The sequence below is a fragment of the Artemia sp. Qi Xiang Cuo genome, chromosome 19, assembly GCF_049724085.1.
Source record: "Artemia sp. Qi Xiang Cuo chromosome 19, ASM4972408v1, whole genome shotgun sequence".
Lineage (NCBI taxonomy): Eukaryota > Metazoa > Arthropoda > Branchiopoda > Anostraca > Artemiidae > Artemia > Artemia sp. Qi Xiang Cuo.
The window spans coordinates 45328734-45450629 of NC_142812.1; the positions used below are offsets into that span (position 1 = coordinate 45328734).

Here is a 121896-nt window from a genome sequence, read left to right on the forward strand (position 1 = left end):
AATTTATACTTAACACAAACAATGACAAGGAAGTTCGTCTTTGGTTGAAGAAGGCCGATTTTCAAAGCAGCAAGCACATAATTTGCTTCTGATCAGGGTCGAATCTACAACATTTTCATTGGGAAAGGGGGGGGGCAGGAGGAGTCTACTTTCGGATATTCAAGGAGCATGGGCTATATTATATTTTTTTCCGTATTACTGGGGGGAGGGGCAGCTGCCCTCCCCCTTGCCCCTCCCAAACGACACCCCTGCTTCTGATCATATAAGTTAATAGCGAAAGTTATGTAAGGAATTATGAAGTATGAAACAAAGAGAGGAAAGGAAATAATAAACGAAAAATAAAATCAAATAGGTGAAAAAACGAGGATTTTGTCAGCCAGTGGCAAAATTTGCTTTTATAGTGTCACAAAATACTTGTTTTTCGTCTTCATATTTTGCCACTGGCTGACGAAATCAACGCTTTCTTACCTATTTGATTTCATTTTTCATTTATTATTTCCTTTCCTCTTTTGGTTTCATACGGCATGTATAGCCTGTGTGGTCATAGAATGTACTTATCAACTAGATGGCACTGACTTCAATTTTGATGAATTCTTACAAAATCTACAATTTTGAACGTATAAATCCTCATGACACCATCTAAGTAAGAAATTTGGAAAAGCGTTTGGCATGCCTTGTTTTTGAACATGTATATAAAGCATTTGCTGCTAATTTCCTCAAAATGAATCCATTTCAGATTATTTCTCACAGCTGCTTACAAGGCAATTATCCAACCTGTATATTTGCATTTATAGCCCGTAACCTTTGGGCTAAGAGTAAACGTCTCGTCTCAGCTTAAGAGGTAACTGAGCTACAATTAGCGGCTGAGCAGCGTCGCATTTACTTTCTATCTAAACTGGATAAGTTGAATAACCTTCATCTTGCCATGTGTAATGAATGTTATTTCTTCGTATCCTATTATCTTTATGATATTTGTATTATTTTTTTGTTATTTGTATTTTATGTTGATCACGATAGGATATTCTTTTCTATGCGTTGAGTGTTCTTTCGGGTAATAAAGATAAAAGATAATGATCGATTGAATAGTCGCATTTCTTCGAGGTGTGAAATAATCGACAGCAAGGCTGGAAAACTAACGAAGTCACGATCAAACAGCTTTCTTATCCAAAAGCAAACAAGATTTTATAGTTAGGAACATCAAATGATAGAAGAGAGTGAGATTCAGCAGAACAATATTACAATATTAGCAGAATAGTAGGTTAGCCCATAGTTATTTATAGCCCATAGTTAGTAACAACAAATAATAGAAGAGAGTTAAATTCAGCAGAACAATATTACAAAAGTTAGCAGAACAATATTGCAATATTAGCAGAATAGTAGGTTAGCCCATAGTTTGTCTTCAACCAGAGTTCAACCTGTTAACACCTATTTGGTTTATGCCTTTCCGCATTAAACTCAGTTAATTCAGTGACAAATTGATTAACTGTGACCTAACTCCCGGATTTTGTCACCAGCCATCAGGTAAATTGAACTTTTTAACCCTTTATATTATTCAACCAAATGACTAAAGGACAACCAATTCAGTGACAAAGTTGATTAAATGTGACTTAACTTCCGGATTTTGTCACCAGCCATCAGGTGAATTGAACTTTTTAACCCTTTATATTGATTAACCAAATGACTAAAGAAAAGGACTTTAAGAAAGTGTGTCCTGAGTGTAAATTAAGGGCAACAATCAATTGCCTGGTATTTAGTACTTGCAACTCTTCCATTCATGTTTAGTACTCAGCAATGTGCGGGGATAGAACGTTCCCAGTGGAATAAGAACTGGTTATGTTTGGATTGTTCCTCGAAACAAACACCACCAAAAATCAAGAATATACCACCCCTAATTCTTAGAAAGCTAATGATACCCCACGACGCCGATTGTCAGGAATAAATTCTTCAAAAGCTAGTGATACCCCACGACGCCGATTGTCAGAAATAAATTCTTCCTTAAAAGAAATTTTAGACGATATCAGGTCGTCCCCTCTTGTCCCGCCTTGCCAAAGGGATGGTAAAGCTTTCATTGCAGCCAAAGCAAGTGTCAGACTACTCCCCTACCAGTTTTAACCAGTGCTGCCAGTTGCCAGACTGATTTTCTGCTAGAAACTAAGGATGCCAGTACCCAGACGGATTTTGAATCTAATTATGAGCCTTCTAATGAAGCCTCCTGCCAGACTGAAAATTTTCCTAGTGGTAATTGTGATTCCAGCCCCCTATGTGACCCTTCCCTCCCCTCCTTCTTAGTGCTGAAAAAAAAACTCAATTTCACTACAAAACAAATTTCGACTTTCGTTGATCTTAGGGGGAATATAATTAATAACACGCCTAAATCTGTGAATGCAAATCAGCAAATTGCTAATTTGAAACCAACTGCGATTCAATCCAGAAGCAAAAACTCCCAACACATGAATATTAATGAAGCAAGTGTCTAACACAAAAATGAATTTAATCGGTGATCTAGTTCGAAAGGTCAGTGACAACTTAAATGAGAACTCAATCAATATTCCAGGTCCCGAGGTCAGTGACAATTTAAGTGTGAACTCAGCCAATATTCCGGATCCAGGGGTCAGTGACAACTTGAGTATTATTAATAAATCGGTTCCTGAAGCCAAATCAGGGAAGAATTCTATTGCCTGCCGTTTTCACTTGGCCAACAAGTGTATAAAAAAGAGTGATTGTACCTTTGTTGACCCTTGTATGTCTTTTTTAACTACTGGCCACTGTAATGACAAGTATTGCTCTCTTCCCCATTCAAAACCCTGTCATAAATTTCAATGTGCTCAATGTTATGAAACTAAGTGCATGTTATTACATTTGAAAAACAGGGATTATTGTGCTATAGCCAGGCGCAGTAAAACTTTTAATATGAAAATAGTAACAAGTTCCCAATCAACCCACAAGTGAAGCCCCCTTCATTCAATTAGTAAAATAAAGTCATCAGCGAATACTCTTCCTTTTTTTTTTTAATCCCAAATCCACCCTGCTCACTCAAGACTTCCACCTTTACCACCCAGAAAAACTCTAGACTCCAAGCAAAATCCCTTCCCTCTCAACACTCCAGTTAACCCCACCCAAGCTGAACCCTCTGAAAATACCATAACACCGTCTTATTTCCCTCCCAAATATTATCAGACAAGAGTGACCCAGGTTTAAAAGATGTAGCCCTTTTCTCTCAAACCCTCCTTGCTCAACCTAACCAGAAGTTTAATCCTGCTTTTCAAACAAATCCCAGCCTTCATCCCGAAAAAGATGCCTCTCATCTCCCAGATCCACGTTCCTCCTACCCCCCACTGTCTCCCACAATTAACAAACAAAAAATTGCCCTCTTTACTAACCGTTTTAATTACCCAAAGTTGCTTGTTACAAACGCCGAAAGCCTGAATTTCGACAAATTGATCGAGCTAGAGGCCCTCTGTCAAGTACATAAAATTGATGTAATTGCCGTAACTGAGGTCCAAGCACAGAGCCCTGATTTATTGAAAATTAGTAACTACTCCCAATTCATAAAACTTCGTCCTCATGATCACCCCCTAGGTAAAAAGGGAGGTGGAATACTATTCCTTGTAAATAATTATCTCTTTCCCAAATTAATTCATACTCCCAACCTTTCACATTACGATGAAATCGTTTGGGTAAGTGTAAGACCCAAAGTTTTACCACGCCCCTTTAATTTGATTGTGTTTTGCTGCTTCTATTATTCCCCAAATCAAAACGCTGCACAAAGACAGCGATTCTACCAACAACTGCATAGTAGTGCCGACTTGGTCCTATGCAAATTCCCGAACACCGGTATTTTCTTAGTAGGTGATGTTAATGTTCTAAAGTTAAATTCCCTTTGTAGTTCCCCAAACTTAAAACAAATAGTAAAAATACCAACAACAAAAGGAAATTCAACCCTTGATTTGCTTTGCACCAATATGCAGGCTTTCTATGCCCCTCCTGTCCCCTTACCCCCGTTAGGAGGAAGTTACCATTTTTGTTTATTAACGAAGCCTCTCAACAGCTTTAATCATACTTTTTCTGTTACTGAGTTCTCTTATCGCCCAATTTCCAATGATGGCCTTTACACATTTGGATCTTGATTACCAATGAAAACTGGCTGGCTCTCAAAGGAAAAAAAAGACATTAATTTTAAAGTTTCTGAATTCCAAAATCTGATTAAAAAAAATACATAAATTCCTTCCCGGTGAAAAAAGTAAAAACATGTTCTAATGACAAACCATACATTACTACCCAATTGAAAAAACTAATTAGAATCAAATAGAATCTACTAAAGAGTGGTAAAACATCCAAAACGAACTCACTGCATAAACATATAAAAAAAGAAATACGTAAATCTGCTTCTTCATATTACAAATGCAAAGTCCAGGACTTATTTTCTACAAAGCCAAAACAATGGTATAATAGAATAAAGAAAATTTGTGGGAAAACACATAATAATATAGATTTCCATTTCCAAGAAGACCCTTCAGTTGCAGCCAATGATCTGAACAGGTTTCTTTCTTCCATAGTTCAGAACATCCCTCCCCTTTCTTTTGACACTCCTTATGATTTGTGCTCTCTCAATTTTCCCGTTATTTCGCCCTCGGATGTGGATGCAAAAATTAAGAACATTAAAAAGTGTAGTATTTGTCCATTAGACCTCCCGAGTGTACTAATTAAAACATTTGTCGGCAATCTCTCAGAGCCTTTTTCCTTACTTTTTAATGAAATCACCCCTACTAGTAAATTTCCAAATTGTTGGAAATTAGGGTTTATTACTCCTGCAAAAAAAAGTAACAAGCAACATTTTAATGGTGCCCGTTCCATTACTCTTACTCCAGTTTTTTCCAAGCTATATGAAAGCTTTTTAGCTGAATGGTTAAAAGTTAAGATAATTCCAAATGTTGACCAAAGACAATTCGGAAACCTACGCTCTACATCTACTACCCACTATCTTGTTTACCTTATGGACACAATATATAACACACAGTCGAAAAACCCAATACCTGGCTCAATGTTATCGCTGTTGACTTGCAAAAAGCTTTTGATTTAATCAACCACAATATACTATTAGAAAAGCTATCTAATGACTTTCAAGTTGACCCTTATTTAATTGGAATAATTGCGTCTTTCCTCTCTAATAGAACACAAGTCGTGAAATACTTGAATGTATATTCTGATCCCCTCCCAATTTGTAATGGTGTGCCTCAAGGAACCCTCTTAGGTCCTATTTTATTTCTTACAATTATAAACAACCTTGGTGTTTATTTTCCGGATAGATGGAAATTCGTTGATGATCTAACTGTCTTAGAGACATGTTCCAAAAAATCAAAAAGCAACCCAATGGACATCATGGACATCTTGGAATCGATATCAGCCGAAGCTCTTACTAATGATATGAAAGTCAACCCTTTAAAATCGACTATTCTTGCTATTAATGTCGCCAAGACCCTCTCGGTTTTCTCTGGTTTAAATTCCTCTGAAAAGTCTGTTACCGCCATGAAACTACTGGGCGTTACCATCTCAAGCGACTTAAAATGAGGTTGCTACATTAAGGTAATTTTAAATCATACACATACTGCATTTTCCCTCTTTAAAATCCCTAAAAAATTTAAATGCACTAAATCGCACTATTTAAGGATTTTCCTGTCATTTGTACGCCCAACCCTTGAGTACGCCTGTCCTGCTTGGCATCCTGGCATTTCCATTGAATTGTCGGACAGAATAGAGGCAGTCCAAAAAAGGTGCCTAAGAATTATCTTCAATGAGGGTAAAGTACCTTATATTTCCCTTCTTAGGAGAGCTAATCTTGTCACCCTTAAGGAAAGGAGAGCAAAAATTACCTTGCGTTTTGCTAACAATGCCCTTCATAACCCTCGAACAACTCCCCTTTTCCCTGGTCAATATTTACCCCTTCGACCCCGCCTCCCGCGTTCTGTGTCAACAAAAATCCCCCTTCTTGCCCCAATAAGAGTTTACACTGAAAGATATAGAAGAACTTTTATCCCTTACATAGTCGACATTTTCAACAAGTGAATCTCCGCTGACCCCCCCCCCCCTCTCACTCACTCTTTACCTCATAGTTATTAATTTTAATGCCCATTTTGCAAATTTGGAGGTTTTATATTTATGTTTGTTAGTCACCAACTAACTTAATTTTACGTTTTAATTTTACTTTATCCCCTTGTTAATTTTACGAGTTTTCGTTTTTTTTTGCATTTTTGCTGACTCGACATTGGCCTTCTAATTTTATGAGTTTTTTTTTGTTTTTGTTTTTAAAATTTTTAAGTATTTGACATTGACCCTTTTATAATTTCCTGTTGTTTTTGATAGTTTGTTTTTGTTGTTCTTTTTTCGCTTTATTTGACGCTAAAGTGCGAACTCGGCCCTTTTGGTCTTGTGATAGCCGTTTTTCAGCAATAAATCTTATCTTATCTTAGTTAGCAGAATAGTAGGTTAGCCCACAGTTAGCAGAACAATATTACAGAAGTTAGCAGAACAATATTAAAGAAGTTAGCAGAACAATGTTACAATATTAGCAGAAAAGTAGGTTAGCCCACAGTTAGCAGAACAATGTTACAATATTAGCAGAAAAGTAGGTTAGCCCACAGTTAGCAGAACAATATTACAGAAGTTAGCAGAACAATATTACAATATTAGCAGAATAGTAGGTTAGCCCATAGTTAGCAGAACAATATTACAGAAGTTAGCAGAACAATAATTACAATAGTCATTATAATTACCATAGTTAGCAGAACAATATTATAGAAGTTAGCAGATCAATATTACAATATTAGCAGAATAGTAGGTTAGCCCATTAACATTTACTATGGAAAACTTACAGAATAAAAGAGAAAATAATTTAGTTCTTAGTCTTTCTTCATCATAGCATAAGCAGCTTTCAAAACATTATAACTATGTTAAATTATTGGGATGTCATTAAACTGGAAGCACATCTGGAAACTCAATCAATAGATATTTTCTGAGTACTCTGAAGTAATAATTACTAAAGCATTTAGTTAAGAAGAGGACATAAACTAGGCTGATTCTTAAATATTCCACGATATATACCCTCCAAATCCCCCTCTCCAAGTACTCTGAAATAATAATTACTATAGCATTTAGTTAAGAAGAGGACACAAACTACGCTGATTCTTAAATATTCCACGATATATACCCTCCAAATCCCCCCTCTCCAAGAACACAAAAATACAAAATGAGTAGAGATAAATATTTACTTTGATAAAAAAGTAGATAAGGCTTTTCTACTTTAAATAAGATAAATACTACCATGCCACTTATATTATTTATTAATTTTCATAGATGGCGCAATTAGCCAGGCACATTATCCAAACTAGACTTATCTGGCATAAACAGTTAGTATTCAAAAACTTACACAATAAAAATGAAAAGAATTTAATTCTAAGTCAATCTTAATCATCATATTAGCAGCTTTCGAAATAATAAAACTAGTTAAAAATAAAAAAGGAGTCAAAATACACTTTCTGCTGATCTGGATAGATGGATTGGGTGAGAAGGACTCCGAGCGAGACGTTTTCTTGGAAGTCTGTCTAAAATCTTCAATAATTTTGGAAATTCTGGACGCTCATCAGGACAATAGGACCAGCAAGTCATCAGAATTTCCTGAAAAGAAATTGAAATGAATTTAATGTTGTCAATAAACAAAATTACCCTAGATCCTAGAAATAGGTACTATAATTTGCCCTCATTATTTCATCCAGCGAAAATGATTAGGCGACGCCACTTTGGGATTTGGAGCTAGTGTATCTGATTCAAGGTGAAATTCTCAAGTCTTCCAAGAAAATTTATAAAAAAATACTCTTTTAAATACTCTTCTAAGATATTATTCCAGTGGTATATTCTGTCAGTGCTTCCCTTCCCCTAAATTTATCAGGATTTTACCATGCTTCCGTGAAAGAAAGTTGAGTTTTCCAAAATACCTCCAAAAATTAGCATTAATAAAAAAACAATGGTTTTCACTGGAATTCGGGTGCTTACAAACGTCATATTTCACGAGGAATTCAGAACAGCAAATTTTCATTCTCAAGAATTCAGGAGAACCCAGAAAAATTCAGGAATATTGAAAAGCTGCATTCTATTGTAATTATGCATTCAATAGCATATCCTTCAAACAGAAAGCTTTTATTTATTCGAAAGAAAATTATTCAACCAGAAAATTAGCGTTTCACATTAATTCGAAACAGAAACGATAAATGCGCTGCAACTTATTATGTTCCTATTATGTGTGAAGCATCAATATTTGACAATGTAAAACGTTGCTTTTATTTATTTCAGTAAGGAAGCTTCCAACACAGGACACGAGCCATTTGTCACTGTATTTTTGAAAAAAAAGATTTTCGAAAAAAATAGGGAAAGGGTGGAATGTAGAAAGCTTATTGGATAATGTGGACACAATTTAGTAGCCAAAGCCGTACCAAGGAGAGGGAGGTAGGATTTAGGGTTTAATGCATAACCTGAATAAAACAAACCTTATGCATTTGGTTCCATGTGACCCATGGACTTACTGATGCAAGACTCATGTCAATCATAAAAAAAAGTTTGTGGTCATTTTTTTGAGTATTTGTGAGCACTTTATTTGTTTTGATTTTTTTTGGAGGGGGAGCGCCTCCAACCAAAAATCTTTTGAATACTAGAATTCATTTTGCCCAGGAATTTCGGGTGGAATATTCAAACAAAAACCGACCAGAGACAAGAAGTATTTTGGCCCATCTAATATGCTTCCTACAAAAATGCGATGTCCCTTTGGCCCATTGAACGGTCCCTGAAAGTTTCAAACGGATCAAACGCTCAAAATCAGATGCTCAGACATTTTCTACCATGAAGCCTATCTGTGAACAATGAGCAATTTGGATGCCATACGAGGCGCGCGGGGGGGGGGGGGTATCAGCCCTTTGATCACTTTAAATATTAAAAAGGGCACTAGAATTTCTGATTAACTATCCAATGAGCCCCCTCTGAAGTTTATACGATCGTATAATTAAGCATTGCCATAAAATACGAGGTGTGTGTATGTGTGTGTGGGGGGGGGAGTTATCCACCTTCCAATCACTTTCGACTATTGAAAGGGCACTAGCCGTTTCAATTTCCAATCGAATAAGCCATTTTCAAAGTTTCTAGGACAACTCCTTCGATAGGAAGTGTCCGGTCTAAAAAAAAATAAAAAAAAAATAATAGAAAATAATAATAATACATTGTGTCCACATTGCTCTTTACGTAGGCAGCGTTATTGCGCTACCTATGATAATGTATTCTTACCGTTTTATTTTGCGGGTAAAAAGGCACGGGATTTTACCAGTACATTTTGCATGCATTGTTACCGATAAGCAATTGTATCAGTCAGACCTAACTACAACCAGAACAGATTTCTTTTGACGATTAAATAGTTTTAACAGTTTTCAGGGTTCCCAAAAGATGTTTCATCGACGAATATCTACTTCGGGGCATTGGAAAATTAAACGACAATACTTCTTCCATAAAAGTTGCACATTTTTAAATCTCCAGTGCGTGGACTATATAATAACTGGAACTGGATAACGGCACATCCTTCTTGAACTTTAATAGTTAAAGTCAAAACCATCTTCCAATAGCTAAATTCATTTAATAGTAATTGAGGGTAAGAGTAATTTAAGAGTAATTTATTGTATTTATGTTCATTTCTCAGATCGCGTTTTCGATCGTGGACGCAGAGAAGTTATAAAAATTAGAACAGCCAAGGCCTCGGGCGTTCTTTTTCTCGTTTAAGAGAAGTTTGGAAGAATAACAAGAAAGGTCTACGAACAAAAACTAGAATATTGGAAGCTACAGTGATGAAGGTTGTCAAGTATGGTTCTAAGATGTGGGCACTCCTCAAGGCTGGGGAAAATTTGTAAGATACTTTCCATAGGAATTGTCCAAAGACTAGTCTTCGGTACCCATTTAAATGACTGTCCATTAAACATTAAGCTCGTCAATACGGTTGTCATCGACGGTTAGGTCGTAACTTTCTGGTCCCCAGCCCGCCATCGTACTTCTTGGTTGAACAGCCATGAAACGGAGATCAGCAACAGGACGAATCTTCGGGGGATTACTCCCCTTTATCTCTATTCGGTCTTTGGTGAAACAGTAAATTGCATATCAAATAATCTACTTTAAAATCCAGGTTTTGTTTGTTTAGATCTTTTGCAATTAAATGTAAACTTTGGCAAAACACGGCAATTCTTAATAAAAGCAATAAAAGTAATTCTTAATTAAAGCGCAGGAAATTTAATTAAAACCTTTGCTCTTTTGTCAGGCAAAGTAAATGATAATAAGTCTTCATCGACGGGAGTGAAAAGAGGACATAAGGAAGGTTTGAAGAAACTACAACTTCTTGGTAGGTTATAAAAAGTGAAAATTGAAGCAGATTGGGCGAGAGGAGGACTGTGCACAGCTGTGTTGGCCCCACACGACTTAGTGCTGCAGTGCGTCGTTAGTAGTAGTAGCATAATTTTCTATTGGAATCAAAGCGCAAAGGACATAAAAGTAAAACTAAATATTCCCCCGTGAACCCGCCTCAGGTCTATTCATATCGGAAAAGCACAGTTTTCTTTAAAATTTTTCTTTTAGCTATTTAAAAATTGGGGCAGCATCAGATTTTCGGTTTTGTTGAACCATTAAAATCAATAAGCAATACAAACCAATTAAACTTAAAAACGCTTTTTCTCCGTCAAAATTCAAACATGAACAATCCGTTGGTTCTTAATGACAACTATACCTTCAAGGAAAATCTACACCTTCTTAAGCTGTTCGGCCCCATATCTTTTTAGCTTATTTTTTTGCTGATTTTTTATCTACCTGTCTTTTATTTACTTCTGACGTCTACTAATACCTAAAATAGACAACTGCTAATGGAAATTTTTTTCATTAAAAATAGAATTTCCAATTTTTATCTATGTATGGCTGTAAAAGTTTCTACTTAGCCATTCCATCAATTTAGCCATTTACATTCAAACAATCATATTTAATTTTCACTGTTCTTGGTACTTTATACAATTTACCAAGAATACAATTATACAATGTAATTATACAATTACACGTATAGTTAATTATACAATACACACGTATACAATTATACAATATAATTTATACAATTGCCTCTCAGTTAGTAACATTATTCTCTTGGCTGCCACCAATTTGTTCTAAAAAGCATTCGAAAATCATCTAAAGTGCCAATTTTAAACATTAAAACAGATCTTCTTGTTCTTTAGAGCAGAATGTAATCCCTATGTATTTTTTTTCGTAATTTATGATGACGATGTTTTTCTAAAAACTTTAGAAATTAATTATAATTTTAAGATAATATTTATTAAGAAAAATAAATATAAATATATCAAAGATAAAAATTACTAATACTACTACTAACAACTCATTACAGGACCAAGCCACCTGAGGCCAACGCAGCTACGCATGCTTCTCCTCTATCCCAATCTATTCAAAGCCTCCCTCTTTACACCCTCCCTGGAATTTCCCATTTTCCTTAAATCTTTCTTTACAACAATCTCCCACCGCAAGCGCGGACGACCTGCTTTCCGTTTAGCCCTAGAAGGTTGGCCGAAGAGGACAATCTTTGGCAATATGTCGTCCTTCCTCCGCAAAACGTGTCCTAGCTATCTCAACCTTTCCCTCATTACAGACCCAGAAAGCGGGATTGAAACGCACTTTTCGTACAGCATACTATTTGAAATACGGTCAGTCAGTCGGGCACCCAAAACAATCCGTAGGCAACTCCTCAGGAAAACATCTAGCAAATCCTACTCCGTTTTTGGAGCGCCCATGCTTCAGAACCATAGTTGACCACTATCATCATTGTAGCTTCTAATATTTTAATCTTGGTTCGCACACTTATTTTCCTATTCTTCCAAACTTTTCTCAATATTGAAAAAACACTCTGAGTCTTGGCTATTCTACTTTTAACATCTTCATGGCACCCTTCACTAAGGCTCTTCTATCAGCTGAATCAAACGCTTGCAATGCAACGCTGCAAACGCTTACAAGCATTTAAAAACGCCATTGTGACAGGAAAAATACATGAGTGGCAATCTTAATGACCGCTAGAAAGCTGAAAGCAAATCTATTCCAGTTTTAATTATATTTGTCTTCGATGCATGAATAAACAGAGAGAAAAAAACCGAGACAATACCTTGACATCCTTGGAGGTTTGTAAGTTGGCTAGGGGATATTTCATACCCCTACCTACCATCCATATCACTGTTTCAGGAGGCAATTGTCTCCAAGGCCACTCACCACAAAGCAATTCATACCAAACAGAGCTAAAAGAAAAGATTATAAAAATAGCCAGGCCCCATAAAATTAACTGGTAATCAGAAAAAATAACAGGGATAAAAATTGAACGTTAAATGGGTTTTGCAAAAGTATTTTGTATTATGAAAATACTGGGCATTACAGGATGGGTTCAAGCAATATCCATTGCATTGAACCAAGTTATGCATCTTTTTTTTCCATTTTGTGATATCAGAATACATTCATTAATCTTCGGACCTATGCGTTATTTGTCTCAGCTTGGTCAAAATCGTGTAATGTCTTTTGTCACTTTATGTATTTGCTTAAGAGTTTTGCGAAACAACAACAACAGTTTTTCATTTTTTCTTTATACATCATATTCTTCATCTTTTTAGTTATGTTCTTATTTTGTCATATAATATTTGGTTTTTCCGTATAATTCGTCTATTTCTGTCCAAGCGGAGTGGTTAGTACACTAGACTTCAAATCCTAACGACAGGTTTGAGTCCTGGTGACACTGGTTATTTGGTTTGGAACAGAGGTCAGTGGCGTGGCTCTATAAACTCAGCCAGAGTCGACCCAGTTCTAAATGGGTACCTGGATGAACCTGGGGGGAAAACACAGAAAGCGCCAGATGATTGCCCCCAAAACCACGCATTGCACTGCACATACGAAAAGGAAGTATATTTCAGGTACTTTTATTGAATCTATTCTTCTCTCCCAGACACAAACCCAGCGTATGCGCTTTACGAGAGGGTTTCTAAATTCTCGTCATCCAAATATTCAGCAGAAGGGCTTATTCGATTTTGAAAAGAAATTGGCGGGAATAAAAACTACTACCCTAGTTTTGCGTTTTGGGTGTTTATCCTCATTTTGACCTCTTTAGGGGCACCCAGTGCCTACCTTAGTTCTTGTCATCATGACATCGACGTCGAACAGGATATCAGATTTAAATCAGTATTTATGGTGAGAGCAACTGTCCTTGTTGGGCACCCAGAAACAATCTTTCCTCTGCGGTCTTTTGGAAATCTATACCGATTCAACATTTGCTAGGTTGCAGTCCATAAATTAGTTATCTAGCAAAACTAGTTACTGTGCCTCAACCAAACTTAGTCAAAGGTAAGACTTAATGACCTATTTGTGCTTTTTTGGGGTCTGTATCCATCCCAACCATTGTGGAAAGGTGGTTCCCTATGTTCCTGTCCACACATGTACAAGAACAAGGTATTATATCTCAATCGAACACGGTGGGAAATAGAAGTAACTATCCTGACTGTGTCTTTTCAGGGTTCAGACCCAATCCGACCAATAAGAGGAGTGGATCCATTTATCCTTGCTATTACAACATCTAACAGATTGGGTTGTCCCATTCAAACCAAAAATGATGGAAAGTAAGAGTAACTGCCCCAATTGTGCCTTTTAGGGGATTCTAAATCTCCCTTTAGATCTCTAAAGGGAGTGGGATTTCTTAAATTTTTGTCATCACCATATTCACCAGAAATTTTTACCGTACCTCAACTAAGCTTTGCGGGAAGTAAGACTAAGTATCCTAATGATACCATTTTGAAGGTTTAGACATAACGTATCCACTGCATCAGCCCATGAATTCATGTCAGCACGAGATCTATCAGAAAAGGTGGTCAGATTTCGACATAACTGGGTAAGAAATAACAGTAATTGTTCTGTCTGTGTCCTTTTGTTTTTTCACCTTTTTTTGGTCCGTACCCATTCTGACCTCTTGGGAGAGGAGAGATTACAATATCTACCAAAACGGACGTTCAAATCTCAATCAATTTTTTGGAAGCCTAATTAAGTGTCCTGGTTGCGCCGATGAGTTACAGGACACAATCTATACTCTGCGGGGGTTCCAAAGTTCTTGCCATAACATCTACAAGAATGGGCAGTTAGATCTTTCGTAGGTAGCAACAGTAAGTACCGTAGTTGTATCTTTAATCAGGGTTTCATACACGATTTGATTCATGTGGAGGGAAGAGATACTTAAATCCGTGGAATCATTACATCTATCAGAGAGGGTAGTCGGAGATCAATCAAACTTGGTAAGAACCAAGAGCCAGTGTTATGTGTATTCCTTCTTGGGTTCCAACCTTATTAGATATCTCTGTGGAATGAAGGAGGGGGGATCCATTCTTGTAATGAGGGCATGTAGCAGATAGGTTTGCCGAGTTTCAAATAAAGCAGGCACAATGGAAGAGTTAGTCTTGAAGTTGTCTTTTTTCAGGGCCTCAATTCGATCTGACCTCTATAGGGTGAGGTCCCTAAACTATTGTCATCACGGGATCCACCATAAGGGAGTTGTAGGGTCTCAAACAAACTTGGAGAGAAGTAAGATAAGCGTCCCAACTGTCCCTTTTTGAAGTCCGCACCCGATCCAGCCATTATGGGGGGCATGGGTTCTATAACTCTTGTCGTTACAAAATCAACCAAAATGGGTTGTCGGATAACAATCAGGTTTGGTGGAAAATAAGATCTAATGTTCTACATGTGACATTTCAGAATCTAGACTTGATAATACCTTTCTAGGGATGGGGAAAAGGATGTACTCTTATAACAGGATATCTGCCAGAACAGTTACACCATTTTAGTCAAACTCGGTAGAAAATAAAATCTAATTCCCAAGTTGTGTATTTTTAAAGTTCACAAATAATTTGAAATATGCAGAGGGAGAGGTTTAATAAATTCTTGCCATCAGAACATCTATAAGAGGTTTCTGGATTTTAAGAAGACTTGATGACAGGTAAAGGCTAATGTATCTCTTATTTCTTTCAAAGACGAGGCTTCTGAAAGAGGCTTCTGCTAAAGAAAGGGGTCCTCAAGTCCATGTAATTAGTATATCTACAAAAACAGACCGTTAAGCGAAAGATCTCAGCCAAACTAGTTATATTTAACAGTTGACATTCTAGCCATGCCTTATCCCAGTCTAATACAAATTTGGTCTCTATGGGGGAGGAGGAAGGAGGTCCCTAAATTTTCCTCATCGGCACATCTATCAATATGTCAGACTGGAACGATTGTTATTCCCTCTAGCTAGTTTCATTTTGAACAGTTTTCTTTATACTTAAACGATTCTTTAACTAAATGAAGCCGTTAAATTCCAGTCTACAAATTCGCGGGAAAAAAATGTATTCACAACTATTGCTCAATCTAACCTCGCAGGAAGAGGAAATGGGGTCAATCCACGCCAAATCATCCAATCGTGACTGCGCGTGAAATTCCAATTTTGCTGAAAAAATTCTCAGCTGTTCTCTTCATTGATAGTACACACAGGATTTTTTTTTTTTTTTGAAAGCTAGTCTTTCAGTAAAAAATTTCCAAAGTTTCAAAATTCGCAAAAAACGAGGTTTTTTGAAAAAAAAAAATCCAAAAAGTTGGTATTTTTTTTCCACTTATTTATCCAATTATCTACATAGCCAGGAGAGGTTGGATAGAAAAAATTGAGGCAATCCGATAACGACGGAAGAACTGACGGCCAACCGAAGTTTTTGAACCCTTGTGCGAAAAAGCAGAACTTCAAAAATCTGTAAATTCTTAACGGTAAGAGCTAGGATGCCATTGTCTTTTTATTCTTGTCTTCTTGTCACCAGGTACAAAGGGAAGTTTTGCATTTTTTCCTATTGCTTTTAGTTTCGGAGATATTTTCATAGAATTTTGACAAATTGTGAAAATTGTCACTTTTCATCCCCAAAAAAAGCTCTGTAGGCAACGCGATCCAGGAAAACTACTTATTAGGTCCTAAACTACCAAACATGACCTACCTGGAACCGTAAAAACCTCGATGGCAAAATTCGATCCTGATTTTTAAAAGAAGATTGAAGTTGGACCGTTTTTCAAGTTAACAAAATGCATGCGGAATGAACTGCTGCAAGTTTAAATTCTTTGTTGATAAGCAGTTTATTCAAATATCGAAATCACACAAATTGACCGATTCCTTTCTCCAGAGTAAGTTAGTGGGATGCGTCATCGAATTATTTGAAGTTCAGATATTTCACTCACAGTCGAATAATTGCTATTGACCGTGAATGAAGTATAATTCATACCGTACTGTGAGGATTGTTAGATGTCGGAATTAGAAAAAAAGCTCTTGAAAAATGTTGTGTTGGACTTCATTTAAATAGCGAGTGTCACAAGAAAACATTTTTTCGCAAAGAAGGACTTAGACAATTTACCGAACTTTCAGATCAGAGTCGCGAGACAATTTTATTGAGAACATTTATTAGCTCCATAGAGCGTATTTGCTTTCATCATGAGCAATTCTACCTTCATCAGTTTGCTAAGGCTGTTCCGAGAATCTGCTGTGATCCATTTGAGTTGCACACCTCTTGTCCTCGGACAGGAACAAGAGCTATAACACTAGAAAACGCTAGAACCTTGTCTCGTTTCAAACTTATTCCCGGTTACAAGGTGTGTGCTGAATGCCGCACCGAAATTGACGATCGTGCCTACGAAGAGTCCGATGATGACATTGTTAATATCCCCCAAGTTTCTAACGACGGATCTTTCTCATACAATTCCCAGCCTGATTGTTCCTCAAGAAAATCTGCAGCGAACGCAGCTACAGTTGTTTCAAGTTTATTTGAAAATATTGGGACCTCGCCGCTCAAGCCTTATTCCTTAAAACTCTCTGTTGGACAAAAAAAAAGACTACGTTAAACGGAAGTCCGAAACGGTTGCAGAATTCGCTTCCAAAATCATTAATGTCGCTTTGAGTGTTCCAACCAGTGGTACTTCCTCTCCTGTGCTGAAGCGCAAATGCATAGCTTCGTCATTGGTTCAGAATTCTATGGAGTCTGCTGAAGAATCTGTCCCCTTTCTGATGAACGACACAGAAACAAAGGATTTCTGTATTTCCCTGAAAACCAAACTTGAAACCTCGGATACATTATCTAGGAAACTTAGTCTTCTTACTCTAGTGCCTCCGACATGGCCCCGGCAAAAAGTATCTGATTTTTTCCAAGTATCGGAATACCTTGTTAGAAAAGCTAGGAATATCAGAAAGGAGGGAGGAATATTGCCTCTTTTGACCTCAAAAAAGCCACCTAATGTTCTTAAGCCACATGTAGTTCAGGCTGTTCTGGACTTTTATGAATCTGACGTCAACAGCCGGCAGCTTCTAGGCAAGAAAGATTTCGTCTCCGTAAAAATCGATGGCAAAAGGGAACAAAAACAAAAGAAATTACTGCTGGCCAATATTTCTGAACTTTACGAGTTATTTAAGAAGGACAATGAGGACAAGCCGGATTTCAAAATCGGACGCAGCAAATTTGCTGAGCTTAAGCCACCCTGGTGTGTTACAGCTGGCTCAAGTGGGGTTCATTCGGTATGTGTTTGTCTGTACCACCAAAATGCTAAGCTTAAATCATTAGGCGCTGATATAAGGATTTCGCTCGAGTATTTGATGTCCAAAGTTGTATGCTCTATCATAAATGAAATGTGCATGCTACACAAGTGCACTGTCTGTGTTGATAAACAAAACGACTTGGAGAGTTTTCTCTGGGAGGAACTAGCTGAATCTGATTCAGTGACCTATAAAGAGTGGGTACATGTGGACCGAACAGTTCTTAGACAAGTAGAAGAAACGATAGATGTGTTCATACCGAATTTCGTCGAGTCAATCCGGAACCTTACAGTACACCATTTCATTTCAGTCCGTCAGCAAAATTACATAGACCAACTAAAGCAGAATCTCTGCTCCAATGAGGTTTTCCTGCTTTTAGACTTTGCAGAAAATTTTTCCTTTTTGGTCCAAGACGCAGTTCAGGGTTTTCACTGGGAAAATTCTCAGGCAACATTACATCCGTTTGTGGTATATTGGCGTAGGGGTAATAGCCTGTTCAGCAACAGTTTGTGTGTTATCAGCGACCACATGGACCATAACACTGCTGCAGTTCACGCTTTTTTGAAAGTCGTATTGCTTCACGTTAAGGCTATGATTCCCGGCCTTTGCAAAATCTATTATTTCAGCGACGGTGCAGGATCCCAGTACAAAAACAGAAAAAACTTTGCAAATTTGAGCTGCCATTTCAGTGACTTTGGGTTAGATGCTGAGTGGAATTTCTTTGTTTCGTGTCATGGAAAGAATGCGTGTGATGGGATTGGCGGTACTGTGAAAAGACTAGCAGCTCGCGCCAGCTTGCAAAGGCCATTTGACAATCAGATACTTACGGCACACGATCTTTATGAGTGGGCAGATAAGTACCTACCCAACATTACAGTATTTTGCGTTTCGTCAAATAACGTTAATGAAAACTTTGAAAGTTGCCTCGATGACCGCTTTGAGAAAGCTATTACTATTCCTGGAACTCAGTCATTTCACAGTTTTAGGCCCAAAGGCAAAAATAATATCAGTGCTTGCGTTTTATCGGATTTGGGTACTATCTTGCCAAGAGACGAATTTATTGTGTTGCGGTTAGATTCCGAGAACGTCCTTTTAACCGATCTGGACTCGGGAGACTACGTAGCCTGTGTGTATGGCTCTGATTGGTGGGTGGGGTGTGTTGTAAGCATTGATGAGGAGAGTGGCGAAGTTGAAGCTAAGTTTATGCACCAAAATGGACCATGCTCAAGTTTTCGTTGGCCTCGGCCTGACGACACGTGCATAGTACCAGCTGCTAACTTACTACAAAAGCTGCCTATTCCTGAGTCTCGTAGTCGCTCCGCAAGAAACTTTGTTTTAGAGCCAGATGTAGTAGCCGTTGTTACAGAAACATTCAAAACTTACAAGAAGAAAAGCAGAGAAAGCAACCATTAATTGTTTTATTTTCATTATTTCATTTTTTTCTAACTTAATTGATCTAAGTAGTTTTGAAGAAGCGTCTATTTGTTTCAAGAAATATAAAATCAGCCATTTCCGGACAAGTTCACATGAAGGGTAGGCTAAAAAACTTTAGTATACTATGCTACATACTAAGAATACCAGGTGCCTGAATTGATGAATTACATTCAAACTAGAAAAGTTTGACATTGGTTACACGAGATGCAGCATGAGTGGCCATATTAAAAGATATGTTCGCTAACCAAATAAAAATGCAATAATTGGCGATAGAAGAATCTGCATTTTTATGATAATAGGAAACTTGAAAAACGGTCGAACTTCAATCTTCTTTTCAAAATCAGGATCGAATTTTGCCATCGAGGTTTTTACGGTTTCAGGTAGGTCATGTTTGGTAGTTTAGGACCTAATAAGTAGTTTTCCTGGATCGCGTTGCCTACAGAGCTTTTTTTGGGATGAAAAGTGACAATTTTCACAATTTGTCAAAATTCTATGAAAATATCTCCGAAACTAAAAGCGATAGGACAAAATGCAAAACTTCCCTTTGTACTTGGTGACAAGAAGACAAGAATAAAAAAAAATGGTATCCTAGCTCTTACCGTTAAGAATTTACAGATTTTTGAAGTTCTGCTTTTTCGCACAAGGGTTCAAAAACTTCGGTTGGCCGTCAATTCTTCCGTCGTTATCGGATTGCCTCAGTTTTTTCTATCCAACCTCTCCTGGCTATGTAGATAATTGGATAAATAAGTGGAAAAAAATACCAACTTTTTGGATTTTTTTTTTTCAAAAAACCTCGTTTTTTGCGAATTTTAAAACTTTGGAAATTTTTTCCCGAAAAACTAGCTTTCAAAAAAAAAAAAAAAAAATCCTGTGTGTACTATCAATGAAGAGAACAGCTGAGAATTTTTTCAGCAAAATTGGAATTTCACGCGCAGTCACGATTGGATGATTTGGCGTGGATTGACCCAATGGGGAAATCGGAGCCTTTAAGTATTTTTAATTAGGGAACTTAACAGAATGGATTCCTCATCCCTAAGGGGCAAAAGCTTGAACATAGACCCAAATCCGGAACTTTGGTAAGGGTGGTTACCTAGATTCTCAGTGACGTGTTTGTTTCTCGACAGATTCAAAGAACTAAAAATAATAAAACATAATAAATACTAATAGATCTACACATTTAAGAGAGACTGTTCGGAGCAGGTTAGATGGTAATTACCTGTCCAAAACAATTGTACCCGTAATACTGTTTCATTAATTACGAAGTTTACATTCACAGTTCAAATTTCACACTGAACTGCGAAATACTGCCATCTTTGCCCAATTTCATCACACACGTTTTTATTTGTTTCATGTGATTAAGATTGAGACTTCTTCGACTGTCAAAACAATGGACTTGCGTAATTTATTCTTCTTCTTCTATTTAACAGCAGGCGGGCTTTTCAGTAACACTATTTAGCCCTTTTCCTTTTGCTTCACTCTGTGGGCTACAGAGCTACTGGCTTGATTGCCTCATATTTATTAGATATATTCAGATATCTTTCAGCAGATCTTTCGACTCTAGGAGTTCAAATATAAGATGATAGATGTCGATTTCTATACTCTGTGTGCAGGTATAGTTGGCTAGGCTCTTGGCTGATAGTGGGATTTTGTGGTGTTTGAAGTAATTTAACAGTTTAGAAAGCAAGGTATGTTGTGCAGACGTCAGCATATTACATTCAAATAGGCAATGGTCAATTGTTTCATTATTCATATTACAATGCCTGCAAAGAGGGGACAGGGGAATTGAACCACTTGAATTAGAAAGTTTATATGAGAATGCAAGGAAATTTAGTCCATTTGTTCCAGAACGAATTCTATGATAAATTTTAGAAAGATACTTATTGGGAAAGGGGGAAAGGATAGGATTAATCTTATTAAAATTAATATCTGATAGCCTCCATCGGTAAATATCTCTAATTGGGATTGGTCTCCCACTTGGCTGGTCAATATTTATAGCATTTTTTGCTATTTCATCAACCTGATGATTACCACTTATGCCAGAGTGGCTAGGAATGTACTGAAAGTAAGTTTTTATGCCACTTGAAGCAAGATTATCAATAATACTGAGACAATGATAAGTGTCAATGTCCAACTTATATTGAGGAGCTGAGGCCAGCAACTCAAGGCTTGATAAAGAGTAGGAATAGATGATAATATTATTCGAATTTTCAATAAAAGATTGGTTTTGCTTAAGGTGTTCTAATGCCATGATTATGGCATTTAACTCAGCAGACATTATAGATAAATTTTTAAATAATCTCTCGCCCATTGCAATTTTCAGGTGAGGAAGGAAAACACCACTTGCAACCTTCTCATTCATTTTTGACCCATCAACAAATATTTGGAAGTGATTTTTATAGGTAATTGTATTAAGTTCTGCAAATTTTTTCTGAACAAAAGCAATGGGGGTTAAATCTTTATTCCATTTTGAAAATTCAGTATTTATTATGGGAAATGACCAATTCCATGGAGGGGATTGGGGAAAGTAGGTGCAATAGACTTTGCTGGTACAGGGAACTTCTTTTGAATATTGGCATACTCATCTGCAATACCTCTATACATGGCTGGATTTCTTAACCAATTATGTAATGTGTGTGAGCTATTTGATTCAATTTTTGTAAGATGTTTTATCAAGAGAAAGCTACGTCTCTCCCTTATTGTTGTTAATCCACTCTCCATAAGCAGAAACTTGGTGCTTGTGGGTTTCCTAAGACCAAATATGAGACGTATTATATCATTTTGTGTTGTTTCAATTTTTTGCATCTGGGTCTTTGCACATGCACCATAGGCAATGAGCCCATAGTCAATATGGGGTCTTATATGTGATTTATAAAACTGGAGTAAGGTTTTCTCCTTACAACCCCAGGGTGTGGAAAGAAGTCTTTTTAGTATATTTGCTTTTCTATAACATTTTTTTATTGTGTTTGAAATGTGGAGGTGGAAATTAAGTTTTTGGTCAAGCATGAGACCAAGGTAATTAATATTATTATCTTCTGGAATAGTTGTTTTATTTAGAGTTAGTTTTGCATTAATATGGTTTTGCTTACGGTGAAATTTGATTATTTTTGACTTTGTGGGTGCAATGGGTAAATATGAATGTTGATAGAATTTTTCAAACTGGAAAAGTTACTTTTGCAGATTTGACTGTGCTATCTGAAAGGTGTTGCCAGATGACCATAGCACCAGATCATCAGCATATTGTAGATTCGTGTGGGGTAGGTTCATGTCCCAGAGATATAGGGCAAATAGGAGGCAACTGAGGACTGCTCCCTGAGGTAGGCCTTTGGATATTGTCTTTTGGGGTGAAGAGGCTGAACCAACACAAACAATGAAACTTCGCACTTCTATGAAGGATTTAATAAAGGATACTAGCTTGGGAGGTACTCCAAGGTTTGCAAGTTTATTTAAAAGGATTTGGTGGTTCACATTGTCATATGCTCCTTCAAAATCAAGGAAAGCTGCCACTAGGATATTATTTTTTGAGAAAGATTCATTTATTGCATTTGTTAGCAAAATGAAAGCATCTGTTGAGGAGTGGTATTTCCTGAATCCAGTTTGAGTGTGTGGAATCATGTTATTTTTCTCAACAAACCAGAGGAGTCTGTGATAAATCATTTTCTCCATTATTTTCCCCATCACAGGTGTAATCATTATGGGCCTATAAGACTCAGGGTTATCTTTTGGTTTATTTTTCTTTAGGATTGGTAGGAGGGACGAACATTTCCATATATTGGGGAACCTAGAGGATGCCCAAGCGTGATTATAACAATTTAGCAGTTCTTGTTTGTATGAAGGTGTGAGATTCTTTATCCATGTAGGGTGTATATTGTCATAGCTGCTGCTAGTTTTGGACCTAATATGATGTATTGCATTATTCAATTCCTGGATTGAAAATGGATTAGTTATGTACTCGGATCCTGGGCGTGGTTGGTAACTAGGGTTTATAGGAATTGTGGACAGATTGCTTTGATTGTTTGATGTTAGCTTATTAACAAAAAGAGTTGCAAATAGGTTAGCCTTTTCAATATCATTGTCATAATGGGTATTATTATGTATAAGCTCATACAGGAGTGGGTTGGGAGAAGTCTTTTTCCCACATATGTGGCTTATGACTTTATGTATAATTGGCTCATGCATTTCTCTGGAGAGATTATTTGCAAAATTATTCCAGTATTTATATTTAGCATCTATTATAGTCCTTTTTAGATTAGATTCTGCTTGTAATTTTTTTAAATATGTAGTAGGTGTTGGTTTTTTTATGAATTCTGTCCTAGCTGCCTTTTTTATCTTCCATTTATTTAGGCACTCATTTGTCCACCATGCTTTAGGAATTTGTTTAGGGAATATTTTCTTAGGTGTTGTCCTGGGGATAGCATGATTAGCTGTATTTATTAGTAAAGATGTCAAGGCTTCAGCATGTGTGTCAACTGTTGTGTTAGAAATGCATGAACTTTGGGTGAAACTTGTAATTTCATCATTTAGCTTATTTTGGAAAATAGACCAATTTGCTTTAGTATTGATATATTTGGAAGTATGAGAAGAAGTTTCAGCAGGTTCATTTAGGGAGCAAACTATAGCAAAGTGGTCTGTACACAGACTATCAATTTTATTTATGTAAATTTTGTTCAAAAAATTTAAAGACACAATTTGTAGGTCAATTGTGGAGAATTTGGCACTTTTGGGGTTAAAATATGTATTTAGGTTTGGAGGGGTAGCAACAGCTAATTCATTATTATTTGAAATCATATGCTCAATAAATTTACCAGCTTTATTTGCTGGTTTATTCCCCCACAAAAGGCTGTGGGCATTGAAATCACCACAAATAATGATGTTTTTTAGCATATTAGAATTATTTATATAATTAAAGAAATCCTTGGCATCTGAAGTTTGGCCATTAGGGTTATAGAAGCTTATTATGTAGGTTTTTAAATTATTCAGCCAAACACTTATACCAATTACATCAACATCATTTTCAAAATCTGGAAAATTGATGCCACAAAATTTTATATTATTATTAACTAATAAAGCTACACCACCTCCTTTTCTCTCTGAAGATCTATCCTTTCTCAGGATAGTGTATCCCAGAGACTTAATTTGTTGATTTTGGGTTAAATGAGTTTCCTGGAGGCAAGCAATATTAATGGCATTATTATTCATAAATGATATTAGTTCATTTAGCTTATTTTCTGTGAGTGATCTTACATTCCATTGGAGTATTGATAAATGTTGTGTTGTTGATTTATTCTTCATATGACTGTGTATCAATGTTCAGCTTTGTTAAAAGTAAAGCAAGATCTTTTTTTGCTTGAATGAGCATATCATCTTGGATGTAGATTTTTGCCAATTCTGCAATAATTTTTGTTTTCTGTAGTTGATGTATGTTCATGGCCTGAACTGCATTACAGTTTAGAATGAATAAGCATATATTTGGGGATTGCATTTTTGGTAGTGCATCCTGTTTGTTGGTTAAGGGATTGATTCCAGGTAGTGTTTCTGGTTTGTTTCTTCTTGGGAGGGAGGGCCAGGCTGGCCTCATCTCACCGGAAAACAAGGCTTGCTGGCTTGGTGATTCCTTCTGATAGGGATTTGAGCTAGGGGGCTTAGAAGATGTTGTTTTATATGGGGTGCTTGTTGCATTTGGGGCATTTGACTTGGGGGTTTTGGTTGGTTTCATTACAGGCTTTATTTGGTATTGTTGGGCAGCATTTGCTTCCATTGCTGCAAAGGGGTATGGGATGGCCTTCTCTGTTGATATTTGGAGTGTTAGAGCTCTTTTCTTGTATGCAGGGCATAATGATTTATTTGTAGATTCATGTGGACCTTTGCAATTGATGCATGTAGGCTGGGTGTTTTTGCAAGTTGTCAGCTCTTTAGGATGGAAAGATTTACAATTACTACACTCTTGGAGAATTTTATTGCATTTGTTTGTCGTGTGTCCCAGTTTGAAACACTTCTGACACTGAATAGGCTTAGGTTTGTATTCCTTGTGTGGTTTGATTTGTCCAAATAGGAATAATTTTTCTGGGATATCAATTTTATCCTTTAGTGTGAATAAGAAGGATCTACTAGTTTTTAGGCCAGTAGAGTTAGGTTTTCCAAGTTGGGTAACATCCTCAACTGGGAGTGTGTTTCCAGCCCTATCTGAGAGGCCTTCTTTTAACTCCTGAGTAGATATCTCTGGGGGAACATTATAAACTACAATTTTTGTTGGTGATTGTTTTGGGTTCCAATTAGATGCAATAATTGGGATATTCAGAAGGGATTTAAGGTTAATTATTGTATCTGCTGATTTCTGATCTTCTACAGCTATAAGCAGAGATCCATCACGGTTAATGTTAAGAGAGAACATTGACTTTAGCAATTTAAAAATTGCAACTCTTATTGCAGTGATCATTTTTATTTCAAAGGGGGTAGTGGGAGTAATTTTAAGGTAAATTCGTAAGTTTTTGGAGGAAGGATCTTGGGCAGGGAGAGGGGAAATGCTTTTAATTGGGGAGATTTTCTTCCTTTTTTTAGAGCTTCTAGAGAGGACCTCTTGAAACCCATTATCATCATTTATGGTTGCATTAGGACCTACAGTTATCATTGTCCTATTCTCCGAATCGGAGCCATCATTAGAACTTTCAGATAATGTGCTTGACCAGCCATGATGGGTATCTTTCACTATGGAATTTGATTTGGGATCTGGGGGGACGTTTTTTTTTTGAGGACTTATAAACAATTCCAAATTGAAAAAACTTTAAAAACAAAAATAAAAAAAAAAAAAAAAGGGAAAAAAAATTATATAAAAACCTCTGCACAATAATATTGGAAGGATAAACACCACAGTATAGCCCTGAGGATGACTTGAGCAGGATAGGTTTGGTACAACTACTGATTAGAAGCGATAATAATCAAGAAAATATATTTCGATTTTCTTGTACGGTTGCTGTTGTTGTTGACGTTTATTCTCGTCTATTTAAAAGCATGCAACACCCATACTGAAACCGAAATTTAGAATTAAATATTTCTTATCATTCTTATGCGATTTTTTGCCACGTTTCTTGAGAATCAAGCGAAACTACACAGTAAGATCTTTTTATGGGGTATAGCTAAAAGACATTATGCTTGACAGACGTTATCGTCTCACTAAATATAAAATCTAGCCAGAGTGAGATTTTTCGTAGTGAGCTTATTTAGTGAGCTTATTGTAGTGAGCGTAGTGAGCTTTAATTTTATTAAGTTTCATCGGAGTCGGCTGACAAAATTATAATTATTTTTACATTTGAAAGCATACGACATTGAGGCCGAAAATGAAGCTAGGCTCTGGCTGAATTTCGCTTCAGAAGTCCGACTTCACATCGGCCGACGAATAAAACGTCTTCACCTTGTTAAATACTTTGGCTCGCTTCTGTTTCAGATCAGAACCAAAAAATTCGCTTCCCGGACCGGTCAAATTCTGTTTGCATTAGTTAAACTGTATTATAGGTATTACTTTTAAGAATACCAAAAATATTCCCTTTCAATTATAGAGACAGGGCCGAATGTAGGCTTAATAAGAATCTAAGCTATTTGAAATATAGGACCATATATATGATTTTATGTCGGCTATGATTTTATGTCGATGGATTCAGCTTAGGGCGAATTGCCTTCCAATCCAGAGTAGACAAATGGTGTTCGACAGAGGGATAGTACATCCTGATGGTCGGTATGTGTGTCCTCTTTGTAGGGATGAGGACGAAGATTTGGACCATTTTCTCCGAAAGTGCCCGGTGCTCTCTGATTTAAGGGAAAATTACTTACATGGGATTGTTTTACTGCTTCCAAATATCTTACAAAGTAGTAATCCAACCACAATATTTCGTATTGGTGCGTACATAGAGAAGGGATTAAAAAGAAGGAAATGTTTTTACATATAATTATTATTAATTATATGGAATTAAAGTTATTTTTTTTTTGGTATTTTACCAGAAGGTATTTTTCGCTATGTATTCATGTTAATGTGTGTTTGTAATTTGCTCTGTTGTAATTTTTCTATTTTCATATTTTTTTTGTGTATATGGCTCTTGGGCTTTTTGAAATACACGATCTATCTATCTATCTATAAGTACAGATCGGCGATGCCAATTCATAGGGGGGGGGGAGGTCCCAAATAATGTCCACTCCTTAATTTTGAAAATAAATATTGTATGTCACTGCCAAATATGATTTTTGGACGCTTAGAGGGTTAATCTGAAATACAATTGAGAAGTATATAGATAGCGTAAATAATAAATCTTTAACTTAAAAAAAAACATTTTAAGCAGTATAGTTAAATATACGACAACTGGTCACTCGTATATTTTTATTATTTTGTTTTAGGCGGAGGGGGGCACTAAGAAAGTGTATGTCTTAAGCTATAACTTGAGTAATGTATACGTATACCAGCACCGTTTCAAGGAAGACGTCAGGAAATTGGTTTTATTCAGACATAAACGCTAGAATTCAGAAAGCGGCATCCCTTGATCCGCTCGGCAATGCTGTCTTCTGTCAAAATTTAGTCTTACAAGTAAACATTTCTGACAAATTTGCATTGGCTTCGGTAAAAACTGAGCAGTCACCTTATTTAAACGATGTTGCTTAAAACTAAGCTTACCCAAAAGCATATATATCCGAAGCAGCAGAAAAAGGCAGCTCGTCACTTTCATTACCACCGGGTCTGAGATTCTGCATAATTTCTGGAGCTAAATAACACAACCAGCCACTTGGAATCGGCAAATCCTCCTTCCTCCTTGTAAAAAGAAAAGAAAAATTAACAATGATTCTTTTTTTAACAGTGTTCCAAAACAATTTACAACTGAAAGCATTCCAATGTCAGACAAGAAAGAATTATCCAGGGTGAAACCGATCACAGTATCAAAGGTCTTGAATTATTACTGACCCAAAGTCGAATTTCAAATAAATTCCGTCTTGAATAAATTCATTAAATTCTAACTCATTCAAGACTGAAAAGTTGGCTATCGGATTCAATTTTCATCGAGAAATTCGATTATTAGAGTGAAAATCCTAAAACGCAGACTAACAAAATTGAAATATTCTTCTGGATTGTCCCGGTGTGTGTGTAAATGGACCCCGTGCAACTGAAACCATTTAACTGAACCCTCGTTCATCTGAACCTTCGTTTAATTCAACCCCGTTCAGCTCAACCCCCATGCAACTGAGCCTCCCATTCAAGTCAACCCCATTTAACTTAACCTTCATTCAGCTGAACCCTTGTTCAACTGAATCCCATTTACCTGAACCTTCATGTAACTCGACCCCTATGCAAATCAATCCCCGGTTGAATCCCCCTCGTTTGACTCAACCACAATTTAAATCAGTCCCTGTTTGACTCAATTCAACCCAATGCCTAAAGTCTGAATTAGCACTGATTAGAAGCTCAAAATTTGCTTCTCGCGTTAGTCACTGATCAAATATTATAATTAGCTTTTTTTAAAGTATATAAATGGAAAGGAGGGAGGGTCGTTGAATTTGGGACTTCGCTCCAAAATTGGAAATAGCTTTTCTCTGACCAGCCTTGAATTCTCTTGAAGTCTCTGGTTTAGGAATTCACAACAGTATGGAAGAATTTGAAGAAGAATGAGAGGTATAGGGAAGAAAACAAAATTTTATAAGATTAAGAATTACTGCTGCAAAAACAAGGTTCTATAAGAGGATTGAGGATTGTGACGGTAGTAATTATCCGGGTTACAGCGGTAGCTAGCAACCTAGTAAGAGACAATCACGTCCCATACTAAGAATAAAAGAGCCAATAACTTCTAAAAACAGTGTCAGATCGAACTACAAAATACACCATTAGAACCGCCTTGTCTAAAACTCCTATAAAGGAAAATTACAGCAAGGAATATTCATTGACTTGAAAAATAAGTAAATTACTCATTATGATGATATTTTGCATCGACGGCAACTTTTCAAACAGCTCGTGGTAACGAACTGTAAATAAGAAGCGTCCCAGCTGAATAGTAACCGAAACTCTAAATAACGATACCAATAGATACATCAAAAGAATCAGATTTTATGGCTGATCTCAAATATATTAATTTCATCAAGTTCAGTCTTACCCATCAAAAGTTACGCATCTGAGAAAATTTGCCTGATTTTCGAAAAAAGGGGAAACACCCCCTAAAAGTCACAGAATTTTAATGGAAATCAAACCATCAGATTCAGCGTATCAGAGAACCCTACTTTAGAGGTTTCAAGCTGCTATCTGCAAAAATGTGGAATTTTGTATTTTTTGCCAGAAGAAAGATCACGGATGCGTGTTTATTTGTTTTTCAAATTTTTATTTGATTGGAAAGTATACAGACGTTTTCAGGGCGGATTTTTTCTGGTTGTGTGGGGGGGGGAGGTCGAGGGTTAGGTGGGAGGATTTTTCTATGGAGGAAGTTTTCATAGGAGAAGGGACATTGCTATGAAGGGAGCGCCGGATTTCCCAGCATTATTTTAAAAAAAAACGATCAGAAATTAAATAAAAAAAAACAAGTTTTTCAACTTGTTTCAACATTATTTAAAAGGTCATTAGGAATTGAATAAAAAAACAAGTTTTTTTTAACTGAAAGTAAGGAGCGACATTAAAACTTAAAACGAATAAAAATTATTCTGTATATGAAAGGGGCTGTCCCCTCCTCAACGCCTCGCTCTTTATGCTAAAGTTAAACTCTTTCTCACATATTTTTTAAAACAATAAAAAACTTTAGCGTAAAGAGCGAGGCGTTGAGAAGGAGACAGCCCTTTCATATACAGAATAATTTCTGTTCGTTTTAAGTTTTAATGTCGCTCCTTACTTTCAGTTAAAAAAAACTTGTTTTTTTTATTTAATTTTCGAAAAGAGCGATGAGGACACAATGCCTTATTTTTTATTTAATTTTTGTTTGTTAGACCAGGGCACTTCGTATCGAAGGAGTTGTCGTAGAAACCTCGAAAAGGGCTCATTCGATTGGAAAGTGAAAGAGCTAATGCCCTTTTTAATAGTAAATAGTGATTGGAGGGCAAAAAGCCCCCCCCCCAGACCCATCAATTTTCAAAACACAACTAATCAAAATTTTGAGATAGCCATTTTGTTCAGCGTAGTTGAAAGGTCTGGAAATTATGTCTGTGAGGATAACAACCCCCCAGAGCCCTCAGCACTAGGGTTGTAAGTTATGCCCCGATGACATATAAGGTTTTTATGTAAAGGATGATCGTATAAACTCCGGAGGGGGCTCATTGGATAGGAAGTCAGATGTTCTAGTGCCATTTTTAAGCCTGAAAATGATCGAGGGCAGACCCCCCCCCCCACTTCGTATTTCCCAAATCAAATCCGATTGAAATTTTGAGACAGCCATTTGTTCAAAAGTAGTCCAAAGATCATATAACAAGGCTTTTGGGGTTGACAGAATCCCCTAGAGTCTGGGGTTAACGGTTGTAAGTTATGGCCCAGGGGCAAATAAGGTTTTTATGGAAGGAATGGTCCCGTGAGCTTTAGAAGAGGCTCATTTGATTGGAAATGTATAGTTCTAATTCCCCTTTAAGAGTCAAACATGATGGAGAGCAACAAGCCCCCCCCCTCCTCCTGACATCTTCTTTTCCTGAAACACATTCAAATGAAATTGTGAGATTTTTGTTTACCAAAAGTCCAAACAAAATACGTTTTAAACGTTTTCACTTTTTTACTTTCATAAATAAAAAATATCAAAACTTTAAGGAATAAATGTCAGTATTTGACAATTAAACTGACAATCCAGTCATTTGTTGTTGTTTTTTTTTTCAGTTAAAGCGCAAATTATGTTCTGGTCTTGAAAAAGTATGAGGGTTATCAGCCCTACTCGTGTTAATTTTTGCTCGTTTTGAGTTTGACTCGGCTATTTATTGTAATTTCTGTTTGGAAAATTATTTGACTATTTCTGCTCATTTTTGGCTTAACAATAATAATTTATTTCAATCTTCTTTACATTCAATCTTCTTCTTCTTACAAAAATACAGAAAAATAAAATAAGAACGGAAAGAATAAACAAGAAAAAACTCACAAAAAACATATAATAACTCAGCACTTAAGCAACACAAGTAAGCTATACAGTTAATTGTAAAGTCGAAAATATCTTCTTGACGCTTACGAAACCTGTCCACAAGCTGGTCCATTTTTGAAGAAATATCAAAATCGCTATATCTACTAGAAATGTTCCGGTTGTGAGTCCAACACGGCAACTGCAGAAGATATTTGCAAAAACGGAAGAATATGGATCTAATTTTCATCCGCTCATATATTGTGAAAAAACTTCACAAAGGGACCAAGAAGAAGACATGCGGTGCAAAAAAGCGTTGTAAAGTCTGCCCAGGGTTATATTGTGATACTGGCCTTTAACTCAAGCAAGCAGTCCTACGATTTTCTAAGCTTTTCTTTCAACTTACTTACTTACTTGCTTGTGGCGGGAATCAGGCGTTTCCACCTCGCCCGGCATCACTCAGATCCATCGATGTTTCTTGGGAATAGAGTTGACCGCAAGGTCCCCAGTCTTGCGGGTCACCCGGAGCGCGTTGGCCACCAAATCGCTCGGCGTGGAGCTCAGTGGTGTTTACACCCTTCCACCGCTTTGAGGTGCGCTGACGGATTTCCTCTGCTGCCCAGGGACGGAAGATCGAGCCTCATTGCCTGTAACTACCATCACTGCCATGGAGGTATACAAGCTTAGCTTGACCTTTAATTCCCACCTGGAATCAGCAAGGGCTTCAGGAAAGGGATAACAAGATAACATTTCTTTCAACGCCCAGATAACAAGTGTTATAGTAGTTTTAACATTTGATCGAAACGGGAGACTTAAATAATTCAGAGAAGACGATGCAGAAATAGTTTGTGGGCCATCATTGATAGTAACGGAACGTTGTTGAAACAAACCGTAGACGAGAAGCTCACTTTAAGAGGATGCGACTTGAAGCCCAATCTCATTGAGATCAGAGCAAACTGTATCAACTGTATTTTGGACAACCTGGAGATCATCTGATAATAGAAGAATATCGTCTGCGTAACAAAGGTGGGTGACATCAATATGGGGCTCAATTAGAAATGAAGGAAGATTTTTAGTAACGGTTCAGATAGCATTAGTGAAAAGAACCGGACTAAGCACAGAGCCTTGTTTCACACCCTTCCGAACAGTGATGGATTTGCTCAGTAGGCTACCTAGCCGCGCTCGTATGGACGCATTACCATACCAATTCCATAAGAGACGGCAGGGAAAAGGGTTTATTCCACTTCTCAATAGGGAAAGAATAGCAAGTGAATGGATAATAAAATCGAAAGCCTTTGAAGTGTCGATTGCACAGACATACAGGTTCTTTTTCAGCATCCTATAGCGGTCTAAAATAGCCAAAAAAGTTACGTGTGCGTTTTGCACACCCAAGCCTTCGCGAAATCCAAACTGGTTGTCCCCATGGTCAAACTTTGTATTTATTTCTTGGAAGATCAGCTTTTCAAAAAGCTTACCATTTGTGGAGGAAATAGTAATTGGTCTGTACGATTCACAGACCTTTGAGTTTTAGCCCTTCTTTAAGACACAGGTAACAAGACCTTTCAAAAAAAAAGTTGGAAAATATTGCTGAGAAATACAAGCCTGAAATAATAGAGACAAATAGCCTACTGTATAAGAAGTGCGGTAACACATAGAAGGTACTCAGTTTGCATCTCCTATGCACTCTTAATGGAGCTACTTTTCTTTGAAAAACCTATTTTGCGGGAAAAGTTTTTAAATTAATTACATAAAAGATCGATATGGTTCATTATAAATATGGATTATGTAAGTTTCATCTGTATCATGGCCGTAGAGATACGTGAAGTATTTATGTAAAGGATAGATAAAGTTAATTATAAATGGGGAATATGTAAGTTTCATCGGCATCGGTTGTAGAAATAGCTGAATTATCTGGGGTGCAGCGGTAGCTAGCAATAGGAGACGATCAAGACCCATAGTAAAAAAAAATAAAACATCCAATAACTTTTAAAATAGATTTTTTTTTAAATAAAAAAAAAAAAAATTTTTTTTAATTCAATAAAAAGTTTTTTAAAATAAAATTAAAAAAAAAAAATTATGACTTTTAAAATAACTTAAAATGTCAGATCGAAACCCAAAGCATACTTGTCGACCTTGTCAAATGAACAAATATTCACCGATAGTAACAGAAATATTAAAATAAATCATAGTATGTATGACGATGCATTTAAAATAGGCGCTTTCAGCCCTTACAGTAAAATTTTCAGATACGCTGAATTTAATGGTGTGATTTTCATTGTCATCTATATAAACCCCTCGTTTAAAACTCACCTTCACTAAGTAGATGACAACTGGCATAATCAGATAGCTTGCTCTTAGTATCTATCTAAACCTTTTTTACTCGCTGTGATTTTCACCACCAGACATATTAAACTTTTACCAAAGGGAATGCTTATGTTAATTTTATATTATTTTGATAAATTATAAACAATGCCTTTCCTTAAGACAATTAAATAAAAAACAATGTTTTTCAACTGAAAACAAGGAGCAACATTAAACATTAAAACGAACAGAAATTATTTTGTATACGAGAGGGGCCTCCCGTTCCTCGACCCTCACTCTTTACGGCTAAGTCTTCAAGTTCTTTAAAAATACTTCTCATTCAGACTGAACTTGTGTTTGCGCAGTCATTTTTAATAAATTATGATAAGGAATTTAACTTTATTGTAAAAAGCAAGGGTCGAGGAAACGGTAAACCCCTTCATGTACGGAATAATTCCTTTTCGTTTTAATTTTTGATGTTGCACCTTGTTTTCAGTTGAAAAACTTGTTTTTTAATCAATTTCTGACCGTTTTTTCGAATCATACTGGGAAATCCCCTCCCCCTATAAAATACTCCAAGGAAAATCACCCCAGGAACTTCTCTCAATACAGAAAATACTCCCTTTGGAAGAGCATCCCTGCAGAAAATACCTCCCGAAAAATTTAAGTATTTTTTCCCAATAGCAAATACTATGTATTGACAATGGGCAAATTGCGTAACTTACAACCCTTTCCCAAGGGACTGTGGGGGATCAAGTCACACGCAAAGGCATAGTTACTGGACCTTTCAACTATGCTGAAACAAATGGCTAACTAAAAATTTTGATGAAATGACTTTTGCGAATAAAGTGGCGTGAGAGGGGGGGGGGGGAGGGCTAGTTACCCTCCAATCTTTTTGGTCACTTAAATAGGGCACTCAAACCTTTGGTTTCCGATCAAATGAGCTTACTCTCGGTCTTATAGAATCACAAGTTTGATACAATCACCCCTGGAAAAAAACATCAAATAAATACCCAGCCGGGATCTTTCTTCTGGCAAAAAAGGCAAAACTCCGTATTTGTACATAGGAGCTTGAAACCTCCACACTTGGGTTCTCTGATATGCTGAATCTGACGGTATGATTTTCATTAAGATTGCTTTGCTTTTTTGGGGTGTTTCTCCCATTTTTACAAAAATCAGGCAAATTTTCTCAGGTTCGTAGCTTTTCACTGGTAACATTAAACTGAATGAATTTTATATATTTGGAATCAGCATAAAAAGCTTATTCTTTTGATGTAAATATTGTTATCAAAAGATCGTTTTTTAGAGATTCGGTTACTATTGAGCAGTCACTCCTTACTTTCAGTTCATTATGCTCTTTAAGTATCAAGAGATCACGCCACAGGAAAATAACACTTCAGTTCTCTTTGCCAGACACATAATGGAAAGAAGAAGTTTTGAGCTTTTTGCATTATTTAGCTGGGTGAACGGTGAAAAAAGTACTTGATACGTGGGCCCCTTTCGTATCATGAACTAGTAAATAACAAACTATACTATACAATTTTTGTAAAAAAAAAACACATTTTATTTTAATTATTACGTTTGGTTCCTTAAAAAGGCATATAGATGTTGTAAGTTCTTTTCAAATGAGTCATAAAACAACCCCTACAAGACTAATCAAAATAAGTTATCATTCCTTAATCAAATATAAATGGCAATTTTTTTTCACTAAACACTTATTTTAAACGCGTTTTAAAGTTTTTAGTCACAATGGGCCGCGCTCTTTACTAGACTGCAGCTATCACTACAACCATCATAATTTTATTTCTAGAAATTGAATTAAATTAAATTCCAGTTCGCACAAAGCAGGCCTAGATGAGGTTGGGAAAATGTTGGCGGGTTAAGTAAACCGAAAATTGTTGTATAACCAAATTGGAGCATGGGTTTGCTCGACGTGGTTTCGGAACAACATTCAAATTAATTACACGAGACACAGACACACACAAAAACTGCGAGAGTAGAGGAGATCTTAGGACAGGGGAAAGGGAGCGGAAGCCCCCCCCCTTGTATTGAGAGATAGAATGGGTTCTTCGGTATTACAGTATCTTAATTTTATTTACGGAGGTTAAGCTTTTATTTAAACATGAAGAGTTTATTCATATTTTCAATTTTTTTCAAGTATTATCCACGCCAGACACTTAATAAGGGGGAAGGGTGTCTAGATTATTGGCACAAATACATGAGTGAAAGCTAATGTCTGTTTGCTAATAACCAAAAACTTAAACGATTTGTTGACGGCTTGGTACCAGCCCTAAACTTCTCATGAAACTTATTTGTTCAGGATTCTTTGAGTCTATTAGGATTTCTTGTTTTATATCACGAGTTGTTTTCTGTCCCATTGGTTCACTTGTTGGCGATGAAGATACTAAGCCCATTGAGGTGTCTTGGGTTGATCCCTTGCTAGTTTTCAGTTTCTGGCGTTTCTTTTTTGGTTCCCCTTGACACTCGGTATTCTCTCTTTTTTGCTTGTGTGTAACCTTTGGTATATTGCTCCCTTTGAATTTCTTATCTGTTAGTCGATTATTTTTGACATCCATGTTAAGGGTTTTAGAAGGAGGAATATTTTTGTCGTTAGCAATTTTTCCCGGCCGTCCTCTCCCCCGTTTGGCTTCTACATTTCCAGAAAGCTTCGTCTCAGAGCCTGTGCTTTTGTTCTCCTCATTTTCGCGCGTATAACTTTCGTCTTCAATCAATTTGTGTCTTTTCAAAATACAATAAACTTCATTCTGAATCATTTCAGTAAACGACATCAAATTCTCAGAATTCTCAATAGAAGGCATAAAGATAAAGCCATACCCTGGTTGGATCTGAAAAAGCCCCGACCTGTCATACTTTTCGGATTCTCTTTGACTTGGGTTTGTAATATTAGTGATAGGGCTGGCAACTGCTTCAGTTGTTCTGTTCTTATCGTTTCTTCCGGTTTTGCTTAAACAAGTTTTTTCCGCGCGATTTTCGTTTAAAGAACAGTCAGGAAAAGTCTTAGCAGAGATATCTTGTTTCAATGCTCTTCTTGGACGCCTGACTCTTTGACTAGAGGGGGTACTCGGCTGAGATATTTCAGTATTTTTGTGCTTTATGGTTTCAGAAATATTTTTCACACCACGTGTGGAAGCTGCTTCAGTTGTGCTGTTCTTATCGTCTCTTCCGGTCTTGCTTATACAAGTTTTTTCCGCGTGATTTTCGTTTATAGAACAGTCAGAAAAAGTCTTAGCAGAGATAACTTGTTTCGATGCTCCTCTTGGACACCTCACTATTTGACTAGGGGGGGCACTCGGCTGAAATACATCAGTATTTTTGTGCTTTATTGTTTCAGAGATATTTTTCACATTACGTGTGGAAATTTTCCGCGAAACGTCATCAGACGTTCTATTCTTATTTTTGGACTTCATCTCAAAAGTCACTTTAGTTTTCCTCGGTCTTCCTCGTTTTTTTGCCAATGAAGACCCTCCAATTTTTCTGTCAATGCTTTTTCCAATGTCGCTTGGTATAACAGAGCTGTCAAGTTCAATGGCATGAGGCTGACTTTGCGACTTTTCCTCTTCTGTTCGGGATACATCATCTTCTACTTCGCGAATCAAGGAAGAGGATTCATCTTCACTATCAGTAATATTTTTCATATTGCTTAGTTTTGCATAGGCCATGACAATATCGCGTTGATAAGATAGTAACATACAACATACAAGTAAACAATATATGTCAGACAGCGTCGCCAAAACTAAAAAATTGATGAACCATGTACTTTAAAAACCCAGTAACCTAAATTTAACTATCTGAAAGTAAAAAATGATGAAGTTAATTTTGCCATTCTTTTTTTCGCCAGATTCAGCTTGTTTAAAAAAGGGTTTTTTTTCTGATGAAGGGGTAAGGGTATGACGTAAACCACCTTTTCATATCCAGTGAAACTGTATCAAATATACAGTTGGGGACTCCTGCAGCCTGGTAAAGAACAAAGTTTAGCCCATAGCAACAGAAAATTTTAAAACGCACTAAAAGAAAAACAAGTGATGAATCATTGCCATTTGACCCTGATTCATTCTATGATTTCGTTTAATCTTAATGGTAAAAGTTTGTTGTGCAAATAAATTTCTGAAAATTCCAAAAAATAGCCTGAAAAGCCTCGAAAATTATGTGGAATCGAAATAAAGACTAGCCATTTGATTCTCAATAGCTGAAAACCCCATGTTGGAGAATTACAGTCAACCATCTTGTGCAACAAGGAAAAGCGCTTTTTCGCATAGTATGCAGTGATGAGTCCCCTTTTTTCCTCTTGCTTTTCATCCTCTCTAGTGGGACACTGAAACATCCTGAAGAGATGTTTGCGGGTTCTTTTGAAAGGAAATTTCTATATCTTATGTCTTTTGCAAGTAACGAAAGATAATATTGAAATAAAATGCAACTTTTTACGTAATTTCCATCTTCATATACACGATAATGGAATACAAGCACGTTTTGACCAGAAATGATACAACGCACGTATTGTATCAAGTCGGATTTTCACTGTTTAGCGGAAACAAAGTAATTCAGCCGCATTTGTTTACTGACAGTAATTGTGGGGTATAATTTTTGTCTATGTATTTAAACTTCGAAAGTTTTTTTTCTGATATTTTAATTTCATTTTGTTTCAAAAGGGAGTATTCGAGAACTTGGAGTGAAAAAAAATGATTTTTTTTTTTGCACAACTTTAGCAAATAAAGATATTTGGTTAAGAATAATAGGTAGTCCTATATTGCAATTTCCTGCTTGTGTTGCTCCGCTTACAGGACATCATTTTACTAAGAATCAGGCACCAAATATGACATCATACCCCAGAAAAGCAACTTTTCAAAATATGCGCTTTATATTATCTGGTTAAAAGATATATGTGTTACATCATCTTGTAGATAAAAATGTGGTACTTTTCTGTTATGGCAACCCGACTCAAGAATTACCCTGTGTAAAACTCAAGAACAAACCTAGAACCGGTTTCTCATCCGTCTGAATTAAGAGAAAGTTAGCTTGCGCTCAGTGAAAAACAAGTGGTGCGTGACAGAATACATTAGATTTATATAATTTGGGCTATATATTTGCACATTAGTGGGGGGGGGGGGTGAAGTATTTGGTCAGCATGAAGTTAGAAAACAATTCTTACTTCATAAAATGCAGAAAAATTGTAGCTAACACATTTTGCATGCAGACTCGCTATACTTTACCCCCCCCCCCCCAAAATGTGCAAATATATAGTCCAAATTTGTTTCTAAAGAATAATATTTTCATTGTGTTTTGGTATATTTCATTAGGATTAACCTAACTTCACTTCTTGAGTGAGGTCGCTATAACAGAAAAGTACCAAAAATGTAACTTTCCGGCTGCAGTGATGCAAGCAGATTTAGCCTTCAATAGCTTAGTTTCAGGTCACAACCCACTGCTTCCAAGCATAAAAGTATGATTGCAGTTAAACCAAAGCTTAAAGTAGATGAAGCTTAAATAGATTTAAGCTTAAAGCTTAAAGGTAGATGCTCGCAACCCACTACTTCCAAGCATAAATAGATTTAAGCTTAAAGGTAGATGATCGCAACCCGCTACTTCCAAGCATAAAAGTCTGATTGCAGTTAAACTAAAGCTTAAAGTAGATGAAGCTTAAATAGATTTAAGCTTAAAGCTTAAAGGTAGATGATCGCAGCCCACTACTTCCAAGCATAAAAGTATGATTGCAGTTAAACTAAAGCTTAAAGTAGATGAAGCTTAAATAGATTTAAGTTTAAAGCTTAAAGGTAGATGATCGCAGCCCACTACTTCCAAGCATTAAAGTATGATTGCAGTTAAACTAGAGCTTAAAAAGGTCACCCATAAATATAAAGCTGCAAAAGCTAGACCACTTTTTGGAGGATCAATGTCAATATTCCTTGAGGAGATTCAGTTCCACCTTTCACCATTTAAGGTCGGGTTCTGCTCAATGATAGCAGTGAATCTAATACTGTTGAATTTGTTGAAAGACTTCTTCCCAACGAAATCCTTGAAATGGTTTTAAGTTCTTTTTTTATTTTACCGTATTTGACTTTGAATATGAATTCGGCAATGTTTTTCTTCTAGCCTGTGATTTTGTTTTATCCCCCACCCATTCTGTTTCTGTTTTTGCCATTAATTGCATAAAGTTCGTTTTGTTCTTGGACTTTTGTTTTCATTTTCCTTTTCGTTTAATATTTATTGACCATTTTATGCTTGATTTGTGTTTCTTTTAATTTTGTCTTGCAGTATCATTTGTTTCTTTGTTTTACTTTCTCTTTTTGGAAATATAAAGCGAATTCGGCTCTATTAGAGCTTGTGATAGCCTTAAAAAAAAATTATCTTATTTTATCTGAATGATTGTCAAGGAGTCTAATGCATGTGCATTGTTAAAGAAAGGGTTTAAACTCCATTTGACAACAGAAGATCTACGTATCTAAATTGGAAGCCTTTCTTATCATGGCTTTCTAAATTGGAAGCTTTTCTTATCAAGCCTTTCTAAATTGGAAGCCTTTCTTATCAACAGAAGACCTACGTATCTAAATTCGAAGCCTTTCTTATCGATCCTTTCTAAATTGGAAGCCGTTCTTCAACAGAAGATCTACGTATCTAAATTGGAAGCCTTTCTTATCATGAACTATGTTCAATACCCAAGGATTGAAAACTACTGGTCAGCTAGTCTTAAACTGCCTCGTATTGCTGTCTATATTTCAACTAAAAGGTTCAAGAAGTTCAGAGAATGTCTGCATTTTGCTTCCCATTATACTTAAAAGCAGCTCTTAAAAGTAAGTCAAGCGTCTTTCTTATTTGGAACTTTCGGATGAAGTATGCTATGTAACATCCAAACAAGCGACCACTTATTACTGGAAATAAAATCTTATTTCTGAGAACCTTGGATGGTTACCCATTACAACGCCCCTGCGACGTTCCACTGACCCTGCTGGTTCTAGAGAAAAAAAGAGAAGACATTTCCGGGTATCAAACTTTTTTTGAAATTCCCAAGAATTTGTTTCGTAACTGATTTTAATGTAATATTTAGTTAATATACAGTAAATGTTTAGTTAATGGATTTTCTATAGTTATAATGTTGATTTGAGAAAGGTTGAGCTGAATGGGGTTGATTTGAATAGGGGCTGAGTAAAATGGTGGTCATAAGACACTTAAGAGGCAGTTGAACATGAATATACAGCTGAGCTGAATGGAATGCAGTTGAGCTAAATGGGGTTGAACACGAATATATTGAGCTACAATGAGACACATCATGTACTGAAACAATTTTAGTAACAGGGAAATGACAAATTTTTTTATTGATACCAAAACAAACATTAATTGACAGAGTGTGCGTCCTTACATAATCACCCAGCACCATAGATAAAATCCAAAACCCAATATTCACTCTTGGCCCGCATGAACAAAGGCTAATAGCCACAGAATAGCAGAAGGCGGCCATATTCCAATAAATAAGTATAAGTATCAAACAAAACAATAGCTAAGTAATCTGACACAGCACACAAGGGGATATTCTGAAGATACCTTTCTTTTCGTCAAATGTCCTAGTTAATACTTACTATATTCAACTGATAGTATATTTTTTTCTGAAAATAATGACCTATCTTTGGAAATCAATCCTTGTGATGTGACAACGATCCATTTTGACATATTCAACTGATATATTCAACTGATAGTATATTTTTTCTGAAAATAATGACCTATCTTTGGAAATCAATCCTTGTGATGTGACAACGATCCATTGTGACATTTAACTGACAGTATATTTTTTCTGAAAATAATGAGCTATCTTTGGAAATCAATCCTTGTGATGTGACAACGATCCATTGTGACATATTCAACTGATAGTATATTTTATCTGAAAATAATGATCTATCTTTGGGAATCAATCCTTGTAATGTGACAATGATCAATTGTGACATATTCAACTGATATAATCAACTGACAGTATATTTTTTTCTGAAAATAATGACCTATCTTTGAAAATCAACCCTTGTGATGTGACAACGATCCATTGTGACATATTCAACTGATAGTACATTTTTTCTGAAAATAATGACCTATCTTTGGAAATCAATCCTTGTGATGTGACAACGATCCATTGTGACATATTCAACTGATAGTATATTTTTTCTGAAAATAATGACCTATCTTTGGAAATCAATCCTTGTGATGTGACAACGATCCATAGTGACATATTCAACTGATAGTATATTTTTTCTGAAAATAATGACCTATCTTTGGAAATCAATCCTTGTGATGCCACAACGACAACGCAACTAAACAAATTAGGCCCTTTTACATTGTTGCACGATCTATTCAAACAGGAACCGCTTTCTTTCTGTTAGCAGGAATGTTTATTTTTATCCACTTTATAATAACTTTTTATGCCAATTTTTAAGACAGCCCTTTTAAGACAGATATTTAAATTAGACTATTTTATCAAAATACTTCGTGGGACGACTTCAAAAGTTTCACCCTTAATCAGAAATACGACCCTGAATTCTCGACTCTGATAAGCTATTTACGCTTCATAAATTTCCATAAGAGCTTAGCTTAACAGGGTTCCATCGATCTGCGGTTTCAACACTCTCCAAGTGGCTTCACCACTCTCCCAGTCGCTTCACCATTGTTGTGAATCATGTCTTTCACACGAATTAAACTAGAATATAGTATGAGGGTAAGTCGTCCAATTTGAATTGTTGTAAAAATCGAATTTCAAAAGCGTTTGGTTAAAAATATGGAAACGATCCACTGGCTTCTGACTTCAATACTTTCTAAGCGCTCTGACTTCAATACTTTCACTGCATTTGTGAATTATTTAATTCAACACACATTTGGTTGGCTAATATTTTTATAAGAGTATATATTATATTTTTTAATATGTTTTTTTTTTATATTTTTAAATAATAACTATGGTTATAGACTAACATTCAGGTACATAGACTCGTTTTGCTATTGAAAAGACTGAATACTAGTTGACAGTTAGACAAGTCTTGGTCACAGAGCTAAACATAAAAGCGGATAATTCCTTCCTTGAAAATTCTCTTTCCCACACCCGCTTCTTTACTTTTTCTCTTTTTAATTTTTCTAAATAAACTTGTCAATTCCGTAAGAGCATTCCAGTGATTATTTCCTTCATTATTTAGTGAATCATTTCCTTGACTTGCACTGAATTGGAAGAATTGCAGACTAATATACCTTAGCTTAACAATCTTAGTCTTAGTCTAGAATACCGAAATCTAGCAATCTTACTACTACATCTTAGTCTAGTGTTTATTACTGAAAGATCGGAGAATTGTTGATTAGTAGTAGCTAAAGGTATCATTAGTCTATAATATGTAGATTTAAAGAAGAGGAGTAACTCCTCATATTTCCTTCTCATCACATCAACTCTTAGACGTTAGTTTCAGCTAAAGGTATCATTAGTCTATAATATGTAGATTTAAAGAAGAGGAGTAACTCCTCATATTTCCTTCTCATCACATCAACTCTTAGACGTTAGTTTCAGCTAAAGGTATCATTAGTCTATAATATGTAGATTTAAATAAGAGGAGTAACTCCTCATATTTCCTTCTCATCACATCAACTCTTAGACGTTAGTTTCAGCTAAAGGTATCATTAGTCTATAACATGTAGATTTAAAGAAGAGGAGTAACTCCTCATATTTCCTTCTCATCACATCAACTCTTAGACGTTAGTTTCAGCTAAAGGTATCATTAGTCTATAACATGTAGATTTAAAGAAGAGGAGTAACTCCTCATATTTCCTTCTCATCACATCAACTCTTAGACGTTAGTTTCAGCTAAAGGTATCATTAGTCTATAATATGTAGATTTAAAGAAGAGGAGTAACTCCTCATATTTCCTTCTCATCACATCAACTCTTAGACGTTAGTTTCAGCTAAAGGTATCATTAATCTATAATATGTAAATTTAAAGAAGAGGAGTAACTCCTCATATTTCCTTCTCATCACATCAACTCTTAGACGTTAGTTTCCGACAAGTTAGTTTCACAAACAATTTCTTTTGAAACAAGAATTTGTTTCAAATTTTCGTTTGAAACATTATAAAAAAATATTTTATATAAACATTATATTTTATATATATTATATATATTTTATATATATTACATATATTTTATATATTATATATATTTTTATATATATATATATATATTTATACATGATATAAATATTTTATATATATTATATATATGAATGAATGAATTTTATTAATAACCTGTCTTACAATAAACAGAAAAAGACAGAGCACGAACTAGAAAAGAAAGAAAAAGCAAAAACTTGCAAGAAAAACAAATACAAACAGAAAGAACTACATAATAACACAACTATTTGAGAAGGTGGGTCCACTCGTGATCCAGGAGCTCTAGTTTTTTCACGTAATTCTGAATTACCTCCTCCACGGCACTCAGAGGCTCAACAATTCCGTATTTCATAGCAATATGGCGGTTTCTAACAAAAGGCGGCACTTGAAGAAGATATCGGGCATACTTTAAAAATACCGACCTTATGTCTCTCTGGTTTCGTGCACTCAGGAACTTCCAAAAAGGAGACAGGTACAAGACATGAGGCAAAGCTACTGCATTATAAAGACGAGCCAAATATTTATGGCTTGAATTGCGACGGCTAGTGACAACACCCGCATAGGCAATGCGTACTTTTTTAGAAAGGTGTTCAATAAGCAAATACTGGGTCTCTCGAAGATTACGACCAATCGGGAGGCCAAGGTACGTAATGTGACTAGATGGTGTTACGATGATTCCACCAAGCATGGCTGTAGCATTATCTTCAGGGCAATTAAAAAACAAAACAGCAGACTTTTCTACATTAAACTGCAAACCAATATCAGCATAACTTTTTTCAAGACGCAAGAAATTATTTTCTAATGAAGAAAGCAGCCGAGACAGAATTAAAAGATCATCTGCAAAACCCAGAAGTGACAAGTCAATATGCTTGCAAATATAACGCGGAGAAATAACCTGTTGTGCATCATTAACACTGTTATTATACAAAGTAGGAGACGTTATAGCCCCTTGCTTAATTCCCTTATGTACGGATACCTTCCCACTAAGCTCACCATCTTGCAAACGAACACGAAGCTTGAGGTTCCTTTACATTTTACATAGTGACCTTACAGTAGAAGAACGCACGCCTCGCTTACACAGCTCAACAAAAATCTGGGCATGAATTCCAGAGTCAAAAGCTCTCCTGACATCATACTGACCTAAGATCAAAGTTTCTCGCGAGAGATGAGCATCAAGAAATATGTTAGCAAGAAGATAAAGTACATGGGTGCACCCAAAGGCCTTTTCGAAAACCAAACTGGTGTGGAAGCATCTCACACTTATCATAAATCTCATCAAACAAAAGAATCTCGAATACTTTACAAAATACCGAAGATATCGTTACTGGCCGATACTAAGAAGGCTGTTTGGCTGGCTTCCCCCTCTTTAATATCGGTATAACCATACCCAGATTAAAGCAACTCGGGACTATCCCTTGTGTCAAAATCATCTGAAACAGTAGGGCAATATGATGGTAAAGAACATAACCTCCTAAAGAAATAGGTAGAGCACAAATACTATCGCAGCCTTTTGAGTATACCTTTTTCAGCTTTTTAACGGCCTGGCAAATTGTGACCGGCGACACTAAGAAATCGTCGAAGGTGTCGGTAAGCATAGAAGTCAGCTCATTTTCGTAATTAGACTGCAGAACTGGATCAGGCGCTTTGAACTCGGACTCAAAGTAAGCACTCCACTGATTAGCAGAAATATTAGACGTAGGCTTGGCTTCTTCAGGCTTAGACCGAAGGGACCAAATAAGGTTCGGATTCTTATTGAGCTTTTGCTCAAAATTTTCTTTGAGGGTTGCACGGTTGGCATCTAACGCTTTATTGAACTTTCGTTTAGTATGGATTCGAATCTCGTTCACTATTCCACTTCGTGGCTTCCCGCTTTCATGCCAAACTTTCAGCCATAGCTTCGCCAACACACAATCCGCCGCTAGCTTCGGATTTCTAGACCACCCCTTTACTTGTGATTAATTACGGATACGCTTCACAGGAACTGCTACACTCTCCGCGATACTCAGAGCATGCGATATTTCTTCACAGTACATGTTTATATGCAGACGTATTTCACTTTCATTGCAATACGAGTTTGCATTACTCTGCAGCAGATGGAAGGGAACTTTTATTTTACTCAGGATATCCCCAGAAGTAGCCGCAAAGAGATCATTCGACACTTGTTTCCAGTCACTGTATACTCTCCATTGGGATTTGCACGGACCCTACAACTTTGGACAGTCCAGTGTTATTGACAATGACAAAGGCAAATGGTCAGAGTAAGAACCATCAGCTGCAACTTTTACTTCGTCACTCACCGGAAAGTTCGTTAACACATGGTCAAGATTTGAGACGGTATTGGGAACACTGATAAATGTGTAAGCTTTGTCCTTATCAACGACATTTAACTGATCAGGAAGGGAGCCTATAGCGATTTGAGTCCTTTCAGATTCGGTATTAAGTAGGTCACAGTTGAAGTCCCCTATTAATAGAACTTTTGTATTCCTAGGAATTTGAGCCTTCACGAAACGGCTTAACTGAGTACATGCACCCGTGAACTTGCTGTCCGAGAGGCTAGATCTATAATTAGTAGGAAGATATACGTTTATTATCACAGTATCGCGAACTTTAACAGCGAGGAAGTGTTTACTTGATGCTAAAAGTTCAGCCTGAATAGACTTTCTCACCAAAGTGGCTAAACCACCAGATGGCCGACCTCTGGATTTCACACGTTCAGCTGGCCGAATAAAACACTGGAGTGAACTTGAGAACTTGAGCAGGTTAGTATTGTCCTCGGAAAGCAGGTGCTCTTGTATACAAATTACTTCATTTGTTAGGCTCATAGTATCAAGCAGAACTGTTTTCTCAAGTGCTTTCCCATTTATATTCCAAGACAAAATATTACACATTTTGGGAACTTGATCCATCTTTCAAGTTATTTCTATTATCAGGACAGGCATGGTGATAACATGTGTGCCTAGTCGAATTGCAATTCAGGCACCGAGTAGGATTTTGACAAGGGTTCTCAGGGGAGCTTGTGTGGCCAGTTTCTCCACAGCGGCTACAAGTTTCAGCTTCCTTACAGTCCGCCGCTATGTGCCCCACATGATGACATAAAATTATAAAATTATTTTTAAAAATGTAAAAAATATTGAATTAAATAATATTCAAAATGCTGAATAAAATAATTCACAAAAACAAGGAATTTATTTTGGGAATATATTTTTGTCTGCGTATTTGTAGAACTTTTAGGGCACCAGTCCCGCCCGTTGCCTAAGCTTCTTAAGTTTCAATATGGTGCGCTTCGTTCCACTTGCGAGGGGTCAGGGGTCATTTTGAGAATGGTCTTAAATGATCGGACGACTGTCTGAAACTAGAGCATAGCAAGTACATATTACAGGAAAATCTAAGAATTTAAAGATCATTTGGTCCGCATTATTGAGATACCCAAAACGGGGCACAGGGAGCCCTGATCCTGGGGGGTCAAAAGGCACCAATCCCTCATCCAAACTCCATAAGCATGGATTTGCTGTACTACTGCCGACTCGTGACCGATTAAATTCATTTTCCGACCCCTCCCATTTAACGTCAAAATTGTGGACAAGTTGCAGCTCTTTTGACTAGATGGTCAACCAAATGCCGTAAACAAAAAGACAATCACATTGCATACTTGGCATTAAAGTTGGCAATTACGGGTTTGATATATCAGTTATTACAAATTTGATTTCTAAGCTTAATCTAGGGGTACAAAAACAAAATAGATATTTTTTTTTTTTTTTTTTGGCTAGCGTGAAGTTGTAGATTATTGGACTTGTTCCTGTAGCAAGTTGAGAATCGGAAGTAAAACGATTTTTTAGCCCACAAGTCAGCCGCTGAGAAACAGTTCAATAATTGCACTATAATAATGGGTGATTTGAAATCAAAATGGAATGCAACAGAAGCAAATGCGTGTGGCACTCCATAAATCGGGAAAAGACGTGCGTACAGAAACAAGTGACTTACACGAACGTACAAACAGGACCAAAACAGAACCTTCTTTTTTTGCCGAAAAAATCAATAACGAAGATTTTCCAGGCTAAGCAACCGGCTAAGCAACAGTCTAATCGACGACCAGTTTGGCGTTTTTGAACTTTTCATTAAATATGTTTATAACTGACGGTTAATTCAGATCAGTGATTCCCTATAAGAGCACTACCACTTCCTTGTGGGCGCTACCACCCCTTAGTGGGCGTTGGAGCGATTCAAGGGCGGTGAGGACCACAGGTGCATTATAGTGATTACAGATAGTGAATTACAGATGCAATACAAACAGTGAATCCCAGGGATTTAAGTTACTGCAGACGAAAACAGATCCGAGGATTACCAGATCGTTAGCAGCATACCACGTTCATCCTTCTCAAAAAGACGATATTAAATGTTTGAACTTTTGCTATATTATCTTTTTTTCTAATTTACACCTCTATTATATTTTACGAAAAAAGTAGCGACATTACAACGTATATCTTTCAGTTTAATTGTCATTAGACTTTAAAAAGATTTAATTTCCAGGAGGAACTGAATAATATTTTATATTGAAAGGGGGGAAGTAGACCAGATAAGTTTTGTAACCACTGACTTAGATCCATGTATTATGAAAATAATAAATTACCTTCCTGGAGCACAAAGACGAGAAACACTAGAAAGGCCAAAGTCTGTGATAACAACTTTTCCGTTTTCTAAGAAAATGTTCTTGGTTTTCAAATCCTTATGAACAATTCCTCTTGCATGAAGATAGCCCATGCCCTGAAAAATCAAAGGGTAAATAAAACACTCAAAAATTCCTAGACTAATTGGGAACCCCAGTTTGTTATAAAATTTAACTGCATTAGATGGGCATATTACCAAATCCCCATAAAATAGAAAAGGATTATCAGTTTTCTGTCAATCTAGAAAAGACAAAATGAAAATCATAAAGTTTTCCAATAGGAAGGGGAGAGAGAGGGTAATAAGATAAGATATAAAGCACGAGGAAATTCTATGAGCGTCAGTAAACGTTGCAGCACCACAGATAGCAGGACACAGTAGTGTGCGTAACTGTGTTGGCTTTATGCCATTTAGAGCTACGTTAAATCGTTTGTAATAGTAGTATTATTAGGCGGTATACATTAGCGTTTTGACTGTACTAAACAATTCTTTGTATTCATTGAACCAGAGAAGGTACGGACCTAACAAAGTTTCTAAAAAACCAATCTGCCAATGCAAAAAATGAGGAAAAAACAGAATTTAATACTTTACATGGATAATATTACACACAGATGAATGGGACAGGGCCTTCGGTACGAACCCCTTCCCCCACAAGATCTCCAAATTTTCCCAATAGCCTCCAATATTTTTCGCGTAATTTGGTTGTCATTTTTTTTTTTAGAAATATCCCCCACCCCCTCCAAATTCTCGAACTTGGAAGATAGAAGAATTTTGGATCAAAGGTTTTCTGTTCCATTACAGTCGCAACTCCTCATCCGTAAAACAAAATCTGACACATTATAAAAATATGAATCTTTGAATGTAAAACGATTGTAGAAAGACCCTTTCCTTACCAATTGAATTCCCCCCCCCCCCAAAAAAAAAATATTTAAGAATCCCTAGAGGATCAAATTAAGATTACACCCTTATATCAGCTAAAATGTTTTCTGTCTTTTCTCCAGCTCCAAAACTGATATTCTATTGCCGATTATTAATATTGCCAACTGTTGCCAATTATTATCAATTTCACTGGTATTGATCAATGGCGGCAGTTCACGGAAATTAGGGGGGGGGGGGGAGGGAAGGCCGTATCTAAAATTTTTGCCCGGCTTGTAAAAAGATAACAAAATGCATATGAAAAAAGTTTTTCATGCGTTTTTTAGAGCTTTTTTGTAAGCCCCCCTCCTCCCCCCCCCAAAAGCCCTACCATCCTCCCAATAACGAAACAATAAGACTTTACAGGTGAAATGATTGCTTACTCTAATTTTATCAGTATGCATATTTTTAATTCTTCATTTACTTGAATAAGTCTATATTTCCATTTTGTTAATAAAAATTTTTGCAAAAGGCGGTGTTGAAGAATAGATGGCATTCACGTATAAGTACAGTGATTATAGTAGAATTTGAGCATAAACATTGTAAAAGCACTTTAAGCTTTGAGCCCTAAAAGAGCAATAGAAAACGACACAAAGGTGATTCGATGGTTAAAACGAGAAAGATGGATTCGAGCTAGAATGATTTAGCAGAAACAAGGTAATACAAAGGAAGTTGCATTCCAAAACGATGGTTTCTTTTCATTTTTTCAATTGAATAAGATCAGCGTTTTATGGACTATCCATCTCCATTGTGCTCCATCTCCATAGTATCTCCATCTATCATCCATCTATATGTGCTCCATCTCCATCTCCATCTCCATAGTATTTTTTCAGATTTCTTGAGCTTTCCTTTCTAAATCGTTCACTTTCTAGTTCAGAAATCGTAAACTATGATGCAATGATACAAGTATATAAAACAAATAATAATAAAAAAAGATGTATAAAGTTAAGTTTAGAAACGACACCACTAGACCAGCGCGAAATATATGACACACATTCAACTGGATAGGGGGTTGGGAGAAATTTTTTCCTGCCATATTTGTGTTAATCATGGACATTTATACAGCGATTGGGAGAATAGTAAGCAAAAATATTCTTTCAAATTAGATTATTGTAGCATAGATATTTAGCCTTTCAACTATGCTGAATTAAATGGCTATCCTAGAATTTCGATGGAAGTCTTTGGGGAACAATGGTTGTGGGACAGGGGCTAGAACTCCTCCAATCTTTTCGGTCAGTTAGAAAGGGCAGTAGGACCAGGAAGCAAACTAAAAAATTTTAAAACAGCCCTAGCATCATAACTTCAACAAAGTTCAACCTGGCTTAACTTCTTTGAAGTTATGATGGTAGGGATTTAAAAAAAAAAAAAAAAAAAAGGTTTAAAGATCGTATTTTAATGTAAGTTTCTCTTTTATATTTCAATTGGTGTTATGCTGAGGACAGCCCTTGGACATAGGGTCGAAAAATTCAATTAAAAGTTTGGAATTTCACTGTCTTACGAAAAAAATCTCTGTTGTTCTACTTGTTGCTTGTTGTTTGATGGAAAGGCAGTGTGTTCTTTGTCGCTATTTATATCATTGAACAAAAAAAAGCTTTTCTTCATGTATCATTCTATTTTATAATTCGCGCTGCAATTGTCCTTCTTTTCACTGAATTAAATAAAAAAAAAAGTTTTTTTTAACTGAAAGTAAGGAGCGACATTAAAACTTAAAACGAACAGAAATTATTCCGTATATGAAAGAGACTGTCCCCTCCTCAACGCCTCGCTCTTTACACTTAAAGCTTTTTATAGTTTTAAAAAATAAAGTTGTGCGACAGAGTCAAAGTTTAGCATAAAGAGCGAGCCGTTGAGGAGGGGACATCCCTTAACTTTACTTTTTTTTTGGCTAAATGGCTTTCTCGAAATTTTGTTTAACGTAACCTACGAATTTACTTTCGTACGTATATATTTATTAAATATATTAGGGAGTTTGCCCCCAAGGCAATATGCCAAGTCTTTACCCTAAAGTTCGAATTTTGTTCGAATCACAAACCCCTGAATCACAAAGGCCGGTTTGTTAGAATAGATAGCTCTTTTGAAAGTACTAAAAAAAAATTTGCTTAGGTATTGACTACGGGGTCAACCCCCTCATATACGTAATAATTTCTGTTCGTTTTAAGTTTTAATGTTGCTCCTTGCTTTCAGTTGAAAAAACTTGTTTTTTTTATTTAGGTTCTGATAGTTTTTTAAATAATTCTGGGAAATCCGGCGCCCCTTTCATAGGGATGTCCCTTCCCCCCCAAGGAAACATCCTCCCCCGTAACTCCCTACTCCGATCCCCTCTCCCCCCACCAGAAAAACATCCCTCCTGAAACGCCTGTATACTTCCTATTAACCAATAATATATGGTCTATATGTAAACAATAGGCAAAGTTCATAACTTGCTGCCCTTTCCCCGGAAAGGGGATGAAGTCATCCTCAAAGACATATTTATTAGACTTTCGACTATGTTGAACAAAATGGCCATCTTTGAAATGGCAAATGGCAAAATTTTGATTGGGTGAATTCAGGAAAACAATTAGCGTGGTAGGGGGCCAAGTTGCCCTCAAATTTTTTTGGCCACTTAAAAAGGGCACTAGAAGTTTTAACTTCTAATCGAATGAGCCCTCTTACGATATCCTAGTACTATGGATTTATACGATCATCCCTGGGAAAAAAACAAACAAACAAACAAATAAACATGCATCCGTGATGATTCTTCTGACAAAAAATACGAAATTCCACATTTTTGCGGATAAGAGCTTCAAACTTATATTATAGGGTTCTATGATACGCTGAATCTGATGGTGTGATTTTCATTAAAGTTCTATGATTTTTAGGGGTTGTTTCCCCCTTTTTTCTAAAATAAGGCAAATTGTCTCAGGCGCGTAACTTTTGATGGGTAAGACTTAACTTAATGAAACTTACATATTTGAAATCAGCATTATTGATGTATCATACATCTATTATTGATATACCATAATTGATACATCTATTGATGTATCTATTGGTATACAAATTCCGGTTTTTAGAGTTTCGGTTACTATTGAGCCGGGTCGCTCCTTACTTACAGTTCGTTACCACGAACTGTTTGATAAATTTTGTATGTTAGGTTTATTACAACTTTATTACACCAGAAAACGATATCTTCGGCCCAGTCGACAGCTTTCCAATTTACTTGTGAGTGAAGTGGTACTTCCGGGCGAAGGAGCAGGTTCTCTTTATATTTTACCAGTATTTTTAGTTCAAAGATTTTTGAAAAGTTTCACAAGGTTTTTGGCACTCTTTTAACATGTCGTAAAAATCCACGATGGCAACACTGATTATATAGTAGAAACTTGAGGTTACCCAAATGAAAAATCCCTGTGACGCCAAAAGACATTCGAAAACGTATCAATGTCTCCCTTTGTAACTGACACTAAAAGGAGAGAAAGTCTAGAAAGGCCCTTTCGTTTTTTACCTGACGACATGAATGTTAGACGCACTTACTGATTTCATGTTATAATTAGTCACAGAAGAAGGAGAAGGAAATAACAAACCTGTGAAATTTGTTGAGCAATAGTAACAGCCTTATTCATTGGGAATTTGTCTTTTCTTAAATGCAGATGTCGGTAAAGCGTCATTCCACGACACATGCTTGTAATGATTGCCAAACAAGGGGGTTTCATGCAAGCACCCATGAAAAGAACAAGATTTTCATGGCGAGTTTTTCGAAAAGTTGACACCTGGAAATGAAAACAGGTCATTTGTAACTGGGCCCTGTATTTGTAACTGGAAAAAATATATATCCTTGATTAAAGCCAATAAAAATATAATGATGAGAGAAGCAACATATGTCTGTGAAAGATTTCTCGTTACATTTTTCCAGTTAAATTTATTTCCAAAGATTTCCAGTTACATTCATTTCCAGAAAGATTTCCCAATCCATTGGAAGACGTCATGCTTTTGTTTGGCCCGACCTGAACTGAAAAAAAGGCAGCTTGTCGCAATTTCTTCAAAAACATGACATAACCATCTTAGCCTTTGTTCTATTATAGAAAGAGAAATGAAACAAAAATTTCCCTATAGATTATCATGTGGGAAACATCTAACATCATCAACTTTTCGAGACCCCTCATTTCAGAGCCATTCGAGCAAGGGCGGATCCCAGATTTTTTTTTAGGGGGGAGGGGCAAAACAGGTTGATCCGATAAACTTGCGTTAGGAGCAAGTTTAATTAACGCATACTTGCGTTAATTAAGTAAATTACACTACTTTAGACTACGTTAAGGGGGCGCGCGTCCCCCTCACCCCCCTCCTGGATCCGCGACTGCATTCGAGTATACTCATATATAATAATAAATAATATCTATACAATCTGTCTTGGCTTTTCTCTGTCTACAATTAGCCATGTCTTGATGCAACCTATGCAACCTACTCCAAAATACTTGATAACTATATACTCTATATACTCAAGTTATAATTTATATTAATTTCAAGATGTACATCTTTTGTGTATTTGTCCTTTTTATTTATATGACACTGATAGGAGATGAACACATGCAAATGCCAAATTATCATCATTATATGAAATTTTCCACTCAAACTGAATAAACGAATAATTCATTTTAAAAGAGAGCATAACTTATAAGTACTTCCCAAGACACAATCGAAAGAGTATGGACAGTAATAAGAGAGGGATCTTCATTCTTTCAGATAAATTTGATGGGAATTAAAAGCTATTAGCCCCACTGACAGCACAGTGTTACCAAGCAGAACTCGAAAAACAAAAAATTAATTTAAACTGAGAATCTTGGCCCTTTAATATGGGTTTAATAGTAATTAAAATCTACTAGCCCAACCGACAGCGCACTGTTAACAAGCAGAACCAAAAAAAAATAGAAAAAAAGAGAATATCAGCACTTCAATATGGGTTTACTAAGTATGTTTAAAATTAAAAATAAGGTTATAATGAGAATTGTCCCTAAACAGACTTCGTCAAAGTTTCTAGGGACATAGTTGTTGATTAAGATTTGTAGTATTTGTTATGTTTTTTTTCTTGTTATTTTGTATTTCCGTTCAATAAATTTCTTTCTCTCTCTAAAAAATTAAAATGTCTTAGCGAAACTAACAGCACAGTGTTGCTCAGCAGCACTAGAAAAATTAAAACAAAAACAATTTGAATTGAGATTATCAGTCAGGCTTCTTTTATATTTGGACAAAACCTAAAATATTTTGAAAGCAAATAGGGAAAAAAGCCACTAATAATACTATTAATGTTTGATTTTGGCAGAACAATGTCTAGATACCGTTAATTTTTTCTTTAACTTTTAATTTTCACGTATTTATTTCTACAGTTTTCAAATTACGCCCTTTCAAAGCATATTTAAGATGAAATATTAACATTTTACATGCTTAATATTTACCCAAAACTTAAGCAATTGGTAAATTTTACAACTGGCAACGCATCAGGATACAGCAAACCACTTCATCCATTTTCTTAGTTTAAAGATTTAGACTTTTCGTGCCTTTCCTAAGCCTTAGGAATTCTTTATGTATTTATAGATCATCTTTTTCTTTTGGCAAAGTCGATACCGTTACAATGGTTGTTAAAGGAAAACAAATTTTTTTCTAACTTTTAATTAGTGCGATTACCTTGGAAAGGGGGCATGACTGGTTGCCCGTTTTTACTGTTTTTACAAGATAGTGGATACCCTATATCATGCCCTAGCATAGGTACAATTTACAAAAGGACTTTCCTATTTAATTTTTTTTTTATTAAATTTTTATCATTAAAACCCCCTTTGTGCATATAAGTCCAATCAAAATTGTCCGTGATAAGTCAAACGAAAAATCTTGATCATCCCTTAGTTCTATGGCTATCTACCTTAGTTCTACCCTAGGATGAATGGATGAATCATAGACAAAATCTAACAACAAGTGAAAATGACATCATTTCTTTTACCAACTTTTGGCTTATGGCCTATGCCATAGCCAAAGGCTTATGCCAGCTTTTTGCGGCCTCTCACTCAGACCACCTGTCTTGAATTTGTCTTCAATTGGCCAATGGTTTGATGGCAACTTGATTTTAATTCAAAAATCAACTTTTAATTTTGATTCTCTAGTAAATAAATGTTTTTTTTTTGACAAAAAGCTTCAGCAATAATTCCTCTTAGCAATAATTTTTGTTGGTGCGATATATATTGTTTATTATTTGTTTATTATTTGTTTATTATTTGTTTATTATTTGTTTATTATTGTTTATTATTTATATATTGTTTATTATTTATTATAATATTGTTTATTATAACATACCCTGACTATAGTATAGAGGATAGAATGATATAGTATAACTATATATGTATACTGATTGATTAGAACCCTCTGTTCATGCAGCTTGACAGAACTTGCATTTTACTGATTTCTACAAAATGTGACATTTCCAACGTCTGTAATCTACGCCCTTACCGTGCTTTAGTTCTGGATGTCTGAATCGCAATATCATCCTCAAATCTGTAAATCAACAATGAGAGAAATCCTTATAGACCATTCTTGATTCAAATAATGCATTGTACATACTCAGTACAACATTGTAATGAGAGGGAGGGTGAGTTGGGTACTGATTAATTTTTCCGAGAGGAAGTAGTAAGGTGTCATTTTAAGTCCTCATAAATCTAGATCCTTTTAGAAATTCAATGTTTAAAGATTCATTCAAGGCATTTTGGGTCCATCATAACAGGATTCCCAACATTCGATGCCTCATTTATACATAATTAGAAATTGAAAAGTTGAAAAAAATTATTAGAAACTCAAAAAATGAAGAATTAATAATAACAAAATTATTCAGCTTTTGGGCGAAATATCTCTTTTAATAGAGAGGACCATTTTATCATCCAGCAAATTAATATGATGAAAAGCAGCAAAATACATATAATTCCAAACCATAAACCTGATAAAATGCAATACTAAAAAACTAATAGGCAAACTCAAATGAATTAAATTAATGATTAATTGATCAATAACTATTAATCTCAGATTTTACTGTACACGATACCATACTGCTCATTACTGATCCACTAATGCCCCCACAGAAAATTTCCTATTTGGAATTACAAACGAACCATTGTGCAGAGAATTCAACCATACGAGGGGACACAACTTTCACTACCAAGGCCGTATCCAGGGGGGGGGGTTGACCCCCTCCCTCGGAAATATTTGTCCGACTCGTAAAAACGTAACAAAACTGAGTACAAACAAATTTCAGATGCATTTTTAAAGTTTTTTCGTAACCCCCCGGAAAAAATCCTTTTCTACTCCCCCCCCCCTCTCGAAAAAAAAAATCCTGGATACGACCCTGTTCCCCACTTTTAGTTTTCAACTATATAGAAACTGAAAAACCTGTCTAAAGTTCTTAGGGTCAATTCTTCCCTATCCCCAAATCCCTCCAATCCACTGTTTGCTTTCTTTTCATAAGAGATACGTGCTTTACCTCAAGTTTAAAGGCCTCAAGCGATTTTTCATCGTCTAAGTGCCCCATAGGCAGTACACGAATAGCTACATCCCCATGCCAATTTCCTTTGTAGACTGTTCCGAAGCGTCCAGTGCCAATTGGGTCATACAATGTCACTTCTTCATAAGGAATGTCCCATTCACGTAGAGAAAGCTGAAAGTCAAACAGATGTAGAAACTATTTTGACAATAATGCTTTACTCTTAAGAAAAGCAAGAAAAGGAACAAAAATGCACTAAACATATAACCAAAGATAAAAACACAGATTTTCCTATAATTAGTAGTAAACTGAAATATTTTTTTTACATATGGGGTTTAATAAACAAAGTCCAAAGATCTCAAATAAGACTTTTTCTTTTAGTTTTAAATACATATAAATTTTATGTAAAATTTAATTTAAAATTAGTTTAATTAAAATTCAATTTAAATTAAGTTAAACTTGATCCTAGATATTCAATATATTAATCCGTATTAACCCTGTTAATTTCCTTTAATCTTATGATGTCATGGGTAAACACTATGCTTTATTTTTGTCAATTTACACCTGCGACGTTATTTTTATGAGCCACCCATATTAATCTGTAAGCGTATGCTAGAAAGGAACCTTTTTGAAACCTAATTGGTTCGTCTATGTGAAACTTTAAGCCAGTAAAAAGAAAGAAAAGTTTTTGAGTCACAAGATTTTTTACAAGTAGAATCTCTGTTTTTCTGTGACATAGCTATAGTATTCGTGCGAATAATGAGAAAGTATTCCTTGAGTCAATTACTATTAGATAATAATGATCATTTATTATTATAATCAATAATAAGTCAATAAATAATCAATTACTATTAGAATAATGTCAACTTTTTGGTGGTAAGCTGTGAGTTTCGGCAAAAATCAAGTATCTGGAAAGTCAACTTTTACTTGATCAATGGCTTAGATTTTACAAAAATTTATTGGTCAATAAGATTAAGTTAGATAGGATTTTAGTCACGGTAGTGATTAAAGATAAATTATTTCATAGATACAAATACAGCCATACAGGAAAAATTTTTCCACATTTACTATCTAAATCAGTTTTAAGCAAAAACATCTATCTTACTAGCCAAAGAGTCTGTCGGACAACAGACAAAAAGTGAAAAGGGACTTGAATTGTGAGTATCAGAGGATTAGATTCCCACCTTGCTGTGAGGATCGGAGAAACGATAGTTTGTGCCTTTCCCTAGGATCCTCTTACACCCTTTCCCAAAAAACTCCCCCTGAAAGTTTCTACTTGATCCTTGAGCAGTAGGACAAACCTGGGTACCCAATTACGCATAGAAATCATCACCTTTTAATGAAAACTTTTGACAGCATGCAACCTCCACAATGCTGTTGCAACCTCCATAATGAGATATAGTCATTTGCCTCTAAGCAAAATTAAGAAAAAACACATACTCTCTTGTGAGCAATGGAAAACAAACTAACTGATCTGATCTCTCCTAACTGGGGAAACCGTTCTACTAACCGTCCTCCTATGTCATAACGCCATAGTTTTCAGATTAACTATTAGTACTACTACTACTTACAACTCACTGCACACACCAAGTCACCTCAGGTCAACACACCTACGCACGCTCCTTCTCCATCCCTAAGTTATGTATTTTCATTTACTTACACTGTTCTGCCTCGGCCAAAGTCTATCACTCGTTTCAGCATCTGAGGCTTGCGAATCTTGGGAATCAACTCGATAAGTCCTTTCAGAATCCGTGCTATTGCTTCCAGATCCGTTCGTACTAGTAAGTCCACTTGAACCAACTGACACAGTTTTGTCCGAGTCTCGAGATTTCTGTGAACTGGTAAGGTCTGATTGATTTTTAGGTTGAGATTCAATGTTTTCTTTGCTGGCTAATGATGTTGCTAAATTCGCTAAACTCGTACTAACAAAATGTTTGGATGCTACAATGTTATCAACTGAAAGTGTACGGGTATCACTTGAGGAGACATCAGGAAAGCTGAACTGATGAGGACGTGACGCTGATGGAGGTGTGCTTGCTGGTATACCTGGAAAAAGAAAATCCATAAAAATAATACAACATCTTTCAAGTATATAAGTATATATATACAGATTTTTTGTTTTTTTCTTGTCGGTGGAGAACTAGAGGATGATGAAGGAGTGGTATTTGATGGTTTATGTTGTATGTAATGGAGTGACTCTATTGGAAGTTGATATGTTGATTAGTTAAATAAAATTTTGAATGAGGGTGTATTTGTTTTTCCATGTTTACTCGACTACCCCTTTGGATAATCTTGTGTCAGGCTCTTGAGCGGCCCAGAAGAATATCATATTGATATGTATGCTGTAAATATTTTATTTAATAAATAAAATAAACATATATAGGTAAGATTAAGTTGCTGTTCAAAATGGAGAGGAAAAACCGAAAATCGAAATCAGACCAAGTTTTTTTCCAAAATTTTTCAAAATATCAGAAGGGCATTTATTTTTTTATTTTTGCCGAATTTTTCACATTATTTAAAGTATCAATTTCTTGTGGCGGAGATTCAAAATCCAGTCGATGTAAATTCCTATGGTGGCACAGTAAGTTTGTTCTCAGCTTGTTACTACAAGACCCAAAGTTCGAACTCGCTTGTAGCAACCCACTGAAAGGTCATACAAGGACCTTAGTAATCAATGAGCGTCAATAATCCGATACAATACAATATTGCATCAGTGGTAACATTAGTCACCATGGCCTTTATAACTTATTGCACAATTTATGACGTATAAACAAACCCTGATATTTATAAATTGATTGATTATCTAAGAATTTTTCCAATGCCTATTCCGCCTTTTAAATGACAAATTCGTGATTTTTTTGCCTCTGATGCCAAGAACGGCGATCTTTTTGGCAAAATCTCCCTCGTCAATCAGAAAGAGGGATAGATTTAAGAATTATATTTGTTCTTCAGCTTCCTATGACTTTTGACTCAAAAGAGGACTAAAAAGAAGAAAAAAAAAGAAAAAAAGACTTAATCAGATAATAGGAAAAACATACAAACTTTTATTAATCAAGAGAAATTAATCATAAGGTTCTTTGACCGTCAAGAGACTTGGTGAATTTTGTCGAAACCAGAAACGAAATAAAAATATAGAAAACGGGTATAATATGTCAAATAAGACAGTGGAAAATAACCAAGAAATAACAACATTTTCATTAACAATAATAAAAGCCCGCAAGATGAAAATATAGACAAACGGCTTTAATGTTTCAAACAAGACAGTGAAAAAAAAAACTATTTAGGGAATAACAAAATTATATTATTATTATTAATGAAAAAAAGCTTTTTTGTTATTCCCCATTATCTTATTTGAAATACCAGAACTGTTTTCCATATTTTCATTTCGTTCTATGTGTAAATGAAAAGACAGTGTGTTTACACAACTTATGTGTAATCAAGCAGGTCTTAATATGGAAATGAGAGTATGTTCGACTATATATAATATGATATTGTTAATATACAATACACTTCAAAAATAATAAATGAAAACACCCTTATTATAAAAAAAAACAAAAATAAAAAATAAATCTATAGAAAATGATCTCTATGCTCCATGCCCAGTCCAATAAACCTTACAATTCTTTATCCCCAGAAAATTTCTATCTCTTAATATATTTTCATCCAACTTTCCGCTTTTGATTTGTCTTATAATTTACTACAATGTACACTAATATGTACTTGTTTGCATCATGTTTGCAATAGCATGCAGATACTGATATAAAAATAAAAGAGGCATTGATTAAACTCTTTTGATTTGCTTAGTGAACAATCGCAGCCGAATAAAACAATTTCTACGATTTTACATAATTTTGAAGACTGATCTAACAAAGAAACAAGATAACAATATTTTTCTTTTTTTATATTAAAATTAAAAAATAAGTTAGTTCATCTTATTGAAAAATATTTTGAGACCGAAAGTCGAGGTAGACACATCAATTTTGAAATTACATATTTGAACGTCATTTTTATATTTTAATGCAGAATGCTCCTAAGCTACAAGTTAACGTTAAAAAAAATTCAAAAACTATGGTCTTGTTAAGAAATTTAATATGTAATAAAAACACGTTAAAATACAAACAAATGGAAATTAAACTAAAATACAAATATTTTCCAACGATGAATCAAGAGCGATATTCAAACCTAACAAGCCGAAATTAACTTATGTAAGGAATCAAACTTAAAACGAACAAATTATAGTAAGTGCAAAAGTATTCACTTGATGAAGAAAGGTGTGTAAACGATATATTGTTTTCTTCTCGTTTATAGGGGAGAAAGGTGTCATTTTACCCCAACTTTCGAAACTCATCGACTAATTCCTTCCGGTAGATATTTCTAAAAGTTTTATCGAGCCTCCGATTTTCGATACGTTTGAAATTAAATAGACATTTAAAAGGAGAAAATTGCTATGATTAAAACCGTTATTTTTCTGTCCCCGCAAAAGAGTTTTGGTTCGGGGGGGGGGGGGGATTTGAGGGTTTTTGTCAGCATTTTAAGTGTAAATTTATAAGTTAGATAAGTATATCGGAGGGGGGGGGCTCAGACCTTAGGTGAAGAGACCTTAGAATTTCCAGGAGTCTAATTACGTATATTATTTGAAGACAGTATTTTTGTAACTTGTCCGTTCATAGTAATTATTTAAATTTTAAGGAGTCGTATAAGAATCACAATAATTTGTTAAATGGAATTTTTTGCCAGAAAAAAGCAAGACTGCTATGTAGAAAAAAAATTGAAGGATATTGGAGGGAACCCCAGCAAATCTTGGAAGCAAATCTTATTAGTCTGAATTCCCGTCCAGTGTGTCCAGACATGATACATCTTTAGGATGTATCATGTCACATCTTGTAAATCTTGAGGATGTATCAATCACACATCAACCTGATGTGTCATTGTTTTGCGAATATAGACAATAGCGTTTCTTCATCAACCTCCGTGTTTACTAATGATCTTGAATTTGAATGAAATGATCTTGTTTACTAACAATCACACATCAACCTGATGTGTGATTGTTTTGCGAATATAGACAATAGTTTTTCTTCATCAACCTCCGTGTTTACTAATGATCTTTCAGCCTCCCTTAAACTAGTATCTATGTTGGAATTATCTGAATGTGTAATGTGTATGAAAAGTGGAGCTTATTAGGAAGTTTTATTTCCCTGATTTGTATTCCTGATATGTCGAATCGATTTTTTGTTTAATTAAATAAAAATAAAAAAAGTTTTCTCAACTTAAAATAGAGAGCTACATTAAAACTTAAAATAAACAGAAATTATTCCCTATATGAGGGGCGTTGCCCCCTTCTCAATACCTCGCTATTCGCATCAGGGGAAAAAATCCAGGATTTTTTAGGGGGAGGGGCACAATAGATTGATCCGATAAACTTGGCGGAGGAGGGTGCGTAGCTGTGTTGACCTCAGGCGGCTTGGTGCTGCGGTGAGTTGTTAGTAGTAGTAGTAGATAAACTTGCGTTAGGAGCAAGTTTAATTTACGCAAACTTGCGTTAATTAAGTAAATTACACTACTCTAGTCTATGTTAGGGGGGGAGCACCCCCTCGCCCCCTGGATCCAAAACTGGTTCACATAAAAGTTTCTTGCTGTTTTTAAAAAAGCTTCTTGTCCTAATTAAGCGGCCCTTGGATTTCAGGAGTCTTTCTCAAAGAATTGGGACAAAAAGTCAAATTTTTTAGCGTAAAGAGTGAGATATTGAGGTGGGAGTAATCCTTATATGCGGAATAATTTCTGTTCGTTTAAGTTTTGATACTGCTCCTTACTTGGAAAGTTCAATCCCCGAAACCTCCCTCCCTCTTATGCCAGTTTATTTCAGCCTGCTTGAAGTGTTTTTGTTGAAAAATGTATTAATAAAATTTGACACTATATAAAGTTACGTTCCAAAATAAATGGTGTCCATTCTTTTACAAGCATTTTGCGTCCGTTGGATAAGTAGATAAATGTTTTGCGAAGAAAAACTCCAACTTTTAAGACGAAAGAAAAAAAGTTAAAATTTTCCTATTGATCATGAATTTCAGTAAGGTATAGGAAAAAATTAATGACTGTTCCATAAGCACGTCACTTAAAGGCTGATAAACACAGTATATGATTTATTTATTTCATTTCTATGTGTTTTTGTTAGGCTTTATTTTTTATGTATCTATTTTTATTTCTTTGATTCTTTTTCTATTTGCTTATATTTTATTTTCAATTTTTATTCTACCTGAGGAAGTTGTATGTTCGATGAATGAGAAACACAAAGCAAAGAGAGTTAACCATCCTTAGTACCCGCTATTCATGCGTCGTGAGTAGTTGAGATCCTATGTTTGTATAACAGATAAAAGTTCAATAGGGATAAATCCTTTTATTAGACAGTGCAAACAGTTACAAACTTTCTGGATATTTCGGTCACATATACAATGAACGTCTTCAGCAGATAAACGAAAATAATCATAGGCAGCGCGCTAGCGCTGCCTAAGTAAAGAACTTTTTTTTTCTCCATACCCGGGCACTTCGTATCGAAGGAGTCGTCGTAGAAACTTCGAAAAGGGCTCATTCGATTGGAAACTGGAGTGGCTAGTGCCCTTTTTAATAGTCAAACGTGATTGGAGGGCAACTAGCCCCCCCTCCCCCACGAACATCATTTACCAAACACATACAATAAAAATTTTGAAATAGCCATTTTGTTCAGCGTAGTTGATTTCCATATAGAAAATATGTTTTTGAGTAGGACACTCCCCCACAACCCTCAGGGCAAGGGTTTTAAGTTATGCCCTGAGGGCATATAAGAACAATATTGGAAAAATGTACTACTTATTATTTTTTTCCATTAGAGCAGGGCACTTCATATGTAAGAGGTGGTCGTAAAAACTTCAAAAGGGGCTCATTCGATAGTAAACTGAGAGTTCTAGTGCCCTTTTTAATAGTCGAAAGTGATATGATGGTATTTAGCCCCCCTACGCCCATTATTCCTCCAAACAAAGTCAATCAACATTTTGAGATAGTATCTTTGTTCACGGCAGTTTATTTCAACACACAAAATATGTTTTTGAGGAGGATACTCCCCAATTATCCTCGGGGCGTGTGTTGTAAGTTATGCCCTGGGGGCAAATAAGGTTTTTATAGAAGCCGTTGCCGTAGAAAGTTCAAAACAGGCTCATTCGATTGGAAATTCAAAGGGCTAGTCCCCTTTTTAATAGTCAAAAGTGATTGGAGGGCAACTAGCCCCCCCCCCCCCCCCACGCCCATCATTCCCCCAAACACATTCAGTCAAAATTTTGAGATAGCCATTTTGTTCAGCGTAGTTGATTTCCAGATAGAAAATATGTTTTTGAGGAGGACACTCCCCCACAACCGTCTAGACAAGGATTATAAGTTATGCCCTGGGGGCATATAAGGTTTTTAACTGAAATTTTTGTCGTAGAAACTTGAAAAAGGGCTCATTCGATTTGAAATTCAAAGGGCTAGTACCCTTTTTAATAGTCGAAAGTGATTTGAGGGCAACTATTCCCCCTGTCACGCCCACCTTTTCACCAAACATATCCAATCACAATTTTTAGATAGCCATTTTATTCAACGTATTTGAAAGTTTTGGAAATTAGGTCTTTAAGGATGACGACCCCTCCCCCCGGAGCCCTCAGGGCAGGGGTTGTAAGTTATGCCCTGGGGGCACATAAACTTTTTATTGAAAGCGTTGTAGTAGAAACTTCAAAAGGGCTCATTCAATTAAAAGGGCCAGTGCCTCTTTTAATAGTTCAAAGTGATTGGATAGCGACTAACGCCCCTCTCACGCCCACCATTTTCCCAAACACATCCGATTAAAATTTTGAGATATCCATTTTGTTCAACGCAGTTGAAAGTTATGGAGATTAAGCTCTTTTAGGATAATAACCCCCTCAGAGTCCTCGCTGCAGGGGCAGTAAGTCGATCCCTGGGTGCATATAAGGTTGGTATAGAAGGCTCTTTCATAAATTATTGGTAGCACGATCGTGCTTCTTTAATAAAGTACGCGGACATTCGAGAAAGATACAAGAAACGGTGACTGAGAAAAGAGGAGGAGACTCCCCCACAGCCCTCAGGGTAAGGGTTTTAAGTTATGGCCTGGGGGAAAATAAGAAAAATGTTGGCACAATGTATTATTTATTAAATTTTTCCTTTAGAGCAGGGCACTTCGTATCGAAGAAGTTGTCGTAGAAACTTCGTAAAGGGCTCATTCAATTGAAAATTGGAGTGGCTTGTGCCGTTTTTAATAGTCGAAATTGACTGGAAGGCGACTAATACCCCTTCAACGCCCTTTATTTCCTGTAACACATCCACTCAAAACTTTTAGATACCCATTTTGTTCAGGGTCGTTGATTTCCAAACAGGAATTATATTTTTTAGGACAGTCCCCCGCAGCCCTTAGGGCATAAGTTATAAATTATGCCTAGGAGCTATATAAGGTTTTTTATAGAAGGCGCTGCCGTATAAACTTTAAACAAGGCTCATTAGATTGGAAATGGAAAGGGCTAGTGCCCTTTTTAATAGTCGAAAGTGATTAGAGGGCAACTAACCCACCTCTGACGCCCACCTTTTCCCCAAACGCATCTAATCAAAACTTTGAGATAGCCATTTTATTCAACGTAGTTTTAAGTTCTGGAAATTAGGTCTTTGAGGATGACAATGCTCCCCCCCATAGCCCTGAGGGCAAGGGTTGTAAATTATGCCCAGGGGGCATATAAGGTTTTTATATAACGCGTTGTCATAAAAACTTCAAAAAGGGCTCATTCAATTGGAAATTGAAATGGCTAGTGCCTTTTTTAATAGTCGAAAGTGATTGGAAAGCAACTAACACTCCTTCCAGGCCCACCATTTCCCCAAACACATCCAATAAAGATTTTTAGATACCCATTTTGTTCCACGCAGTTCAAAGTTCAGGAAATTATACCTTTGAGAAGGACACTCCTCCCACAGTCTTCAGGACAAGGGTTATAAGGTATGCCTTCGGGGTAGTTGATTTCCAGATAGAAATTATGTTTATGAGGACAGTCCCCCACAGCCCTTAGGGCAAGGGTTGTAAGTTATGCCCTGGGGGCATATAAGGTTTTTTATAGAAGGCATTGTCGTAGAAACTTCAAAAAAGGCTCATTCGATTGGAAATTCAAAGGGCTAGTGCCCTTTTTAACAGTAGAAAGTGATTTGAGGGCAACTAACCCCCCTCTCACGCCAATCTTTTCTCCAAACACATCCAATCAATATTTTAGAAAGCCATTTTATTCAACGTAATTGAAATTTTTGGAAATTAGGTCTTTAAGGAAGACACCCCCCCCCCACAGCCCTCAGGGCCAGGGTGGTAAATTATGCCCTGGGGGCATATAAGGTTTTATTGAAAGTGTAGAAACTTCAAAAGGGCTCATTCAACTCGAAATTGAAAGGGTTAGTGCCTTTTTTAATAGTTGAAAGTGATTGGAGAGCGACTAACGCCCCTCTCACGCCTACCATTTTCCCAAACAAATCTAATCAAAATTTTGAGATATCCATTTTGTTCAACGTAGTTGAAAGTTCTGGAAATTAGGTCTTTTAGGAAGATAACCCCCTCACAGCCCCCAGAGCAAGGGTTTTGAATTATACCCCAGGGGCATATAAAGTCTATATATAGAGTTTTCATAGATGTTTCAAAAAAGGGCCCATTTGATCAGAAATTGAAATTGCCCTTTTTAATAGTCGAAAGTGAGTGGAGAGTAATTAACCCCCCTCTTATGCCCACCATTTCCCCAAAAACATTCAATCAAAGTTTAGAGATAGCCATTTTGTTCAACGTAGTTGAAAATTCTGGATATTATGTATTTAAGGATGACAAACCCCCCAGAGCCCTAAGGGCAAAGGTTGTAAGCTCTGCCCTGGGGGCATATAAGGTTTTTATAAATAGAGTTGTCGTAAAACTTCAAAAGGGGTTCACTCAATTCGAACTTTAGAAGGCTAGTGCCCTTTGTAAAGGCCAAAATTAATTGAAAGGTAACTAGTCCACCTCTCGCGCCCGCCTCCCCTCAAAGTACATCCACTCAAAATTTCCAGATACCAATTTTGTTCAACGTAGTAGAAATTTCTGGAAACTAGGTTTTTGAGATGGACAGCCCCCCCCCCCAGCACTCAGGGGCAAGGGTTGTAAGTTATGCCCTGGGGGCATATAAGATTTTTATTGAAAGTTTTGTCGTAGAAACTTTAAAAGGGGTCATTTGTTTGGAAATTGAAAGGGCCAGGGTCATTTTTAATAATTGAAAGGGATAGGAGAGTGACTGCCGCCCCTCTCACGCCCACCATTTCACCAAACACATCCAATCAAAATTTTGAGATAGCCATTTTGTTTAACGTAGTTGAAAGTTCTGGAAATTCAGTCTTTGAGGATTACAATCACCCTAACAGAGCTTAGGATATGGGTTGTAATTTATGCCCTGGGGGCATATAAGGTGTTTATACAAAGCGTTGTCGTTTTCAAAAGGGCTCATTCGATTGGAAATCGAAAGGCCTAGTGCCCTTTTTAATAGTCGAAAGTGATTGGAATGCTTTACATTTTTATAGTAAAGATCGATGCGGGTATAATGTATTATTTTTTGTTGTTGTTGTTGTTTAGACCAGGGCACTTCGTATCGAAGGAGCTGTCGTGGAAACCTCGAAAAGGGTTCATTCTATTGAAAATAGAAAGGGCTGATGCCCTTTTTAATAGTCGAAAGTGATTGGAGGGCAAGTAGCCCCCCTCTCACGCACACCCACCCATTTGCCCCTTATGTTTTAAAAATTAATGTTACATTAAGATTAAATAAAAATGTACCGTGTTAATTCTAATTCCCGAAGAGGCTTCTCAGCAGTATCCAAGTAACTATTTAGGGTGTTATATTAAAGATTTCAGAGCTATTTCTACTCGTAAAATTTAACCAAAGCAAAATAGCGTAAGTGTATACTAGCTATCAAAGAAAGTAAACAGATTTTTTCTTAAATGGTATCAAGTTTTCCATTTCAGATCAACTAGAGGAGGTATGAAACTGAATTAAACACTACTATTTATGTTCAGATTTTTAAAAGGGTGTATGTTGTTAAAAATTGCTGAAAATTTTTCTCCATCATACAAATAGCAGGCCAAACAATAAAGTCTTAAGAAAACGAAAAGAATTAAACTATTATTTTCTTTTCTCTGAAAAGACTATCAATATAAAATGAACAGAAATTAATTAAAAAACTTTCCCCAAAAAAAGTTTTTCAAGAAACAGTAAAAAACTCCATTCAACCAAAAATGAGCAACAATAGAACCATATAATCCACCCAGCTTGAAACTACCACAAATCAGCATTGATAAATAAATGAAACCCAAAACGAACAGGAATTTCAATAAATAACCAAGCCACACTCAAAATGAGATGAGATTAACATAAGTTGGGCTCAAACCCTACATGCCTTCCAAAGTCAAGAAAATGATTTGCGCTTTACTGAAAAAAATACAAATGAATGTGCGATGTCAGTCTGATATACTTATTAGACTGACATATTTAATAATCACAATTTAAGAATTATAGGATTTATTACAGTCATAATAGTAAAAACAATGATATTTTTTCAGTAAAGTGCAAATTTTGTTCTGGCCTTGGGAAGGCATTGGGGTTTGGCGCCCAACTTATGTTAATTTCTGCTCGTTTTGAGTTTGACAAACTCAAACGCTACAGCTTGAAGCTGTTTTACCTAAAAGGGCTGGACTGGGAGTGGAGTTATTACAGCTTGAGATTGTCTTACCTAAAAGGACCGAACTATAGGGAGTGGAGCTACTATAGCTTGAAGTTTTCCTACCTAAAATGGCCGGACAGAGGGAATGGAGTTACTACAGCTTGACGTTGTCTTACCTAAAAGAGCCGGACTCGAGGGAGTTGAGCTACTACAACTTGAGGTTGTCGAACTCGAGTCAGGATTAGCATAATTAATAAGCGGATTCCCACCACTATGCAACCGCCTTTTGTCACGTGGAGTCAACCTGCCAGGGGACGGCATCATAATTCTTGGAGCTAATAGAGGACTTGGGCTCCCTTCTAGAATTTGACGAACAGCATCTATATATTCAGAGGGCATACCACAGGAAGGCAGGACACGAAGCTCACAATCCCGGTGACATTTGTACTTGCAAGACTTGCACTTCAAACCTAAAATATATACTTTATCACATTTTATCAAACAAATAATGGTCAAAGTTATAGGTAAAGATAGGTTTTATCTTTATGGGTTGTTTAGCGGCAAATACTTCTGAGAAAGGGAGATCAAGGATGCAAGAGGTATTTATCAGTTTTTCAATTGTCTAGGTTGGTGGGGAGGGGGGCCTCAGGCGATTTTCAAGGAAGGGCTTAATTAGATACCTTATATTATGTTGAAAAGAAGAAAGCATTTTCCCTTTGGCACTCCCGTCTCTATCTCTATTTTACTTTCACCAGGTATGATGCTCCTTTTTGCTGACATATATTCATCGGACAAGTCCTGATTTATATATATATATATGTATATATAAAAAAAAGTCTTCGAATCTCAAATGTTAATCAGATGACACAATAGTCTATTATATATGTAGATATGATAAACTAATCAAACAGCTTAATAATTTAAGAGGGGAAAATAGTAACAAATTCTAAAGCCATAGGAAGGACTCTTGCGAGTTTAAATTTTCTGTGATATAGATATTTAAAATTAAGGCTTATAATAGCATGCACATATTAAACTGAAGCCTTAAGAAAATTACATATATAATATCGAGTATTTTTTAATTCTTTTGGCCAAAATTCTCATATTTTAAATTACTACTACTACCAACAACTCACTGCAGGCCCAAGCCACCTGAGGAATAAAAAGCTGTACACGATCTTCCTCCAACCCAATCCATTCAAAGCTTGCCTCTTTACACCCTCCTAAGAAGTCCCAATTTCCCTTACATCCTTTCTTTCGACTTTTTATCACCCCATTCGGGGTGACCTGCTTTTCGTTTGGCTCGAGATGGATCATTGGACGATCCAGGACAGATCTTTGGACGATCTTTGGCAATCTGTCATTCTTCACCACAGATCCTGTCCTAGCCACCCTAACCTTTCTCTGATTATAGCACTAGAAAGTGAGATAGAATCACATTTTCGTACAGCTTTAAATCAATCCATAGACTATTCCTCTGAAGAACATCTAACAAATCCTCCTCCGTCTTCCACAGCTACCATGTTTCAGAACGATAACAAGACCACTACCATCATTGTAGCTTCCATTATTTTTATCTTGATTCACAGACTTATCTTCCTATTCTTCAAAAAAAAAACTTAAGGGAAAAAATTATCCTGCTCCTTAGCTATTCTACTTTTAACTTCTTCTCTGTATCCTCCCTCTTTACTAATGTTTTAATTTAGTAAGTATTTGCAAAATGAAGCGTAATAGAGCTTGAATGTTTTAAGTTTTAGCAAATGTTAGTTCTCGAAGTATTTATCTCAGAGTAACAATTAAAAATTGATTTTTTCCTTTGCACAACTATTGAAAATGAAAGCTTCACTTTATGTTCAACGCTTTCGCTCAATTAAAACCATTTTCCCTTATATAAATAACATTTGTAGAGCGCAATAGAGTCTTAAATGACCTCTCTAGATTTAAGCATATAATAAAATCTGTCGAGTCTTTTCAAACAGTTTGGTGTAACGGGCTGTAAGTAAGGAGTGATTATGCCCAATAGTAACCGAAATTCTAAAAAAAGATTTTGATGGCAATTAATATATGAAAAGAATTGGCTTTCTATACTGATTCCAAATAAAATACATTAAGCTTATTGTTATCGGTCTAAAACTACGAGCCTCAGAAAATTTGCCAGATTTTCGAAAAAGGGGGAAACAACCAAAAACGTCAATCACACCGTCATATTCACCATATAAAAGAACCATACTGTAGAGGTTTCAAGTTCCTATCTAGAAGGGACAAAAAAAACACGGATGTGTTTGTTTGTTGTTTTTTTTTCTTCCCAGAGGTGATCGTATCGAACCAACGGTCCTAGAAGATAGAGAGAGGGCTCATTCGAACGGAAATTAAGAGCTCTAGTGTCCTTATTAAGTGACCAAAAAGATTGGAGGGCAAGAAGCCCCCCACACCCCTTTTTTCCCCAAAGACTCCGATCAAAAGTTTGGGATAGCCATTTGGTTCAGCCTGGTTGAAATGTCCGATAAGCATGCCTCTGGTGATAATAAGACCCCCGCCCCTCCATGGCCCTCAGGTAAAATGCTGTAAGTTATGCAATTTGCCCATTGTTAACATATTATACTTTTTATTATGAAATATACGGCAATTTTTCGGGGATTATTTTTCTACAGGAGGGGAGGGGGGCACAGCCAGAACTTTCCATGGGGAGGATAGTTTGTAGAGGTAATTTTACAGAGGGGGTGGAATTTACCACACTGACTTGAATAGTGCTCCCTTCACGAGAGGCCACAGACAAGAACGACACCCTTTATACAACATATCAAGACCATTCAATTTTGTTCTATCAAACTTATGTCCCTTGTCTAACATTCATAATGTTCAATATATACGAGCTTTGTATTTTCGTTATTGTTTTGTCTAGGTGACATTATAACCGAAACATTTTTTATACTCTTTATGCTACTGATATTTCGACATAAAAAGTCAGTTTTAAAGCTAAAAGAAATGGCTTGTTTGCAGTTAGGTCCTTATGACTATCTGAAGAGCTGTCTTTTATTGTCAAAAGACGTCACCTCAAGCTATTAGGCCACTCCTTGCGTCGCCTCAAAGGTACGATATGTCGAGACGTCCCCATCTGCGAGCCAGCACCCTCCTAGAGACGACAGCTGAAGGACAGAAGAAGAATCTTTGGAAAAAATTCAAAGCGGACCTTGAATCATGGGGAGGTTTACGGAGGCATGGCCGGAGACGGAACAGTAACTGGTTGAAGATCGCCGCTGAAGCTACAGCCGACAGAACAAAATGGTCGTCGGAAGTATTTACAAAATTCATTGGTGACAGGACAGTTTATCGTCAGGACCCCGCCGAAAGTAAGTGAAGCATCATCCTCTTGTTCAGATATTTTGGCGAATTTGCTTTTATCGTAAGAAATGATAATTAATTTTATATGTTAATTTTTTCTTTTTGTTACTCCACTTCTCATAGTCATATTGTGGGTTATAATAATTTTTGGTAATATTATCATTGTGAGCCATGGCTTTTCTAAACCTCTATTTGATTTTACTATTAATTTGTGCATGGATTAGATGCGGTCAATAAAGTTTCTACTCACATATTAAAAGAATAGAAAAAAGATAAACAAATCTTACCCATAAACATTTTTTGGGAACAGAAATCACATGTCGACAATTTAAAAGTCTTGGTAAATCTATGAGGGACGGAGTGACCAACGGTGCTAGTAATCATTGTTGGTGGTGTCCTTGGAGATCTGGGAATGTGAAGCGAGGAACCATAACCTGCAAATAATTAAATCTTACTAAACCACGATGCACTTCATCCAAAAAATTGTCACCTAATGGAATCAGCTAAAGTAGGAAACAAATTATGATTGGTCCAAAATGGTTTTATTTAGAGATCGATATTTTGCTAAGCACCGATTCCAAAACCCGGCATTAGCTGATGCTAGTGATCATATTTTACCATTTGCAATGGATAATTGGAAGGCTGAAACCTACTAATACCATATTTATCGCATGTCTTTGTCTTTATATGAGATCTCATACAATCCTTATTTGACTTACCATATAAGTGTTTTTGAGCTCAGGAGAGTTCCAGTAGCTTCTCTCAGTAGTTCACTTTTTACTTAGTCAACTTTTCGATTCATTATTTATTCTTCTTCTTCTTGTTCTGATTATTCTTGACATGCTTTAGCAGATGTTCATCACCAAAGTCAAATTACAGGCTTATTATTCATTTCTTGTTTGCAGTTTTTTCTTTATCTGGATAAAGTTCGAGTACTAATCAATTACCTAACCCAAAACTTCTATGAAAATTCTGATGGGTTTGACCTTAGATAAATTCAAGTCGTTTGTATTTCAGTTTTGATTCAGTCTAGTTCTGGATCCTAGGTAAATCTCTAGTTGTGAGCTGGTTTGGTTTCACCTGATTCCCAAAATTAGCGCGAACGAATTCTTGGTATTAGTAAAATCTCATTGCGAATGGGCCTTTACCAAGGCATGCTTGTATTTTCTAGCATTTATTCTGAAAAGGTTAATACGATGAATATGAATTTTCAGAATGTTGCAGAGTACATCCACACAGAGCATCAGAAAACGCTTTGTGAAGTAAGATACCATTAACAGGATAGCTGAGTCTGAACATACTTACTTACTTAAAATCCCATCCACCTTCGTGGGACATTTCGAGACCGGTCTTTTCAAAATTTCATGAACCAGTGCTCGATATCCTGTTCGGTCAGGAGCAATTCTGGATAGTTGGGTGATATGTTGCCGATCAGAGTTGTCAATCTATCTCTTACAGTGTCTTCCCGTCGTCCAGACCCTTCAACAGTCCCTTCGAGCGAGACCTTGGGTAGTCGAATAGGGTCCATTCTCTTGACGTGCCCAAACCAGCGTAGTTCTTGTCTTCTAACTTTCTTTAGGATCGTATCTAGTGATTTTAGTCTTCTGTGGACTTCTTCATTTGTGGCACGGTCATTGTATTTAATTTTCACTATCCGGCGTAGGCATCTCATTTCGAACGCAAGAAGGGTGCGCTCGTTTTCGGCTTTTGTTGTCCATGTTTCATACCCATACAGAGCAATGGGTATGCTCAGGCTGCTAAAAAGATGAGTTTTCAAATGGCTCGAAAGGTGGCTGAACTTCCATAAATTTGAGAATCTTCTGAAACTAGAGCTGACAAGGGCTAGGCGGCGTTTAATGTCGGCAGTGTGGCAATTATCAGCCGTTAATAGACTGCCAAGGTAAAGAAATCGATCTACTGTTTCAACTTCCTCACCATCAATTATTATTATAGAGGGGGGCTTTGTGGTGTCCTGACACGACGTAACCTTGACTTTAGTTTTATTTGCATTAATCTGCATCCTAAATGACTTCGTTTTGAGACATGCTGTTTGCCTAACTTTGAACTTCTGGATGGGGGATCGTAGCTAGCTGGTCGATACTGTCAACTAGTTTTTCAAGTAGGATTCCACCTATTTTCGTTCCACAACCAGTGGGTGCCATGTAGAGAATGGCATGCAGGAATAGGTTGAACAGATGCGGGAGTAGGATGCATCCCTGGAGGACTCCCGAAGTTGTCAATAATTCATCAGAGCCCATCAGTAGACAAGATTTGGCTTTTGAACTTGTACCTGTCCTCAACGATTTCGTCAAAGGACAAGATAGAGTCTTAGAATATGCCATAGACCTTCCCTCCATATGAGGTCAAAGACCTGTCAAAAATCAATGAATAGTTGATAGAACACTCTCTCTCTCTCACTCTTTTTTTTTCTCTCTCTCTCTCTCTCTGCGCTAGACGACATATCGCAAAGAAAAAATAAAATACGGGACTCTGGATACAAAACTAGAAGAATCAAAAATATCATTGTAACAACAAGATAGCAAATTTATATATTTGATCGCCAAAATTATATATTGCGTTATTTCACATATGAAAACAAAATCTATATCTTAATGGTATTCACAAACATTTATAGAACTTTACTTTCAAATTTATCATGATCGGTTAGTGCTATTATAGTACTGGATTTACCCAATAACTACCCCCCCCCCCAAAAAAAAACGATATAATTATAAATAGATAATTATAAAAAAAAACAGATAATTATATTGCGTATAATTATCTTTAAAAAATGAGAACACAAAACTTCTGAAAAACATGGGAAAACAAAAACAGTGCACTTGGAAAGCTAGCGGCAAGCGGAAAGCATGAAGAACTTAGCACCCCCGAGCATTTCCATCTAAAATAAAAAAGAAATAAGAATCACAAATAAAGAATTACTTTGTAAGCTTTCTTGGGCGTCAACCGAAACCGTCATTGGTGGCGATTTAATAGGACTTGAATCATTACTAAGGTAAAATCTTTCGTTGCCACTGTCATAAGCTAATGCCTCTGAAGGCTCTGTCTTGAGCCTATGTCGACGACCATTTGGAAGCTGCTCCATACTGAAATTAAATGAGGTAAAATTGATTCATCTAGGTACACATTATTAAAATAAAGTATATAGCTTACTCCAAATATGCAAAAGCATCAAGCTCTTCAAAGCCTAAAATGAAAATATAGAAAGAGAGAAAAAAATAAAAATAGGAAGAGAAAGAGAGGGAGAGAGAGCGTGAAAGAAAGAGAGTGAGAGAAAGAGAACAATATCCTTTCTAATAAAAAAATAGAATAATATTGCTGTGGTCATTGAAAACCTAAAACCGATTTTTTTTTGTTTTTTTTTATTGGCAAGGAGATCACAAAAACTTTATTAAATTAAATTTAGCTATTGAAAATATACCATTTACATGATACAATTGATACCATTTACATAAATTTTTAGACCGACAATCGTATCTTGAGTAGGCTATACATAAACGCACCGTCTACTGACCTAGCCTCTGACTGACTGACCGTCTACTGATCAGCCTCTACTAGTCATTAAATAAAAAAAAAACGAGTTTTTTTAACTGAAAGTAAGGAACGACGTTAAAACTTAAAACGAACAGAAATTATTCCGTATATGAAAGGGGCCCTCCCCTCCTCATCGCATTGCTCTTTACGCTAAAGTTTTTTATGGTTTAAAAAAAAATAAGTGTTGTGAGAAAGTCAAACTCTGGCGTAAAGACCGAGTCGTTGAGAAGAGGACAGCCCCTCTCATATATGAAATCATTTTTGTTCGTTTTAAGCTATAACGTCGTTCCTTACCTTGAGTTAAAAAAAACTTATTCTTTTTATTTAATTTTGGAACGTTTTTGAATTGATGCAGGTTTTGATTTTGGCTCACCGTATATGAATAATTAAAACAAAATTTGCATATTAATTTTACTTTTATTTGGTTAAATGGCTTTCTCGAAACCTTTTTAATTTTATTTACAAACGTTTTTATTAGTAATAAATATACGTAACTTGCGAATTAACTTACGTAACGAACTTCTATATTCATATATTTTTAATACATATATTAGGGGGCTCACCTACTAGTCAATACCTCGCTCTTTGAGCTAAAGTTCGAATTTTGTTCCAATACTTTAAAAATGACCCCTTAATCACAAAGGCTGTTATTTAGAATAAATAGCTCTTATGAAAGTACTAAAAAATCTTTGGCTTAAAGAGCGAGGTACTGACTAGGCGTGAACCCAATCATACACGTAAAATTCCTTCATGGAAAGATCCTCCCACATAACACCCAACCCACCCACCCCCCGCTACCAGAAAAAATCCCCCCTGAAAACGTCTGTATACTTCCTAATAACCAATACTATATGTTAACATTGGGCAATGTTCATTACTTTCAGCACTCCCCCGGGGACTTCGGGGGATTAAGTCATCCTAAAGGACATATTTATCATATTTTCAACCATGCTGAACAAAATGGCTATCTCAAAATTTTGATCAGATGACTTTGGGAAAAAAATGAGCGTGGGAGGGGGCCTAGTTGCCCTCCATTTTTTTGTCACTTAAAAAGGGCACTAGAACTTTTAATTTCCGATCCAATGAGTCATCCCACGATATTCTAGGACCACTGGGTCAATACGATCACCCCTGGAAAAAAAAAACAAAAAAACAAAAAAAAAAACAATAAAAAAAAAAAAAAACCAAACAGGTTCTTTATTATAGCAAAAAATGGAAAATTCAAAAATTTTGTATATAGGTGCTTTAAAACTCAACAGTAGGGTTATAGAATATGCTGAATATGATGGTGTGCTTTTCATCAAAGTTCTATAATTTTTAAGGGGTCTTTCCCCCTTTTTTCGAAAATCAGCCAAATTTTCCCAGGCGCGTAACTTTTGATGGGTAGGACTAAACTTGATGAAAAATATATATTTGAAATAAGCATTGAAATTTGATTCTTTTGATGTATCTATTAGTATGAAAAACCCGTTTTCTAGAGTTTCGGTTACCATTGAGCTGGGTTGCTCCTTACTTACAGTTCGTTACCACGAACTGTTTGATATTATAGCAATTCTACTGGGCTAGGTGTTTCTGATACTGTTTTTAAGTTGGAAATACGGCACAGGAAACTCTCCGATATGGCTCGCATGCACTTACCCTCTCACCATAAAATAAAAGTTCAAAATAGGGATAAAATCCCTTTTAATAGACAGTGTATAATAAATTTCACAAAAATACCAGATATTTCGGTCACATATACAGTGACCGTCATCAGTAGTAAAACTAAACTAAAACGATTTAAAACAAAAGTTTATATACTAAATCAAATAAAACTATATATTGTTTAAATCTCTAATTCTTTTCAAAGCAAAGGCGGAAGCTAGCCTCTTTGACCTTCTTGGATTCGGTTCATTACCGTTCAATGATATAACATTTGGACAAAGGTCAACTACATTGAGTGAATTGAACTTTACTCTGTCAGATTTTAATAAATTATCATAGATAGAGTTCAGCCCATATTCACCTGTATGGAAGCTCAAGTACTCTGTATGGAAGTACTTGTGGAAGCTCATATGTGGGACGTACTAACCAGAGTTTGGAAATGAGATTATTATAACATAAAGATTCTATTTCTTCGGCTTTAAAGCAAGATTCTAAGTCTGAAGATTTTACTTCAGCCCTTACAAAACATATTTTCAATTTTCCAGACAATTTTATTTTGTTCGAGAATGCCTCTTTGATTTCTAGGGATCTGGGTTTAAAGCCAAATTTTCAAGAAACTCTTGAAATAAAGAAAACCTGATTCAAGAATAATAGTTTGAATCGGAATACAGGCAAATTTGGGCTGAACTCTATCTATGATAATTTATTAAAATCTGACAGAGTAAAGTTCAATTCACCCAATGTAGTTGACCTTGGTCCAAATGTTATATCATTGAACGCTAATGAACCGAATCCAAAATCCAAGAAGGTCAAAGGGGCTAGCTTCCGCCTTTGCTTTGAAAAGAATTAGAGATTTAAACAATATGTAGTTTTATTTGATTTTGTATATAAACTTTTGTTTTAAATTGTTTTAGTTTAGTTTTACTACTGATGACGGTCACTGTATATGTGACCGAAATATCTGGTACTTTTTTGAAATTTATTATACACTATCTATTAAAAAGGATTTTATCCTTATTTTTAACTTTTATTTTATCGTCATGGAAAGGCAGTGTGGTCTTCGAAATTATCTACATTATCCTCTCACCATCGTCTTATCTGATTTTTCACTGATAACGTGCTTTAACGTGATAACGTGATTATAACGATAACATGATTAATCACGTGATGATAACGTGATTATAATTTTTTTTCTAATTTCATAGTTACTTCACCTTTATACTTTTTTTCTTATGTTTGGGTTACAAATAAATAGAACATTAAATTAAGTTACCTGTGATATTAAGGTGAGTTAAAAATTTGCAAAGATTATGCTTGCTGGTACGTCATAAATACTTGGAAAAACTCAATGGTTAGATAATGAGTTAATCCCATTCAAATGTATAAGGAGGAATAGCCAAAACGCAGGGTAGTTTCTGTCCGTTTTAGGTTTGACTTGATTATTTATTGTAATTCCCATTCCCAGTTTTGGGTTTTATTTATTTATTTATAGTGGTTTAAGGTCATTTTGAGCTTAAATTACTATTTGACTTTGTTCCAGATTGTCTTAGGCTTAATGTAGCTCTTTACTTTTCTTCCAAAAACTTATTTTGTGGAGATGCTTTTTTTCAATTAATTTCCATTTGTTTTTAATTGATATATTTTTTTTTACTAAAAAAATATTTTTTAAATAAAAGGAATATTTGTATAGCTTTTTATGGGTTTTCTTCTTAAGAATCATGATCTTGGCTTGCTATTTATATTTTGGACAAAATTTTGCGAAACGTTTTAATAACAGTTCTACTATAGAAATTTGGATGGAAGAGTACGCGGAATATTATTCGAAAAAACGAATTGCAAGTGTACATAATTTTTGGGCCTCTATAGGGCTGAAGCCATTCAAACCACCCTCATGTTACAACTTTGAATGTAGACAAGTATTAACTGAGCATCCCCCTTTTTATGAACAGAAAATTTCAACTTAATTCCCTCAGCCGTTCCTGGGATATCTCAGTTACACCCTATCGACAATCTTGAAAACACATAGTGTCTTTTGATTTTGTTCAACATGCCCCAAAATTTTTAGTTTCCAACTCTTAGCCATTTCCGAGATTTTGCAGACACAATATTTTGAACATCTGGATGCATACAGTGTCATTTGATCTAGTTTAATATCCCCTCTAAGATGCATTGAAGGTTTCAACTTAATACCATTAGCCCCTCCTGAGATATTGCAGATGCGCCCTTTTGACAACCTTGATGCACACTGTTTCTTTGATTTAGTTCACCGTCCCGATGAAGCTGCCCAGATATTTTCAACTAAATAAACTTAGCCGTTCCTTAGACATCGTTGATACGCCTTTGTGGAAACTGCACGGAGTTCTGATTTAGTTCAACGTCCCCAACGTAATATCCTTAGCTATTCCTGGAATATCGCACAGACGCCCGTTCGACAACCTGGATAAACACAGTGTTTTTTGAGTTGGTTTCAAACTCTTTAAATTTAACTAAAATCTTCGACTTAATACCCTATTTTGCTCCTGAAATATTGAATTTGTAACATTTTGACAACCTGGATGCACTTAAAGTCTTTTGATTTATCAATATCTGTCGTATTAATAGTAGAAGTGGTGGTAGAAGCAGTAATTGCAGTAATAGTAGTAGTAGCAGCAGTAGCAGCAGTCACAGTCACAATCACAGTAGTAGTAATCCCCAGTAGTCGCAGTCGCAAGTAATCGCAGTCACAAGTAGTTGGAATCGTAGCCGCAAGTAGTTGCAGTCACAAGTAGTCGCGGTAGCATTAGTAGTCAGATTAGCAGTAGTAGTAGTCGTAGTCATAGTAGTAGTCGTAGTAGCAGTGGTCGTGGTAGCAGTAGGCGTAGTAGAAGCAGTTACAGCAATAACAGTCGTAGCACTAGTAGCCGTAGTAGTTGTAGAAACCGCCATAGTAATAGTAGTAGTCATAGTAATAGTAAGCATAGCAGTAGTAGTCATAGCAATAGTAGTCTTAATAGTAGTATATACATGGTGTATTTTGCTTAGTGAATGCCCTGACAGTTTCAGCTTTATACCCTAAGCCGTTGTTAAGACATTACTGAAACGCTCTTCATACAAACTGCATGCACATAGTCCATTTCGATGTATTTCACCAACCCCTCAACAATCCCTGAAAGTTTTCCTCTAATACCCTTAACCTTTTTGGAGACACAGGATCGCAGATTCCCCCCTTCCCCACTAGCAAAACCTGTATGTAAATAATAGGGAATTTGCATAGCTTTGAGCCCTTGCCTAAAGGGCTGTGAGGGGGGGGGGGTCATGTCATCCTCAGAGACAGAGTTATTTGACCTTTCCACTATTTTGAACAAAATGACTATCTCAAAATTTTGATCAGATGTCTTTGGTGGGGGGGGGGCAGTTAAAACGAGCGAGGGAAGGGGTAGTTGCCATCCAATCATTTTTAACTTTTAAAACGGGCAATAGAACTTCAATTTTCAATTGAATGAGCCCCTTCCAAAGTATCTACGACAACTTTTTCCATATGAGGTAGCCAGTAGCATTGTGGCATTATCGCTCTTTAGATAGTCATAGCACTGCATATAATCATTCTTGGTAATAACCATTGTTTTGAATAGTAGCACCATAGAACAGAAGCCTATTCTCCAGGGACAGCATTGCTTCATAGAGAAAATTACCTTACATGAACTCTATCTTATCTTAAGCAAATAGGCGGTGTTACACTTTGCAATCCAGAATGAGCCAGCATCTAATTGAATTTTTCCTGTTTAAGTTCAATAGGTAGGGATTTCTGCATTAGTACTCTTACTTTTGCCTTAGATTGGAGCTGCAGGTTACCAGAGCAAAAATAAAGCAATTTTTGCTTTATCCATTTGTTTTTATCCATTTACCTTTCGCTTAATAAAAGCTTACCTGATAATCTTAATTTTCAAATAAAACTTTATTCTATCCTAGAGACGTTTTGGTAGACGTTAAGTAATTTTTCAATTTCACTAACGACGGGAAGAAGAAGAAGATGAAGAGAAAAAAGAGGGCCCTTCCTATGTAAGAAGAAGAAGAAGAAGGAGAGGAAGAGAAAAGAGGAGCCTTCCTATGTAAGAAGAAGAAGGAGAGGAAGAGAAAAAAAGAGGACCCTTCCTATGTAAGAAGAAGTAGAAGAAGAAGGAGAGGAAGATAAAAAAAGAGGACCCTTCCTATGTAAGAAGAAGAAGAAGAAGGAGAGGAAGAGAAAAAAAGAGGACCCTTCCTATGTAAGAAGAAGAAGAAGAGGAAGAGAAAAAAAGGACCTTCCTATGTAACATAGTATGGTGATTAGTTACCTCTGTTGTTGCAAATGTCCGTGCTTATCTACAGGCTCAATTCTATTGGCTAACTGTGACTCGTGAGACTTGGATCTATTGAGAGGAAAGTCAGCTAAGGTCTGTCCAAGAAAACAGGTTTGATGCTTTTTTGATGGCGGTGGCGTAGTAGGAAATTTGCCTTTTTCACCTAAAAAGGAACGATAAATATAGTTGGCTTATGCTAAGACTTCAGTTAAAATAGTGCAGTTTCATACCCAGGGAAGAGGCAATAGTGAATTTTAAAAAGGCCAACATGATGGTACTTGTTTTATTTAAGCAAAGACTATTTTAGATCTTATTCGACAATCTTTACCATGAACAGGGACAAATAGTTGTACACATAAGCTATACCTATAAAAAGCTGTACCCATTAGCAGGGACAAAACAATTGATGTTTCTAGGGGTAATTCCTCGTTTATTTTTTATTTTATATAAATACATTTCATAGTTCCCAATTTATTAATAATTGATATTCCTATGGGCAATTCCTCGTTTATTTTTAATACATTTCATAGTTCCCAATTTGTTCTAAGAATAATGCTTTAAGTTATTCCATCAAGAATAAATCCCGGTAACTTAAAGGTTCAAACATGTGAACATAACTCGTTTTCAAATATTTACCTTTGCTGGTTGGCACAGAATAAAAAGCGCGTGGTAATACCATGTCTTTTTTTGGTTTATTATAATGCAATATACCAACCATAAATCAAGGAAAAAAGGAAATCAAAGAAGCTGTTAGAAAGACCCACGCTAGAGTATCTGCAAATCAAGTTTGTATCTTTGTCTTGGATAGCAAAATACTTCCATACTGGCATCGGTTTAAATTTTAATACTACTACTACTACTACTAACAACTCACCGCAGCACCAAGCCGCCTGAGCCCAACACAGATACACACGCTCCTCCTCCATCCCAAACTATCCAAACCCTCCCTCTGTACACCAAACCAGGAAGTCCCTCAATTCTTTATGGACTTGCTTGTAACAGCCTCCCACCTCAGACGAGGACGACCTGCTTTCTGTTTAGCCCTAAACGGTTGGCAAAAAGAACAATCTTCGGCATTCTGTCATCCTTCATCCACATAACGTGCCCTAGCCACCTAAACCTTTCTTTTATTACAGCCCTAGAAAGCGATATTGAACCACATTTTTCGTACAGCCTATTGTTTGAAATACGGTCGGTCAGTCGGGTACCCAGAACAATCCTTAAGCAATTTCTATGGAAAACATCTAGCAAATCTTCATCCGCTTTTCGGAGCGCCCAAGCTTCAGAGCCATGATAGAACACAACCCTGCGTAAATCCTGATTTAATACAAAAATAGCTATTAATCTCATTTCCTACCTTAACCGCAGCAGTGTTATTCTCGTACATAGCACTCATCACTTTAATGTATTTGCCTGGTATACCATACAAGGATAAAACCTTTACTAAAGCTCTTCTATCAACATAATCGAACGCTTGCTTATAATCTATAAAACTGTGACCAAAGGCGTTTGACAACTCAGGCACTTCTCAATTATTGACCTAAGAGTGAAAATTAGGTCGACACATCCTTCTTCTCTTAAAACTTTGTCTACTGCATCTCTCAGTCTAAAAAGTATCATATTACTAAGTAATTTGCTGCCTACAGAAACCAGACTAATGCCTCGATAATTATCAAACTCACTTTTATCACCTTTCTTATAAAGTGGCTTAACTAAGGTCTTCCTAAAATCGTTAGGTACTTCCCCTTTTTCAAATATCATATTGATAATCTTCAGTAACTTATTAAATTGTTTAAATTTTTTAATTTTAAATTGTTTAAATTTTTAATTTTAAATTGTTTAAATTTTTGATTTCGGAGGTCCTCTGGATCGATTTTAATTGTAGATTCGTCTCTAATCTCCACTTAGTTTGCACGTTTGCTGGCAGTTATGCACTTGAATTTTTTTATGAAAACATTTAGTACTGCAGCGCCGCTAAAAACTCAGGGCCTGATATGCCACTGGTCAACCATTTAGCTATGTTTTTTTTTTTTTTTTTTTTTTTTTTTTTTAACGGACAGGGATAGTATTGGTAGGGAGACGGTTCCAAATGAAGGTGCAGCGCCTTACAAGGTTGTTCTTCAAGTACTCAGAGCGGGGTATCTCGTCTTGTAGGAATTCCGACAGTACGGTGTTTCTTCGTGTTTGCTGTATTAGCTTATCAGATGACACTAAAAGTAGGGATAGCTCATTGGAGGGAGGTGGTGGATGTACTTGAAGCAAATGCCACTAACGCCACATTAAATCATTCACTTAGAAGTTGTCCATCCGATCAACGATACACATCACCCCAAAGGCCCTTTTGCAGGTTTCCTAGTGCAAGGAGGGTTATTCAGAAATAGACCTAAAGCAAGACTTGTAAAAAGGGATGATGGATGGTTACAGGATCTTAACATAAACAACTTTCTCACACAGGGAGATCAAATTAGATTCAGATGTGTGCCATGAGAGATGGACAAAGATTTTCTTTTATTATACGAATAAAAAATTTAATAAATGAGCATGCAGATTATCCGGGCCAAAAAATAAGCAAATAAAAAGGGCAAAACTTCTATATATATCAGTGTGACTGGCAATTGCGCGTAAATTTCTATAGCGATAGAAAAATAGAGTTAAGTTGTAGGAGCAACGCAAAGTGGCGCAACAACCTTTGATCGGCTTTACCGACTAAAGTGCTGTTGGAGCAACACCTTGGTTTTGTTTTTTCACGATCGATTATATTCCATAGTTGTCCATCCCAATAAAGTCTCTACAAATAGTTGGGTTTGACAAGGATCTTAGATAAAAGTTTTAGACAAGGATTTTTTCTTTAAAAAATGATCCTTAAATACTGTCAGAAAAGGCGATGTTTCTACTTAAAACCATAGTTTTTCTCATGTTTCCCGGCAATAAGCCAATATTGTTACCTATAACATGTATTTCAGCTACTGCTCTATTACTTTGCATCAAAACATCGACTTTTCAAAAATAAAACTAAAAGTAATATTAAAACATAATACGAGCAGATATGAAGCCACATAATTAGTTGTAAAGCTATCAAGGTCATTTTCAGGGGAGGGGCTAGGGGATATAAACCCCCCATCTGAAAGTTTTGTTTGACTGGTAAAAACGAAAAAAAAATGTATATAAACAACTTTTTATGCGTTTTTCAAAGTTTTTTTTTTGTACCAGAACAAAAACAAAGTTTTTTTTGTAGTTTTTTCGTTGTTATTTAAAAGTTGTTGTTACGACAAGACAGGTTAGATATGAGTATATTTCTATATAATTCTAAAAAACCGCTATTTTTAAAGTCTACTGCTAAGGTTACATCATATGGTAAACTCCCTTCAATCTTTATAAGAACATTATTAATAAACAAATGATCTGGAATTTCAACCGAAAAATGATGCGTTTCTGCTTGAATATCAGAATTTAGCACTCTTGTTATGCGTGCAATTTATCGGAAAAAAGTCGGCAATTATTTTCTTTCAATATTAAAGGTATGCCGCACCAATGAGGGCTAAAAGCAGTCCTAATTTCGGATTTTTTAGGAATATTACGGGTCCAACGCCAACCCCATCTTTAGCTGAAAATATTCCTCCTTCACATTTATTTCATGCATTTTCCATAGACAGTGCAGGACCCATGCCATACGAATGTGCAAAAAAGAGATATACATCTTCAAATAGGGGTAGAGCATTTTAGAAAATATGTAATAGTAGCCCCCGTCCCAAACATCAATGCCTCAACAATTCGCCACTTCATTGTAAAAGAAATTATCTCAAAATATGGTATCCCTGATATCATTTTATGTGATAACCATCTGTCCTATAGGTCAAAGGTCCTAAATTCTATGGTAGAAAATCCTGGAATTGAAACTAGACATAATTCACCTAGGCATCCTATGTCAAATGGCTTAGTTGAAAACAGGGTTAAAGTAGTTAATTATATTTTGAAAACATTCTGTAATTCCGCTAAAAATGATTAGAATGAAACTACCCCGCTAGTCGTTGTATAAAAACGAATATTTCTCTGCACATGATAAATTCCTAATACCGAAGTGTAAAACGAAACTCAACCTGAAGTAATTTGCTCTAATGAAATTCTCTTCAATAGTACAAACCTTCATTTCGATCTCGGACAGAGTTCGAAAAAATTGATAAATTTCTCGAGAAAGAAATGACATATTCTGAAAAAACTAAAAATAGCCTCAGACGAATTTTGAGCAAAAAGAAATCACAAATGAAAATTGAAGTCCATGTAGCCTTGGGATCACGACTGCGGCGGATTTATTTTTCTACTCCTTATCGGTGATTCCACTATAATCCTTCTCAAATTAAAGAAGTTATGGATCGATTATAGAGAAATGAAAAAGAATGGTTTCCGAATAATTGAACAGGCAGAAAATGAAAAATAAAAAGGAAGTAGCTAAAGAAAAAAGGAATTATACCGCAAGGCCGTATCCAATGGGGGAGGGGGGGGTGAACCCCCCCTCCCCGAAATGTTTTTTGAGTCGTAAAAACGGAACAAAAATGAATATAAACAAATTTTGTATGCCTTTATTGAGTTTTTTTTGTAAACCCCCCCCCCCCCGAAATTTTTTTTTTAGTCGAATTCTCTGCAACTTACACTAGGACTTGACAACAAAGAATAACAATATTGTAACACGAGTGAAAATTAGTATTGTATAGCATTTATTTGTTAATTAAAGTAGTTTTGGCAACATGTTGAGTAGGTACGAACTCTGCTACTAGGCTACCCACGGTCTTGTCCTCGTGGAAGCTTGGTCATCCCCCACTGGAGACCGGTAAGAGGGTATTTCCCGAGACAAATACCCCACACTTTACAGTTATAAAAAAAAAACATGTGTAAGATACGGCTACGTTATTTTGCCTATGAGTTGTTTCTGATGTTTTATCTTTCCCTATTGTTTGCTTTGAAACATTTGATAACAAGAGCAATGAGGTTCTGTATATCGCCAAATGACCATCATTTAAACACTTTACAAATAATTACAAAACTACGTCATTGCGTTGCATTCTCATTTTTAATCGGAGCGAAGCCCCTTGCATGAAGAAAACATTTCCTACCCCAAAATGTCCCGGGACGAATAAAAGGTAGACCAATTAGACATTTATGTAACCCATCATCCCTGCAGATGAACATTCTCTACGATTCCTGTTTAGAACTCACTCTCCGTGATATAAAAGAAATCCCTAAACAATCCCTTCCAATGTGAAATAATCTGAAAAACGCTTTCAGTTTGTTTGCCAAAAGCTGAACACTCCTCTTGTTGCTGTAACACTGCACATAAATATAACTCAAAATAATATGGCACCTATGCCGAGTCAGATTGGGACAAACCATTGGCATAACACTGTTTGTTTTTTTTAATAAATTAAATAAGTTAATAAAAAAGAACAGGCCCGACACACGAAGAATTGAGCTGTAAGAAGTAGTGTATTAAATATTACTAAGTATTAGTAGTACATTGAACTTGAGCATGATTTTAATTTTTAACGAAAGAACATGTAACAAAAAGCTCTTACTTTTTTTGTGTTTTGTCTTCTTTGTTCTACGCTGATTATTCCAGTTTATTACGATAGAGCAGTAAAGGTCCAAATTCCGCGGTTTTTACGAAAGTGCATAGCCATCGCTGGGTTGATATATATGATATCACCTTTCCCTATAGCCATTTTTAGCTATTTTCACTGCAGTTATTCTCTTCAGACAAAGGTTACTGGAAGTGAAACCGAAATATTTGGGTTTCATTGTTTTACTAAATCCCCTATTTGCATTCAAAGTTTCATTCATTGTTATAAATTTTGATGTCTTCCTTTTGTTAAGAAAAATTACCTTTCGCCTTTCCTACGGAGGGTGTGGGTGGAGGAGTAAATCTTCGTTCTCTGCCAGCTTTAGCTAAAGATAAAGATGGCGATCCATGGGCAACATCGCCACAAGCTTCGAACCCGTTATGTCGTTTAGGTCGAGGAGAACGCGACGGCGTGTTCATCGGTGAAGGTGTAACTCTATTTGAAATATTCGGTGCCTGAAGATCCCAGGAATCCCAGTGCAAGTCTGGCGTTAGTCGGCCATTGTCGGAGTCGTTCTCACGTTGCAACAGTATTTCTGTAAAAATGAAAGGTGCTTACATGTTTTGGATGGGTATAGCTAGTAATCAATAGGAATTATTTGGTCTGTCTGATGTCGAGGAACGAGAAAGAAATCGAAGAAGATAGGATTGGAAAGGAACCAATAAATGTGAAAGAGATGCACGAGTAGACAGGGAATAAAACTCAGCTTTTAACATGCCTAGGTAAATGAAGCTATCCACTTGATCGATTTTTTTTTGCCAACATAACTTCTTCACTTTCACTTCTTCCCAGTCTAAGCGACTTAGTCTTCTTAACATTAATTTTCAAACCTATTCTTGCAGTCTTAACTCTCAAAACCTACATAAAATCATTCATTTGGCTAACGTTTTCATCTAGGACCCTCAAATCATCAACATAATCTAGGTCTAGGAGAGTTACTTTCCCATTTGATCCCATGCTCCCCCATAGCCGTTGTCATGCTCCTTAGGACAAAGTCCATCAGACTGGTGCATATCAATGGAGATTAAACTGAATTCTCCATAACACCTCGTTTCCAACCTCAACTACAGTAATGTTAGTCTCGTACATAGCATTAATCCTTTTAGTGTATTTATCTGATACAACACACAAGGACAGGACCTTCGCCAAAGCTCTTCTATCGGCTGTATTAAACACTTGCTCATAATCTACAAAACTGAGTTTTTTTCCTCCCCATTTGATTTCATTCTCTCCCATTGCCTTTCTTGTGCCCCTTAAGACAAATTTGTACTTTTAAGGGGCACAAATGACTCAGGCACTAGCTGAGGACTAAAGGAGCCAAATGACTCAGGTACTCAGGCACTAGCTGAGGTTTAAAGGGGCCAAATGACTCAGGTACTCAGGCACTAGCTGAGGACTAAAAGGGCCAAATGACTCAGGTACTCAGGCACTAGCTGAGGACTAAAGGGCCAAATGACTCAGGCACTAGCTGAGGACTAAAGGGGCCAAATGACTCAGGTACTCAGGCACTAGCTGAGGACTAAAAGGGCCAAATGACTTAGGCACTCAGGCACAAGCTGAGGACTAAAGGGGCCAAATGACTCAGATACTCAGGCACTAGCTGAGGACTAAAGGGGCCAAATGACTCAGGTAATCAGGCACTAGCTGAGGACTAAAATGGCCAAATGACTCAGGTACTTCTCGATCATTAACCTTAGAGATAAAAATCGGTCAACACATTCTCTCCGCTTCCTAAAAACCGCACTGTTCTTCTGTTAAAACTTTATCTACAGCATCTCAAACTCTAAAAAGTATCATCATACTAAGTACTTTGCTTGCCATAGAAACGAAACTAATGCCTCTATAATTATTACATAGACTCTCATCGCCTTTCTTACGGATATGTTTGATAAAAGTTTTCATAAAATTGCTAGGTACTTCCCCCTTTTCAAAAATATGACTCATTTATCTTTAACTGCAGAACCATCATGTTTAAAAAACTCATTTACCACACAATCAGCGCCTGGGGGCTTATTATTTTTTAATCGTTTTAGTACTGTTCTGTAATATATCCTTACAAAACAAATCTTCGTAGTATCAGAAACTTTTCCATTCTTTTCTATTTCAGTTTCTGTAACTTTATCACGGTTTAGCACACTCTCAATATTTCCTGCCCATCTCTCTTTAAAACTATCTTTATCACTAACTGTGGCCCTACAACTATCTTAATCGGGGCAAATCCAGGTTGAATAATCCTTCTCATATTTTAACATGCCAATACATTATTTTATTGTTATGCCGTCTGGCTGTAACTTCCAGATCTTCAGCTATTTTATTCATGGCCTGCACTTCACATCTTCTTGATTCCTATTTTAATGCTTCCCCTGCTTTTCTTGCATTCCTCTTATTTCCATATTCTTCTTCACTCAAACACTTCTACAAGCTCCTCTTCCTCTTCTCAACTAGACTTAAAGCATTTTCACTAATATTCCTAGCCCTATTTCCAACTTTCTTCCCTAAGAAACTTTCTGCTACGTCACAAACTATTTTCCTAAAATTATTCCATTAATCTTCTACATTGTCAACTTTAACACTCTCTAGTTTAATAATCAACTGTTCCTGGTAATTTTTTCTCAAAATCTCATCCTGGAGTCTCTCAACATCAAAACTTCCCAGAAGGTAGCTAGCATTTCTAAATTTGAGCTTTAAGTTAACCCTAGACAGTTTTAGATGGTGATTTTACTTTTAGCATCAGTAACAGCACTTGTATATACCCAGTATTGGTATCGATCCTGCCAATCTTCGGTTCAAAATAACATAATCAATAAGGTTGGTTGTCTTACCATTACCACCATAACTTATGGGCTATTTCATAACCAAATACTGTATTGGTTATAACTAGATTGTTATGCAGCACTTAGCGCAGGGGTACTAAAAAATTGCAGCAGTTAATAACTGTAACTATTTTCTTTCCCTAAACCAGATTTACCCAGGCTACGATACCATCCATCCATGTTTCTACCAACCTAGACATTAATATCCCCTAACAAAGATGCCATATAAGTTGAATAAGGCAGTATTGGAGATAATAGAGTATTGAGGTAGTATTAGAGTTTTTCACTGAAGACTGTTGATAGCAGTTCAACAAAATTACGATAACAGTGAAACAGTGGCATCCAAAGTAAGGCTAGGTTCCGAAGCAAGGCTGCGTGCCTTTGAACCCTATTAGAGGGCTTCGAACCCTATTAGAGTAAAGTTGATCCTTAATAGCCAACAATCAAAACCTCTTAAATGTCAAAATGTGTTATCTTACTTATTTAAAAATGAATTCAAAATCCACTCTAATAAACAGTAATATAACCAAAAAAAACAGTACTTTATTCTTTTTACACATCATTTTGGCAATTTTGTTCTATTAATAGGGAGTGTGGCAAATTTCCAGAAGCCTATGCTATAAATTAGGAAAATATTATCACTGGGGCCCATAAGTATTGCTTACTAGTTTTTGTCTTATTTTCGTTGTTAAATGTCCTGATTTTTTTCGCAATGAATTTACTTCAATTTACCTTGGCATTGGCTAACAAAAATTGCTTCAATTCTTCAAAATCTTTTCTTTGTGAGCATCCCAACAACTTTTAACAGGCCATGAATAGCTCCAAATCAGCTTATACCCACAAATGTCTAGCCTATATGAGATATAGGCGTCGTCAACAAAACAAATAAATAGAAAGAAAAAGGCACAAGTAATATAAATATTAGCATGAAAAGATAGTGAATAATCCTTGGCATCCTCTGTGAGTGTTTTAGGTACAGTTCAGAGTCGAGAATTTATATATAATGTAGTCAGGAATTTACAGCTATTCGCTGTTTATTAAAGCAAAGTTTTATTCACTGTATATGAGGTATGTTATTTTGTTTTTCGCTTCTATTCTGTGTTTACCTTTACGTACATGGCAAGTTATTTCTCTTTGTGTCCGTTTTTTTCTTCTTTTTTTATTTGTTCTGTTGTAAGCGGAACTTTTTTTGCTGTTTGTTTTTTGCTTCTATTCTTGTTCCCCTTGCCCAATCTTATTTTTTCTGTTGAATGCAATACTTCATTTTTTTTTCGTTATTTTGTTCTTCGCTTCTATTCTTTGTTTTCCATTACGTACATGACAAGTCATTTGTCTTCATGTCCGTTTTTTCTTGTTTTCTTTTCTTTATTTTATTTGTTCTGTTGCATGCACCACTTACTGCACAACAGGCTATACAATAAATAGATAAAAAGAACCTTACAGCATCACTTCATAGAGCCTCAAATAAGACAAAGAAACAAAATTTAAAACAAATTTAATCTATAAATGAATCATTTTTATTCCAGACGTTTTTTATTACTTTTTCCACAGAATAATGTTACAACCCAACGCGAAAGTTTCTTTTCGTATTTTAGCATAATTTTAATAAACTTATTCTGCATTTGCTTTCCTGATGAATTTATGATTGAAAAGCAGTGTATTCTTTGTAGATAATTACCTAGCGTAGATATTACCTTTTCTTGCTTAGCTGTACAGTTTGTGTTCGCCTTAATTTTACTTGTCTTTTCTCTTTGTGCTCACACAAACAAAGTAACCACTTTAGTACACACTTTTTTAGTACTTTAGGCTTTTATTAGTACTTAGTACCTTAGGTTTTACATTTTAAAAGATCAAATTTAAAAAGTACGCCTTAGGTCGTTTTTAAAAGAGTTTGACAAAAAAATGAAAATTTCCCTCGTTTAGACCCAGAAGCCATAGCTCAAACTAATAACCGAGGAAGGTAAAGAATTTATACATTCACCATAAATTTAAATGCGAAAACCAAAACATAAAAGAAACTTTTAGAAAATAAACCAACTCAATTCCCGTTGACAACCAATTACACATAATTAATTAATTCTCTTTGAAATCGTACCACCACCACCCTAATAAAAAAATGGACAGGGAGGGATGGTTCTAGGCATACGTGGAAGATGCCCAGTTCTCTTTGGTTAAATTTACAGCCACACATTCCTTTAAAAATCTTGAAGTTCCAAATTTAACTATCCTTTAGAATCTTTAAAGTAAGTAAGTAAGTAAGTTTATTTATAACCCGCAATATAAAATAAATGCGGAGTAAAAAAGAAAAAACAAAATAATATTATTCATAAGGAAATAATAAGAAAAATACAACATAAATAACATAACAATATTTATAAATCTCTAATCTGAAAAAAAATAAGTGAAGGGGTCACTGGCACAGATCTTCCTTGGAGTAATGGAGTAATCAAGTGTGAGACATTGGGATATGGTTACTAATACTTTAATATTCACTTGACTTTTAATGATAATTAAATGTCTTGATTATAGTTTTAACTATAACAAACAATTTACCTGTGTATTTACGAAGATTATGAAAAGCATATGAGAGTCGTCTCCATTCTTCACCACCGCCCTCTAGCATCGGTGAAATCAGCTTTTTTAAATCGTGCTCCGATGATTCATTCATTTCGTCAAAAGTAATTCCTAGCTTCATGACACTCTAAAATAATATTTAAATCATTACCTGATAACGGTAAAAGTCACTATATATATATATATATATATATATATATATATATATATATATATATATATATATATATATATATATATATATATATATATATATATATAATATTCTTATCACATTCTTTTTTCTGTCCCATATTCTTCTTCTACATTTAGTAATTTTTGGTTATAGAAAAGTCTGATCTTATCTTTTTAATTAAATAAAAAAACAAGCACTTTCAACTGAAAGTAAGGAGCAACATTAAAACTTAAAACGAACAGAAATTATTACGTATATGAGGGAGTTCAGCACCTAGTCAATACCTCGCTCTGTACGCTAAAGTTCGAATTTTCTTCGAATCACAAACCCCTGAATCACAAAGGCCGTTTAATTAGAATAGATAGCTCTTTTTAAAGTACTAACAAAACTTTTGCATCCGCATAATTCAAGCATCCGCTGAAACGGGTCACTTTTCTTTAGTATATCTTTACCTTTATGATACTATACGGCTCATTTTTCAGTTTTCACTGTCATTTTCACTTGATTTGGGAACATTGCCCCCCCCCCCAGGATTGACGAAATTACGCCACTGTAGCAAACAAGAAAATATAAGATTTTGAAATTTTGTCCTCTCTGGAAGCCAACACAGGTGTGCCACAAATCCCAGAATTGTACATTAAATCAATGTTTCCCAAATTTCAATACGATACCTACATGAACTATTTGAGTAACTTCACAGGGTTATAATAATTTCAGCAAATTAGACGTTACCTCGAATTTGTTTCTATAAATTTTGACGTTCACAACGTTTAAGATGCATTGAGTAAGAAAATGGTAGTAGGTCATAAGTAAATTTGTATTCAACCATTTCCATTGTTCTTTTTCGACATCAGAAAAAAAAAAAAAAAAAAAAAAAAAAAAAAAAAAAACACTAATTTAAGCAATAATCAAAAAGCAAATAAGAACAATTTTTAATTTTAATTTATAAAGGACACACAGAAAGAACTACACATAAATCAAATAATTTTTAGGATATATACCGAAACTTCCCTTCATAAAAACTTGTGATTACTGTCCACAACCACCCATTTTTAGATTTGAACCAACAGGCCAGGTTTCATAGAACCATCAAGTACTAGTTTGGCGCTTATATACAAAAAATTAAACAAGACAAACAGCTGTTACTTTGCCAGAATTTTCCAGGTTGGGGTCTGCTCCCTTTTCTAAAAGTTCTTTTTCTGGTGTGGCTATTTTCTCTTCGTCCAGAAGCTCCTCCCAGTTGTCTGATATTTTTTCCTTAGTTGCTGGCTCTAGAGTAAAGTCATTTACTTTTACTTCTTCCGTCGCCTCTTCAGGTTTTGTCTCAGCAAAAGAGTTTGACTCTTTTTCTTTTTTAGGCCTGATTCTTGTTCCAGGTCGAGCTGTCTTTTCAGTTATTCTTTTCTGTTCAGGAAGAAGAAAAGACGTTGAATCGGCCCATCGCTTCTAAAGTTGCTGCCATTCTTTGCTTTTTGTGTTTTTTCTTTGCTGTAAGAATTAATCTTTTGGGTTTATGCTCTTATGATCCATTTGATTCCTTGGTCACTTGATCCCTTGCTCCTTCCTTGGTTATTAATTCATCCATCTTTTCTTCTATAAAATCATTCCGAGTTTCTGCTGAACTGCTTCCTGATGAATTGGATGACCTTTTTTCTTCTTTACATGGGTTTTCTTCTGGTTCGGTTTGAGCAGCATTGTCTTGACGCTGTTCTTTTTCTGGTGTGTTATAATATATCATATGTAATATATTACATATAATATAAACCGCCTTGTAGTACCGGTTTAAGGAGCTAAAATTTCAAATTTTATCCCTTCAAATACTTAGCTTGGTTACACAAAACTAAGTTTGTGTACAGTAGAAAAACAAATCTACAATGATAAGGATTTTGTTCTTAATGTAGAAATTTGAAAAAAAAAACTTCTTGAAGTAAAATTAACAGAACGAAATATTATTTCTTAATAGATTTAAAATTAGAGCATAAGTTTAATGCTGAATTACAATTTAGATAATCATAACAATAGAAGGGCTTAATGACCCAAAATTCATGAAAAGGCAGTTCTAAAATAGTTCAGAATTTTTTCAGCTTAGAAAAAATCTAAGACAGCTCAAAGTAAAGCCAAAGTTAAAAGTTATATGCTCATACAGCTCAGGCTTTGTCTGAGTGCTTTTTGTATTATTGGTTCATCCACAGAATGTGTCCTAACCATTACATCGTTTCTCTCATTATAGCCCTAGAGCGCTTTTTGTGGGTTTACTAATGTTTTATAAACAACTATTATGATATTGTGCAGTATGTATGTGCTTACAAGCACTTGGATTTTCGAAGGGAATTACTGGGGAGTAAAATCCTAATTGGAGCTAAGAATAGTTTTTATTAGTTTTTTTTAGCCCGTTTATTAGGAGTTTAACATTATCTGGGTGGCCCCAGGTGCAGATGCGGATTACTCTTGCCCCAGATGTAACCTAGGTATTGAAGTTGTGGCCCATATTCTCACCGAGTGCCAGCAACTTTCTCTTTTAAGGTAAAAGTATTTTGAGGGTGGTAACTTGGAGTTCCCGGGAATCCTGAAAACGACTGTAAAAAGGACAATCAGGCAGTTATGTAAATATGTAAATGAAGCGTTGACATCAATGAGTGAAACCTGATATTTGTGTTATTTTTCTTGTGGAGTGTAATAAAGAATACTGTTCTGTATGGCCTGCTTTATGGCTTATAATAAATTATTATATATATATATATATATATAATATATTATTATTATTATTATGCTTTATTGCCTGAAACTGTTCATAATTTTTTATTATATTCATTCTCCCAGCTTGATATATCATATTATATCGGCAAATAGTATTATAGAGAATGGTGCCGTGCCTCAATAGGTGTCAAAGCCTCATCCATGTTCCACTGTGATGGTATAAGTAGTTGAAAAATGAAATGAAGTTCTCATTAGTGCCCTAATATGAGAGTAACGAACAAATAAGCCCATTTAGATGCCCTAAATACATTACATGTGACGAAAAAGCCACCCGATAGCCTTCTAAGTCCTATGATGAATTCTGAACAAGCAGTCACGTGAATCTTTTCGTCTTTTGAGTCATTTAACATCTGGCAGAGTTCATGGTTAAGTTCGGTGCATCGTTACACAAATCTAAATTCAATTGAATTTTAAAACTTATTTTCGGCGCAATTCAGCATAAAAACCAAGAAAGTCATAATTTGGTGCAAAAATTAACTAATAACAAAAAGTGGGCCCATGATCCCTTTTTTCATCAGATTTTAGGAAAAAGGTAGGCATGTTGCCCTTTTTTGTAATTAATTAAAAAAAAATCCGAAAATTAAATAAGTTTTTCAAAGAAAAGTAAAGGCCATTGCAAACTTATGCTCAGCAGATACAAATACCTGTTAAAATTCAATCTCAAAACGACCAGAAATTACTATTAAAGAATAAATGAAACCCAGAACGAACAGAAATTAAATAAATAATCATAGGAAAAACATACAACAAGTAATAATATAAATGAATAAATAGATCTTAAAGCGAGTAATGCTTAGATTGAATATGAAAATCAAGCTTAAAACGAAAAAAGATATTTTGCTATTGAAGTATAAATGAAACTTAAAACGAACAGAAATTAAATGAACAATCCATGAAAACAAACATACAATAGATTTTAATGTAAATGAATAAATAAATCTTAAAAAGAGTGAAACTTAAATTGAATATGCAAATCAAGCTTGAATCGAACAAAAATCACTACAAACAAGAGTTTGGGTATCGCCTCCTTCTCTCAGAGTAAAAGTTTAAAACCTACTGTGTCATTGGCGCTTTACTGAAAATCAATTTTATTACAAATATTTTCTTTTGTACTTAATATTGAAAATAAACATTAAAATTATTACATTAAAAATAAAAAACATTAAAATTATGGTAAAATTTTGAACTGATGAGCTTTCAGCAATTAATATTATTATACATCAAATATTCAGTTTAATTTATTAGTTCTTTCTAAAGTTGTTCAAGACGAATATAGTTTCACTACAAACAAAACTTTGGATACTGCCGAACAAAAATCACTACAAACACTGCGCTTCACTGAAAACGAACTATATTACAAGTATTTTCTTTTCCAGTTCTTTTTTAAGCATTGAAAATAAAAATACAATTAGAGTGAAATAAATTATTAAACTGATGGATCTTTCGACAACTAATATCATTATATATCAAATATTCACTTTGATGTTGTTTATACTTCCAAGACTGTTCAAGACACATATAGTTTTCAGTAAAGCGCCAATGACGCAGTAGGTTTTAGACTTTTGCTGTGAGAGAAGGAGGCGAAACCCAAACTCTTGTTTGTAGTGATTTTTGTTCGTTTCGAGCTTGATTTGCACATTCAATTTAAGTTTCACTCATTTTAAGATTTATTTATTCATTTATATTAATATCTATTGTATGTTTGTTGGCATTGATTGTTCATTTAATTTCTGTTCGTTTTAAGTTTCATTTATACTTCAATAGCAAAATATTTTTTTTCGTTTTAAGCTTGATTTTCATATTCGATCTAAGCATTACTCGCTTTAAGATCTATTTATGCATTTATATTATTACTTGTTGTATATTTTTTCCTATGATTGTTTATTTAATTTCTGTTCGTTTTGGGTTTCATTTATTCTTTAATAGTAACTTCTGGTCGTTTTGAGTTTGAATTTTAACAGGTATTTGAATCTAATGAGCTTAATTTTAAAATTGCCGTTAATTTTCTTTGAAAAACTTGTTTTTATGTAAGTTTTTTTAATTAATTTTTTTTAGTTTTGTTTTCAAAAAGTTTCAAGTTTTTAAAAATTCCTTATTTCAAAATCAAACTTCAAAAAAAAAATCAAATCTTCATCAAAGTCTCAAAACTGGTATCAAAGTAACAATAACAAAGTGAAAAAAGTTTGCCCCTTTGAAATGAGCCCCCTTTGAAGTTTATCCGACGACCCCTTCTATATGAAGTGTGCCTGTGAAAAAAAAAATGGAGTGTGGGGGGAGGCTAGCTGCCCTCCGATCACTTTTGACTCTTAAAAAGTGAATTACAACTTTCAATTTCCAATCAAATGAGCCCCTATGAAGCTTATACGAGCATCCCTTCCATAACATCCAGATATGCATCCAGGGCATAATTTATAACGCCTACCCTCGAGCCCTGGGGGGTTGTGTCGAGACTGGAGTTTTTGTTATATGATCTTTGAACTATTTTTAAAAAAATAGCTATCTCAAAATTTTTATCGGATGCATTTGAGAAAAAAAGTACGAGGGGGGCTGATCACCCTCCAATATCTTTTGACGCTTAAAAAGGTAACTAAAACTTTCCATTTCCAATCAAACGAGCCCTCTTTGAAGCTTATACGAGCATTCCTTCCATAAGAACCATATATGCCCCCAGGGCATAACTTATAAGCCTTGCCCTGAAGACCTTGGGGAGGGGGGAGTGTCATGCTCAAAGATATAATTTCCAGAATTTTCAACAACGTTGAACAAAATGGCTATCTGAAAATTTTGATTGGGTGTGTTTGGGGAAATGGTGGGCGTGGAAGGGGTGTTAGTTGCCTTCCAATTACTTTCGACTATTAAAAAGCGCACTAGCCATTTAAATTTCCTATCGAAAGAGCCCTTTTTGAATTTTCTGCGACAATACTTTCTATAAAAACCTTAAGGGCATAACTTACAACCCTTGCCCTGAGGGCTGTGGGGTAGTGTCCTCCTCAAAAACATAATTTCTAGCTGGAAATCAACTACGTAGAACAAAATGGCTATCTCAAAATTTTCATTGGATGTGCTTGGGGAAATGGTGGGCGTGGAAGAGGTGTTCGTTGCCTTCCAATCACTTTTGATCCTTAAAAGGACACTAGAACTCTCGATTTCCAATCGATTAAGCCCCCTTTGAAGTTTTCACGACGACCCCTTCCATATGAATTGCCTCTGGGAGAAAATAAATAAATAAACAACAAAACCTTGGAGCCGTATGGCCTTTACTATAGGCAACGCTATAGCGTTGCCTCTGAACAGAATCAAACCTACACTTTCGATCTGTATCATTGAGGCATGAAGTGGGTTTGTGGCGTCTTTCAGTCTGTAGGATGGGAGGAGCAGAACCAGTGGCCTGTTTAATATACCCCCTCACTCAGAACCTCTCTAATCTTTTAGAAAAAAGGTAGGCATGCTGAGCCTTTTTTGATCCTAAATCATAGCATGATTTGTGATTAGTCTTATTTGGATGTCAAAATGCACTCATGGTTTGAAGCGCAGTCATATAAGGACTTTCAATCAGAAAATTAGTTCGTTGCCCATCTAAAATTCCCCCGTCCCTCTTATTACCAACTTTTCAGCAGAAAGGTAAGACATTAAACCTTCTTTGAACCGATATTGCGCAATGATTTTCAGGTGGTATAATTAGTGAAACCAAGTGGACAGGACACCCTACAATACCGTCCCACTGTTTGTCTGACTCGTAAAAACGTAACAAAAATGGATATAGACAAATTTTGTATGCGTTTTTTGAGGTTTTTTTGTTTAGAGCCCCCCCCCTCGAAAAAAATCTTTGAGCACCCCCCCCCCCAAAAAAAAAGGATCCTGGGTACGGCTTTGCTTCAACCTGTATGACTTCAGGCATAAAGCTTTTAGTTCCTTCATCCCTCACCAATATCCCTTGCAATACCAACTTTTCAGAGAAACGGCATGAACACTGCGCTTTATTTAAACCGGAATGACACAAGAATTGTTTAAGATTGGGGGATCAGAGCAGGACAGCTACTTCTTCAACAGAGACCACAAATCCCACCTCAATATCTTAAGCAAAAAGGTTGGCGCGTTACACCTCGTTTCACTCAAGAAGGTACAATGATTTTCAATCTGCGTTGATTTGAGGTACAAAGAGGGTTACTAGTCCCTGAAACACCCCCCCCCCCCGCTTTCACCACCAGCCTTTTAGTAGAAAAGTAGAAAAGCGGGATATCTAATAGGCAAGTACCACCGTTCAACAGCGAGTTTCAGTGGAGTATTCCCCTTCTCTGACCTGCAATCCGCTGGCAGCATATGGACCAAGTCGTTATAGGACAAGGGAACAGAGTGGATGAATTTACAGAGTCGCCCACCACTTCAAAGGCTCACATTCATTCAGCACTAAAATGTCCGAATTCACTTGATATTTGGCATAAGGGTACCGACATAGACGTTAGTCGAGACATTTTATGCTGTTGAATGAGGCGTCAGCAGTTTCGTTTTTTGAGATTTTCCCTCTAGCATTCCAAAGAGTAACTTACAAGCAAGGATTGTGAAACTTCCTCTTCAGGGATGAGAGGAAACATTTGTGTGCTAATTATTCGACCTAATAGTTGATTTCGACATATTTTAGGGTAGGGGAATATGTCTTCTGCAAACGGTTGTTCAACAATAGTAATACAATAGTCTAATTCAACGACACAGTTTTGCAATTATTACTTAAGTGTTTATGAGCCAATCACTTGGTGATAGACATAGACTCATATTGTTTTCATCATCAAATATTATAAGGAAACGATTGTTAGTTATTATATTTTGAGATAGGGTGTATTTTGATGTAAAACCTCAGCATCCATACATGGTGCATTTTGAAATTAACAGCACTACTTAGGCGTCAGGGAACAGAGAAAAAACCTAGTTTAAAAAAAAACAGCATATTTTGCGATATTCTTTAACGAGCATCTCTCACATTTGTTTTTTTTATAACGAAAATTTGTCTTGGGTTACACTACGATTAAGATATTGAGGGGTAGATACAAAAGACATATCATCGATGGTAAAAACAAAAGTGTTGTTCCCCACAACAATTCTGTCAGCGTAGTCAATAAATGTTTATTGAAAAACTTCACATTGCACTATCAATACCAATCTAATTAAAACTGATATATCAACTGAGACACATAAAATAATGTTTTTACTGTAAATTCAAAATCATGAAGCCACTCTGGGTCCCGTGAATCTTTGCTTAAGAATATAAGAACAGCTTAGATAGAAACTCAAAAAGTGTAGAACTCGAAATTAATTGGACCAACGAAAAAAGTAGAAGAGAACAACAAAGAGGAAAATAAAGGAGTAGAAAACAAAGGAGAAAATAGAAAATACAGGAGAAAACATAGAGTGTAGATGATTACCTGGATTGATGTATCTTTAAGTCCTACAATCTGGAACCATTGTTTCAAAGAAGGTTTGTCAATCTTCCTTTTCTCATCTGGAGAAATTTTCATTTTAGCAACTATTTGCTTACTATATAACTTAAGCAGCTTACCCTAAAATTAATGAAATGGAATAGGATTGAACTTCGGGAACAAATAAGCTCAGGTAATTCAAAAAACGTTTTGTCACTGAGCAGGAACTTTACAGGAGACAGAAAAAAAAATTAGGAATGCGATTTGTTTTTTTTTCATTGTTTTCAACGAACAGTCCTATATACAAATAAGTCTTTTGCTTTATCTCAGAAATAAGACAAGTTTGATATCAAAACTCCAAATTCTAACCATTTCTTTATTTGAGAAAAATAAACATTTGCACTTCACAAAGCGTCTTATTATATTAGCGACAATATAAGACAAACGGAAACAGACTGATCTGATCGAAGAAGCGATCTTGATTTGTCATGGGGGTAAAATGTTATGGAAATTTTCCACCTTTGTATACATTTAACAATTCTATTCCAATTGAAGTAACCAGTCACAAAATCAATATAATGAAGTCTCAAGCAGTTATTGTCATAAGTAACCGACTCTGAAAACAATATTTATGCCAAATAAGATTTTTTTTTTATAATGATTCCAAATATCTAGGAACTAATGAGTCTTAAGTCGCCAAACAAGAACTTCTGGAATTAGAAAATTGTTAGAATAATGTAAGAATACCCTCCAAAAAAAATATACAATCTTGCTTTTAGGTAACACCCTCAAATTCAAACGCCCTGAGCAGAGGCGGTTCTAGGGGGGAGACAGAGGGGGCACTTACCCCAGGAGCAGAAATTTTAGGAGCGCAAAATTTCAAATGAGTAATCTTACAGTTACAATCATTTTGTAATTTTATTTTTATTAAAATAAAGTAGAGGGCTCAATTGGCAAAATTCTGCTAATAAATGAAAAATTTTGTTAAAATTTGGCCTGAAAATTTCTGTAAGACATGGGAGGGGGCGCTAATCAAGAATTTGCCCTGGGCGTAAGAGGAGGGTTTAGCTCTCAATCTAAAAGAAAAAAATGTTGTATTTTAACAGGATATCTGGGAAAGTTTCTTCTTTCAAACAGACACCTCAGGGAGATGGAGTTAGCCTAATATTTAAAATTACAATTTCTTGACCACACAGAAATATAGCATTATGACCCTAATGCTACAATCAGCAGATGGACTAAAGCATACAACAGCCATGGTGTTCCATTTTAAAGGAGTAGTTGTATAGTATTTCTTGAGTCAGTATTGTGGCTATATTATATTATGAGTCTCGTTTTTTTAACTTTTCGAATTTTGTTTTTATTGTGCCTGTAACATGCTATGAATTTTGTTTTTTGATTTATTTGAAATTTCCCACTTTTTTTCTTTTCTTTGTTTCTCGTTTTTACATTATACTCCGTTTGTCATTTACATTCAAAACCAAACATTAATATAATTACTTTAAATCAATTAAATATGTCCTATGGTGACAGTGAACTATGTTAGGTGTCTAATTTAGGGTTAAAAAGAAACAAAATCTTTTACCTCCATAGTTCTTATTTGCTGTTGTGTTAATTCAACTCCAGTAGCACATTCAGTTCTAAGGCCAAATAGATGCTGGGAATTGATGTCAATCATTGTCTGTAAGTCTTCAATTAGCTTGAAATTTTCATCCATCTTCATACTCCCCCTTTGGTAATTCCTAAGGAACAACACAAGAAAATATTGAGAATCTAGGACCATATTCTCCCTATAGGATCTAGGACCTATGTAATCGTAATAGACTTAAATTATAGAAGGAGCAATCATGGATTGAAATCCCAAAGCTGATCCACATGTATTAAAATCAAAACTTGTTGATGGTCACACACAGATAAAAATCATATGCAAATAAGTGTGTGATCATACATTAGTTCTACAATTTACAGTAGTCAGTCATATATTATTTAATCTGCAATGCTGTTCTGACCACAATTTATAACCAAATCAAGATGAGTTACATCATTTACTGTAGGCCATAAAATGGGCTAGGCCATTATTTTACAACATTAACTGAAATCATGTTTCCCAAAAAAAGGAGTTTTCCAAATAAAAGTAAAGAGCCAGAAACACCTAAGGTAAGCCAGTATGAAGTTATATAATAATTCAAAATTTAAAACAAGCAGAAATTGTTCTTAATGAATAATCAAAACACAAAACAAACCAAAATTAAAATCTATACTAAATTAAACATAAAGTTTCAGACACTGCTGCACACAAATAAATTAATTCTAAAACAAACAGAAATAAAAACAGATAATCAAGTCACCATTAAAGTAAACAGAAATTACCACAAACAGAAGTAGAACTACCATCTCCTAATTTTCTAAAGCCCAGAAAGTCATCTACCTTTGACTGAAAACAATTTGCATTTCAAACAGTCTGATTTTTTATTTTTCACAGAAGCAACATTTAAACAACCTAAAAATAACATCACAGCCAATGCTTATAAACGAAACTAACGGTACCCCCATCCCCTCTTAAATTCTATAAACAACTTGGGTACTATTAATCTTTTATTGGAAACGTTATGAAGTTTGAAGAGCAAGGCTTTTATTGGTCCAAACATCAACGAAAGTAAATTACCATAATTGTCCTAAAAATCAAGATAACAGGATAACTAATGAAAGCAGACTGACTGTTTAGTATACAATGATATTGACTCTTGGAAGTTTCAGGAATTTTGATTTTTCAATGTTGTAATTATTAAAAGAGAAAAGATTTTATATAAATTGTGTTTACAGTGAAGTAAAAATGATGCTCTGGACCTTATAAGGCTTATGGAGCCTTCTTCTAGCCTTAGAAGGCTTATGGAGCCTTCTTCTAGCCTTAGAAGGCTTATGGAGCCTTCTTCTAGCCTTAGAAGGCTTATGGAGCCTTCTTATGGAGCTCCATAACCCTACTCCTGTTTGTCATATTTTCTGTGTATTTTAGGTTTGACTTCATTATCAATTTTAGTTTATGTTTGCTTATTCATCTATTGCAGTATCTCTTATGAATGGATTTTATTTCCCACTAAATGACATATGCCACTAGTGGAGTAATATACAAAACAGATAAAATAAATAAAAGGAAAACACACAAAACAAAAAATAGATATTAATATTGCAAAGCATCCCACAAATCATTTTCTGCTAAACAACTACTGAGCTTCTTTAGTCTTTTCTGCACAATGATGTATGGAGGGTATGTGAGAATGGCTACTAATCCCTTGGTTACTCCTCTGGGGAGTTAGGAACAAGACAAATTTGTAAAATCAGAAAAGGCAATTGCATGTTTATTTTATCTAATAAAAATTCAAAACAGAGAAACTGCTGCTAAATGTGGTGTAACCACCATCAAAAATAGCTGGGCTCCACTTTGTCAACAGTAGAAAGGTCTTGAAGACAGAAGCACAGGGTAAACTTTCCTGACTTAGCTAGCAAAGATATGTGCTGTTCAAATGTATGTCAACTTAATGACACAACCAATAGGTAGACCAAGATACAATATACCAGATGAAGGTGTTGCTGTCTTGTTGCCTAGTTTTACATCTAGGCCAAGATTACTTCCTTTACAACTGAAAGCAAGAAGGTCAGTTAAAGTTTCATTTTCTTGTATGAACCTTTCAACACATAAAAATTATGTTCAGAACAGGAAAAAAATAGCTTAAATCTGAAGTGTCACCAGCATAATTTAATATAGATAAATCTATATCATGATACAGAAAACTAGGTTTAACCACCTGCTGAGCTTCAACTACACTGCTGTTGTATAAAAGCAGTGAAGAGATGGCTCTTTGACTGATTCCTTTTTGGACTGGAGTAACAATGGATGAAATATTTGTCCCGCTCAGTAGACTAATGTTAATCTTCACTTCGAGTTTGTGACACAAATTACAGAAAGTAAGAACTATCAAAATATTAGGACCACAATTATAATCAATCAACAGTGGCTGGCTATGAAGGCCAGTGACAAATGCTTGGCTTACATCTAAACCTGCAACAATAATAGATTCCCCAGTCTGCTCACCCTCCATGAGCATATTACACGTGAAAAGATGCAAATGTTCTCTAAACCTGTTCTTTTTGAACCCAAACTGGTTGCCACATTAACAGGTTAATCTGTTCATTGTCTTAAATAACAGGTTAACTGTTATTTGATTATTTCTCAAACTCTCCTAATTGCAAAAGTTCTAAAGCCTATCCCATCATTTACGTTTTATTGAAGACAATAAGTATATTGAACGGTATTCTTTAATTTTTCGAAAAAAAAAAATGACAAAAATAAAAACTGAATCACTACAATAGTCAAGATGACAGAAAGAACTAATGGAAATAAATGAAACATTCAAATATAATTATGTAATTTCCTAGAAATCTCAGCAATTCAATATTTTGTTTCCCAGTATTTTTTTAATTTTCCTATATAATAAATGCAAAAAAAGTTATTATACATTTTTTTTTCAGTAAAGCAAAAGGGGTGTAATATGCCTTAAAACATTTATTCCCATAAGGTACAGCATAATAGCCTTAAGTGTTCTTGGGAGATTGCACACACCATTTTAAAAAGCTGAATGTAAATGTCTTTTGATTTAGTTCAACATCCCAAATGGCATTTACTTAAAGTTTTAACTTAATAATCTTGACAGCTGGGATGTGGTACTCATTGACAGCTGGGATAATCTTGATGTATATTGTCATTTGGGATGCACATAATAATAATAATAATAATAATTTATTTGGACCCTCTATATATACAAAAAATACACTTAGAGGAGTATGAAAAAAGAAATTTACAAACACTTATAAGCACTATATAAATAAAATATAAACACTAATCATCACAAACACTAGAAAAAAGAATACAGTAACAATGACTCACAAAACGATTAATACATCCCAATGAAAAATCTATGACTGACTCAGATCGCTGTCCGAATCTCCCTTCTAAAACATCCATCTTATCACCTATCTCAAAAACACCATAACACTTGGAGATATAACTGTTATGAGACCAAATAGGAATACAAAGAAAATACTTACAAAATTTGAAAAAGACAGACCGAATTTGTTGGCGTTCAGACATGGTAGAAAATTTCCATAATGGCACCAGAAAAATACACGGGGAGCAAAAAACGAGTTATAAAGCTGACCAAGTGTTTTTTTGTCAAATTGACCTTTAACTCTAGAAAAACGTCCATAGGACTTTCTCAACTTCTCTTTCAACACATTTATTTTTAATGACCTTGTTGTTTGAATTGAGGTCCCGAATGCAAGTCCAAGGTACTTGAGTGAAGCAGTGGCAGATATTGTAGCAGGGCAAACCTAAATTTTTGAAACGGGAAGGTGATGACAACCAAAAACGAGAAATTCAGTTTTAGCAGAAGCGACTGACAGCCTGATGTCAGACAACCCAGCATAAAGGCTGTTCACAGCAGCCTGCAGTGATTGCAAATTATCAGACAGCAGAAGAACGTCATCTGCGTATGAAAGGTGACTTGTGTCAATGGATGGCTCACTAAGAAAACGCAATATTCTGCAGATTGTGCAGCAGATGGCATTGTTAAATATTGCAGGACTTAACACTGAGCCCTGTTTTGCTCCACGACGCACAGAAATTCGGTCGCTATAAAGATTTTGCGCGCGGACACGTATGGAATATTTTTGGTACCATTGCCACAGGGAGGCACAAATCAATGGGTTTACCCCACTCCTCAAAAGTGCTGAAACAGCTTGGGAGTGTAGGATCGAATCAAATGCTTTAGAAATATCTATTGCACAAACATACAAAGTTTTCTTCATTCTCTCATACCTCTCCAAAATAGACACGAAAACTGCATGTGCATTCCCAACACCAAGACCCGCAAGAAAACCAAACTGATGATCTTCATGGTCACACCTTTTTGAAATTTTTAAAAGAACAATCTTTTCAAATAATTTTACAATAACTGAACAAACTTTAATTGGACAATAAGAGTCACAAGATTGAGGGTTCTTATTCTTTTTTGGGACACACATCACAATGCCCTCACATAGTGCAGTCGCTACAAATTGCTGCACAATAGAAGCTTGGAAAAGTAGTGTCATATGCTAAACTATTTTTGCTGTACCATAAATCAAATGTTCTGATTGGATTCCGTCAGAACCAGGAGCTTCGCCTTTTTTAAGGAGACGAACTACTGTAAGAATTGACGACGACGTGATAGAAACAAGATTTCGGCTATGATCTAGTTGAGAAAAATGGTGTAAGAGAATCTACCGAAAAGTGGTGCCCAGTGGTGGGGGCTATCAGAAAATAACAAGGAGAAGTGTTTTTCCCAGGAAGTTACATTAATAGGGTTAGAACACGAAAATGATGATGAAGTAAACTTTGATACTTTGTTCCATAGTATCTGCAAATGATTTCGGATATCACGAGATAGAATAGACACTTGCCTTCTTTTGAAGACCTTTAAAGCTTTCCGGTACTCTCTTTTAGTTGATTCGAGGATCCTAAAAATTAAACCAGATCTGGGGCGATTACAATCCTCCCAGATCTTAAACCAAAACTTGTGACTTATTTGCAAGTTGTAGCTCTGGGTTATTGCTTCAGCCCGTTTTCCATGTGCCAATCCTAATTCTCTCAGATGGTACTGCTGCTGAGGTGGCTAATTTAATCAAATGAGTAATTTCAGTAAGATAACAATCTAGATCAAGGCTGCTGTCATTCAGCGTTGTAGAAAGAAGGTGAAAAGGAATTTTTATTTTAGATAGCATAGAATCCAAAACACTTTGATACAGTGATATATCGATATTATCCCAATTCATCTTCCAAAACCACTGAGGCCGTTGACTGATTTGTGGAACAAACAAATTCATACAAAACTTTAAATGTAAATGGTAACTTCTTAACATATTATTAGAAACGTCAACAATGACGCTCTGGGGTTCTGGGACATTCGAGAGGACAAAATCAAGAATGGAAGTGGAACCAGAATGGTGAATGTAAGAAAAAGATTTGAACTTTGAAAGTAAAAATATTTCGCTTTGCATTGAAGAAAGGAGGAGCAATTGTGTAAAAGGTACCTCAGCATCTTCAACTCAGCATCTTTGAGGTCTGAGTTGAAGTCACCACATATGACAAGCGATTTATTTGATGACTCAACTTTATGCAGTAATATTGACAGGGATGCACAAGCTAAAGCATATTATTGGCTAGATGTAGAATTTCGATAAATAGTTGGCATATAAACACATACAAGAACAATACTACCTAAATCAACTGCATGGTATAGATCTCTAGATTCAAAACAACTACATTTAGACCTCTTATTTACAGCAACTAATAAGCCACCAGATGGACGGCCAGTAGTATTTTTAGCAGGTCTAATAGAAAATAAATGGTCAGACAAGACTTCTAGCATCAGAGAATTATCCACATTAAGTAGGTGTTTGGCTTAACATACAATATCATAATTAAATAACATGTTCTCAAGAGTTCTTAATCTGCCCTGGGCACCATTAATATTCTGAAAAAATACAGAAACTATTTCAGTAGGACTAGAGTCCATATTAACACACATGGTTTATAATGTCATTTCTAATATCAGGCCCTCGGACAGGTAGGCGTTTCTTGACTTCTGAGCACAACAGACTGTTGCTTTGGTGACTGCCACCACAATTGGCACAGGTAAAGGACTGCGCCTGACAACTCCTGTCACGGCTACTATGATTGCTGGCACATTTGCTGCATTTAGTTGGATTAGAACAATCTCTAGCAAAATGACCGAAGCCTTGACAATTGTGACATTGCATTGGTTTCTCGATCGGCAACGTAACTTGAAATAAGCCGTATTCAATCTTGATTCCGTGTTTAACAGCATGATTTAATTCATCTTTCAATATGAATTTTAGCTGGACTACTGATGTGTTACCAAATCTGGTTGCACTGTTCACACTGCAAACAAGAATAGGCATTTATGAAACGTCACAGTCTTGGTCCATCCTTATAATACCGGCAAACTCGTGCTTCACTACCTCCTTCTTCTTCTTCTTCTATTTCACAGCAGGCAGGCTTTTCACTCAAATATTTAGTGTGTTCAGTATTGCAGCAACCATAACAGCTGCTGATTGTTTGTCAGACATATGCATTATTATCTTATATTTTTTAGCCACAATATGCTGGACCCTATCAGCACAACCTAGTTTTTCCACAAACTCACATTGAATAACAGGGTTTCGAATATTCAAGTTGATTGGAACATTGCTTAACACAACAGGAACAGAAGGTTGCACTTGAGCTGGCACTGACGGCCAGATTACAGGGCCTGGGGGCTGCATTGAGGTTTCCTGCTTTTCAACGAGAAAATTTAACATTCTTATGCACTTGTTTAAACAAGATGCTACAATAGTGCTTGGTTCATTAGGGATAGCTGGTACATCACAAGGACCAGCTATAACAAAGAGGGGTAGTTCCTCCTTATGCACTAAAGAACCACTCAACAGATCATGAAAATCTGCCAAAAATATTGTGCTTGGATTTGAACCCCTGCGCCTTTCAAGAACATCAAAATTCAAGGCACTTTTGCACAAATTCTGTGCCTGCTTTATCACATCTTTTGCGAAAAATTTTGATGCAATCTTAATAACTGTATCTTTTTCTTTTGTTATGTTCCGCTGCAAAAAATTCAAAACTGGGCACACATGTATTGAAACCACTATTTTTTTTTTGGTGGTTTCTTTCTTCCCGCCACCACTATTGCAGCATGATTGCCTATAAAAAGCAGCTTGCCTAATTATATTTGCACTATCAAATGTCTAAATTCTTACTAAAAACAAGTTTCACATAATGGTGCTATAAGCAACCTTCATTAGTTAAGTGATTGCAAAATAAGTTCATAAAAACCTGCCAAACAGCTTTTGTTTAAATCCAGAAAAAAGTTGACTTTTTGTTCAGAATGCAGTTGTTCACAGAATGAATGCTATTTGTCAACATAGTGTCTAAGTTCAACATCCCCTCAACATTCTGTGAGGGTTTCAACTTGAAACCCTTCCTGTTCTTAAATTATAGAAGCTATGTCTTTTGACAGGAAGTGGCAATTTAGTACCCTTAGATGTTCCTGAGATCAATATAGATATACTCAGATAACCCTTTTGAAAGCTTTGGTGTACCTATTGCCTTTTGATTTAGTGCAACATCCCCCTCAACATTCCCTGAAATTTCCAACTTAATGCTCCTAGCCATTTGTGAAATTGTAGATAAGTTCTTTTCTCAACCTGGACGTACTGTGCAATTTCGACAAGCATGATGTGGCCAAACTCTTTTGATTTAGTTCAATAGTTTTAGTTGTAATAGTAGAAGCTGCAACAGTATTTACAGTCACAAATTACAATTGCATTAGTAGTAGCAGGACTAGTGGTAGTAGTCACCATTACAAATAGCAGTCACAAGTTGTCACATCCACAGTCCCATGGTGTTACACTTGCAATTGCAAGTAGTTGCAGTCACAAGTATTCAAGGTCATAAGTAGTTGGTGTTGAAAATAGTCAAGGTTGCAAGTAGTTGGAACAGCAGAAAAAAGTATTCACAGCTGCAGCCACAAGAAATCACAGTTGCAAGTAGTCACAGTTGTAATTGCAAGTAGTCACAGTAGTAATATCAATAGTGGTCCTGAAAGTCTAAAGTTAATACCCTCTGCCTCTCCTAAGATATTGTGGATACACCCTTTTGATAACCTGGATGCACATAGTACATTTTATTTGGATTAACATTGCCCTGAGTATTGTCTGCTGTATGACCCTAATACTCTTAGCATTTTCTGAGACACCCAGCATGAAACATTCCCCTATTTCCCAATAATAAGTCCTGCACATAAAAAACAAGCAGATTGCATGGTATACAACCTCTTCCCTGGGGGCTGGGATGTGACATGACACCCATAGCAGCATATTTATAAGACCTTTGACTATTTTGAAGTAAGTTGTTATTTCAGTATTTTGGTCACTGTTGAGGGGGATGAGGAACTAAAAGGACAAAGAAGGCTGCCAAGCCTTCTTGGAATGACTTTGCCCATCAAACACTTGTCAGCTTGCCCTGAAAGTTTCAACTTAATATACTCAGCTGTTCTTGAAATTATGCTGATGAACTCTTTTGACAACCAACATGCACCTAGTGTGTTTTAATAATGTTTGACATACCCCTCAATATTTCCTGAAAGTAGTCACAGGTTGAAATAGTTGCAAGTGATTCCAATCACAGTCAGAAGTAGTCAATTGCTACTAGTTGCAGTTACAACCACAGTAATAGTGGCCCTGCAAGTTTCAAGTTAATATCCTTACCTGTTCCTAAGATATTGCAGATTCTCCCTTTTGATAGCCTGTATACATAGTGTCTTTTGGGTTAGTTCAGCATCCCCAGAAGTTTCTCCTTAATACCCTTAGCTTTTACAGACATGCCCAGGATCAAACATTCCCTTTCCTGATAATAAATCCTGTATGTAAATAATGAGCAAATGCCATAAATTCAAACTATTAAGGCTGTGGGGGTTTGACAACCCTGGAGGTATATTTATTAGAACTTTTGACTAATTTGAACAAAATGTTTTTTTTAGTTTATTCAGTGTTGGGACATGGCTGGCTGCCCTCCAATCTCTTTCAAACATCCATCTAAACATTCCCCTGAAAGTTTCAACATAATACCTTCAGTCATCCCTGAGATATTGCTGGTACACCCTTTTGACAGCAAGCATTCATATACCATGTTTTGCTTTTGTTCAATATTCCCCTCAACATTTTTTGAAAGTAGTTGCAAGTAAAAGTAGTTACAGTCATGAGTAGACACAGTTGTAGTTGCATGTTTTTGCAATTACATGTAGATGTAGTTGAAATCACAAGTAGTCAAGATTGTAAGTAGCCACAGTGAAAGTAGCAGTAGCAGTGACACTGAAAATTTCAAGCTAATACCCTTACCCATTACCTAAGATATTGCAGGCATGCCTTTTTGAAAACCTGGATGTACAAAGTGTTTTTTCATTTATTTCAACATACTCTCCTCAACACCTTTAGCCTTTACAGAAACAACCAGAATCAAACAGTCCCTGTTTCCCAATGATACATTCATCATGTAAAAAAATGGTAAATTGTGTAATTTACATTACTAGCTCTGGGGGCTGTAGGCATGGCATTCCCAGAGGCAGAATTGTTGGACTTCTTGACTATAATGGATAAAATAGCTTTTCCAATTTTCCATCATTGTGGAGAGGGCATCTAAAAATGGCAAGAAGGAGGGGCTGGCTGCCCTCCAATTGCTCCACAACATTCTTATAAGCACACCCCAAAATTTTCAACTTAATAACCTCTGCAATTCATAATATATTGCTGATACGCAGTTTTGAACACCATCCTCCACTTAGTATGTTCAACTTCCCCCTCAATATTAGCTGAAAGTTTCACCTTAATACCCTAAGCCTTTTCAGAGACCCACAATCAAACATGCCTCCTTTTCCCAATTAGAACTCTTGTAAATAAACACAGGGTAACTTACAGCCATTACCTCAGGGGTTGTGGGGGGGGGGGGTTATGTCATCCCGGTATATATATTAAATTGAAATTTAAAATATTTTGAAAAAGACGGCTATTTTAAAATTTTTGTAAGAGGTCTTTTGGGGGAGGGACGCTAAAAAGGGCATAGGAATTGGGGCTGGTTGCTCTTCTACCACTTTTCAACATCTCCTGAAAATTTCAACTTAATACCTTAGCCTTATCTTAGCATTTCCCAATGTTTTACCTTAATGCCCTTAACTTTTTGGACACACCCGGAGTCATACATTCCCCCTTTTCCCAATAACAAATCCTATGTGTAAATGATGGGTAATTTGCATAATTTACAACCCTTGCCCCAGGGGCTGTGACAGGGCGTGGTATCCTCAGAGGCAGAGTAATCAGACCTTTTGGTTATTAAAAAAATAATGACTCTTTCCAAGAGGAGGGGAGGTGCATATAAACAGAGCCAGTGGAACTGGTTGTCCTCTGATCACTTTTGACTTATAAAAAGGGCACTAGAGCTTCCAATTTCCAATTGAATGAACTTCTTCCAAAGCTTCTACAATAATTCCCCCTGTACAAAGTGCTTTGGTGAAAAGCAAAAAATATAACATAAAGTCCACTTCATTCTTTACTTAGGAAGTAGTATTGTATTGCCTATAAAGGTATGATATTTGAAAAAAACTGATGTTTGTGTTTATTGATTCAGTGCATTTTTGAGTTTTTCAATTTATGGACTTGATTCCCTAGTTTTTGGGGGAGAATTTATTCTGGGGGAAGGGTTCCATGGAGGAGTTTTCAAATGGAGTGGAAATTTTCTGCATGGGGGAAGAATTACCTGAGGAGGAATTTTCCAAATACTTTTAATTGAATAATATGACCATTGGAACAGAGCTAGAATAACAGTTTTTGGTAACTGGAGTGAGGATACCAATGCAAACTGAATCACATGCTAAGCCACATGAAAAAATCATTTGATACAGTATGGTCAGTACTCAAACAGCATTGGGCTGCCAGTCACAAGATGCAAGCTACAGTTATTATCATTTTTCTTTATGTGTTTCTTTTTTACTTTACTCAGGACATCAATAATACTGGAAATGGAGACTATTAAACCTAGACTCTCAGTAGGCTAAGCAACCCTCTTATTTAGTTTATTTCAGAAAGCCTGTTCACACTGAAGATTGGATACACAGAACCCAGAAGCATAAGTCAGTCCATTCTCTGAGTCAGTCATCCACAGTCCAAGCTCTGAAGGACTTTTATGGCAAAGATCAGAGCACTTATTACTTCTTTTTTAATCATTTTTAAATCTCCAAATTAGGGAGGGGTTGATTTTAATGGTTGATTCGTCTTTCTTCTTTTACAATACAAGTAAAATTCTGAGCTGAACATTTTGTAAATTTCCATTTTGTATACAATCTGATCTCATTCACTGTGCCTGCCTAAGGCCTACCATTTTGTTACTTTAACAAGCACAGAACTTACTTGATATAGATGAGTGGTCAAAAACACAAACTGCATTATTAACACAAGAAGATGGGTAAATCACAATTGAATCTTTTGAAAGGATCCAGCCTGCCTGCTGTTAAATAGAAGAAAGGAAAAAGTTGTAGTTGAATGAAGACCCATTACTATTTATTTATGTAAAGGCCAGTTTGTTATTCATAATAGCAATCTGGGGACATGAACTCAGAAGGATCTCTGTCCTAAAGAATTTAGCTTTATTAAAGTCCCAGTTCACATGGCCTGAAATCTGATCCAAGTTTAGACTGGTATCAGTCTACTTACCTTGGTCCATTTTGGGGTTTCAAATTGACACAATATAATACTTTTTTTTCCAAATAGCCCATTGTTCCCTTAGGAGTTTGCTTCACCTAATATAAATGCACAGTAAGTTGCAAGCCAAAAATACAATACAAATTTGGGCATCCCAATTCTATTTAACAATTTATTTTCATAGCTCATGTTTTGTTGAGATCCTATTGTCTGTGTCTATATGCCCTGTAAGTGTAAGCCAATCTGAGATGAAATATCTACTGGCTCAGTTCCAGGTGTCACATATTCAAGAATCTTCAAAAATCTATTTCCATTGAAGTCTACCCAGCCTCATAACTTGCAAACTTAACACAGCATTTCTGAGATAGCTCTAAGTAATGACTAGAACACCATTTCCCAAGATAGCTCTAATAGCAAAACTAATAGTAACAATTTGGACACTTTGGGATTACTGATGAGGCTCTTTACTTAAACTAAATAGACATTGTGATTTACTACTCTTTAGCCTATACTATTTTTATACTTTGTACACTTTGTTGGCCAAGTTCCAGGTATCACATATACAACCATCTTTAAAATAATATTTCCATCAAAGTCTACTCAGCCCCATGGGTTACAAACTTAACATGCAAATTTCTATTAGAGACAAATAAAGTGTGGGCCTATTTTTGAGAATCACAAACCAATGCAGCCAAAACTTGTTTCAAATTTGTTTTCTGTATAGGGGTCCATTTGGCCAAGGAACCTATTACCTTAAACTGCATTGTCCAGCAAAGTAAGGAAAAACTCCTGTAGAGTTGCTGGTCTTATGGGTGTCATTTCAGGCTGAGTTCAGAAACAAAATTTAAAGTCTATTTTGTATTTAAGATTTTTTAGTCATTTAGTCTGAAATGATGAAAAAAAAAAATTGAAAGTCAAGAAAATTTTTTTAAAATAATTATTAAAATTAATATATGACAAACAATCATTGGGACATGGTTATGGTGAGCCATTTTTTCAAGTCCTTTTTGTTTATGGGGGTCTATAAACATAAGGTTCAAGCTTTCAAAGAAAAAAATGTTGGTCCTTTTTTAAAGAATACCAAGCATGTGTTTTCATCATTTATCCTCTTTCTAAAACATATAATGTGAGTTCTCCTTCCCATCCCTAAGCACTTTCCAAAGTTATCCTCCATGTAATTCCTGAGATATTCAAATATGTTATTTTGATAGCCTGAGTGAATGTAATGTCTTTTGATTTACCTCACTACTTTACCATGAATAGATTTGAACTTCTACATGTGCTAGAAGTAGGGGAAAGGCCCTATACCTGGACAATCTTTTGTCTTTGTCTCTAAATCCTTTTGTCTTTTGCTTTGTGATGAGGAACTAAAAGTTTCATGCCTTCTTTTGGATTAAACAACTATCCTTAAAATGTTAAACCGTAATCTATATTTGTTTCTAGGGAAAAATATTTTTCTTACTACCCTTAATGTTGTCAAAAGTATTGCATAGATCTCAATAGGTGGGATAAGTGGTAGGCTACCCAAAGTTGGGGCAGATAATGATATGTCATTTTAATATAAAACTCAGCTCTTTAATAAAGACAGTGAAATCACTGTCTCTTACTGGTTTATAAGTGCTGGTTTGAAGCAGGGGTGGCTTGTGCATCTTAAGAGGCATCTTATCCAACTTCTTTTATAGCAGAGGAAGTCATGTCTCCCTCTCTTGGCTCTGATGCAGGCTCAAACTATGGTTGATTGGTTAGAGCTGATGGTGACCTACCTTACAAAATTGACAAAAATGCTATCATTAAAAGGGCGAATTGGTTGGATGATGTTTCTTAAGCACCTGCAAAAATCCTTGATGGGATGAATGACAAAGAATAATTCACCCAGAGAAGCAGAAGGATTTTATACAGGGAATGATTCAGGGAGGACTGATACATTTTATACAGGGAGGACTGATGGAATGATTCACCATCTGGTTTGAAATAGCCTTATTGGATGAATATTTGGTATATGCCTAGATAAGCCCCTTCACATAAGGGAACATGTTGAGAAAACAATTTTGGTAAATCTTTTGCAGTTCAAATTATTGATTTATGAATAAAATGAACATACCACTCAATGCCTTTTTTGTACTCTTTATGAATATAATAATTGCTTATATCATAAATTGAAACTTACCCACCCCACCCCCCGCATTTGCAAATATATACCCTGAATTGTAACCACACAAAGAAGTTATCAACACTAGTTAAGTTAGCCTATTGAAAAGTGGGTAAAAACATATAACTAGTTTATAAATAAGTTTATAACAATTGAAAGCTCATTTATCAGGCAAGTCAAATATAAAACATTTTCCTAGGCTAGGCCTACTGTTTCAAGTTTTTTGAATGCTGTCAACAAACAAGGCACTAAATTTGCAATTTAAAACTTGTTCATCAACAATTCCTGGTATATTTTAATTCAGGGAATATATTTGCACATTTGGGGGTGGGGTGGGTAAATTTGAATTTGTAATAGAAGCGATTACTATATTCATAAAGAGCATAACAAAGGCATCAAGTGGTAGGCTATGTTCACTTTATTTTTAAGTCAATAATATGAACTGCAAAAGCTTACCACAATTGTTACTTCATAATTACCTTAAATTACCTTAAATCGCATCTTCTAGCGACTAAGGTTGCAGGAACCTGTAGATGTCGCCAGGTAGTATTGACAGGAGTTCGTTGCACAATTCATTAGTGGATCATCACATCCTACACGTATACAGGACAGTTGAATATCACACACTAATAGACCCTAGTGGTGGATGCAGGCTCATCCCACTGCGTCCTCCATGGCTTGTTCCTCCAGTCATGGTCAACGCCAGTCTTGAAGCTGTTAACTGAAGCTGCGGAAACAGTTGAATCGCTCAGTGAATTCCACAACGGAACAACGCGATTGGTGAAGAAGTTGTATTTCTCACGCTTTCTGCTGAATCTTTGGCGGAGTTTTATGGGGTTACCTCGCGCTCTGCTAGACTGGTCCTGTTCGAGAATGGGCTTGATAACACTGCTGTTCATCAACTTATATGCCAAAATTACGTCCCCCCTTTTTCTACGGTAGGTCAGAGTTTGCAAATCAAGCTTTTCTAGGCGTTGATCATATGGGATTTGTTGGTTGGCAAATGGGAGACTAGTAGCTCTTCTCTGGACTTTTTCAAGCAACTCTGCATCGCATTTGAAGTGGGGGTTTGCAACTGCCATCCCAAACTCAAGATGAGGGCGGACAAGGGCTGTGTAAAGCTTCTTAATGACCCTGGGGTGGCGACTAGTCACTGATTGCTTGATTAGGCCTAGGATCTTGTTTGCCTTTGCGGCTTGAGTTCGGCAGTGACTATGGAACTTCAGCTTATTATCTATGATTACCCCGAGATCACGTTCTTCCTCTGCGCTTTGGATGGGTGTTATAGCACCAGTAGAGTCCAACATATGGTAGCTATGGCAAGGGTTGTTCAGTCCAAGATGTAAAACTTTACATTTGCTTGGGTTAAACTCTAGTGTCCAAGTTGAGGCCCATTGGCAGAGGTTTGTTAAGTCTTGTTGCAGGGCATTGCAGTCTTCGTCAGAAGCGGCAGGTCCAAAGAGTTTGGAATCGTCTGCATATAATTCCAGCAGATTCTGGACAACCTCAGGAGCATCGTTAATGTAGAGGTTGAATAAAGTCGGGCCCAACTTAGTTCCCTGTGGCACACCACTTCTGACATTTACTGGTGCCGAGTACACGAGGTTTCCGTTGTGGACGTAGACTGCAGCAATCTGGATTCTATCAGACAGAAAGCTATGGATCCACTGGGCTACGTCTACATCAATCTGATATGCTGACAGTTTAATCATCAGGTACCGGTGGGACATTTTATCGAAGGCTTTTGCCTGGTCCAGTAGGAACACGTCTACAGGGGATCCCGATTCGATAACCTCAGTGATTGATTCATAAGCTTGGATCAGGTTCGTTTCAATGGACATTCCTTTTCTAAAGCCATGTTGGCCGCTGTAAAGGAGACCATTCCTTGTCATGTGAGCTATAACGGCATCATTGACAATTCCTTCAATCAGCTTAGCAACGACTGAGGTAAGGCTTATGGGCCGGTAGTTCTCTGGCTGGCTTCTGGAACCTTTCTTAAATATTGGAGTTATTGTTGCTGTACGCCAATCAGGTGGTAGTTTCTTTGTCTTCAAAGACAGATTATACAAGGAGCAGAGCGGTTCGGTGACTATATCAGAGATTTCTTTGAGCAGCCTGGGATGGATGCCGTCTGGTCCTTTGGCTTTGTTAGGGTCCAGCTTTGATAGTCTTTTCTTAACCTCTTCAGTCGTGATGATGAGTTTCGGCATAAGATGTTCGATATGTCTGGGGTCAGGACATGAGGGTTCAGCTGATGAGTCTGAGGAGAAGTTCGAAGCGAAGGTAGTGTTAAGCAAGTTTGCTATAGCTTCTGGGTCTTCCAACTTTTTCCCTTCAGCGTTGAATAAGAATGGTATTGATCGCCTGTTCTTATCTTTCTTGGACACATACCTCCAAAATCGTTTAGGGTTTTCCTTTATACTAAAGGCTATCTTCTCCTCATATTCTGCCATAAAATGCCTAGTTAGATGTCTCAACTTATTCCTGGCTCTGGCATAATGCTCCCAGTGTCGTGTGCATACACACTTCTTGTACTTCGAAAGTGCCTTTTTCTTCCTGTTCATGGCTCTTTTAATGGGTCGATCTATGTGAGGCAGTGTTCTAGGTGCCTTGACAAAAGACGTTGAAGTACAAAGCTGCTCAACATGGAGGACGGCGTTCTTGAAATTTAGCCAGGCTTGCTCTATATCATCACTGTTAGTCACTTGATCCCATGCAACCGCCTGTAGTATTTCCCTGATCCTGCTGTAGTCGGTATACGTTCGTTTGGTGCAGTTGTTTGGTGGTTGACTTATTAGCAAGTCATGGGAAATACAGAGGTGATCGCTAGCGCCAATGGGGGGCAGGTAATCAGTATTCACTAGCAGTCCTGGGTTGTTAGTGATTGTCAAGTCTAGTAGAGATGGTATCTGGTTGTTTTTATAACGGGTTGGCTGATCAATTAATTGGTACAGATTATTGTTGCCTAAATATTCCACAAACGGGTTAGTTGCAGTTGAACTTTGATGGTAACCTGCTCCATCCACCCACAAAATATCAGGCATATTTAGATCTCCAATTAAAATAAAATCTTGGTTACAATGCTTAGATGCATGATCAGCTAATTGAGTAAGAGCCCCATAAGAGGCAGCGGCATCTGGGCTGCTTGGGCTTCTATAAACGCATCCTATTAGAAGTGGCTTCCCCCCAATAACAATATTAACAAAAACACTCTCAACCCATGGGGAATAATCATGATTCAAAGTCAAATCTCTGACTTTGAATCATGTCAAAGTGAATAGTGAATCATGTCAACTATGAATATGCAGAATAATCATAGTTAACATATTTTGCATGGGGAGAACCTTTATCTTTACTTAGGCCTAGGCTATTTCATTGTTTTACAATTTTCCTACCAAATTCCTAAATTTATTTTGTCTATTCTCCAAGTACATGTATAGTTTTGAAAAACGTGCTCTTGACAAAAATTGTCACAATCTGTTCTTTCATGCAGAAGTTGAATTTCAACAAGACTACTCTTATCTCAGCAACAGTCTTGTGTGGTAAAAATAATTGTTCAAGTTTGGAAGGGATGCAATTCTAACATCATTATTATCCTATAACGACCTTTCAGAAACATACCTGCTATATTTTATTGCCCAGTATTGCCCAGTAAAAGACTTAGCATAAAAATGTTTGGTTTTTGTTTAATCTTTCCTTTCTTCCTTAACAAGATTAGATGACAATGTTGCCGTCCTATAGACATCGTAAAGCGGAGCCAATCAAGGGAAAAAGTGTTATTTTCGCATTATCCTTCCTACCGAAATGGGAAAAGATTTGCAGTAAATTTTGATGCCTGTAGTACGCCTCTTGACATGGAAAAATCATATTGATTTTGCTAAAAAAGTCTACCATGAAAAGGTTTTTTTCTTTTAAAACATTTAGCTACTAAAAAATGGGCCAGCTCACCGACTGTTCTGCTAGATTTTTACAAAAGGTTTATCCGGTCGAAGGATGAGTATGGTATTGAAGCATTTAGAGAATGCTACAGAACATTTTTAGAAAACTTGGAAACCCTCCAAAACATGGCAGTAAAAATAGCCTTTGGTTTTCATATGCATACCCCCAGTCATAAGGTTTGGGCATCATCTGGCATGCCGTCAGTGCAAGAAAGGAGAAACATGCTGGTAATCAAGCATTCAAGGTTCAATGTTTAATTTTAAAATATCTGTACAAAATTGACATAAATACAGGGTAAACGCCGGAGACACAAGGTCGAATGACAAAAAACCGGTACATTAATCGGAATAAACCTGTTTGACAACAAAAAAATAAATAAGAGTTATTCCATGACTCACCACTAGACGGGCACCCACCCCACAAACCCACTGATACCGTGAAAAGATCCACCGAAAATACCAATAAAAAAAACAAAAAACAACGGGCGAATAAGGGTAACCGATGACCGGCAACTCACAGGGCAAAACACCCAACAAAACAATATTATCAAATGTACCCAGATTTTCAATATATTATTAATTCTTAAAATTATTTATAAGGATAGAATGAAGTTGCTTTTTTATGTTTGGAAGAGATTTACTGCAATCAATAAATGGTAGATGAATACACCATGAACCCGTGATTGAAAATAAGGGCGAGAACCGTGATCTCTCTGTGCTTAATTTTAGGTGCTGAATATTCCATTTATGTTGGGTTTCATAAGAATGGGCATGTTGCACAGGGAAAAAATTATTCGAACGAAAGTACGTAGGTAGTTCCGACCGGTCATATTTTACCTTAAATAAAAAGGAATTGAGGGTGAATATCTGTGAAACAGGCGAAATATTAGTTAGAAGATAAAGAGTTTCAGTTTTACTCTTATTAGGATACGAAGACGGTGACGGTAAATAATTGTGTTAAATTAGAAGAGCCCGGTTTTGAAGAATTTGTGTCGGTTTTACATGACATCTGACTGTTGCCAAATATATCAGAGGACAATACGTAAGATGGGAATGAACCAACGCAAAATAAATTAGACGTAGGATTTCATATGGAAAAAAATGCTGAAACCTTCGCATAATACCAACCCCCTGAGCAACTTTAACCCGTAATCCATTACAATGTTCTTTATATGACAGATTTTCATCAATAATAATACCCAGATACCGGAACGAAGTTACCCTTTGAAATTTGAATATTTGTAGCATGATCAAATATAGTTGAAATTCCTTGTGCATTCTGCCCAATTCTACTATAAATGATAAATTTGGTTTTTGATGCATTTAGTGACAAACGATTAGCTTTTAGCCATACAAGAAGTTGTGAAAATACGATTTGCAGCTTCTCATTGAGATCCTCTTCCGAATATCCAGTAAGTGATGATCCGGTATCATCAGCGAAAAGAACATTCAGACCAAGGTTTTCTGTCGCTGATGGAAGGTCATTTATATATATTAAAAAAAACAGTGGTCCCAGGATTGAGCCTTGCGGGACACCAATATTTGACAACAGACATGGATCCGAAACTGTGTCGTTGATCATAGTCACTTGGGAGCGACGACTTAGGTAAGATGCGATAAAATCGTGTGCTGGTCCTCGTATTCCACCGTGGTTTAATTTATACAACAATATTTCATGGCTTAACGAATCAAAGGCCTTCTCAAGGTCCAAAAATATACTCGCCGGGATCCATTTTTGTCCAGACACTCGTGAATAAATTGTACCATAGTTAATATAGCATCCTGCGTACTATGCTCTTTTCTAAATCCATATTGAGTTTTTGAAAAATAATCTTTTGAACAGAGAAAATTATACATTCGATTATAAAAACATCGCTCCAT

The 121896-nt window shown here is 36.0% G+C and overlaps 1 protein-coding gene across 1 annotated transcript; it reads right to left on the minus strand.

The window, feature by feature from the left end:
* Nucleotides 1-7360: 7360 nt before the first annotated feature.
* Nucleotides 7361-119756, minus strand: ksr (kinase suppressor of ras). Its single transcript, XM_089105653.1, has 16 exons — nt 119699-119756; nt 102155-102311; nt 100576-100710; nt 92206-92353; nt 87102-87374; nt 81222-81390; nt 74653-74816; nt 72000-72146; nt 68547-68840; nt 58313-58698; nt 56653-56826; nt 52724-52909; nt 48217-48350; nt 27768-27902; nt 12227-12356; nt 7361-7671 (listed from the first exon to the last, which is right to left on the minus strand). The coding sequence occupies exons 2-16, from the start codon at nt 102290-102292 to the stop codon at nt 7519-7521; spliced, it is 2766 nt and encodes a 921-aa protein (XP_088961779.1). The 5' UTR covers nt 102293-102311; nt 119699-119756; the 3' UTR covers nt 7361-7518.
* Nucleotides 119757-121896: the final 2140 nt, after the last annotated feature.

What these genes read in the sequence shown, in the direction of transcription:
- ksr (XM_089105653.1), bottom strand. Translation starts at nt 102,292, where the DNA reads ATGAAGATGGATGAAAATTTCAAGCTAATTGAAGACTTACAGACAATG. An exon ending in TAATCTTCGTAAATACACAG is followed by an intron (nt 87,375 to 92,205) that starts GTAAATTGTTTG and finishes TCATTTTTACAG; the next exon opens with AAATACTGTTGCAACGTGAG. An exon ending in GGACATTTGCAACAACAGAG is followed by an intron (nt 74,817 to 81,221) that starts GTAACTAATCAC and finishes ATTTAATTTCAG; the next exon opens with TATGGAGCAGCTTCCAAATG.